Genomic DNA, 105,424 nt, shown 5'->3' on the forward strand with positions numbered 1-105,424 from the left:
CATATTCTTGTTTTCTTCATGCTTCAAGATATTGATTTGATACTTGGTATGTAGTTTTATTTTGACCTGTTACAGATCAAGTTTGAATTTTATTCTGGTCTGATGATTTTATGCAGAGAGGGTTTTACTTGAAGATGTTGATTTTATAATTGATATAAAGTTTTACTATGACCTGATGACAAGCTGTAGATCAATTTCAAATTTTGTTTGGCTTTGATAACTATTTTGTCACACATGTATGTTTTGTCACAATATTTTTCAGTACTGAGCATGCTAGTTTTACAATTATTTGTTTACATTGTAATAAAATTTTCATACAATCTGTAAACCTTGGCCTTCGAAAATAATTAGTTTTCCACACTTTTTTCATCATGCTTAAATATATATACACCTGATAAAAAGTATTGCAACACTTCCATAGAAAACAATGTAAATGACATAATTGTAGAATGTGTATAATTTGGGTTTTAACAAATACTTTTAATCAGTTTCTGTTTTAAAAATTGAATTCAAGGTATTAACTTACTTTTCATCCAATATTAATGCTACATGGATAGGACATAACAGCTGCACAGAAATAGTTTTCACATTTTCACAAAATAATGCAAATTGTGCAGGACTCATTTTTCCAAAACATTAGTTCTGCATTAAATACAGATTTTTTATTCATTAAACTCATTTAGAACTGTTGGAAATGCCTAGTTTAACACACATTTTCTGTGTCAGATGTTGAGTTTTGTTGAAAAAAATTCTTTTATAAAATGTTGGTATAGAAAAGGACAAAAGTTGAATAACTTTTTCTGTACAGCTCTAATGATGCATCTCTCTCGTCTTAATTTTGCATGAATTGTAAGTTAATAACACACATTTATTTTTAAACCATAAATGGAATTTAAAGTCTTTGGTAAAACCCAAATTATACACATTCTACAATTATGTCATTTTACTTTGTTTTAAATGGAAGTGTTGCAATACTTTTTTCCAGGTGTATAGAATTAAGATTTGTTTTATAGTGTAACACGTGACAAGTATAAGATCAAGTTTTGTTCCAGTACAATGCATTTTTACCAGTAAAGGACTTATGGCAATACTCTAAGAAAGCTTACTATCTTATTTTGATGCAGTATTTTGGGAAATTGATGGTCACAACTACAGGTTTTCATTCAGCCTTAAAAGAGCTAAGTGCCTGATAAGTAATCAACTGATGAACCTGTGACATTAATGTTTTAAAAAGCCTGCAAAAAGTCAAGAATTTTATTTGTGTTTTCAAAATCATCATAATCTTTCATTTGGCAACTTCAGAGTTCGATGCATTTCCTTCAAAAACTTAGTTTTAGTGAACATCATTGGTGTGTTTAGGTGCATCATCACTTTCCATGTTGAGCGAGTGGTTGGAAAACTATTATGCTAAATTGCTCGAATTATTCCTGCACAATGGTGATCACTAAGAGGCTTGATGAACATTAATAGTACATGGATAAAGCGATCCCCTCTATCTGGTAAATGACGTCATAAAGGCAAGCATTATTACAGGTTTTTTTCTGGTGACAGACTAGAAAGTGGTTTATTGATGTAAGGTATACTAAGGTTGGCATTGATGTAAGGTATACTAAGGTTGGCATTGATGTAAAACAAGAAAGCATCAGTATTAAAGATTTATTACAGTGTCTCTGTCATAAAATGATTTCAGAATATACAAAAATAATAACATAACAGTAATAATAAGCTATAACAAATGATGCACAGAAATATTCTTGCAAATTAGTAAGTAATGGTTAGGGTGGGGACAAAAATACTGGCAAAATAATTCTGACAAGATTTGTATTATGCAGCATAACAGGCAAAACATTAAAATAAGGATATATTCCCCTACTTGTAATTTAAGTATGCTTGGTTTGTCCTGTTTTAAAATAGAATTTGATTGTGGTGAGTATAAAATGAAGAAAACTATTTTTAATGCTAATTCAATGTCTAACTTAGTATAGGTTTGATAGAAATCTTTTTGTCATGCAAAAATAAAATTTAGAAATATGTAATTTTACTTTTAATGAAATTATTTTTTCTTAATCTATGGTGTCACAAACACACATCATAAGAACAAAAATGACTAGATAAAATCATCAATTAACACTAAAGTCTTTTACATGAAAAGGAATACAAAGATGTATAGATGAGATTGTTATACATTATCTGAAAATTCAAAATAAAATGGAATGAGCAGCTTGAAAAACAAAAAAACTGTTATTTCATATATTTTCTGAAGTAAGGCATTTTTTTGTACAGAATTTTGAGACCTTGAACCAAGTATTACTAGAACTAAATATGATATCCCATCCACCTTTCTCACTTCTTTATGAAGCAGTGTACTAAATAATTCAGTCTGAGGGTCAGATTATGAAATTGAGGTTATGAAATATTTACATAAAATCCATGTTTTATTTTCAATGACCTTTCAGGATATCAATCAGGACAGAATTACGAATGTTAAATATTTTTCAAAATTCAGAATGCTCTGCACTACAACTGATTATATTTGACCATAAATATTTACAATGATTTAAGAAAAGAAGATTGTGTAAATATAATTTTATTTGAGCTTCAATTGAAAAAGACTTAGTTCCTCCTGATTATTAATTTAAAAGTTAACATTATTAAAGGAACACACTAAAATAAAGCTATCAAATAGTTCAACATGAGGATAGCCATGATAAGGTGATTTATATGAAAGTATGGCTGAAGATTACACAAAAATTCATGAAATGACACTAAAATTTGGAAAGTACATAGGAAAAATTATGAAAAATCATGGATCCCTGGAACAGTTCTTAATCTGGAGTCTGACTACATTAACATTACAAAAAGTTTCAGCAATGCTTGTAACATATACAATAGAATAAATTTTAGAAATTTTACAATAATTTACAAAATGTATATTTATATTAGCAAATAAATGTAAAAGCACCATATACACAGCAGCATATTAAAAATAATTGGTCAAATACTTGACTTATTTATATATAAAAAAAATCTACTGAAACAGATAAATGTGAAGCAGGAAACCATTGTATATACAAAAAGAAGGAAATTTTATTAATAATTTTATATTCTTAATTACATGATCAAGGATCTAGCATTGCCACTAGACAAAGAGAAGTACCTCTACATTTAATTAGCTATTGGTATAATCAACAAACCGTTCATATTTCTGTAACAGTGATAATCTGATATGGTTCTAGTTACTGTAAGTTCAAAAATAATTGTGTACGATATATTATTGCGATTTCATGAAAGTCTGAATTGAAATATATGTATTAGATATCATATTATTGCAAATTCTTATTATTGTGGTACTCAGCCAGTCACGTTACTGTCATTAATAAAAATATCTCTATAATTTCTGAATCTACAGTATGCCTGACATTTGACAGTACAGCCATGGGTTATTACCCTGATTGGTGTTACCCTTACTTCCTTTAAGCTGTTATTTCTAAAAATATCATTTTTTAACAACATATTATATTTGTTTGTTAAAAAAAAATTGTCAAAATTTAATTTTCATAGCTGAAAACGACAATAAATTTTGATTTGTCTGAATAAAACCATGATTGAAAAAATATCATATGTTTCCTGCTTCACAAATATCAATCAAAACTATAAACATCTCATTGTTGAATAATTACATAATTAATGATAATTAACAAATAGCTACAACAATAACAGCATAAAATTTATCAAAATGACTCCAGTAAAAATGAACACATCCTTATCACAGAATTAGAGTGCAAGGCCACTCAAATCTTTTCTTATAATTGTGTAACCATCCTCTGAGAATATACTGCAAGGCAACAGTTATCTTTCTCCTTATATCTATACAGCTGTCTTCAGAGAAAAAATCATGGTATCCATTTATTTTCCTTTTTTCATCAAAGAGGGACGATATATATTTTTTGTTTGTTAAAAAACACCTTAATGTAACCCAAATTATGTCTTTGGAAAAATAGGATTTGAATAATGAAATAAATCTTTATTCAGTGACTGTGAGATATTGGTTATCTTTTTGTTTATATATTTGCTACAAAAATCTAGATCAATGGAATTTAACTAAATGTCACCAACAAAAGTTGACATATAATTCAAATACCTTAAAACGAAGGAAAAAAGAAAGAAGAAAGAATGCAAAAAGAAGCAAATAAGCATTATTCTTGCTAAGATCATTAAATATTTTCCACCTGTATCAAAAAAAGACATTTAAAGATATTCTACAATATTAAAGTTTAAAACTGCTTACTGATAATAAACATTTAGGATATCAAATTACATTTCCATCCTTATATCTGCACATCAGAAAAAGTCTAGTCTTTTAAAGTTAACATTATAATACAAATTGTATAATAAAATGTTCGTTTTATTTCAACATCCACAAACTTAATATCAATATTTTTAGAAAATCCTTCATTTCCATTTTTTTTTCAAACAGTTCTATATCATCTATCAATATTTGAAAAAGAAAAAAAATATGCCCTCAGAAGTCATTCACATATATATAAAGTCATTCCATCATATAAGGCAAGACTGAAGAGTTCTTCAAAGAAAGACAACCCACCATGCGGCAGTTGAATCACTTGCAGTTCGGTGTTGAAGATTTTTTAGGCACAGGAGGTGGCGATCCTCCTTCATTTGGAAGTGGAGGTATAGGCTGAAAAGAGAAAGAAGAGCATTCACACATGCTGTTACAATGTAGTGCGAGCATTGAAATGAGATGTATTATGTATTAATATTTACATAATAATGCATATGCATTGCAAACAAAAAATTGTATTAAGATATATTTAACTTTATAGATAAAAAAAAGATGATGTTATGTGCATACATGAAGATCATAAGTAGCTTTTTAATGTGAAAAAGTTTTGAAGTAATGAAATACATGCTACATACAAAGATGAAAGAAAATAAAAGTATTGAATGTTCAATGCAATGTTAATTTGTGTTGGGGATAAAACAATATAAAGAAAACATAAACTATTTTGCAAAATTTTAATTGGAATTGGTGTTAAATAGCTAATTTCCAAATGTTAAACATCAGATTTATTTAACATTCAAGCTATTTTCCTTCTTTGACATTCTATATACCATCTATTTCAAGAACTTGCCATATTTTGTTTCTATATATTTACCCTTTAATACCCTTTCATAGATTTACCTGATGGTGTTAAATAGCTAATTTCCAGATGTTGAACATCAGATTTATTTAACATTCAAGCTATTTTCCTTCTTTGATATTCTTTAAACCATCTATTTCAAGAACTTGCCAGATTTTGTTTCTATATATATATACCCTTTCATAGATTTACCTGATGTTTAAATACATGGAAGGAATCTAAATTAAAGTTGTTTTCATTATAAACAAGTTATACATCATCTGTACTTAAAACATGCTTTCCTAAATCTTCATGTTCATATTGCAAATTAAATTTGAAACATGTAAGACCTTAGTATCTTTTTTTAAGCTGGCTCTATATAGACTCTTAAGGAAGTAAGATGGCTTTACCATCAGGTAAAATTATGAACCTGAATGAGTAAAATGTTGTGAAAGAATTTTTCTATAATTGTATGGGTATATGCTTTTAGTGAATTTTATGTATTTTAAAGATTTTAATCACCAATTGATCAATATCAAGTATGTTTGAATAAAAATCTTAAAAAAAATATATGATTACATGATTGAAGATAGTAATATTTTAACTCCTTCCAAATGTTAAAGAAAAGTGTTGACAAGGTTGACATGTTTACCTCAGTCATGTATGTATTTCGTGTATCGTACCTGAGTGCTCATTTCTCTTTGAAAAATTTCTTCAGAGTTTTGAAATGATCAAGTAACAAGCTTCTTTTTTTTTATTCAGAATGAAGGATAAAACAAACAAAAACCTTTATTCTAAATTATGCATTCTACATTGTACATTAAAGTGATGTACATATTTAATGTATGTCATGTAATTTTACTGATACAGCAAACAAAATCATAAGGCAACAGATATCAAAAATAAGCAATGTATGGTACTTGTTAGACACTCAAATACATTTTGAAAAAAAACACACCAAAAAACAAGTTTTCCTAAAAAATAATAATTCATGAAACATAACATAATTAGACATGAAAATAATAAATCAATAAAATTCAATGTTTATCTTTGCGGCGTCCCTTTTCTTCCTTCTTTGTGAGGATATGATCTGTCCCATGTAACCTGCTGTCTATTGTCACATGTAACTTGCTGTTACGACGAAATGTGAATATACTGTTTACCTTAGACTTTCTGTGACCAGCTTGTCGATTGTGTATTGGTGGTGTCTCAATGGGAGTTGTAGAATCGGCACACTTGTCAGGTAATGGCGGAGGTTCATCCGATGTATCTGTGTCACTGTTGTTATCTGTCAACAAAACAAACACAAACTTAAAACTATCTTTCAGACCTGCCAACTTTTCATATTTATGGGGTATATCCCCCATGAGAGGTGTTGACTGGACCCTTATAAAACCCAATTACCTAGACTAAATACTTTAAAAAAGGAATTCACAGCAATACATGTATGCATCAGGTCATCTTGTGCTTAAATGGCAGTAATGGTCTTTTAAAGTGGTCTTTTAAAGCTAATCTTTTAACATGGCAATATGAAAGTGGTTGTGATACTGTCTCTGGAGAACAGTCTTACGTAATTTGTTTTTATTCATACAAAGATTCTTCTTATTTGGTTACTTAAACCTGATGACAATATATATTTTTTTGGACTTAACTTTTTATTTACACAAGACCACTTCAACGAAATCTCAACACTTAAAAGTAATGTCTGAGGTTACCATGTATAATATACAAATATCAGGAAGGTTGATATTTGTGTTTTATTCTTTATTTTTCTGATCATAGGTTGATAGGTCAGAAAGATCACAATATCATATGTCTAAATATAAACATATTATACAGTCTCACTTTGTCTGATATGTTTTTTGATAATCAGCATTAGCTATGTTAAGACCAGTAGTTTACTTAAAAAGCATTTACCGTAGATAAAACATTTTGGAGCAAAGCAACACAGAAAATATTTGGTTCAACTGTCACTGTAATCTGATCTTTTGATTCAAAATTTTCTTTTATAAATTATGCTATTGAAATTCAAGATCACTGAGCAACTGTGCTTGTGGGAGAGTTTATAGACAAACTTTTGAATTGAAATAAAAAATCTAATACATTGGCTATCTTGGCCGGTTGAACATTCTGATACTATCAGTCTCTATCAGTCTACCAGCAAGAACAATAACACTATAATAGTAGCAACTTTCATTTTTAACAACCAATTTCAGTGAGGGCAAAATATATCCTTGATGTAATGCCAGTCAATACTTTAACACTGATAATAAGACAAAAAAACATTAAAAATGTTGGGTCCTCATGCTTTATTTTGACTTTTTTCTAACTTTTTTTCGATTCAAGCTTCATATGATGAGTCTTTTGCAGATGAAACCGGTGTCTGTCATACAAATTTAAATCCTGGTATCTATGATGAGTTTATTGAACTATTGACAACGAATCTTGAAATTGTGATCAAAGCAAAGCTGTTTGCACAAGAAAGTAGAATAATTAAGACTGTTATTGATCAAAACAAACCCAGTTTTAAAGATTTTTTTTGTTTTTATTTCTTTAAGTTTATGAAAAACAGAGGATGCTAGATGCTTTATAATGACAAATTTTCATATTTGCTCATTATAATTGAAAAAAAATCCACTCAATTTTAGGCACAATTGGTACTAACCTATCAAAGATGAGTTGCTGCCTGCATTATTAAGATATGACAATGTTGATGGGGCAAACTGATTACTGCCTGGTCGATTCTGTCTGCGGTCATTGGCATCTGGTCGCAGTGGACGTCTTGGTGTTATCTAATATTATAAATCAACAAAATAATAAAACCATATCTATCATTTTAAGTAATAAATTCTGAAAGATGATGTTTGATTACTTTCAATAACTTTTAACTATTATGACTTGCTTATGATAATATTTGAACGTTAAATCTGTTGAAGGAGTACTGTTATTTTTTGGACATTGCATCTGGAACTAGCTTTCATATACTGCTAGTACTCTAGTATCTTTTGTCATTTTGTTTAGGGTACAGTACTAATCTGATTAGTCCAGTCCTTTTAAACTGAATTTTAAATTTTGTTCTAAGCTGTACTGCTATTCCACTGTCCCTGCCTGGTAAGGGGGAAGTTTTACTCACATCAAGTTAACCTTACCACATTCTGTACCTGTCCAAGGGCAGAGCCCATAGTTCAGTGGTCTTTTTTTTTAAGTTGTTGCCTGCATATTTTTTGCTTTTATGTTATTAGAATAAATCAAGCCATGTTTTTTTTGCTTGTTGTTTCACATTTCATAAATAACTGTTTAAATGGTTTTCGCTCATAGTTGAAGGATGTTGAAGAATTCTTGCCCTTTCCTTGGTGGATAATGGTTTCCTTTGTAATCATATCACATTTCCTAATTTTATAATACATGCATGATTCCTTTTTTAAAGTGCTGGAAATTCAGAAAACTGTGTATGCATTTATTCTTGTGATTTTTAAAGAAAGAACAAAAATGCAAGATTAACCATTGAGATTTTAAGAAAATCTGCATACAGTTATATGATAATGAATGGAATATCACACTTATTGTGATTCTCACTCAGGTGCATTTTTTGCATTAATAACAAACTTTCATTAATTTCTAAATTTACAGTACCAATCAATATCCAACTTAAAAAAATGCCACCAAAATGTTAAATCAAATGGGTTATAATTCATTAAAATATAAGCAGGAGTATTTTCCCTTGTCCAGGCAATACACAAAAATCGGTATATTTAAAAAATGTATTAGTACCAGATTTTGGGAACTGAGCTTGCATTAAGAAACCTTCTGACTTTTTTTTCTTTATTAACCACTATACACTTTTTTTTTAAATCCCTGTCAGTAGTTTTTTCTGTGATTTTTTAATTTTTGACATGAAATGATTGTTTTTTTACACAAGAAGCAAGCTATAGACTGTATCACTTTTACATAATGGACTTTATTGCTATGGTTATAAAACTGTATGTATAATTCATTTTCACTATAATCAGTTTTTGATATCAACACATAAGCTTTCATGGCACAAACAGACTATACCTGTATCATACATAGCTTGTTGAATATCATTTCAAAGTAGATTGATTCAAAGATAGATAGATGGACACAAAATATGAAGTTTGTTTTACTAGTCATGCCATTTACAAGTTATATGTTAAATGCTGGTTTGATTTGAACTTTGTATAGAATAAAAAGTCATGCTTGGAAAGAACTATTTTAAATGTACCATTTAGACATTTTCTCACAATGATAACAACAATTAGTACTAATAAAGCATATATAACATTGACCAAATAAATCATATAAAAAGGGTAAGAAATGGTGATGACGACCAGAAAAGAATTCATGCAGTCTGGTCAAATACTTACTGGTATATTACTCCATGGACCCATCTGTTACAGAAATTAAAATGACATGTTTAAAAAGTAAAAATTCTAATTCTGTATGTGCCTGTTCTAAGCCAGGAGCCTGTCGTATGTGTTTTTGTAGTTGCTGTATATCATATTTGGTTTTTTTCCATTGTTTTGTACATTCATTAGGCTGTTAGTTTTGTCATTCAAATTGTTTGTAATTTCAGGGCCTTTTATAGCCAACTATGCAGTTTTGGGTTTTGCTCATTGTTGAAGGCTGTACAGTAACCTTTGGTCTCTATTGAAAGTTGTCTCATAGACATAGGAAATGATACCACATCTTCTTATTTTTATATAAACCTGTCCCTGAGAATGTAGAACCCATGATAATATGAATGATGGATTTGTCACTATAATGAAAAGCTACACAATAAATTATAGATAAAAACAAACAAAAATTAAAATTATCAAATAAAAAGCCTTATTTTTGCTACATTAACTCAAAACGTAAACAAAGATTCTGCATTTGCATTTTTTTGACACACAAATATAATACACAATTGGTTCATAGATTTTTTTTTCAATTAAAAATCAGTAGTTTGAGTAGCAAAAATAAGATATCCCATTCTGCATGTCAACATCAGTTTCTAATGGCTATTTAATATTTCGTTGAGCAACATTCTAACCATTTTTTCTGATCTTTTTTCCTTTCAAATTTTACATAAAAGGTCAATCTATGCATGGTAATTTAAAAATTTAATAAATATTCTGTTTAGTACAGATTTTCAACAGCCCAAAATAATGTAAAATCAATTAATGTCCATAATGTAAATGTTGTTATAGAATTCCATATGAATTTTTTTTATCATGCAACATCCTATTGCATTATTGATTAATGAATTACAGTATTCAGTATTTGTACAAGATCTGGGGAAAACTGATGTTGCATACAGCAGCAAACCAAACATAAAGGGTACATGCCTGCTCAGTTAACTCAATAGGTTGTTCAAGCGAGTTACGATTACTGCTACCCCCTTCGCTACTCTGATCAGAAGCAGCAAATGAGGTGCGTTTGAATAAGTTGCTGACTTTTGCTCCCTTGTTCGGTGATATACTGTTTGATCTGTCAGCTTTGACGAACACTGATGGTGTACGGGTGGCTGGTGTACGTATCACTGGTGTGGCATAATTTGATCTGAAAACAGAAGCAGATACAATAATTTTTAACAAGTACATTGTTATGGGTAATTTGATATAAACAGAGCCTATTCTATACCCATGGAAGGCAGACAGTTTCTGAAACACCACCAATTCAACCCAAACCGGTAATGGGTTTAAAGCATGCACCGACAAGCTGATTACTATAGGCAATAGGTAAAATATTCATATTGTTGTTCTTATAATGATGTTGTAATAACAGGTTGAAACACTTTTGACATCAAATTTACAACGATGCTTAGATGTGTAACAATACAAATATTACTTTTGTTGATATAAAGAAATACGGTATTAAAATTCAAATACATGTAGCATACAATTAAAGACATGTTTCCCTTAAGTAGCAATAATATAAAATTTAAATATTGATTTGCATACGTTTCTTTATTATTAAATATAAAGATTTGGATAAATAAATAGAATATATCAAAAAGTGTTATAAGAATTGAAGTAAAACTAAAACCAATGTAATAGTTATAGATTTTTGTTACTGTTAACACTAAAACTATTTAGTAATTTGTAAGTAATAAATCACAAAGAAGATTTTTAAATAGTAAAAAAAAAGTAATGTAATAAGTTAATATACTTATTACAGGTTGATTAGTTATACACTTCAAATGATTTTAATCAGTAAACAAATGGTCAAAATGTATACAGAAATAAAGTGAGCTCAAGATGGTGGTAACCTAACAACACAAGTAGACAAAAATGTAAACATCTAGTCTTAAACTGTGGCACCACATCAGATGGTATGCTCTATAACACATTGAAATCAACACGAGTTGAAATTATCCAATGGAATGCCAAAGATGTAATATAAAAAAAAAATCCTAAAGTATATGTAAAGCAAATACATTTATAACTGTTAGAAAGCATCTAAATATAGCTTTTTAAAGGCATATTCTTTTTAAGCTACTTTTGATGCAAAAATTCTTTAATAGTTATTAATTTCTTTATTTCCTTTTGTTTCACAATAAATTGAACTAGAAACAGTTAAATAAAATATTTCCTCCTACAAATAAAATTAATAAGACAATATTTATAAAAAAAGAAACCCCAATAACTCTATAAAGTACAGCTGAATCTTGTAGCAAGATGTTTTTTAATATTTAAAACCATTAAAAGTTAATTATTTCTCCCATTATTAAAGTGTTTGATAGATCTTGAAAAATCATGACATTTTATTATCAAATGCCTTCACTCTTCAATATCACAATGACACAGTGTGCTTAAAACAAGATTCAAATGTATATATTACAACATTAGCTAGCTCACTACAGTTATTAATACTCATACACATATAAATAAAATTACCTAAGTCGGTTCAGACTGAAATGGTGAAAATATCAACTATTTACTTGTATGTCAATAATCATATATATATGATAAAGTTCTCAATAATCTACTTGCTAGAACATATCAACCACTGAAGTAAGGAACTAACTAATTTTTTTTTTTACCACATGTACAGTCATGGGACAAAAGTGAGTTCTCACTCAAAAAATGTCCTCTTATTTCAACCAAAATCAATATTTTTCAAAAAAATATTACAAACTAACTGTATGAGCGATTTTTATAAAATAGACACCAACAGATGTAAAAATGTCTGAAGTTTTATTGTTTATTTAGTCATAATTTTCTTGAGTTTTGTTTTCATCATCTGATAAGTTAAACACAAATGCAAATTTTTACGATTTTAATTTGGTTAGAATGATAGCAAACTTTTCAAGATTTTTTTTTTCATTGTGTTTATCTCATCAGAAAATTAAAATGAGCATGAATAATATTATAACCAAATAAACAAAAAACTTCAGATATTTCTACATCTTTTGGTATCTATATTTAGAAAATCGCTCATACAGTTACTTGGTAATAATTTTTTGAAAATTATGGATTTTAGTTGAAATGATAGGACTTTTTTAGACTGGGAACTCACTTTTGTCCAATGACTGTTATTTACTTATATATAATTCAATAATTATAAATGTATAATTAAGTTCTGAATAAACTAGTTACTATAACATCTCATCCACTGTATCTAGGAACTAACTTCTCTTTTGATTTTGAAGAATTTGTTAAAACATTAACCTTTTTTGATCATTTTTAACCTTTTATTTCATATAGTTGAATACACTTATTAATTCTATATTAAAGGATAATATCCTTGTCATGAATGTAGTACTTTTGCCTAAGAGCAATGTCTTGTCATTTGATCAGTTGAATGTCTTTATGTGAACAAGGAAGTACAGACTTAACTGTAAATTAAATCATATTTAAACTTCATATACTAAATCAAATTTCAAGATTACAGTTTTAATTTTTAAGTTTTTTTCTCTCTTTTTTTTAAGTTTTCTTTTCTATTTTCCAACTTTTTTTTAAACAACCCATCAAGGTAAATTTCATTCTCAGAAAAAACAAACAATGGACTATTTTTATATTGGAATATATATCTTAAAGATAAAAACATTATATCTACTTATAAATGTATTAAATAATGAGCTGTATTAAATTTTTTTAAAAAGGAATCCTTAAACCATTTTGAAAATGTTCTTTTTTTAAAGATATTTAAAAAGGTAACTGTAAGGTGAGCAAGTTCCTAGCAAATTCCTAACAGAATATTGATCTAACATCATGGCATATCTTAAGGCAATACCTGTTACAAACTTTGCATGTCAGTCACTTATTACACGAATTGCATCCATATATAAATAGTGTATTGGGTAAAATATATCATAATTTCTGGAAATAACTAAAAGACACCATATTAAACAAATAGAGGTAAATTAAATATGCCTTTTAGACTTCTTTCTGTGCTTTTAAGTTTAATTATTGAAATGCAATAAAAGTAGATACTTTTTTAACTTTCTATTTTATTCTGAAATGATGCAATGTTCATTAATTATTTATTTTTTTGAAATATTAATTTTACTCACAATTTCAAACAAATTTCAATTTTTATATTCTCGTATTCTTAAATCTAGTTTTAAAAGAACTTTTGATTAAATATGCATTTTTCAATAACCTATCTGTGAATGAGATGAAATACTAAAGGTAATTGTTTAATTTTCACTTGAAGCTGAGTTCTATTGTTTTGACCAAATACCATGACTTCAGAAATGGAAGCCTAATCTTTCTTAAAATTAAATCAATGTTCTCTGCAGAGCATTTTTATAAACAGCGTCATGGTAAAAAAATAATATACTGCTGAAAAGGGATGCTATATCAAAAGATTTTCTTATATGCTGTATTATGACTTATAAGCTTTATTATGACTTATACACTGTACTATGAAGGTGTAGCTATAATTTCTGGAAACAACATGGTATCTTAAATTTCAATGTTTACCAGGATTATGGATAATATATAGCATTTGTTCGGAAAACACCGATATACAAATCAATTCAATTAATCTCCTTTTGCTTTCAGATAAATTTTAAGTATAAATGACCATGAATATGCTGGAAGATGTAGAAATTTAATCCCCATCTTTGATGATCTATAGTTAAGTATACACATATAGATTTATGAATACTGAATGTATCAACAAAATAAATCATTGATATGTCTCATAAATTACCCTGAATTAAAAATCACATGGTCGTAAAAAAAATCTGAAATATTGTGAAAAAGAAGATGACTAACTTCTGCTTCCAACATTCTAATATGTTAGATAGGTATAATTGACATTATTCATATTGATAAAAAATAATCCAGCACTGAATAAACAGGCTGAATAAATTCAAATATTTATTACAGTAAGACAACTGCATTTATAAACATGTAGCTATGTAGCTCAAGGCATGTAGAGTATTCTTATAGGTCATGTAAAAAATCCAAGAAAAAAAGGTCAAACTTTTCAAATGTGGGCTATTTCTCTCTATATAATGCATGTAAAAATGTTTTGATTAGCTTCAAAGAAACGTTAAAAATCAACCAAATCATTGTTTGTGTACATTTTACAATTATTCCTGATTAATTTCCAATATTATCAATTTACATATAGGGAATTTTCAGGGGAGGTCACTCTGACCAAATGACCACTACTGTAGATATAACATGTTAAACATAATCATAATATTATTGCAACTTCAGAAGTAGTATTAAACTATTATTTATTTCTGATTTATGCTGTAATTTAATCTTTTTAGCTAACTTTTGGGTAAAGTGTTTTTTTCAGACTACAGTCATAAGAACCTGGAAAAAGATTTAAAAGGTAAGAAGATATAATTTTTCATTTCTTAATAAATCACCTGCTCACTTTTAATAACAAGCATATAACTGGATTCCTTTAATAGCAAAGAACAACTTATTCCAGAATTTCTCCATACAGCAATTTAATAAACTCATCATAGATACCAGGATTAAAATTTTATATATACGCCAGACGCGCGTTTCGTCTACAGAAGACTCATCAGTGACATTCGAATCAAAAATATATTAAAAGGCCAAATAAAATTTGAAGTTGAAGAGCATTGAGGACCGAAAATTCCTAAAAGTTTTGCCAAATACAGCTAAGGTTATCTATTTCTGAGGTAGAAAATCCTTAGTATTTCAAAAATTCAAAGTTTTATTAGCAGTTAATTTATAATTATGAACATATCAATGATAACTCGGTCAACACAGAAGTGCTAAACAAGAAGTAAACAATCTTTATTTTTGAAGTTATTTCTACAAAGTTATTTTTCATTGACCTGTATATATTATTAAAACTGTTTTTTTTCAAAAGTGATTATTTTCGTAGGGTTAAACATTTCGCGGTGGTGTCTTGCCATGGCCTTGTTTGGACTTGTGTGTTTGCTTTTTGGCCTTGAATGTTTGTCCCAAATATTTTATTAACTGTGCATTTGCATTCAATTATCGCAAATCTAATTTATTTGTTCATAGTGTGTTAATTTACTTTTTTTGATTGAGTTAAGCCTTCCAATTGATATTTTATTGTGTGTTTTTCTATGTTGTGATGTTATGCTATTGTTTCAGAAAAAGGGAGAAGATTTGGTACCATTATAAACTTTTATCCCGCTGCAAATGTTTGCACCTGTTCTAAGTCAGGAATCTGATGTACAGTAGTTGTCGTTTGTGTATGTAATTTATATGTGTTTCTCGTTTCTCCCTTTTTATATAGATTAGACAGTTGGTTTTCCCGTGCGAATGGTTTCAAACTAGTAATTTTGGGGCCCTTTATAGCTTGTTGTTCGATGTGAGCAAAGGCTCCATGTTGAAGGCCGTACATTGACCTATAATGGTTTACTTTTATAAATTGTTATTTGGATGGAGAGTTGTCTCATTGGCACTCACACCACATCTTCCTATATCTATTTATTGTTTTTGAACCTCAGTATCTAGAGTTAAGATACCAGAAGTAGACTACGGTAACATTGAATCACAGTGAATTGATAATATACTTACTCATTGGTACTCTGTGATGAATAGAAAGCTTCACTGACTCGACTCAGACTGACAGCTGACATAGACTTGTATCTCTTCAATGTATTCACTGAGGTATTGTCAGGAGCCTGTAAAATACATACAATATTTGTACGTTTTTATTCAACTGATATCATTGGAATGAACATCTATTATACAACCAAACAAAAGTTCCTTACACATAGCTTTATATCATACATATTATCTTTTCTTCTATTTCTTTTTTCAGCAGATCAAGCTGATTCAGATCCTGGACTCCTGGTACATAACAACCATTAGTAAAGAATAAAATAATACAAAACAATTGTTTAAGATCAATGAAACACAAATTCTGGAATTTATATCCACAAAAATTTGTACTGGTTTAATATTTCTGCAAAAAGTTTATCAGAAAAGGATGAGAAAAGCAACTTATTGCCAGTAAAACAGGATCATACTTACTTTAAGGCTATATTCCTGTTTTATTTGAACACACATTTCTTCATATTTCTGTTCCAAATGAGCACTAAAAGGTCTGAGATCTTCTGGAGCTTTGCGTTTAAATATATTCAATGCCTCTCTTAACAGCACCAACTGATGCCTGGTTGAGTCTTTTAGTTTCCGGACAAGTTTTCTATCCTCTATGGAATCTCCATAATCATCATTATAAAACATCTATAAATCATTAATGAATGAATGAATGAAAATCAATATATCAATATATGTGTTCTTTAGCAAATTTTTTTTGTTCTTCCCTCGCCAGTATTCAAACCCATGCTACTGAGATATCATGACACCAAATCGCCTGCACTGTAACCGGCGCACTAGACCACACAACCACCTGGTCATCATAAAAATAAAGCTTTTGGTGGCCGGTTGTTACTTTTCCATGTCAGTTTTAATCTAGCGTCGTACTACAGTACATGACATATAAGGCATGAAGATGTTATTTTTTACAGATCAGCTAAATTATCTATAGTAAAGTATCCTACAAATTAATGTAAAATACAGTCACAGAAATAATAATATTTATAAGTATGTCTGAACCAGTGACAACTCTACAACAGATTTATCCATCGGATCACCAGCAGTGATGGTGATACATGGCTGTGTACATTCTGTATATACAACTCTTCTAAACATCAACCCAACAATGTTAGCTATTTTTTTTTGTTCTTCCCTCGCTGGGATTCGAACCCATGCTACTGAGATATAGTGACACCAAATCGCCTGCACTGTAACCGGCGCACTAGACCACTCGACCACCTGGGCTTCATAAAAACAAAGCTTTTGGTAGCCGGGTGTTACCTTTCCACATCAGTTTTAATCTATGACTACATATATATATATATTTATGTTGTTCTATGTTTGTGTGCTTACTTTATAATTTGAGATTCCACCATTGACAGAAGCATCTATTATACCTTGTAACAACATACTAAGGTTTTGTACATTAGCTGAGGGCTCTGATATATGATGCTCTACTTCTTTGTTGATTTTCTTGTTAGTAGTGTCCAGGGTGTCAAATGCATTCTCTAATGGACTCACTTGATACTGCAAATAGAAACAAACTAGAGGCTCTAAAGAGCCTGTGTCGCTCCCCTGATTTACTGATGCTTTAGAAATCATGTAAAATAAGGTTAAAATCATAATTTATAGTATAGGATATTATTAGATACTATAATAATATCTAAGATAATAGCAAAAAAATGTTAAATTTCCGTAAAATTACTAACTCAGGGGCAGCAACCCAACAACAGGTTGTTGGATTTGTTTGAAAATTTCAGGGCAGATATATCTAAATCTGATGAACATTTTTGCCACCAGTCAGATTTGCTCTAAATGCTTCAGTTTCGAGATATAAATCAAAAACTGCATTTTACCCAATGTACGATTTTTAGCCATGTCTGCCATCTTGGTTCGTGGGCAGGGTCATCGGACACATTTTTTAAACTGATACTCTTATGATGATTGTGAACAAGTGTGGTTACATTTGTCTTAGTAGTTTCAGAGGAGAAGATTTTTGTAAAAGATTACAAAAATTTAAGAAAAATTGGTAAAATTGACTATAAAGGGCAATAACTCCTTTAGGGGTCAACTGACCATTTTGGTCATGTTGACTTATTTGTAGATCTTAATTTGCTGAACATTATAGCTGTTTACAGTTTATCCCTTTCTTTAATAATATTCAAGATAATAACCAAAAACGGAAAATTAACTTAAAATTACCGATTCAGGGGCAACAACCTACTAACAAGTTGTCCAATTCATCTGAAAATTTAAGGGCAGATAGATCTTGACTTGGTAAACAAATTTACCCTGTCAGATTTGCTCTAATTGCTTTGGTTTCAAAGTTATAAGCCAAAATCTACATTTTACCCCTATGTTCTATTTTTAGCCATGGTGGCCATCTTGGTTGGCTTGCCGGGTCACTGGACACATTTTTTAAACTAGATATCTCAATAATGATTGTGGCTAAGTTTGGTTAAATTTGGCCCAGTAGTTTCAGAGGAGAAGATTTTTGTAAAAGTTAACAAACGACGACGGACGTCAAGTGATGAGAAAAGCTCACTTGGCCCTTCGAGCCAGGTGAGCTAAAAAGAGGTAAAAATCATCAACCATGACATCTGTGATGACCAAAAGAACTGTGCATACGTTTACCAAAAATACATTTGTCTGCTTGAGTAGTATTTGTAACTTCGTTACTTTTTAGCAAATGAAAGTGACTGGTATTGACCTTTTAATCATGTTTTTTTTAATAAATTGATACAACTACTGTGGATTCATTATAATTGTTAGTATACCAATTTCTTAGGTAACAGTTAACCAAATATTCAATGAAGTAAAAAATTTCTGTAGGTTGATATGCAGACTTTAGTTTAGCAAAACCATGAAAGCAAAATGATAATATAATTTGTTAAACAATCCACCAAAATTTATAACCATCAAAATAAAAATTGGAGAAGACGTTACTAAGTTGTAAAACTTGTGTCTGATCCTTTTGTCATTTTGAACAATAAAATATGTTTAAACTAATAAAAATTCCAGAGTAATTACAAAATATGTTTTTCTAAAAGGAATCTAGTGAATTTTCCCAGTAGACTTACTGTTGTAACAGCTATTACAGGAAACCAACATAAAATGCCAGGAAATTCATAGGATGTTGTTAAAAAGGTTCTCTCTAACCACAAACTCTGAAATATACATACCATAATTCATTTATAAAAACAATTTACAGTTGTATACATATTAAAAAATTCAAAAATTATTCTGTGCATTTGTCAACATAACCAAAATTTTAACAATGGTTCAATTATGAAAATAAAAATAATAAGAAAATCCTAAATATTTTAAAAATCTGAAAAAGACTGCTTTGTAGGCTATCACAAAATCAGGATTGATTGCATGATGTTTGATATAAAAAAAAAAGAAGATGTGGTATGATTGTCAATGATACAACTATCCACAAGAGACCAAAATAACACAGAAATTAATAACTATAGGTCACCGTACAGCCTTTAACAATAAGCAAAGCCCATACCAAATAGTCAGCTATAAAAGGCCCCGTAATAACGATGAAACGAGAAAACTAACGGCCTAATGTAAGACCACTTTACACAAAACAAGTAAAACTGTGAGCTACTGCTCACTGATGATACCCCTGCCAAAATATTTCAGTAAATAGGAAGTTGTTGAGTGATGAATCTGAAAACACATCACACAGTATAACTGACCTATATAAACCCTGAAACCAAATTTCAGAAATCCTTGTATTGTAGTTCCTGAGAAAAATGTGACAAAAATTTTCAACTTGGCTATCATGCGTTAAATGATACAAGTGTTCAGTAAACAGGAAGTTGTTGAGTGATGAAACTGAAAACGTTTCACACAGTATAACTGACTTATATAAACCCTGAACCCAAATTTCAGAATCCTTGTAGAGTACTCAGTAGTTCCTGAGAAAAATGCGACAAAAATATTCATGGGACAGATGGATGGACTGACGGATGGATGGACAGACAGACAGAGGTAAAAAAGAGGGGGTATAAAAGCGGGGGTATAATTATGAATTAATAAATCAAACTGATGACCACAACATTGTACTGATAGTATCCAAAAGTGATCCATATGAATAATGAGTATAAAAGTACTTACAGTTACATCACCGCCAGAATCCTCCATCTTTCTAGAGTATTGGAATTTACTCACTTCATTTTTTGTAAAATATCTATAAAAGAAAAATGTACTCGATTCATAATTTTTTCAAAAGGGCCAAACAGCTCATACTATAAACCCTAACCATTACAACATTTTCATGTAAGGCAGGCATACTAAATATGACTCATAGCTTACCAAATTCTTTCTGATAAAATTTAGAAAATAACCCTGAATACTTAAATCTAGAGGCTCTTAAGAGCCTGTGTCGCTCACCTTGGTCTATGTGCATATTAAACAGAGGACACAGATGGATTCATGACAAAATTGTGTTTTGATGTTGGTGATGTGTTTGTAGATCTTACTTTATTGAACAAGCTTGCTGCTTACGATTATCTCTATCTATAATGAAATTGGCCCAGAAGTGACAGTAGAAAATATTTGGTAAAAATTTACAAAATTTATAAAAATTGTTAAAAATTGACTATTTGATTTTAAACATTTTGACTATAAAGGACAATAACTCCTTAAGGGGTCAATTGACCACTTTGGTCAAGGTGACTTATTTGTAGATCCTACTTTGCTGAACATTATTGCTTTTTACAGTTTATCTCTTTCTATAATAATTTTCAAGGTAATAACCAAAAGCTGCAAAATTTTCTTAAAATTACCAATTCAGGGGCAGCAGCCCAACATCAAGTTGCCCGATTGGTCTGAAAATTTATGGGCAGATAAATCTTGACCTAATGAACAATTTTATCCCTAACAGATTTTCTCTAAATGCATGGTTTCAGATATATGAGCCAAACACTGCATTTTACCCTATGTACTATTTTTAGCCATGTCAGGCATCTTGATTCACAGACAGGGTCATCGGACACATCAACTAGATACCCTAATGATGATTGTGGACAAGTTTGGTAAAATTTGTCTTAGCAGCTTCAGAGGAGATTTTTGTAAAAGATTACAATTTTTTTTTAAATTGGCTATAAAGGGCAATTACTCCTTAAGGTTGCACTTTGTAAATACAGCTGTTTCTCAAACCACGCCTCTTTTGGGGAGATTTAGAATATTCATAGAAAATTAATTTTGTTTACATTCTGGTTCGCAGTTATGCTCTCTGTGTTCCATCTAATAGAGACATAACTTGGGATTGTTACCAGTAAATATACATGTGCATATTGTTTACATTGAAATCTGTGGTAACCCTTCATTCGAGGTAGGGGTAGTTAAGAAAATTAGTGTTAGTTTAAACTCTGAAAAGTTCAAGGCATGTAAACGTTGAAAATATGCCCCACAGCCCTATATTTTGACCTTTGAAAAAAAATGTAGTGCATATGAACTTTCAATTCTAGGAAAAACTTTTATTGAGTATTAGAACTTACTGTTGAATTCTCTCACTAACATGCTTCTCGCCAAATCTTCCATGGAGATCATACACTGGTGAGACAGAATTAATCTGGAGGTCTACAAACTAGTTAAGGGTATATGTATCCAAATTTTCAAGAATTATATATAAACCATATAAAACTTCAAATTCATAGAAAATGTTCAGAATGAGACTGATTCAAATCCTTCCATATGAAAGAATAAGTTATTACACTCAATTAGAAAATCAAACAAGCAAATAATTGTATCCCAAATTGATGAAAGAAGCAAAAGACGGGTAAGAGGGTTCATGAACTTGTTTTCATAAAGGTTATCAAATTCCTCTGAATATCAAATAAATTAATATCCCTTCTTAATTTTCAAATTGTTAACAGACAGGAAGTAACCATAGGAAATTAAAAAAAAAATCATAATTATTTATTGATATTTGCTTTATCTCCAGTGGAAAATATTTCATGCATGTTCATCATCCTTTTTGTATTTAGCATGTAGCTTCCTTACAAGAACCACATGATAAATGATTCAAAGATAAAGATATATGCTTAATAACACAAATGAAATGCATTTTACATATGTGTATGCATATTTGAATTGCATACAAGAATAACCTTTCTGTCCTTATTGAAACACTCTATTATTTAGGATACATTCTTTATCAGATTCCTTTGTCTCCTCTGAAGGAGGCTGCAACGATCTCATCAACTGAAATAAAAAAAAAAAAACATATATTTTGTTGCTGAAACATATTTTATGGATAACTGTTCCTTGAATAAATTGTCAAGCATGTAATCTACTAATCTCCTATGTCCTTTAAAATGATTCTGGAAAATGTTCCTTTAGTTATAATCCTGTCATAGTCATAACTTGTTGCTATTATCCACAGCTATGAATTATATGAAAGCATTGATATCATGCAAAATCATCTTCTCCAACGAATGCTAGGGGAATCTTCAACTAGCAGTTAGGCCTGCTCTTTTACTCTGTGTAAGACTTCATAATGACTTTGAGACGAAAAGAAAACCAATCAAAAGCCCTGTTCCTTTGCATTTTACTTTGACATGAGAGTATGTAGAAATTATGTGTCATGAATTATAACTTTTCAATTCTATAAATAATTCAGTTCATATATGGTTTTATAATGTCTTTTTTCTTTTAAACCAACATTATGCACAAGAAAAAAAATTTAAGCTAAAGAGGCATGTCAGCAAAACTCAATAAAGAAAGTCTTTAAATGATCAAACTTGTGACTTCATTATACAATAAATATTTACCTCTGCATTAGGGAATAATGTTTGCATCCTGGCATTAAAATCTGGTAACCTTTCATAATCTTTACCTCTGTATATAAATACTTTGTTCTGAAATGAAATAAACAACTATTTATACAACAGAAATGAACATCGTTTATGATCAGGATAATAATACTTGCTACACTATAGCAACTCCCAGTGCATCTGTTTTTATGAAAAAATAACATGGATGGTCCAGGTCATATTTGGTTTTTTTAAGAGAAGACAGGAGGTGTGTGGTAGCCAACCATACATAGCGTCATAAATCAAATTTATTCGTTCAGTGTATGTTCACTTGTTTGTGTTAATATGTCTTTTGATTGAGTAAAGCCATTTCAAATTATATCTTATTGTGCATCTTTCTGTGTTGTGATGTTACACTATTGTTTCAGGTAAGGGTGAAGGCTGGTACCTTTTAAGTCATTTAAACATGCTGCATATGTTTGCATCTATCCTAAATCACGAACCTGATGTTTAGTGGTTGTTGTTTGTTGATGTGGTACATAAGTGTTTCTCGTTTTTTTATATATAGATTAGACCATTGGTTTTCCTGTTTGAGTGGTTTTACACTAGTAATTTTGGAGGCTCTTTATAGCTTGCTGTTCGGTGTGAGCCAAGGCTCCGTGTTGAAGACCTTACTTTGACCAATAATGGTTTACTTTTACAAATTGTTACTTGAATGGAGAGTTGTCTCCTTGGCACTCATACCATATCTTCTTATATATCTATAGGCAATTATTAAACATAAAATTAAGGAGATGTGCTAATGAGACTTTCAATCAAACAAGTATAATAATCTCTAAAACAAGAACAAACATGTGAGTTTGTAATTCTCCGATATATCCTACTTACTTGCAAATATGATGGAAACCCTCTGCCAAAATATCCAACTCTGAAATATTCAGGGTCTGGTCTGAGTTTTGATATGATATGACTGTACAAGTCTGCTTGTCGTCTCTGGGGAAAAAATAAAACATAAAAGCAGTGTTATATTTGATTAACCAGTTGCTCCGCAGGGCGCAGCTTTAAACGACCGCAGAGGTCAAACCCTGAACAGTTGGGGCAAGTATGGACACAACATTCAAGCTTGATACAGCTCTGAATTCGGATTGTGATCAAATTCTTGACATAATATGAGTTTCTGACACAAAACAAATGTCAAGATCTTACAAATCTATCATGCAATATTATGCAATTAAAGGTTTCTTCTTCAAACTTTTCAAAAGTTGGGGGAAAAAATTGAAAACTACTACCACCCCCCTTTTTATGCAATAAGTCAAAAACCTGACGTTTCATTATATATTATTTACAGGTAGTGTAAGGGAGGTAAATCCAAACATTGTTTGCTAACTGGTTTTGAATTACCTCCCTTACACTGCTTTTAAATTGTCTTAATTGTCTATTGACCAGAAAACCTAGTTTCCCCCTTTTTTGCCCCTAATTCCTAAATATTTTGAGCCAAAACTCCCAAAGTCATTACTAACCATCCCTTAATGGTATGGAAACTTGTGGCATAATTTCATAGAGATTCATCTACTTAAACACAGCTTATTGTTTGAAAACTACAAAAATACTTATTTTGGGCCCCCTTTTTGGCCCCTTATTCCTTAACTATTGGGACCATAACCCCCAAAATTAATCCCAACCTTCCTTTAGTGGTATTAAACCTTCTGATAAAAATTTATAGAGATCCATTCGCTATATCTTAAGTTATTGTTTGGAAAACCTAGTTTTTCCCCTTTTTTGACCCTACTTTCACTTGTTTTAGCCCCTTATTCCAAAACATTTTGAGCCATAAACCCCAGTCATTACTAACTATCCCTTCATAGGTGGATACTTGTGGTATAATTTCAGAGAGATTCATCCACTTAAACACAAGTTATTGTTTGAAAACTACAAAAATACTTATTTTGGGCCCCCTTTATGGCCCCTAATTTCTAAACTATTGGGACCATAACCCCCAAAATCAATCCAAATCTTTCTTTAGTGGTATAAAACCTTCTGGTGAATATTTATAGAGATCTATTCAATAAATCTAAAGTTATTGTCCGGAAACTAAATGCGTCTTCTGACGACGATTACGGCACGATACCATTATACGACGCAAAATTTTGTTTGCGGTCGTATAAAAAATAAGTTAAAGATTTATAAAATAACTGAAACAAACCAAAATTATAGTGCTGAAGTACATAGTTTTCTTGACAAGTACATTTTTCCACATATACATCCTTTTGTAATTTGAATATCTGAATATATATCATTAGTAAATTCCCTGATATGGAAATAGATATGATATTAAGAATGTTCACCTGTTTGTATTCTTCAAGGTTGAAATGAGGCCTGGAAGATATAGCTACTATCAAGCCAGTGACATTAGGGTTATTATTGCATCCGTAAAATTCATAAAAAAACATGTTAGTTTTTACTTTTAAATTAACAATATTTGAGACAATTGTTTATCAATGGTTATTGTACAAACAAAAAGCATTGAAATGTTTCCTCCTCTTCTTTTTCAAAATAAATCTAATGGCATATAGATGCAACCCTTGCTTTTTTTTTTTTTGTGACATTTGGTAATCATTCAATCTTTTTTTTTTATTAAATTGCATACCTGGTAGTCATTGATTGACTTACAAATTTTTAATGAAAAAATTTACTCATGGCTCTATTTTGATATTAAGATCATTATTTCATAAAAGAAGATATATTGAACATGTCTTATAATTGAAAAAGTACATTTTAACTTACAAGTATAACACTGAGACGTTCATAATCAAATAATTCTTGTTCATATAACTGGGCTAATTCTTTACACAGCTGAATACCCTTTTCCCACATCTGTAAACAAAAAAACAAATCTCTGTAAAATATAAATGAGGTTAAATTTCAGCATGAAGAAAAGATGCGTCTTTAACAAACAAATTCAAAATTGGCATGTCAACTGATATCCCACTATTTCTAAATCCTGGAATAATTACTGTAAATTCACGACGTTTTTTATCATTGGATCAAGATGGGTGTCTCAAGATAAAAACTTGCATTAAAATTTTGATAGTATTATGTGTATACAGCATTTCCTGAAATCTTATAAATAAACTTGCACAAGTATCTTTTGTCCAATTGCAATAATAATTTCTAAACTTATAGAATTTATGGAATTTACTTAGCTTTCTGAACTACTACATGTACTACTGTTACATAACCAAAAGTCAAAATAATATTTAACTGTTGCTATAAAATGTTTTTATATTATTTAGATTTTTTTCTATAAATTTCATACAATAAATAGAAGAAAAAAAGACCTGAATGAAGAAAAGCTTTTGAGCTTGTTTGATCAATTAACAGAAATAATATGTACTTACTTTTCCCTTGTCAAAGTAGCCTACAATATCATAGTATAACATTTCTTTGAGCTGTCTCTGTGTCTGTGCCTCTAGATGCCAATTACATTGTAACATCGGTGGTAAGGATTCATCTGACCACTAAAAAATTAAACATTAGTATTAAAGTTGTGTAATAGTGTCAATTTTTTCAATTTTTTTTAATTTTCTTTTTAATATGAATATTTTTTATAGATCTTGTTTTTCTGTTGAAGTGTCGATCTATCTATTATAGTTTCAAGATGAAAGGGGAACATTTGTCAAAAAAAGTCATTTAAAACCAATAACTCCTGTAGAGTCAACTGATAGTTTTGATACAAATTGGGAAATAGATAGATCTAGAGAATTCTGACCAATTGTTATCTTTTATTTATGTATGTATTCAAGTATATACCACTTGTATACTTTTGTGTATGTGGATATAAAAAAAAAAAATCCTAAATTAAAAAAAAAAAATAGAGGCTCCAAGGAGCCTGTGTTGCTCAGCTGATAGTTTTATTTACAATTGCTTTAGTTTCAAAGATATAAGCCAAAAACTGCATTTTAACCTGGGCTTCCAAAACTATTTTTAGCTAGCCAGACATTTTATATATTATCCCAATTTTAATCCCTTAAGACTAAATTAACAAAAGGCAATTGGCCATCCCAATGATTGACATTAAAAAAACTTTCTTTGATTCAAATTCGAAGTTCTGACGTAAACTGTTAAATTGTCAGTGCTGCACTGCATCATTTGAAATTTGCAACATCAGCGTACTAATATCTGCCTAAGACTCTTTATTAGTGCAAATTATGTTAAAATGACCTTCTCTTAAGAAAGCCTTGAAAACTAAAAAGTAGATGACCGTTTTATGCTTTGCCCAGCCAGACTTTTACCGGACATTATACAAATGTCTGGAATACATGATCCTTTTGGAAGCCTTGATTTTAACCCTATGTTCTATTTTTAGCCAAGTATGCCATGTTGGGATATCGAACACATTTTTATACTAGATTGGGTCAGGTGAGCTAAAAGAGATAACTATACTATAAAATTTAACAATAAACCATTATGAAGGTCATAGTTATACTTACTTGAAGTAAATTAACATGTAACATTATAGTATAAGCTGCCTCTGTATAATTTTCACATTCAAGGTGAAGGTCACAAAGTTTATATAGATATCTTATGTACATTTCCTGTCTTTCAATATCATGGTAAAAATTCTGAAACAATAAAATGGTAGATTAATTCTTTGATAATGATTTAAATACTGAAAACAGACAAAACAAACCAAATGAAAGAAATTAATCATAATAATATAACAAATGCTGCAATGTTGGTATTAACAGCTATCAAATGTTCAAGAAAATATATATATTCCTTTATCAATAGCACCTTCTGATACTTTTGAACACAAATTCATGAAGATTTCTCAATGTCCACAAAAACAAGTCTATTAGAAGAATTTAAATCTTCAATCTCTTTTTTTTTTTTCTGTTTAACTTAATTGTCTACCATGAGAAACATTACATCTTGTTATTCTAGGTAAATGGACAGACACAAAGTGCATTCATATGCTTTACTTAGATGAGAAAAATAAATACAAAGTGTGGTATGGTCCTTCCTAAACTAGTTTTTTTTCTGTACAACATGAATAAAGACTGCTGCTTAAACAGGAAAAGTTTACCAACTGGAAGAAAGTGACCACTCCAACTTAACATTTACCTTATTTTTCATATAGCAATCATTCCTGCATGGAACAACCCTAAAATTTGATTAATTTTCCATTACAAGTAAACATTTTAAAGATAATTGAACCACTAACCAGCAGATTAACAATACAGCTCATTCGATGTTCTTTAATCTCATTCTGTATAATCTTCCTATATTCTAATAGTCTTTGTAGTAATTCTTTGATTGTATTCACAAATCTCACTCCTGATTCCATCATTGCTGAATGACCTTTACATAACTGTAATAATCTGGGTAGAAAAAAGCCAAAAAGAACTTCAAGTTGTACATTTAAGATGCAATGTAAATGATTATTTTCTTTTGAGTACTATTGACACAATTGTTGCTGAATGGTCTGATCAATATTAAAGAAAGTTAAACAAAATCACCTCTTTTTCCAACTGTATAAAATATGCTGTATAAAATATAGTCTTAGAGGCATGATTTTTTTATTAGTTGTTAGTGGCTTTGAACTAGCTGTCAGATAACTGCGAGTACTCTCAGATCTGTTCATTGTGTCTTTTTGTGTCGGGATGTATAAGTACCCGGCCATGTCCACTTGTATTTTTTGTCTATTTGATGATTTAAGCCTTTTTCAACTGATTTTTATAGTTCGTTCTTATGTTGTACTGTTATACCACTGTCCCAGGTTAGGGGGAGGGTTGGGATCCTGCTAACATGTTTAACCCCGCCACATTATTTATGTATGTGCTTGTCCCAAGTCAGGAGCCTGTAATTCAGTGGTTGTCGTTTGTTTATGTGTTACATATTTGTTTTTTGTTCATTTTTTTACATAAATAAGGCCGTTAGTTTTCTCGTTTGAATTGTTTTACATTGTCTTATCGGGGCCTTTTATAGCTTACTATGCTATATGGGCTTTGCTCATTGTTGAAGGCTGTATGGTGACCTATAGTTGTTAATGTTTGTGTCATTTTGGTCTTTTGTGGATTATTGTCTCATTGGCAATCATACCACATCTTCCTTTTTATATTAACAATACCTAACACATTATACATGGACAGTAAAATTATTTGTTTGTTTCTTATTTATTTTCATAAATTTTTCATCTTTTACTTTTCTTCACTTTGTCTAACTTGAGAAGCCTGATGTCAAAGTGTACTTACAGAAGTTTACAAAAGCAAAATAATTTTAGATTCTTTTAACCACAGATTAATAAAATAAGTATTTACATGACATATATCATTTCTTTGTATTCTTCATCCCCACATCCACCTTCTACTAAAGCATCCAGTTTCATAATTAACTCATTTTCAACCTGTTTAAATATAGACATCAAATGTTATTTGGAATATTCAAAATATTATGAAGGCCAACTGCCCATCTGATTTTTATAACATATAAATCCATCAAATAAAGTGTCATTAGTAGGCAAATGGGCTATTCATCTTCATTACCTGCATTTACACAAGATTAAATGCATGCAATTGCAACAAAAACACAAGTGAAATAAGTTCTACACTCAAACTGAATGTATCGCTTTGTCCAATACCATTTGCTTGATTACCAAACCAAATTGCACCCTTTACTAAAATTATATTAATTCAATATTATGTAAATCTATATTTTAAAGGTTTATCTTAAAGAGCTTGTTATCCAATGCAGTATAATTTTTTTTAATAGTTTTTTATTATTCTTTTAATCAGCTATCATTTTTCTTTCAGGAAGGTACTGAAATCACTTGGTTCATTAAAATAAGAAATTTGTGTGTCTGTGTTTTACAGTGACAAATATTTCAAGCTGCAGCAAGTTTATTTCTTATCAATTCACATAAAAGTACCTGAGAAAAGTTTCCTTTGATTTTTCCAGTTGTAGAATCAATCTCATTGAATTCAAAGGACATCATGTCAAAGAATATTGGTATGGTAGCCTTTCGTAATTCTGTAATATAAACAAAACACATATAAAGTGCCCTTGCCGACTTTTTTGTGAAAATTTAGACATATCTTAACTTAAGGCAAACTATCAATGATTAATACAACTTCATTCAAATGGAATTGTCAAGACTTATCAAAATTTATAGAATATCAAACTGCTATATATAATACCAAGCCAAGGTTGACATGATTTTTTTAAGGGGTAACAACATGCTCTCTGTCGACCTTTCAGATATGTGTTGTTAAAAATCTATTATACATAGTTTACAACTACTATAGTCTTTAAAAATTTAAATTAAAAGTAATAAATAATGACTTCTTGTATTTAACAACTATTTGTATTGAATAAGGCGTACAACTGATCAAGCATATCTGAAGCTTGTGAAAGGAAATATAATATAAGCAATTTGATAAAGTTAATTATCCACCTCATATAAACCAATAAAAATCTTGCATTTTGACATGCAGTTTGTTATTAAAAACTGTTATCCTGGTCTTTGATAAGTAGAAATGATAATGAATACAGATACAATAAATACATTACTTACCTTGTTCTGGAATTAATGTCATTTCAAGTATTGGTCCTACCAATGCAGGTATAAAATATTGTTTATTTTGTCCTAAAAAATAAAATAAATTGTCAGTTAATGAATAATGGTATATATGGAATAAATGTCATTTCCAGAATTGGTCCTACCAAATCAGGTATAAAATATTGTTTATTTTGTCCTAAAAATATAATAAGTTTTTCAGTTATTATAAATGAAGGGAGATATTGGGTCAACAGTAATCACAAAACAAAAGTTCAACAAAAATGACATCTATAGATTACTATTCATCCTACTCCAATGAATATGTCCCATTGCCCATAAATCCGTCAAAAACCAAAACAATACCTTTATCTGACCCAATGCATTTGTTCTTGATTGACATAAAAAAAAATAGATGAATACTTTACTACAGAACTTCTGATTATAAAATAAGTAATGTCTCTTTCAAGCTAAAAACCTTTACAGATGACTACTACATGTAATAGTATCATTGTTCAATTGAGAGAAAATAGAAATTGATTGAATTTTTTAAATGTTTATACTGTGGATTCATTTATTTTCGTGGGTATCAATTTTCGTGGATGGTTGAAAACTTGCATATTCATGGATATTTGATTTCGTGGTTTTGACCTTTTCTGTATACAAGCCTATTAAAAATATACATTTCGTTGAACATTTGATTTCGTGGTTCACCTGTACCCACGAAATCCATGAAAATTGGTATCCAACGAATAATAATGAATCCACAGTATTTGTTTCTTTTAGCATTTCACTGTTCTGTATTATATGTGTTTGACTCATGGACCACTTCCTAATATGTAATGCTTTACAATACTTACCTAAATGAAACCACATGTGTCTAATTTCAAACCCAGCCTCTCTTCTCATATCTTTGTAGCTATAAAAAGAGGGAGAAAAATGGATCAGAAAAACATTTTTGCCATTTGATATATATATCATAAAATAGTACGGATTGTGATTGTGGATTAATTATTATGGGTGGGGAACTAGTTTTTGTGGATTTCGATAGTCATAGGTAGACTAATTTCTGACTGAGAAGTATAAACAACATACAAACTTGTAGGCAGAATTGTCAAAACTGGATATAAATGAAAATTGGTCCCAATTTTTTTTTAAATTAGCTCCCACAGTACATGATTTTATAATAATAAGAAAATATCAGTTAAGAAGCACAAATATTGTTGTACATGGCCAAACTGGATGTCAAAACTTTTTGTATTCTGTTTTTTCCTTTTGTAGGGTTGTTTTCTCATTGATTTTGCTTGTCAAGTTCCAATCTTAAGAAAATCTATTCTTTAAAATGCCAAGCCCTTTTAAAAAATAATGTTTATCAGGTCACTTACAAGTGTAACATGAAAAACTGCAATGATTTCTGCAGGCTTAAATAAAAAGGTGTTACTCTCTTCAAGGATTTGAACTTACCGTGATATAATTTTGGTTCTTTTTGATGGTGTGAACATTTCTAACTGTAATGCTCTCTGTGTGAGGAATGATATTGCACAATGAAAGAAACAGTTCCATAACTGAAAGAACAAAATGAGCGAGTTTATAGACATCATTAAGAAATATTGGGGGAAAACATTGATGGAATACAAAACGAACTACATAGCATGTCAGAAATCATTATATGCATAGAGATTATAATATGCCATTTTCAATATCACACTATCATTTGTTTGAGAATATGGCAATAAAAAAGAACATGTGGTATTATTGCCAATGGGACAACTCTCCACAAGAGACCAAATGACACAGAAATTAACAACTATAGGTCACTGTCCAGCCTTCAACAATCTGGCTTTATCAATATCATATGCTGTATCAACCTTCAACCAATACATTCCATTGAGCAGAGCTCTCAGGATTGTGTCTGTTGATGATGTGTGATGAGGAAAAAGCCATGTAGTATTTTCATTTATTTTGGTTTCTGTTGGGTTTTGATAAAGAATGTACAACATTGACTGATATTGATTTCACCACAGATGGCCAATACAGAAAGATTGCCATTGATTTTATTACAATATAAAACTTACAAATATTTACAACTATTAATTGATATTTTAGTAAATAATTATAAGAGATTTTCAAAAAATTACAAATCAAGAAAATTTTATTCTCAAAAGATGTTTTGCCTAAGTTTTCTTTCACCTTTTACAATATATTTTTATTTAAGAAATTTTTAAAAACTGGTCCACCCTTGTAGGTAAAACAAACAAATTTGACAGAAATATATTTTAAAAGATTGAATTCACAATAGGATTTATCATATTGAAGCCTTCTTGTCATTAATCAATTATTTATAAAATGTTGGACGTACCTGTTCCTCAAAATCTGTTGAAAACTTTTCATGAATTGTGTGAGCAAAAAATCTTAAGGCACGTAGTATTATGCTGCAAAATAGAAAATATTTTATGTTGTAATAATAATAAAAACTTCTGATGTCACATGTGCATGCATTTTTATAATTTTTTCTTCACATTCATCAAAATGATGTATTTTCGAATTGATGGAACAAATTGATAATAACTCTCATATTCCATTATTACAGTACAATCTGGTGCAAGGTAAAGAGGTGATTTGGTATTCTCAACTTTCTATTTGTATGATTCAATCGTGATTTCTAATACAGTTATACAAGTCTTAAGCAAAGCCCTTATTAAAGTCTGAAGAACAAGTGAAGTTTAGATATGTGCTTCAATTTATAATGGCTCAAAAAAGAACGCATTCATATCCCTAAATGTCATTCAAAATACAGAAAACTGGAAGTTGGCATCTGACAGATGTCAAATCACTAACATGTTCAACTCATTTCAAGCTGCTGAAGAAATATGTAGTGTTCATTATCTAGCATTAAGTGTGACAGATATATTTGTTTCCCAAACAATAAACTGGTGTTTCGCCAATAAATAACTGATGTTACCCAAAAAAGAAATGATGTTTTCCAATAAAGAACTGATGTTACCCCAACATACCTATTCTGTAACATGATCATCTCTACCCAATCTGAAGGAAACACTGTATTTTCCACCAGAACTCGGAATAATATTAATATTTCCATTAGGAAATCACGTAAGTCTATCGTGTATGAAAACTCTTCCATATACATTTTATAATGTCTATCTGTCATTTGTCTTAAAACACTTAATAACACAGCAACACAACTTGTCTGAAAAAAAAATAAGTTTCATGCCATGATTTCTTAAGGTGGTAAATAATAAACTGCAATACTACTAAAGCTTTTTGGAGATTTAGAGCAGACTGATGTTATAAAGCTATTATAATTGTTTTTGTCTTTTGATATTAAATGGATTAATGTCTACAGTAACTACAATAAAACATGTTAGCTGATATTAAATAAAGCTATTCAGATCTGCCTGGTTTATAAGCTTAGAGAATCCTCTCAGACATTTGGTACATGTTCATAGAATAAATTTCTAATGTAAACAAAAGTAGATTTTATATAGGTTTTTAAACTTGTCGAACAACTTTTTGTGAAAGTTCATTCGAAGCTTGGTTTATGAGCATCAAATATAAACTTTCTTTCATTATGTTCACAACAGTCAGATTTGTTCATCTGACTTTCAGGATTTTGACTTTCAGCTTGTATGGTAGGATTGAATTCAACAACTATTGTGTAAAATCAACTTCGTTTCTTTAAAATATGTACTTAGATTAAGATACTGTGTTCTAACAAAAAATAATTATACTACATCTTTATACTCTAGATTGGGTACCATCAAACATATTCAAGTTTTTTTTATATTTTTTTCACTTCATCATATTTAACTAGATAAAAACTTGCAAGAATAAATTCTCTAGTACAATTAGTACATATTGTTACCAATTGCAATGAAACACAAATTAACGTAATATAACATGCTGTGAACAAACTTCCTTTCTGCAATGATTAACATAATTATGGATGAAGTTAATATGCTGCATGTAGAATGTGTAATTTAAATGCATGAGTTGATATGTATGTTCTTTCTAATGAAGAATAACAATAAATACACAGAGATACATGTACATGTTTAAATGAAACAGAAGAAAATAGTGTGTTTTCTCTCAAAAATCATTATCTACTAAAACAATATTATGAGAAATGCAGATATATTTTTGATAAATATACAAAGATTTTAAATTCTTCCTTTGTCATAGTTTGTGTCTGAAAATGATATCAGAAACTGATATAAGAAAAAAAGTGCATTTAAGTAATAATCAAGAGATGTACATGAATAGAATACTACAAGTCGAATGAACATAGAGACATGCACAGTAACTACTAATGGTGTTGACTACATGAAACAGCTATGGCCTTGCATAATAAACATTCAGATTCTCAGGTCAACATATTTAATAGATGAGGAAGCCTAAAACCCATTAATATATTCCCATTTGTTTTGTCAATATCCCTGAAATTTATGAGGTACTGTGGATTCATTATTATTTGTGAGAAACCATTTTTACATCAAAGTTGCATTTTATTAGTTTGGATAGATTTTGACAAAAACCATGACATAAAAATTTCACTAAAATCTGTTTTTTTTCTCAATCCTTGAAAACAAATGAAACTTATTTAATGCCTGAGGAACTGAACATTTATCTAACTTGGCCTGATGTGATATGGAATACATGTATTACCCTGCAATATAACACAGCTGAGGACTAAAAATGAAATGATTTCTATAGTCAATATTATTAAATACAAACTACATTACCTTCTTTTAGATTGAAAGAAAGTTATATATTATACAAATGATTTGCAAATAACCTAGAAATTTGCATTTTTCTTCCTATTCAAAAGAAACATAGATTCTTCAAATTTGTTACAGAATTTGGATGAAGATTTCTTTTGATACATCATAATTGGGTTAAAATAAATTATCTTTTCTAATTACAAGAATATTGCTTATAACAAGAAAAAAATTTAAAATAATTTAAGAAATATTTAAAAACCAATTAATGCTATTCTTTTTATTTTTCTCTCCACTAACAATATGATGGTTTGATATGAAAAAGACCCAGAGATTCACATGTTGAAATTTTCCTGTGTTAAAAAAACTTACTGCTACTTTGGATTTTCTCTCCAAAATGATGGCTGCCTGAATGATAGTTCTTAAATTCATTCTAATAATTTCTTCTATGTCCTCCTCATGAGAACCCTGAAATATACAATTTATCATACATGAAGCATACAGCATGAACATGTATAGCAGAGGTTTTATATGTTGCAATCCATTTTGCACCTTTAAAAATGACAAATAAAGCACACACATGGTTTTCTTATTAAAGTAAGTTTGTTGATAAGTGTTGATACAAATTCTGGAGAAGAAAAAAACACAAAAAAAATGTTTGAGTCGTAGCTTGGTAGCTAACTGTAAATTGATTTTTATTTTCATTTTGCCTATATTTCAATACATTTAAGTAGTGTTCTTTCAGTCAATACACCACCCCATTATATAGCTTTCATCTTATATTTCTTGTAGTCTAGTCATATATTTGCAGGGTGTCTTTAGTATAATATTTGAATGGATTGATTGATTTGAGAACCGTTGTCCATAGACCAGAAAATTAGGTAAATAAGATTGAAGTTACATGCACTAATGTTGACAGGCTTGTGATACAGTAGTTGGACTGCTTAGACCACTAGTCCACCAAGGTCACCTCAAATTTGAATGAATGAATACAAATTTATGAAATTTAATTGTTAACAAATGCAACTTACAAAATCTTTACTATATATGACATCCATGATATCAATAAGTATCAGTATAAAACTTACAAAATCTTTACTATACATGACATCCATGATATCAATAAGTATCAGTATAAAACTTACAAAATCTTTACTATACATGACATCCATGATATCACTAAGTACCAGTATACAGTCCTCCAATTCCTCCTTTTTTTCTTCCATCAGTGACTTGGTGTGAGAGAGAATCATGGAAAGTAGAATTCTACGACATTCTGTAAATAAATCATATTATAAATTAGAGATATCAAGACCTTAAGTGATATTATTAAGTAACAAATTGATAAAAATAAATAAGAGATAAATGAATGGCAATATGATGAGGATAATTTAGATATTAAATAAAAAAAAATAAAAAAGTTCAATACAATTCTCAAATGGTCGGATGTGTTGGTAAGGCATACCATTGTTTACCTTCAAAGACATTTATGTATGTGTTTTTCCCATTAGGATAAAAGACACCTCTGTAAAATTCATAATGTAATACAATTTCTCAAGTAAGGAGAAACAATCCATCTACATTTCAAATGTGTGTCTGCTTTAAAAACCTATGAGCATGACAGTTTGGGTTTTACTATTACCATAAGGCATATAATGATCAATGTTTTCATGAACCAATTGAATAATAACAAAGACAACAGTGATACTGACCTGGATATTTAAATAAATCACTATGTACAAGGTCATCTATACACTTCAACTTCTGTTTTGTTAATCTTTCTTTTGGCACATTATTTATAAACTCAACCATTAAACGACTGAAAACAAAAGAAAATAGAGGTATAAATGCATGAAGAATACAATAACTTTGATTGTGGCTTTTATGTATATCCCAACTCGTTCACTTTACCTGTGTTTTGAGCCATGTTTTGGGTATCTCTAGTCCATTTTTTATGAGAATTCTCATGTTGAAATACATATTGCAAACCAACAAACAAAGGCAATAACTCACAGAAAATAAATTCTGAATTAAAATGATTACATAACCATCTACACAGGACCAATTATAGATAAAAATTCCAGTAAACAAGAATGTGTCCTCAGTACACGAATGCCCCACTCACACTATCATTTTCTATGTTCAGTGGACCATGAAATTGGGATAAAAACTCTAATTTGGCATTAATATTAGAAAGATCATATCATAGGGAACATGTGTACTAAGTTTGAAGTCCATTGGACTTCAACTTCATCAAAAACTACCTTGACCAAAAACTTTAACCTGAAGCAGGACAGACGGATGGATGGACGAACGAACAACCGTCCAAAGAACGGACGCACAGACCAGAAAACATAATGCCGCTCTACTATCGTAGGTGGGGCATAAAAAATGTTGAAGGGGCATAACTTCTGCATAATTTTGTCAGTAAAAATGGTGGCATAATATGCTGACCAAAACTTGCTTGTAAATGATCATCATCTTATCAACAAACTTACCTAAGTTCTACTAAATCAAACACCTGAGCAATATCCTTTATTGCTGAACACATGTACTTCAATGCTGAACCCTAAAATAAACAATCAATAAAACTTACATTCAAAACAGTTTATGTATCAGCAACGTGTGTTTAAGGTGTGTGTAATTGTTCTGGTTCAAAACTAAATGTAATAATCCTCTGTATATTTTAGGGGTAAAAAAGACTAGAGGCTCTAAAGAGCATGTGTCGCTCACCTTGGTCTATGTGAATATTAAACAAAGGACACAGATGGATTAATGACAAAATTGTGTTTTGGTGATGGTGATATGTTTGTAGATCTTACATTACTGAACATTCTTGCTTCTTACAATTATCTCTATTTATAATGAACTTGGCCCATTAGTTACAGAGGAAAATATTTTGTTAAAATTTACTCCTTTGAAAATTCACTCGTTGGAAGATTGTGAATTATCACTAAGAAATAATCATCATATTTAACACAGTACTATATTATTGAAGTATGGCTTGTGTGTAGTTTTCTTAGCTGACTATGTGTTATGTCTTGTGTGAAATAAACACCTAAGTTAGCAGTGTGTTATGACTGGTCTGAAAAATAACCTAAATAAGCAGTGTGTTGTGACTGATGTGTAATAACCACCTGTGCTATAACATATGTATTAATTTGAGGTAACAGTGTGTTATCACTTGTATGTAAATATCTTAGTGCTGTGTTGTGTTAATTTGTGCATTTTTTTCTATAATTACCTGAGCTAGTAGTGTGTTATCACTGGTGGGTAAATATCTTAGCTGTGTTGTGTTAATTTGTGTATTTTTTTATAATTACCTGAGCTAGTAGTGTGTTATCACTGGTGTGTAACATCATACCACTTATTGCATGAAGTAAATGTTTCATTGTTTGTTCAAAGGCCACTTTCCCTTTACCCTCCTCCAATCTACAAACAAAAACAAATTTCTTTCAAACTGGTTTAGGCAGAAAATACTCTTGAATATATAAGATTGTAACCTAAACATGGTTAGAAATGATACTTTGAATAGATACGGTAAAAAAAAACCATATTAAATTTCAGCTTATTTATTAAAGTTATGACATTTTGGATTGTCTGAAACTTCATAAATGTACATAATTCCAAGGTTTTAAAAAATCACCTCACATAAATGCTAGCAGTAAGAAACATATCTATTCTATTTCCTTTTACAAACACTACAATTAATTTTTTTTAAATATAAATAAACACTGCCAGCAAGAAACATATCTTATCTACTTATTATGTACAGACACTTTACAAATGAACTTACAAATTAAATAAGCTCCTTGACTTGACTATAAATTTAAACAGATATTCCAATGACTTCATGGCCTTGACCAGATACTTCTGATTAACTTCTGTTGCTCTATCTACATATTCTCTGAGTAATGTTGTTAGCTTTCTGTAAACAGATGTGAAATACAGTTGGTTAAGATCATAATTAATAAAAAAAAAAATAAATACAATTGTGTACTGAAATTAGAATGAAGGGTAAGACAAACAACTGACATTGTAAGAAAAGACCAGCAGCTGTCAGAATTACAAAAACTTAAGTGTTTATTGATTGCTCCTATTAGAAGATTATAAGATGATTTTGTTATCTTACACATGCTACTAATTAAAAGCTAAAATTTGTACTAAAGCATGAAGAATTGGAAATTTCATAATAAATACTTAAATTGCATTAAAATATTGATGGGCAAATAATTGTGAAAAGGGGGAGTAATTTGGAAACCCTCTACCTGTACTAAAACAATTTTTTGGTGGTCATGTTAACTTATTCTGAAGTAAATTACACATCTACTGTACAAGCATAATCTAAAGAAAAGACCTATCTGACTGATAATTTCATTTTTTTCTTTTGACATTTGGTGTATATGCCATGGGTTAAAACAATAAGAGTTCCCAATTGTTGTTAACGATTTTAACAGAAAATCTATGACTTTGCTTGAAACAATACTCACTGGTAAGCAGAAGGGAAACTGAAGGTATCGGTAATGTAAGCATCTAATACTGGCCTGAACTGGTGATACTTTCTGTCTGATATCAAACCAATTATATGTACCTTAAATGGAAACAATGTATCTGCTTTAAACCTACTACTCTATAATAAATGTGGTAAATATCTACCTACAACATTTTACATACAATGGTTTATAATAATAAATCCATTTATATGGTCAGAATAAAAAGTAAATACTGGCATCTGGTTTATACATTATTCATTTTTTTCCATGCAGATGTTCAGATGCTTTTTAGATGTTCCAAAAGTGGTCAGGGATTTTCTGAAGTTAAATCTTCCTTTTATTTTCTTTATGAATATAAGCTTTGATGCCAGATCTTTGATGGACTCATGAAATATCATAGGATCGTTGTGATAATTCTGTTTTAAATAACTAGTAAAAGTTTAAATTTGTTTCAAAGTACTTACCAAGCATTCAAACACTTGACTATCATATGTGTCTGATATTGTGTTCTCTATCAATATTCTAAATAAGGAATCCAACAGATCTTGTAAAAACTACAATACAATAAAAAGTATGCTTTTGGTGTTTTAATCTAAAATAATAAATAATTGTTTATGCTATGTTGTGATGGTTTGAGACACCATCAGGAATTGAAAACTGGCTGCTAGCATTTCTGAGTGCAATGAAAACTGGCTGCTAGCATTTCTGAGTGCAATGAAAACTGGCTGCTAGCATTTCTGAGTGCAATGAAAACTGGCTGCTAGCATTTCTGAGTGCAATGAAAACTGGCTGCTAGCATTTCTGAGTGCAATGAAAACTGGCTGCTAGCATTTCCGAGTGCAATGAAAACTGGCTGCTAGCATTTCTGAGTGCAACGAAAACTGGCTGCTAGCATTTCTGAGTGCAGTGAAAACTGGCTGCAAACAATTCTAAGTGCAATGAAAACTGGCCACTAGTAAAATACAAGACATGAGCTATTCCTTTGGAAAACTGTGTCAATAAAAAGTACTTTCCATATAAATATGATTATTCAACGATTCATGTGAAATTGTTTGTAGACTATTTCTATTTACTTATTCAAGTAAAATTCATTAATATATGGTATATATGAAGAAGTGCATTTATTTTCTCAATTCTTATAAATGGAAGAATTTTCTTAATTCACTTATGGTCATTCAAGGCAAGGATATGGTTAATTGTTTTTAGGTACTTAGACATTTACTGACTATGTTTACTGATGACCTGGATGTTCCATGCAAAGCAAATATTATGCCAGCTATTTCTTTGGAAGATTTAAATAGTTTTTTTTCATATTTCCTACTTCTGAACATTACATTTGTCTAAAAATTAAGTATAGTTTAATTTCAACAAAGCAGTATGTGAATATTTTACTCCTTTTTTGATGATTATAAGGATACCATAATTTAGGTGGATGTTTATTCAATAAAAATATTAGTATAAGTTTCCTACTTTGACTATTTCCTCTCCGTCAACATGCATCAGTTTTTCTAAGTGAAGTCGAAGTGCTGATGGATCCAACTCATTCAATAATTCCTGCCACTTCAACAACCCTAGAATATCCACTGTAATAGAAAAAATACTGACATCAGTAATATTTAACAGCAAATAGTAAATTCTGGATAACTTTAAATGGTATAATCAGGATCAGTGGATAATTTTAATGATATCTAAGCCCAAAAACGGAAGTAAGTTTATACAGCAAACAAAAAAAGATATGAATAGTCCATAAAAAAAAATCCTGTTTTTTTGTTGTTTTTTGTATATAATCTAAGCCACCCACAGATAATTTCTTTAATTCTATATAATTCTGAAAGTTGTTACCCCAAAAATATTTCCACCCAACAGATTTTGATTAACGTTTCTACCAACCACAAACACGTTTTCGTTTATGCAAAATACCTTGAAATTATGTATAAAAAAAGAAGATGTGGTATGATTGCCAATGAGACAACTCTCCACAAATGACACAGAAATTTAACTTTTGCCAATTTTCACAGAACAAACAAAAGCACTGATCTGGAAGCTCTTTCTAAAAGAGAACAGACATAGATTTGGGGCTGCATATCATTGCATTCAGTTCCTTGGTTTTATTAAGCTCCACACCATTGTATGTCGATTTTGTAGTGAAACAAATGCTCTGATTTTCAAGAGTATGTCTTTTTAAAGGATATGATAAGAACATTATCATTATGTGTGAGTTTTGTAGAGCAAACAAATGTATTTATCTAGAAGCTATCTCTTTGACTAAGAGAAGAACCTTACAATTATGTGTGAGTTTTGTAGAGCAAACAAATGTATTTATCTGGAAGCTATCTCTTTGACTAAAAGAAGAACATTACAATTATGTGAGTTTTGTAGAGCAAACTAATGTATTTATCTAGAAGCTATCTCTTTGACTAAGAGAAGAACATTACAATTATGTGTGAGTTTTGTAGAGCAAACAAATGTATTTATCTAGAAGCTATCTCTTTGACTAAAAGAAGAACCTTACAATTATGTGTGAGTTTTGTAGAGCAAACTAATGTATTTATCTAGAAGCTATCTCTTTGACTAAGAGAAGAACATTACAATTATGTGTGAGTTTTGTAGAGCAAACTAATGTATTTATCTAGAAGCTATCTCTTTGACTAAGAGAAGAACATTACAATTATGTGTGAGTTTTGTAGAGCAAACAAATGTATTTATCTGGAAGCTATCTCTTTGACTAAAAGAAGAACCTTACAATTATGTGTGAGTTTTGTAGAGCAAACTAATGTATTTATCTAGAAGCTATCTCTTTGACTAAGAGAAGAACATTACAATTATGTGTGAGTTTTGTAGAGCAAACTAATGTATTTATCTAGAAGCTATCTCTTTGACTAAGAGAAGAACATTACAATTATGTGTGAGTTTTGTAGAGCAAACAAATGTATTTATCTAGAAGCTATCTCTTTGACTAAGAGAAGAACCTTACAATTATGTGTGAGTTTTGTAGAGCAAACAAATGTATTTATCTGGAAGCTATCTCTTTGACTAAAAGAAGAACATTACAATTATGTGAGTTTTGTAGAGCAAACTAATGTATTTATCTAGAAGCTATCTCTTTGACTAAGAGAAGAACATTACAATTATGTGTGAGTTTTGTAGAGCAAACAAATGTATTTATCTAGAAGCTATCTCTTTGACTAAAAGAAGAACCTTACAATTATGTGTGAGTTTTGTAGAGCAAACTAATGTATTTATCTAGAAGCTATCTCTTTGACTAAGAGAAGAACATTACAATTATGTGTGAGTTTTGTAGAGCAAACTAATGTATTTATCTAGAAGCTATCTCTTTGACTAAGAGAAGAACATTACAAGTATGTGTGAGTTTTGTAGAGCAAACAAATGTATTTATCTGGAAGCTATCTCTTTGACTAAAAGAAGAACCTTACAATTATGTGTGAGTTTTGTAGAGCAAACTAATGTATTTATCTAGAAGCTATCTCTTTGACTAAGAGAAGAACATTACAATTATGTGTGAGTTTTGTAGAGCAAACTAATGTATTTATCTAGAAGCTATCTCTTTGACTAAGAGAAGAACATTACAATTATGTGTGAGTTTTGTAGAGCAAACTAATGTATTTATCTAGAAGCTATCTCTTTGACTAAGAGAAGAACATTACAATTATGTGTGAGTTTTGTAGAGCAAACTAATGTATTTATCTAGAAGCTATCTCTTTGACTAAGAGAAGAACATTACAATTATGTGTGAGTTTTGTAGAGCAAACTAATGTATTTATCTAGAAGCTATCTCTTTGACTAAGAGAAGAACATTACAATTATGTGTGAGTTTTGTAGAGCAAAAAAAATGTATTTATCTAGAAGCTATCTCTTTGACTAAAAGAAGAACCTTACAATTATGTGTGAGTTTTGTAGAGCAAACTAATGTATTTATCTAGAAGCTATCTCTTTGACTAAGAGAAGAACATTACAATTATGTGTGAGTTTTGTAGAGCAAACTAATGTATTTATCTAGAAGCTATCTCTTTGACTAAGAGAAGAACATTACAAGTATGTGTGAGTTTTGTAGAGCAAACAAATGTATTTATCTAGAAGCTATCTCTTTGACTAAGAGAAGAACATTACAATTATGTGTGAGTTTTGTAGAGCAAACTAATGTATTTATCTAGAAGCTATCTCTTTGACTAAGAGAAGAACATTACAATTATGTGTGAGTTTTGTAGAGCAAACTAATGTATTTATCTAGAAGCTATCTCTTTGACTAAGAGAAGAACATTACAATTATGTGTGAGTTTTGTAGAGCAAACAAATGTATTTATCTAGAAGCTATCTCTTTGACTAAAAGAAGAACCTTACAATTATGTGTGAGTTTTGTAGAGCAAACTAATGTATTTATCTAGAAGCTATCTCTTTGACTAAGAGAAGAACATTACAATTATGTGTGAGTTTTGTAGAGCAAACTAATGTATTTATCTAGAAGCTATCTCTTTGACTAAGAGAAGAACATTACAAGTATGTGTGAGTTTTGTAGAGCAAACAAATGTATTTATCTGGAAGCTATCTCTTTGACTAAAAGAAGAACCTTACAATTATGTGTGAGTTTTGTAGAGCAAACTAATGTATTTATCTAGAAGCTATCTCTTTGACTAAGAGAAGAACATTACAATTATGTGTGAGTTTTGTAGAGCAAACTAATGTATTTATCTAGAAGCTATCTCTTTGACTAAGAGAAGAACATTACAATTATGTGTGAGTTTTGTAGAGCAAACTAATGTATTTATCTAGAAGCTATCTCTTTGACTAAGAGAAGAACATTACAATTATGTGTGAGTTTTGTAGAGCAAACAAATGTATTTATCTAGAAGCTATCTCTTTGAGTAAGAGAAGAACAGTACAATTATGTGTGAGTTTTGTAGAGCAAACAAATGTATTTATCTAGAAGCTATCTCTTTGACTAAAAGAAGAACCTTACAATTATGTGTGAGTTTTGTAAAGCAAACAAATGTATTTATCTAGAAGCTATCTCTTTGACTAAGAGAAGAACATTACCATTATGTGTGAGTTTTGTAGAGCAAACAAATGTATTGATCTGGAAGCTATCTCTTTGACTAAGAGTGAATGGTCCACTAAACAGAGGCACTTTACTGTCTTTGTGTATGCCTTGTTCTTCGAGGTCATCCCTAGTACATGGCAGATCTAAGTATGGTGCTTGTTTATCATCTTTTTTCTCTATCTGAAATTACATTTTTGAATATGGTGAACTACAAGTTACTCGATGTCACACAAAAGTTCATTTTATAATTGTGATTTTTGTCAAAATGTTTTTTTTTATATCTGCTTCAAACTGTGAGACAGTAAAAATATATTAAATTCAATAATACACTTAATCTAAAATTAATTGCATTTTCATTCTTTTAACAATAACCATTCAAATATTTGTAATAAATGTCCCAAAAGGTATCCATAAAATAACAGTATTTTTCATCAAATAAAAAATGGAAAAACTATATAAAAATGTTCTACCAAGAAATGTATGTAAAACTGCTAAGTTATAGGCAAGGGTTAATTCGGTGGTTTTCTATGACAAATAATTCTTAAATAAATGTAGTTCTCTGTATACTTTTATAAAGTCATTAACATAAGACACCTATTTCTCTGATATAGGTATATGCTTTTGCCAGTAATTGCACAAACATGATTTTATTGTGAAATCTAGAGTTTACTATATTAAAAGTAAAGTAATTTTCAAATTATTCAGTCTGAACTGGTGAATAAAAACACATAACAAAATTTTTTTAAATGTTTTTCTTCCACAAAAGAACCAAAATTCAGGAAAGTGACCATTACAAGTGTGGAAGTATTGTGTGTTTATACATAATAAATATCAACACTAGAACTTGTTACGACATGTATTAGTATATTAAATTTACAACTTATTGGATCAGACCAGTTGTTGAAAGTATAGTGAAGCTTGGGCATCAAAGAATTAACATATAGTAAAACAACTTGGACATTAAATCACCTAACTTTTCACATTTTTAACGAAATAGTCAAATAAAAGATTACAGTGCAGGAGATACTTTGATCAAGATACAGTAACATATTTTATCTAAAACAACAAACTAATTTGCAGCTAATTTATTAATGCCGTGACTTTTTGTATGTTGATTTTAAATGAAATATTAACTAGATGTGTTAAAGCGACACGAATGGCCCCGTCCCAAAAAGTTGAAAAATCTGCAGTTTCAATATGAACACATGTGGACACAAACATGATGGTAGTCTCATATATCAAAAATCAACTCAAAATCTGGAGGCGTATAGAAAAAAAATCTGTATAACTGTGATTTTCAATAATTTATCAAAGTCCAAAGCCCGTAATTTCAGCAAATATTTGCGGAGTGGAACAAAACTTAAACTTGACATGTAACTCATCATGGTTAACTCACATACCAAAAATCAGCCCAATATCTGAAGGCCTTTAGAAAAAAACTCCGTTTAATGGCTTGTTGCGGAATGACAGAGTTACGGAATTTCAGTAACCATCCCCTTGTCATGCCCTGTCATTGCAATAAAAAAAGGTCTTAAACAATTATAAATTGATGTTCTTAATTTAGAGAACTACATTTATCAATATCTGTATAATCTATGTTATAGTGTAAAAAAAATGATTGATCAAGTGCTTAATAACTAATTTTGCAGTGATATAGTGTTTTATTAGGGTTAATAATTGTATGTGGACAGCAAATTTTATTCTGTGGGATATGTCTTATATACTGTTGTTATAAACAAGTGAATATACATGAAATTATATATTAAATGATGGTATTCTTCCCTTTTCTCAATAAATTAATAATTGAGAACAGTTAAATATAGATTCTTACATTGATACCAGTGGATTATCGAATTTATCCAATCGAGATAGTTAAATTATCAATTTTAAAGTCCGAGCCGCCTCGGCGAGGACTTTAAAATTTATAATTTAACTATCGAGATTGGATAAATCCGATAATCCACGAGTAACTATGTAAGAATCTGTTTCTCTAATGATTAAAAAGACATTTACTTTTTTTGTTAACCAAAAATCCCCTTTGAGTGCCTTTCACATTGCACGAAGTTGTCAATTTCATTAACACCTGTTATCATATTTTCATTCATTCAGTTAGCTAAAAAGGTCACGACCCTTAAAATCATCCAATGATCTAATGAGATCACTAGCAACCACACGTTGATTAAAAATTTTTATACAATGGGTTCGGAAAGGGATAAATTTCCATAGAGTTAGAGAAAGAGGAATATAAACTTGCTAAAAATTATCAAAATGTCACTCAACAGGATCACACTAGAACACATGATATGTTTTCACATATAAAAAAGTTAAAATTACAATATACGCACATAATTCATTAAACATACCAAAATTTTCCTATATGTTTCATACAACATAATTATTGCCTAACAAACAGTATTTTTGGAGTACTTTCAATATACATTGTAATTCTAACATCTAGTATGTGGAATATACAGATTAGTTGAAACATACAGGAAAATTATGGCACCATACTAACAAAAACACTTGATTTAATAAGTACATTTACCAAACATTTCCAAAAATCAACACATATGAAAAACAAAACCAGAAGCTCCCAAGAGCCCGAAAAGGTCTACTGTCCAGTAAATATTTTTTTCTACATACCGGAAACCATAATCACATATGTTTTTTTCATATCTATATTAAAAGTAAATACCTTGTTTTAAAGCCTATATGCAATCTACGGTCATGTAGAAGGTTAAGATGATTACATTTATTCCCCAATGTTAATACTTATTAGGATTTCATTCATTATTTACTGTGGGACTTTTGCAATTTAGAATTTAGTTTGATATTTATTAAATTTGAGACTTCGGGTCAATTTGGTGAATATATATTTGACATCTTTACAGCAAAAGATATTAAAAATCATCATTTAATGCCAAGAACTTCTTTTTAAGGAGTGAATGATTCATCATCTTTGTGTGTAAGTAGATCTTGTACATGTATTGCTTATTGTTTTTGCTGTATACATTTTTTGTCGGTCTATAAAAGTTACAAGATAAAAGGTTAAACATGAAAGTTGGTAAAAAGTAATGATTTAGGCACAATAACTCCTATCATAAAACAGTAGATGCTTTTTTTTTTGTTGCTCTTTACAGTCTTTGTTTATCTCTAATAGTTTTAAAGATACTAAGCAAAAACACTAAAACTGGTTCCAAAAAAATGCTATTTAAAGTAAAAAAAAAACTTGTATAAGGAGTCAGAAGATGATTTAAATCATATTTGTATTTTTCCTAATCCTGCTTGGCTGATTCTTTTTGCAGATTACAGTTCCTGTCTAGTCAAAAAATAATTAATGGCAGCTGTAGATTTGTTTTAATTTAACCATGGGTTGGTCATTTATATTCAACCATTTTAAGGGTATCAACTCCAACTAGGAGTCATCTGATAATTTTGACAATTTATAGAAATTCAGTAGATTTTGATATGTACCAATGATTCCATTGTCAAATTTTATCTCTCTATTATACTTTTCAAGATATTAGACTATTACTTTAAAACATCCATATTACTATGATATACAAATTTTAGCCACAATGGCCATCTTATTTGGGTGACAGGTACAGCAAACTTTATTTCAGGAAACTATTAAGATTATCCAGGTCAAGTTTAGTTGAAATTAGTCAAGTGGTTTTTAAAGTTTACAATGACAAATGACAAGACAGATGCAAAGTGATGGCAATAGCTCACATATTACATGTGGGCAGGTCAAATTGTTTGAGCATAAAAGATCCATCAGATTTGGTCATTGGATTTCCAGCATGTAATACTTCAGACAGAATGACTGTATTAAAGCTGTCATCCTAATGCCAGCAAGTTAAAGGTTTGGTTGTCTTGCTTGCTTTGTTTGTTTAAATGCTTGTAATTGTAATAAATATTGGAATCTGCAATCAATTGATAGGTAGGGCTTCAACTTGTATACATTGCTTAACTTCAAATAACATTTATAAGTATAATGTATACAAGAGGGCGACCTACATTTTCAGGGATTTTAAAATGACACACATTACATTTGCGCGAAGTTACCTTGAGTTTACCTGAGTTTTTTTTTTACCTGTAATTTGTTTTTAGATTATTGTTTTGAATATAAATTGGTGATCATGCCACACCTTGCTATTTCATATATAGACAAGTCTTTATTTGTTTATATAGACATTAACCAGATGCTCCACAGGGCGCAGCTTTATACGACCGCAGAGGTCAAAACCCTGAACAGTTGGGGCAAGTATGGGCAGAACATTTAAGCTTGATACAGCTCTAAATTTGGAGTGTGATTAAATAGTTGACACAACATAGGTTTCTGACACAGAATGAATGTGGTCTAAGAACTTAAACTTAAAAACCCTAAAATTTTTAAATTTGACATTTACCTATTATGGTCCAATATCCAAAATCTAAATACATGGTTAGATTTAGTATATCATAGAACTCCAAGAATTCAATTTTTGATGAAATCAAATAATGTTCAATTTTAGACCCTTGAGACCTCAATGTGGACCAATTTGATAAACGGGCCCACATATTAAAAATCCAAATACTTGGTTAGATTCAGCAACCCCATATATTCAATTTTTGTTGAAATCAAACAAAGTTTAATTTTGAACCCCGATTTGGACCAACTTGAAAACTGGGCCCATAATCAAAAATCTAAGTACATGTTTAGATTTTGCATATTAAAGAACCCCAAGAATTCAATTTGTCAAAATCAAACTAAGTTTAATTTTGGACCCTTTGGACGTTAATTGTAAAATAATTTGAAAACAGGACAAAAAATTAAGAATCTAAATACACGGTTAGATTTGGCATATCAAAGAAACCCAATAATTCATTTTTTGATGAAATCAAAGAAATATAAAAAAGAAGATGTGGTATGATTGCCAATGAGACAACTATCCACAAAAGACCAAAAACATTAACAACTATAGGTCACTGTACGGCCTTCAACAATGAGCAAAGCCCATACCGCATAGTCAGCTATAAAAGGCCCCAATAAGACAATGTAAAACAATTCAAACGAGAAAACTAACGGCCTCATTTATGTAAAAAATAAACGAAAAACAAATATAGTTTAATTTTGGACCCTTTTGGACCCTAATTCCTAAACTATTTTGACCAAAACTCCTAAAATCAATCCCAACCTTCCTTTTGTGGTCATAAACCTTGTGTTAAAATGTCATAGATTTCTCTGTTTACTTATACTAAAGTTATTGTGTGAAAACCAAGAAAAATGCTTATTTGGGACCTTTTTTTGGCCCCTAATTCCTAAACGGTTGGGACCAAAATTCCAAAAATCGATCCCAACCTTTCTTTTAAGGTCATAAACCTTGTGTTTAAATTTCATAGATTTCTATTTACTATTAATTAAGTTATAGTGCGAAAACCAAATGTCTTCGGACGACGACAACAACGCCAACGTCATACCAAGATACGACCAAAAAATTTTCAATTTTTGCGGTTGTATAAAAAGCGGCATTTATGTAAAAGAATATTATTGAATATAATACAGCGACTATCATGAAATAGAATATTCAAAGTATATAGTCATGAATAAAACGCAGTATACATGGAGATCACATCTATATGGGAATCATCTATAGATCAGTCATTGTCTGGTACTTGTATCCTATCGATTTGAGATGGCATTGATTGGAAATTTCACCAGTTTGAAATTCAAGAAATTGTTTACCGGTAAACTGAATTTTCTATTTGTCTGTGCGTTTAAATGGGCTTGGTTATCACTGTTGCAAACTTTAATGTAAGTAGTCGCCTGAACTTGTAGATAAATCTCAACGCAAGTGTAGATGGTTGGATGAGTGGAATAAAACTGCTCATTGTAATGACTTTAAAATATCTAGCCCATTGTCTCAGAGATAATAAAGTCCATCTTGTTAGTTTTTTATTATTATATTAAGTAAATTTGTTCAAATTAATTTCATTTAATTTTAACAATATCACGTAACTTTTTTAAAAGTTAAAGATTTATTTTTCATATGTCTTTGTATAAATTCGCGCAAATGTAGTAACTTTTCAACATGTAAATTTCGCGCAAACGTAATATGTTTTGTTGAAATGTGGATTTTTTTCGCGCAAATGTAGGACCAATCTGTGCAGACCTAACGTGCCGATACAAGATGAATCTACACCTATCTACTGATTGCAAATGTCAATCTTAATTACAATGCTTGAGCAACCATTTATACAATCAACGCAACTAAACCTTTAACTTGCTATCTTCAGGATAACAGCTTTAATATACAACTGAAGATAGGTCATTAATGCAATTTCTTGACAACATATTCCATCTTTGTGTCTATAAGTAAGAAAGTTAATTAAGCAGAGTAATTCCTATAAGCATTAATCTTCCCAGAACCAAGACAACAGGGTTAATAACAATGGTTTCCTACATTCTTCAGGACCTCACGTTCAATTAGTGTAGTGGCACTGAAGAATTTTAATTAGTTATTATTATTTAAGTTTCAATTCTCTTCTTCTGCAATGCATCAGTAAATGAATTATAAAGAAACTTTTAAGGATTGTAAATCGAAAGAAAGATCAAGAGGATATAATTATATAAAGCTTCAATGTTTGGAATTATAGTCAATCCATCTCTCCTGTAATCTTTATGGCACCGACGGAATGTCACAATTTTATTCTTCAATATGGATGATTTACATACGAATCTTTTTGTTTTGAATCTAAGTGGAAAGGTAAGAGCTTAGGATACTGATAAAAAAGATATTTCTGGAATAGATATTTATATGTTTTCCGACTATAATTTGTCCAATCAATTCTAAGGGGTTTAGCACGCAGAACAGAATAAGAGGAAGACCATATAATATAATCTATATTATAATATATTTGTAAAAGCTCCAGTGTGAATACTGCATCACCACACCATGTGTTTATCTAAAAGCTCCTTTGTGAATACTATAACACCATGTGTTTTATTTAAGCCTCTTTGTGAAAACTGTTAAATCATGTGTCTACTTGAAGCACACTACCACTCCACTGCAGAAAATCCATATATAAAACTGTGTCATACGGTATTATACACACATCATGACACACAATTAATGATTGCTCTCCCTTAACCACATGTTAACATTGATTCATGCCCCTGAAAACCTGACTTGAAATGGATTAGAAACACACTTGTAAATGTATATCTATTTTTTTTAAATTTAGAGAAATATTTTGAAAAAAAACAATTCTGTTTCTTTGTCATACGTATATAAGTAAAAGTGTGAGTTTACTATCCATTTCAGTCCGTATTTATACCTTATGATTATCAACCTTCTCTAACTTTTCTAACTCAAACAATACAGAATACCTCTGTTTTTTAACACTTGAATGTCTCTGAGACTGAAACAAAAATAATTCTTAATTCTGTTTTTGTACTTGTCTATGTTTAATTGTTATTTGCAAACATTGAAATGTGTTAGTCTGTAATTAAGGAACATCCAACGATTCAAGAATGGTTACAGTGAAGTTCCAGATTAAAGATAACTTCAATACAATAATTTTTATGAATTTTTTTATCAAATGAACCATAAAAAGAATAATCGAACATATAACATTGTTTAACAAATGCTTTCTTTGTTTCTTGTAGTCAAAATTTTCTTAATAAAAGTGAAGAATTCAAAAATAACTATTTTTATATAATTTGTTTAGAAAAAGTGAGAACAAAATTCTCATACATTTTTAGTCATAGGTTATATTTAAAAAAAAATATATACTGAATACAATTACTACTGTGTTTGTTATAAACTAGAGTTAATCAAATATCACACTTTATATAATTCACTCAGGTTAAATGACCACTAGTAAACTTAAAATAACGATAATGGCATATTTAAATAAGTGAGCTGTTAAAAATATACATGCCAATTTAAATGTATTATTTTAACATGAGTTTGTGCCTATCTTGCTTGCCATTTAAGTCCTTGAAAGTTCTTTCAAATCACAACAACTTAAACTTGGGCAATTATCAAAGTGCTCTTATTTATCGTATCAAGAATAATTTTCAAATGGTTATATTGTTAAACCAGAAATATGAAAAAAAAACCATTCTAAATTAATAAATCAAACAAATGTCTAAATTGCATCATAAACCAAACACAATTTCTACAGCTATCAAACTAATACAAAATGATTGTTAATGAGGTTAAGAAAACTTTCCCATAAAAAAAAAAATATGACAAACTTTGACATGTTGGATTAAATCTATTTAAAAGAAAACAAAAAACCTAAACTACTCAACATATTGAAATGAAACAAACTATTGATTCCTTAACCCAGTAAAAAATTACCCATTCATGAACAAACCTGCAACAAATGAAAATGAAAGTATGATCTTGCACCACATGGAAATTAAAAAAAATACTTAACAAAACTTTTTACTTTGACATAATTGTAAGTGTTGCTGTCAATTTATAGTATAGCAAATAATTCAAAAATTCTGAACAAATTGCAATCTGTTTTATTCAACCAGTCACGGTGACTTCACCCAGGTTCTTCTACAGCAGTTGGTATTAAAACATTTTTGACCAGCTGAACTGTTTAATTGATAAAACAAATTGCAATGTGGTCAAAGTTTTGAATGATCTGCAATAGGTGGACAGCAACACTAGCAATGAAGTCACTGTAGATGTAATAACAAAATTAAACTGTAAACTGAAATGAAAGGAAAAGGCAAGCATGATAGTCTATTAAATAAGCGAGGATTAATTAGCGTGACAATAAAGCACCACAAACACAATGTCAGTATTTACCCCGTCATTTTTATTCTGAAACAAAGATGGAACATTTCACATGCATCCTTAATTCGTAGCCTGTCTGCACTAAGTGAGCCAAAGAAATAAAATTCTATGTTTTACATCTATATTTGTATTGTGTTGTTTTTTTGCATAAATACAGACTTAAACAAATAGTTTTTAGACCAAATTTTCATCATATATAGGAATTGGAGATATTTTGGTGCATGGTAATTTGCAATACTCTGATGGTCATTTTAATTAAGCATCATCTGAATTTGAAAATGTCTTTCATACAAACATGAAAATCAAATCCTAAAGTTTAACACATTCTTTTTTTGTTCTGTCTAAAGGATAATTTTCCATCACACAAAAACATAGAATTTAATTACTATGGTCTTGTAATGAGAGTTGACAGAGATTTATTATTCTAATACTACTAGATTACAGAATTAGAGCTAGCTAAAAATAGGAAATCTGTAAATATTAACATACTAAAATTACTACAATGGAAACTCTTGCACACTTAATTTTCTTAAATTGTGTTTCCTCAAATGTATTCATCACTGTGCAATATTTTACTTTATTTACAAACCTATAAGATACTGTGTCATTTTCATAAAAGTATAACTGCGTGTCAAGAATACAGAAATAAAGGCAAAGCTAAGAAAATTATATGTGTATTGCCATTTAACTTTATATCTTCAACATTTTATTTTAATGATGGATTCAAGTATATATCGTTGTAAATTCTTCATAATTATTTTTTTTTAACTTGTGATTTAAGATCACACAAGTGTGTGTCTGTTTCCTGTTACCTGATTAACTATAAAAGTTCTAATAAAACCACAAAATTTATGAAAATTATTACAAGGGTAGTTTATACATAACATTAGTTTAACACTACAAATTAACTGTCTAGTTTTTTCGGTCGTGATGACTTTTTAATGTATTACATAAAGATTTAATTTGAAATGCTTAATAAATTTCTAATCAAACAAGAGAAAGCAATGTTGAAGAAATAAATGCAAAACAGAGGGTGTCGCCAGAAGTCAGTTGCAACATAGTATTTTAACATTTTAACAGAGAACATAATACCACAGGTTTCTAGACATATAGAGAACTTTCTGTTTGTAGGTCTAACACTAAATACTACATCAATATAGCTTTTCACCACAGTTTTCAATTGTAGAGCTTAGCCAGAAAAAAATGTCATATTTCAGAAACTAACTATTCATTAGAGTAACAATATTACAGAATAAACTAGCTAATCAGATGTTGACATCAATTTTATGTTAAAAGAATTAACCCCATTCCTTGATTGGCATCTAGCAAAACAGGCCACATATCTTACCCCCATTCTAAACCTTATAATACCAATCTCTCATATCTCCTCAATGTACCTCTTGTTTTCTTACCTTATAGACTAGTAGATTGTGGTCTGTATCGTTCAATGTTGTACCATTTTTCTGGTTCAGCAGTTTAATAAATGACATGGCAAATGGCCTCTCAGATCTATCTTTGCCTAAATGTTTCAATATACATATTTCAAAACATTTGATACAAACTCAATATCGGAATAAACAAGTATTTGAATGTCTTATAACAAGTTAAAAATATCATCTACTTTAATTGAAATTTTGGGGTAAATCAGAAACTATCAATCAAATGACTTTTTTGTCTCAAAACATAGATTAAAATTTATTTATTATCAACCCTTATCAAAGTTATGATCAACTCTACTGGCAATAATGGAATATCTTATACCAAAACAAGAATGTGTGCTCAGTTCACGAATGCCCCACTCGCATAATCATTTTCTATGTTCAGTGGACCGTGAAATTGGGGTAAAATCTCTAATTTGGCATTAAAATTAGAAAGATCATATCATAGGCAACATGTGTACTAAGTTTGAAGTCGATTGGACTTCAACTTCATCAAAAACTACCTTGACCAAAAACTTTAACCTGAGGCGGGACAGAAGGACGGACAAACAGACGGACGAATGGACGCACAGACCAGAAAAAATAATGTCCCTCTACTATCGTAGGTGGGCATAAAAATCTTACTTTCACTGGAAGACCTGTGTTTAAATAAAAACTTCAGATGAAGACCTTTAAACTCCTCCTCTGTTGATATGGCAATCTACAAAATAAAGGTATATAAATAATAGATTACATATTCTGTCTGAGGCTTCTCTAATAGACTATTTTCCTTTACAGACTTTAAATTCCAGAGTACATAGTTTTTAACAGGTTACCTTCTCTTTCAAAGGACATTCCAGTACCCAGTCAAGTAAGAGCAACTAAAAGAAATAAAATCTAGCTTACAATCTGTGCAATTAATGGGAAAAGAGACATATGTTCAGTGGTTGTCGTCTGTTTATGTCTTTCATAAGTGTTTCTCGTTTTTAGTTTTTATATAGATTAATGGATGGTTTTCCCGTTTGAATGGTTTTACACTAGTAATTTTTGGGGCCCTTTATAGCTTGCTACATTGCTCTTCGTATTAAATGAGGAACATCCATAGTACATTTGCAAACAAGTTATTACCTTTATAGTTTCAAACCATTTAGGCTTATCTTCATGATAGAACACCAATGATCTGTACTCATTTGTCATATCATTCCCACAGCCATAACTTATAACATCCTGAAATATATATATATATATCCATTATTTGTAAACTTGCCAGGTGAGCACATACAACTGATACAAATAATCCCCATCCTAGTTCCTAAGGATTAATGACTCTTTTTTAACAACTATTCATATGACAAGTAGTATGTTATAACAAATCTTATCCTGGAGTAAAGTAAAGCATATAACTTCCAACATTTCTGCATGGCTTTATTTCTATTCTTTATATCTTTTTAAGATATCTCTCATTATTTTATTTATGCCCTTTTAAAGTCATATGAAACGAGTGACTGGTGAAAAATAATGGTTATCCAATTCTTGAACCAATGCATGTATATATCATAAACTTAGTCTTCTGTGCACAACTTTATCATTTTTTACACCAACATATCATATAATCGTCATTTTTTTTGTTTCTCTCTGGCTGTTATGATGTAAATATATGGCAGCTTATTATTTGTAATGTTTTGAAGCCGTAGTTTATCGATTGTCACCTTAAAGTAAACAATCAACAAAGAAGAATGGATATTGAGCACTATACAAATACAGTAACACAGTAATAAAAGTGGACAAATAGACACTGTAAATGTAAATAAATAAAGAAATGGGTTTCTACAAATTAATTAGGAGTTGATTAAGTCAACATCTAATTAATATCTTTAGTCATAATAAAATTTCCTTTAAAACCGGACAAAAAGCAGGTGTTTGTTAAAATAAGGCAAAAACAAAGGGATTTGAGACTTTTCCCTCTTTCAGTTTTTTTGAAAAGCCAAAACAAGTATTACTAGTACTTATTTGTTCAATGAAAACAAACCTTTAATGGTTCTCCTTGTTTATTGCACACTAACACAGTTACTTCCACATTTTTGTCAGCTGTTTTAGAACCTCTGGTAAACTCTCCTTGTTTGATAGTTACATAAATATCATTCCTAACATCTCCTGTAATGGTTAAACATAATCTTTGCTATTTTCAGGTTTTCATAGAAAATGAAACATGTGAGGCTAACACCACCATGAAAACTGTCCACAGCCACAATTCATCCAAAATTCTCCCTTCTGAAGAATACTTCATAAGGTGCTATATATATTGTATCCATAAATTGTAGTCCCTTACAATATATATCCAGAGACATTTCTTGATAGGAAAGAATAATGTATTTAAAAAGTTGAAAGATGAAGCCTTAACTATAAAATAAATATTCAACGGTCAACCTACATGTATTAATGCTATAACGAGTTATAATCTATTCCAACAATTAGCTAGTAATGAATACAAACTCTCTGGCCATGTCGATAAAAAAAATCACATATATAAAAATAAAATAATTACATTTTTTTTTCTTTTACTTGCAACTAACTTCCATTAGATATAACCACTTTTTTCTTTATAAAAGCAATTAAATATCACCACTGAACTTTAAAATAAAAAGTGCAAAAGCAAGCAAGACAAATGTGAGCATATTTTTCAATTGTCTTCAAAAAGATAAAAGCCTTCCTAAAGAGTGATAATCTAAAAAAAATAACTACATGTACATGATGTAGACACAAACAGAACTCAAAATCTCAAAGAAGTTCTAAATAAAGGTCAAATTTGTTTTTTTAAAGTGTCTGCCGAAATTCTGAATCCACTGTCATTTATCATTGAAGTTGAATACCACGATGGAAAGAATAAAATCATAACAAATGTTGAAAAAATTGTCCATAAACAAAAATAATATATAAAGTATCAATAAAAGAAATGAAATTTTGAGTTCCACACTTAAAAGTCAGTAAAATTAATCAAATAAAAGTGAAAACATGTAAAGCCAACAGTTATTTCCCCTTACCTACCACTGTTCCATGGCAAGCGATAAATAAATGATTATAGTTTAAATATAATAATATTGTCTAAAATATGTACTATTCAAAACTGCTTCATTTGAGGCTGATCTTTGTAGTAACTATCAAATTATATAAAACTCTTTCTATATGCTTGAAATTAAAACTTCAAATTATCAACACTCAGATAAATATGAGAATCTTGACAGTATCAATGGTTATTAGTTTATATATTGACCTAAAAAAAAATGATGAATTAGTTGTAGTAGTAATCATTAATTTTGATTTCAGTAACATTCATTTCCCAAAGATATGATTACCTTGCATACTAAATCTACGATTTTTTCTAACCAATATACTACCCAGTGCTGAAAAAATTCATGTTTTCCAAAAATTCAGATTCTATTTAGATTATCTGCTTGATATGCTACATCTATGGTAGATGAAAAAATAATCTTAAATAATTTTAGGAGAGAAAAATACATTTTTATTGAAAATGATATATAATTTAAGATATTTAGAATTTCATAAAATATGGCTTTTGGTTTACCAAAATTCATCAAATATGTCTGAATCAATTTTATCATATGAATATCTAGTTCTGGCTGCTGTCAAATTAAAGAAAACTAACCTGGCATGATAACCTCTGGGAATCCCATCTTTCTTGATACTGTAGTTGCCATGGTGACTAAATGTGGATGTTCTTCTCTTGCCTGAAAAAGACCAAAATAAAGTTTCTGTCAATGCTAGCAATTGATTCTCCTGAGTCACACTTTACTACAAATATTGCAGGTCAAATGATTCATATACAATGTATAAAACAATAATTTAACTGTATAACATTACACATTGAATAAAATGTATGACCGCTTTAAGTGCTTCAATGGTTTGAAAGACCATCAAACAAAAAAAAGGTCAAACTGTCCAAATAAATGAAATCACAGTCTATAATCCATCTTACCAAATTTCTGTAGGTATATTTTTTAATTTTGATAAACCTTACGTTTATGTTCATTTCAAACACATTCTTATTTATATTCATTTGAATGCATTTGTGAAAAAAGGGCCAGTAGTTCTGAATTGTCCAAAGGTATTATATCTTTTTCAAACTTTATTCTTACATTGGACTTGCAATGCCGTCATCACAATCCAAGACTGTCGAAAACACTTCAGAATAAAAAAAAAATTGTGGATAAATACCTTTCTGCTAAAAGACTTCAACAAATTAAATGTGTTATCAGTTATATATTTAGAAATAAGGGAAAAAATCAAATTAACCATATGTCATACAACTTGACATTAAGTAAATTTGATGTTGTATTAACTAAAAATAAAATACTTTGCAATTTGTGTGGTTGATCATTTGATCATTTCCATGATAATAGAGTTTGGTATTTTATATATAAGTTGTCTTTCGGTATCAATTTTGAGTCACTTGTATTTCTTATGTCCATCTGAATTATATATTCACAGGTAACAGCTGTGAAAAGTGTTATCAAAATATGGTACCTGACTTAATTTCATATTTTGAATAGTGTTAACTCCTAAGCAGTATCAAACAAAGGTTGTACACTTCTTTACACTTGAAATCTCCCGTGAATAACAACTGCATACCTGCTTGAGGTCTCCCATCATGATTTTAAGTGAAACCCATAGTCCTTGACCTTTGTGGTTGATTTCTTTAGCTGAGACAACTTTCTTGATTAAAGATTCCATGAACTCTTCCCCACTTGGTCTAAACAACAAGATTAAGAAAAGTACTCTTGATATTACGATACACATATTTTTCCAGTATTTAAGACAACACTTTTATTGAACATAATTTATTGATTCAAGAAAATAGAGAAAAAAATGTATGACTTAAATATATGCATGTTTTTTCCCCTTCAGTAATGATACAAAAAAGGTATGTTTTGATAACCAAAAAAACTAAAACTTCTCATTTTGATATGAAATCTATTTAGCTAAGACATAATGAATCTCTTTAGCTTTTTAACTTACTGTTGGAATGGAATAAACTGTTGCATATCTTCATTAACTTCTTTCAGACCCTGTAATATGTCTGTTATTTCTGTGGCTAAAAATATATAAATTATACCTTTTATCAAATCTCAACATTTAAATTATATAACAATACAAGCAAAAGTGAATATTAAATCATGTGGATTATAAGTCATCATATCAAAATTAATCATTCTTACAAAAGCGGTTTTCAATTTGCAAATTTAAAATTTAATGATTTTAAGGTATATTTCAAAAGCATACACAAAAACATTGTGAGAAGCTTAAAACATCATAAACATGAAAAAAATAACCAATAATTAGACATAATTTATTTTGTTTGATGTACAAACAACTAATTACCCATAATCCTGAAGCAGTGAGTTGCAGCATAATGATCATTAACACATGGGACTTCAAAAATCTGCATAATTCAACTATTCACATAGAAAACTTCAACAAAAAACTACATGATTCAACATTTCCAAGAACCTCTGCAAATAAAATGCCATATGATATTGTACCACCTTTATTACAACCACTCTTATTTCCTACTGTGTGGAATCAGAAATTTGGCTTACCTGCCACTCCAAATGGACGTCTTAAGCATTTGGTCTGTTTCTTATCATTGACATCATTTGGATCCATTACACCTGTAAGAAGCATTAACTATAGCGTGTTAATAAAGCTAGAAAATTATACAACCCTTCAAAAAGTGCAATAATTAAGATTCTGATTACTAGCCGGCTCAAATTCATGGCTACAAAATCGTTTTTTTATTGAATTTAGACTATCATCAAGTAGGAGGAACAGCAAGTACTAGTTAGCTCAAAATGAGAATTGCATGATATTTCCAGTAGGGTGACATGTGTTTCTTACCACTTCTGCTAAGGTAACTGATACAGAATCCAACTAAGCTTGTGGATATTTATTTAGTACAAATTATCATATACTCATCAAACATTCACATGTTAATCCTTAGCTTATACGAGTAAATTAATTTTAGATTTTAAATTAATTATCATTTGTTACATGTGATCACATGTACTACATCTCAATGTATGGTTCATAAGTGTGATTCATAAGTGTTTTTCGTTTTTTATATAGATTAGACCGTTGGTTTTCTCATTTGAATGGTTTTACACTAGTCATTTTTGGGGCCCTTTATAGCTTGCTATTCTGAGTGAGACAAGGCTCAGCCGCTCTGTGTTGAAGACTGTACTTTGACCTATAATGGTTTACTTTTACAAATTGTGACTTCGATGGAAAGTTGTCTCATTGGCACTCATACTACATCTTCTTAAATATATGATCTGAAAAACCAAACATACCAACTCTAACCACTTGAATGACTAGGAATACTTTTTCTCTTTGCCTATCCTTAATACCAAGGTCCTACAAAATCAAATAATTCAAGTGATAATGATGTATATCTTGTTTTCAATTACTGTGGATTCATTTATTTTCGTGGATATCAATTTTCGTGGATTGCTGAAAACTTGCATATTCATGGATATTTGATTTCGTGGTATTTTTAACCACTGTATACAAAGCCTGTTAAAAATATGCTATTTGTTGTACATTTGAATTCGTGGTTCACCAGTACCCACGAATTCCATGAAAATTGGTATCCAACGAATAATAATGAATCCACAGTAGACAAATAAATAATCTCAACATGGCAGTTTTCCAGACTTTACATCATGACATGAATTGTTCTTTGAAAAAAAACATAATTATCATTCCTTATTTCTAGCTTATGTTTAAATCAAGTGATTATTACCTATCTCTTATATGAATATATAGATGATAAGATGAAAAATTTCAAAAACATCATTGTATCCTATTCAAATATTAGATTAGCTAATCAATTCTAAACTTACAGTAAAGACAACTTTAAAGTTATTCAGGTTGTCTATATCTTTTGGAACACCTTCTTTACCCCATTTTACAACATAGTTTTCACTGTAATTAAAACATTAAATATAGTTAAATGCAGGTTTTGAAATACTGTCATTATGCATTCAGCAACATTTTCTTTTTCTTTTGGCAACTTCATATTGTGTCATCAGTATTAATACTACCATTTCTATTACATTTATTCTGGTTAACACTCTGGTACAGTCGATTCCACTTAATTGCATACCGCTTAATAGCATAATTCGGTTAATTGCATACTTTTCTCCTGCACAAAACCATTTCCCATTCACCTAATGTTAAATTGTCCGGTTATATGCATAGCCTTACAAGTGGCATTTCGGTTTATTGCATAGAAAATAATCGCCAGCTAGATATGCTCAGTTAAAACTGACGAGATTTTTGACCGGAAACGGCAATTTGGTAAGTATATTTTTCTTGAATGCATCATAATTTTCATTATTATTTCACATTTACTTGTGTGTTATTCAAATAAAGTTTTAAAACAGTATCTTTCGTGTTTATATGATTATAGAAAAGGCCTCGATGTGTACACAGGTAAAGTTTCCCATATTCTATTTTAAACCTCGAGGTCATAAAAATGTCAATCAGCTGATTGTTGTAAAAACACAACCATTCTATGATCTTCTATCTCAAAAGGTGTTAATTATTGATTGGATTTCAAACATTGTTCATAGATTATATTTTGGGTGAATTTTTAAAACATTAACGCCTGCTAATTATCGATCATTATCCAATGTGTAATTTCGTAATTCAGCTTGGGTGATCTACATTTATGTTAAATATTACAGGGCATTTATATATGGTTGAAGAATTTTATACATCAATCTTTCCTTTTTAATATTTTTCTAAAAGAAAATTAACTTCTGATTATTATATTTTCTCACTTTCAACACTCGTGTCCAGCAAATAACCCGTGCATGGCCCCATCACCTGTTAACTGCTTTGCATAAACAAAACTAGCGGTGTTAAAGTAACAGTGTCACATCACTGTGTAATTGGTAAATACTGAATATCAAAGGCAGTTCATTACACAATTATTGTTTACAATGATTATAAACTGTGTAGTATTGTTAAACAGTTTGTTTTAAACAAAGCGTAACAATTTAATTTGTACATCCGGGTCATAGAAACAAATCTATTTTTAGAACAATTTTATTATCGTATCTCAGCTGAGACTACTATAACACTGTGTTATAGTAGTCTTAGATCTCAGGTAAAGGAAAAGTCGGTACATAAATAAACAAAAACAAAATGTGTTTATAAACTTTATTGAAAGAATACACAATGAAATAAAATGTATGACAGTAGAGAAATAACTTTTATTAGAATAAATAAGCATTCATTATGTTGTAAGTGGACTATGGACGTACATCTTTCTTCTTTGCTGATCTGTACTATCGATGTCATTTGACTCCGTAATTTGTCATTTCGGATATAAGCATACTCCGCTATATTGCATAATTTCGTCTGACAAATAGGCTATGCAAATAACCGGAATGTACTGTATAACCGTCTGAGTGTAAACCCAAAAAAAGACCAGTGAGAAAAATGTCATTTAATATTCAAATTAACATTGAAATATTTAACTTATTTCAAATTCAAATTTACGCCTTTATTATGCTTATTATGAATGTATTTTTAAATGGAACAGTCCTACCTTTTTCAGTTATAAATATAACTGGAATTCTTTTAAAATCAAAATATAACTGGAATTCTTTTAGAATCAATTTTAACAAGAGGTTCTCAAGAGCCTGAATCGCTCACCTTAATTCTTTTGGTTAAATCTCTCATCAATGATTATTTTGGCTTTTCAATTTATTTAAATGTTTTTTGGATCGTCCTATTTTCTTCAAAAGCCAAAAATAATAATCATTTTCTCCTATGTTCTATTTTAGCCATAGTAGCTATGTTTCTTGACATACAAGGAAATAAAATATAAAATTTATACTAAATACTCTGAAACTCATTTAGCCTAAGTTTGGCTGAAATTGATAAAGCAGTTTCAAAGGAGAAGATTTTTAAAAGTAAGTCAACATGATGAACAAATTGCGAAAAAAGTCCTTAAACTTAAAGGGCAATAACTCCTTAAGGGGTCAATTGACAATTTTGGTCAAATTGACTTGATTGAAGATCTTACTTTGCTGAACATCATTGCTGTTTACAGTTTATTTCTATCTATAATTATATTCAAGATAATAAACAAAAACAGCAAAATTTCCTTAAAATTATCAATTCAGGGGCAGCAACCCAACAACAGGTTGTCTGATTCATCTGAAAATTTCAGGGCAGATACATTGTAGATCTTGACCTGAAAAACATATAACCCCAGGTCAGATTTGCTCTAAATGCTTTGGTTTTTGAGTTTTAAGCCAAAAACTGCATTTGACTCCTATGTTCTATTTTTAGCAATGGCGACCATGTTTGTTGATAGATCATAATTTCAGATACAATTTACAAACTAGATACCCTAAGAAACATTCAGTTAAAGTTTGGAAGTATTTGGCCAAGTAGTTTCAGAGGAGAAGAATTTTGTAAAAGATTTTTAAGATTTACGAAAAATGGTTAAAAATTGACTATAAAGGGCAATAACTCCTAAAGGGGTCAACTGGCCATTTCCGTCATTTGACTTATTTGTAAATCTTACTTTGCTGAACATTATTGCTGTTTACAGTTTATCTCTATCTATAATAATATTCAAGATAATAACCAAAAACAGCAAAATTTCCTTAAAATTATCAATTCAGGGGCAGCAACCCAACAACAGGTTGTCTGATTCATCTGAAAATTTCAGGGCAGATAGATCTTGACCTGATAAACAATATAGCCCCAGGTCAGATTTGCTCTAAATGCTTTGGTTTTTGAGTTATAAGCCAAAAACTGCATTTGACCCCTATGTTCTATTTTTAGCAATGGCGATGTTTGTTGATAGATCATAACTTCGGATACAATTTACAAACTAGATACCCTAAGGAACATTCAGTTAAAGTTTGAAAAGTATTTTGCCAAGTAGTTTCAGAGGAGAAGATTTTTGTAAAAGATTACTAAGATTTACAAAAAATGGTTAAAAATTGACTATAAAGGGCAATAACTCCTAAAGGGGTCAACTGACCATTTCCGTCATGTTGACTTATTTGTAAATCTTACTTTGCTAAACATTATTCCTGTTTAAAGTTTATCTCTATCTATAATAATATTCAAGATAATAACCAAAAACAGCAAAATTTCCTTAAAATTACCAATTCAGGGGCAGCAACCCAACAACGGGTTGTCTGATTCATCTGAAAATTTCAGGGCAGATAGATCTTGACCTGATAAACAATATTACCCCTGTCAGATTGCTCTAAATGCTTTGGTTTTTGAGTTATAAGCCAAAAACTGCATTTGACCCCTATGTTCTATTTTTAGCAATGGCGACCATGTTTGTTGATAGATCATAACTTCGGATACAATTTACAAACTAGATACCCTAAGGAACATTCAGTTAAAGTTTGAAAGTATTTGGCCCAGTAGTTTCAGAGGAGAAGATTCTTGAAATAGTTTACGACGACAGACGACGACAGACGACGGACGACGACGGACGCCAAGTGATGGCATAAGCTCACTTGTCCCTTCGGGACAGGTGAGCTAAAAAAATATACCTTTCACAAGTTATACACATTGAATACACATATAACATTATCATTTCATTTTTTCTTTACATTCTCATTGTGAAATTATATTCTCTTCGCACCACAAATCTAATTATGGAAAGCAGTATAACATCAATGTGCATCATTACCAAAGACAAAGCACCAATTTCACTGTTGCTCCAAAAAGAACATTAAAGAAGGAGTTGAGAACCAATCTTAAAATACCTTAACATGAAGATTTTACGAACCTGATAAATTTCCCCAGCTTAGCATCATAAAGACTCATCAACAAATCAGCATCTTCACCTATTCTGCAAACAAAGTTCCTTAACATAACATAAATGTTAAATGTCTGTGGCCAATTCATACTAGTCAATTCATCTTTAGTTTTGTCAATCTGCAAAAACACAACAAAGAATAAAGAAATTTGAAAACATCTATACAACTTTGAATATCATTTAATACATACAATTTTACTTGTCTTGAAATAAGAAATTAAAATTAAACAGAAAAAGACAATATTCTTTACTGCAAATTTATCATGTATCAAGCTTCTCACTTAATTTCATTTGTCTAAAACTCTCAAATGATAAATAATGTATAACCAAGCTACAATATCTTTCCTCAAAACTTAGCGACCTTGATGAGAATACGCAGAAATTAACAACAGAAACTGAAAGAGTTGGAATGAAACTTAACCTAAAGAGTGTAAAACTATGAAATCCAAGCATACAAAGAGTAAACAGTCGATAATACTATACAACTAGAAAGTAGAAGATAAAGACAAGTTCACATACCTGGGAGCTGTCATAAACAAAGAGGGTGGAGGAAGTAGCAACATCAAGAACAGAATACAGAAAGCAAGAGGGACATTTAATCACCTAAGAAATATATGGAATGCAAGAGGAATTAGCTGAAAAACAAAAATACACCTGTATAAATCACTAGTTCGACCTGTATTATTGTGTGGATGTGAAACATGGAAACTCACAAACCTTGAAGAAAAGAAACTTAATACTGTAGAACACCAATGCCTAAAAAAGATCCTAAAAATAAGATGGCAAAGCAAAACATCAAACAAAACAATAAACAAAATTGCTAACACCAGAAACATCAGTTGTGAAATCAGGAGACGGTGGACATGGATAGGACACATATTAAGGATGTTCGCTGCTCAGTTTCAAAATAAATAACTTTTCATAAAACAATAAAATTGAGAAAGGAAATGGTGAATATGTCAAAGCGACAACCACCCAACCATAGAGCAAACAACACAGCCGAATGCAACCAATGGGTCTTCAATGTAGCGAGCATTCCCGCACCCGTAGTTGTCCTTCAGCTGGCCCCTAAAAATATGCATAATAGTACAGTGATAATGGACGTCAGACGGCGTCATACTAAACTCCGAATTATACAGTATGCATTGATAGGGAATAAATTGAGGAATAAAAAAAACAAAAAAAATATAGGGGTCAATGTGCTTGTTTTCGAGATATTATCCATTGGAATTTTGGCGGGGAAATGTTCTCTCTTGATTTTTCATAGCTTTATCATTGACCAGTTAAAGTTCTTATAAAGTACTATTAAAAATAAATTAAATTTTATAAGACTTTTACAAATGACTTATAATTATATATTTAAAAGATTTATTAAAAGAAAAATGGGGGTTTATGGGGAAATTTTTTAAGGCATTCAAATGGATAAAACCAGAGGATTCTGAAAATCTGACAAAAATTCCAAAACATGACAAGCAGACATCCTTAAGGCATTAAAGAAGAGACAACAACAGCTATGTAGCACTACAATGGGCACCTGACGGGAAAAGAACTAGAGGAAGGCCAAACACTACATGGAGAAGAACAGCAGAGAGAGAAAGGAACCAACAAGGATGGACAAGTTGGAACGTAGCCAGAACAGTGGCAAAAGATAGAAAAGGGTGAATATCAGCATGGAGGCCTTATGTGACTTCTGGCGCGGAGGGAATTAAGGTTAAGGTAAGGAAACTATATTATAAAACAGATATTTTCCCTCTGGATAATTATATCAGCTTGTTTTTCAAAGTTAACATTTAGTTTCATATATAAAGCTGTTATGATCAGTATATATCTTGTATCAAAGCTTCAACACAATTAAGCATATATAATTAAATATATAAATACTTTTTCTCTTTGCGTGTCCTTAATACCAAGCTCCTACAATATCAAATATTTCCAAGTTAAGTGGTGTACAAATATTTCAATATAAGTGTCATCTTATTCTCCTATACAATATATATTTATGGAAATAGCCATTATAAAACCATATCATACAGCTTTTAATTATACTTTAATAAATAAAAAAATATCAAACCTGTTCTGACTTTATTCTTTCTGAGGCTTCTTCATGCTAAAATACAGACGACAAAATTAGCACTTGGGAATATGTGTATTGAAAATCATAATATGTTGACTAGACAGTAATACTTAATGGTTTTACATTGTATTCATTCTATACATTAAAGCCAGGAGCCTGTTAATCAGTGATTGTCGTTTGTGTTTTCATAATTTTTTTGTTTATTTTTTTTAACATAAATTAGGCCTTTGGTTACTCGTTTGAATTGTTTTATATTTGTCATTTCCAGGGAATTTAATTGCTGACTATGAGGTATGGACTTTGCTTTTTACTGAACGTCGTACAATGACCTTTAGTTGTTAATTTCTGTGTCATTTTGGTCTCTTGTGGAGAGATGTCTCATTGACAATCATACCATATCCTTTTTTATATGTATTTTTTTTCCAAATGGCAACATCAAATTTTTAACATAAATAGTAAATCCATTACATCCTCTGATAAGAACTATGTTGGTCAAACAATTTAAATAAATAATTGCTTATACAGAATAAAATCTTCAACGTAAACTTATCAATTTTCTGAAACTTATTCTAAAAGGCTGTTACTAATCTAGATTTTAGATCATGCTCAATCTTCTTAATTTCGAAATATTCAACTTTTTAGGGTAATGCAAGTTTGGGACTATGAAACACAACATCCTTTGTGAATCACAGGTAAAATGTCTACTCAAATGCAATAGTTTTGAAGGTTTTACTTTTAAATCAGTAAACTTAAGTAAATTTCAATACTTGAAAATAACATGTGTTCATCCCAGAAAGCATCTTACCTGTCTAAACAACTGTATTGTACTGGTTACGTCAGGATCCAAGACACTACCGAGTTCATCTCTAACAACCAAGTCTAATCCTAATAAGCTGATCAAATAATAATAGCCAAGATAAGTACATCATTTAAATTAATTTACAATTAAGAAAAGTTTCCTTAATTCAGAACTTAAATATTTTATTGTTACTGTGGATTCATTTATTAAGGGTACTAATTTTCATGGTTTGAGGAAAAATTGATTTTTTGTACATATTTGATTTCAAGGTTTTGCCAATGTGTGCATACATATATATATAAATAATATTTTGTTGAAAATTTGTTAAATCTAAATTTGTGGTTTGTCTTTACCCCAAAAAACAATAATAAAATGTTTCAACATTTTGTGAACACTGTCTCAAACAGTCAAGATGGTGATAAAATCGAAAGGTTGGTCATTTATTTTAAAACATTTCTTTTAAGACTATATAAACTTACGCATTTCCTAAATCTATTTTTGTTGCAATTTTCTGCTGAATGTCTCTTAGTTCTTCCTGGAAAAACAAATTGTATTGCACTTTATTAGTTATACATCTGACCAATGAACACTGTACTATGTGCCATATTAACAGTCATGTTTCAATTTGACTATGCCAAATAAAATAACCTTTACATAATTTTTAAAATACCCTTCTACTCACAACTACCTTTAATATATATATCCAATTTATTACCACTGCAACATGTACTGCATGTAACACAATCCTTTACTATGGATATTATGTGTAGTTTGCAGCTTGATGAATTAATGAATGAATTTGATTATGTTGATATCACATTAACGTAATGATCAATCTACTGGCATCAACCTTAATTTCAACCTTACAAGGCTAAACAGAACTATAAAATTTCGATGACATTGGATTGGATGGATTTACAGGCTAAAGAATATATGACTCCTGTTGTTGCATCGATCCTTGCAACTAAAAACCACTTTTCTCATGTAAAATATTACCCATAACCTCAAATATATTTCAAATTTCTCATCACCAGAAAAATTCATCATAATACAGATGATTTCAGCTAAACTTTAATTGCTGATTTGAAAATTATGTCTGCTTTCAAACACCAAAAGGAGATAGTTTTATCGTATTGTAAAAATTAATGGTACATCTCCCTTAAGAAATCAAATGTTTATAAGAAGAAATAAATTAAAAATTTTAAATATTTACCGCCGTAAGTTTTCTCGACATAATTTTTCTCCTTTGATCGATTAGTTCTTGCATCATGTCTTGAACAGACATAAGTTCGGGTCTTCTCTCCTGAAAAATATTAAAAATACAATTGTAATCTGTTGAACTTTGAAATAACCAATTGTACCAGTTTCTGTTAAATTTATTTTAGACTCTGAACCTTCTATAGTCTGATGTATTGCATAGACATCTGGTTTTTTTTTTTTAAATTGTATAATGTTACCTCTTGGTGTCTTTTGGTTATATGTGTTGTTGAGTTGTTGAATCATTTCATTCATGTTTTTTAGTTTTGTCTGGATGCTGTCTCAAAGAAATATACTTTTCACCTCCATTTATCAAATCACATTTTTATTCAGTAGCAGAATTAAAATAGGTTTTATATGACTAGAAAGTTACAAAGATAAATTGCTATTCAATATTCTTTCTTATGTGTGTCTTGAATATGCATAAAATTTCCCAGTATCAGAAAACATAGAGTAGGTATTTGACAGACCTATAAGTTGTTTACACATTAAAACCTATTGCTGTAAAGCTGCTGACCAATTAAAATGTATGAAGTCATTCATTCTGTTGATTAGTACTGGAGAATTGTTCAAGCACAAATAATTTTGAATTCATTCCAGCATGTCCATAATAATTATAAAGTTCACTGCATGGGCAAACATGATGCAAGTGTCTGCTCACATCATACAAGTAATCACTTTCAAACTGCTGACCAACCAGTCATTCTGGTGTGATGGAAATATTTCTTGAAGGAAGACGGATGGACGGACATTGTTAATGCCAAATAACCTCCAGTCCAAGAGTGGACGTATTGAACCTTTTTGTAACATGTAGGTTAAAAAAGTTGTTTACAATTTTAGAAGATTAAGAAATAAATTTAAATTCAACTTTTCCCTTCTCGTGATCGTATAATTGTAGAATGCGTTGTGTTATGAAGTAATAAAAAGACGTCTTTACAAATGGATGATTTAATGCTGAAAATACAATGACATTGACACATAGCAACCATGACGTTACAAATAGCGCTTAAGCGTATAGGTACATGTATGAATCGAGTTGCGATTGAAAATTGTTCTCAATTATAATTACAGTCTCTGATTGCAGTTTTGTAAACGAACACTCCTTCTAAGTATTTGAGATTCATGACTGTCATTAGAATTTATCTCTAGTGGGTACAATTTGACGATTGGTCTATTCTAAGTCCGAATTTTGTGCGCATTATTGATGATCTCACCAAACCGTCTCCACCACGCACAAGGTCCTCGTCTTGTGATTTTCTATATTTATCCTCAACACCCTCTCCCCCAATCAAATTATTTTTCATACGAGTTCATATGCATAATTATGATTTGACATCAATTTGCATGTTATATATGATGTTTAAGTATAAAGAAAATCAATATATTGTTCAAGATAATCTTGTCTAAATCAAAATGTAGGATCATCATCAGAAAACTGAATGAATTGAAATAATTACCACAAAAAGCTGCTTCCATATGTTGTGCCATTCTCGAAGTACAGTTGTAATCTCTTGAATGAGTGGCAGCTCTAGTGTAGTAATCCTTCCTGATAAATCTAAGGAACTAAGTAAAAAAAAAAGAAAAGAAAAGAATACAATTAATACTATTTCTACAAATTTCTTACATGTATCTGTATCGAAACAATATCCATACTTAAATTAACATCTCTTTAAAAAAATAAAACACAACCTTAATTTATAGAAAAAGGCCTACAATCAATAGCCAAGATGTTATCTTAATGCTTACCCTTTACTCTGATCATTCTCCTTATTAACTTTTTAGGACCCTTTTTCTCAAAATAAAAATTTGGTTAAACTATTGCAAACATCAGTTTGCCTAGCTTTATTGGAAGGCCAAGTTTGAAATACAAAACAGTCATTTCCTTAATGCATTTTTTCTAAGATCTCAAAGGGAGATTATACACATTTTTCAAATAAAAACTTGTGACATGTCAATATGAAATATAGTTTTTGCACATTGTTTCTTCATTGTTGTAATAAATAATTAATATTTAAGCTTGTTTTTTGGTATGTTATCCTTTAAGTCATTTGCTTAATTTGATAAATTTTTCAGCTAACAATACAATTTTCAAACTTGTGTCCTACCCTGTTTTTTTTATGCCTATTTCTTTAAGACGAACAAATTTCTTAGGAAAGATTCCCTTCTTAGTTTTGTCCTTTGAAAGTTGACCTCTGTACCACTCTGAAATATAAACATATAAATATTATATAATTTAACACTTTTGAAAACAAATTGTTATTATACTCATGAATCTTATTTCTTTTACATAAAAGCAAGTGTGAAGAAATGTAAGGCTCAGAGATCAACAATGCATTATTTCACATAATTCATATTAACTAGAGGCTCTAAAGAGCCTGTGTCGCTCACCTTGGTCTATGTGAATATTAAACAAAGGATGCAGATGGATTCATAACAAAGTTGTGTTTTGGTGATGGTGATGTGTTTGTATATCTTAATTTACTGAACCTTCTAGCTGCTTACAATTATCAATATCTATAATAAACTTGGCCCAGCAGTTTCAGAGGAGAAGATTTTTGTAAAATATTACTAAGATTTACAAAAAAATGGTTAAAACTTGACTGTAAAGGGCAATAACTCCTAAAGGGGTCAAACGACCATTTGGGTCATGTTGACTTATTTGTAAATCTTACTTTGCTGAACATTATTGCTGTGTACAGTTGATCTCTATCTATAATAATATTCAAGATAATAACCAAAAACAGCAAAATTTCCTTAAAATAACCAATTCAGGGGCAGCAACCCAATAACAGGTTGTCCGATTCATCTGAAAATTTCAGGGCAGATATACGTTGTCCTGATGAACTATTTTGCCCATGTCAGATTTGCTCTAGATGCTTTGGTTTTTTAGTTATAAGCCAAAAACTGCATTTTACACCTATGTTCTATTTTTAGCTATGGCAGCCATCTTGGTTGATTGGGAGGGTCACGCCACACATTTTTTAAACTAGATACCCCAATGATGATTGTGGCCAAGTTTGGTTTAATTTGGACCAGTAGTTTCAGAGGAGAAGATTTTTGTAAAAGATTACAAAATTTACGAAAAATTGGTAAAAAATGACTATTAAGAGCAATAACTCCTTAAGGGGTCAACTGACCATTTTGATCATGTTGACTTATTTTTAGATCTTTCTTAGCTGAACATTATTGCTGTTTACAGTTTATCTCTATCTATAATAATTTTCAAGATAATGAGCAAAAATGGACAAAATTTCCTTAAAATTACCAATTCAGGGGCAGCAACCCAACAACAGGTTGTCCGATTCATCTGAAAATTTCAGGGCAGATAGATCTTGACCTGATTAACAATTTTACCAAATGTCAGATTTGCTCTAAATGCTTTGGTTTTTGAGTTATTAGCCAAAAACTGCATTTTACCCCTATGTTCTATTTTTAGCCATGGCGGCCATCTTGGTTGGTTTGGCGGGTCACGCCACACATTTTTTAAACTAGATACCCCAATGATGATTGTGGCCAAGTTTGGTTTAATTTGGCCCTGTAGTTTCAGAGGAGAAGATTTTTGTAAAAGTTAACGACGACGACGGACGACACCAGACAACGGACGCCAAGTGATGAGAAAAGCTCACTTGGCCCTTCGGGCCAGGTGAACTAAAAAGGGACATAGCTCCCAAAAGTTTTTCCTGTGTACTTTTTGATATTGCTAATTTAAGACTCTCACATAAATTTAACCAAAATTCACAAATAACTATATGGATCAGAGTAATTATAAGAAAAATGTGCAAACATGCAGACAGAAATAGCATTTCTATGTCCTGCCCTGGTTTGCATTGCTGCAGGGGAAATGGTAAATATTGAACCATAAAACTTCACCCTTTTCACAAAAAATGTAAGACAAAATAAAACACTCTTTTACATATGAATAGATATGTTTAATGTACAAGGTAAATAAAATCAAATAATTTGATGATATAGCAGATTTTTAGCTTAAAATCACCAAATTTATTGTTTCTGTGACAAACTAGATGTATTTCAACATTTGTTGACTAAACATCATAAGTTCCTTATTCAGACTTAGTCCAATTACAAGATATTGCAAACAACTTAAACAATAGGAAGTAAGAATGATATTCGTTTAAAGTACATGTATTATCAGATTTAACATCCTCAATTCTTAAGTACCATATTATATAATACTTAGTGAGGTTTATAAACATTTCATCATACATGTCTATAAACTTAAATTTTTGTACATGAGCACTAGATTATGGCTTAAGCCTGACAGATTTTCAATATCTATAAACTATTTCAAACTTAGTTTACATTGTTCAAAATCCAAAATTAAGGAGTGTTATACTTTAAATTTACCACATTTTCTTTGAGACAGAAAATGAAGAAATTGATATCAAATATAAATGTAAAACTTTATGACTGGTGTTTTTAATTTTGAAATTTGGTGATGAAGGAAGATCTCTGATAGTCTCCTTTTTAATAAATTCATTCACATTCTAGGTATATCATTTGAGTTGACATAGGATATTGAGTTGAAAAATGTCTTTTTCTGAGGACCAAACGTTTGACATTGATGTGACATTTGACATTGATGTGATGTTTCATCTTCTTTGTCCTTGTGTTGCTGTCTGGTCGAGGAAACCTTTATCTACTCTCATTCATATGAAAATATTTTTGATATCAGTTAGAAGTAAAGTCACAAGACACAAGCTGTTTCAGCTGTCAGATAGTACTTTCATTCAAATCAATTCTAAATTAGATTTACATTCCACTAAAAAGTTGCAATTTATAGCTTATGCAAATAACCAGTAACAGTATTTCTGAAGTAAACATACCATCTCCTTCTTCATAGATGAGTACCACATCTCCAATAAATAACTTCAAAAATCCTACTCTTTCAACTTTAAAATTGCATACAGCTAAAAAAAAAAGTAAAATAAATTTTCAAGTACAGTAAAATGAATTACTAATATTTGTAAAACATTGGCTTAATGTTCAGTACAGAGACTCCTGTTATAATAGTCTCAGATGTATACCGGTATACATGTATAATAGTCTCAGATGTATACCGGTATACATGTGTATGTGCAGTTTCATATGAAGCAAATGGTAGTCTGAGGAAATATAAATATCTATTAGTATAAATACTTATTATACATGAAATAAATGAGAATACAACTTAAAAAAAAGTTTTTTTTTATATAACCATACATTTAAACCCTTGACAAATATCTAGATTTTTCTGATGATATGAAGGAATTGCACAATGTCAAATAAATCATGGTCCCTCATTTTTAGTCAACGTTGTTTCTGTATTACTTTTAATAAATCTCATATGGTCATGATGGCTAAACATTAAATTTTTCCTGCATTTAATTGCTGATAAGAGAAAACAATATAACTGCCTTCTTATCATACTGTGTACACTGTATGTGTTTAAAAGATTATGCAGCCTTCCTCATATACAGTTCCAAAACTTAATGAGGTCCAAATGTGATAACATTCTTTACTTATACATGTAACACATAAACCAACAAATATAATTTATTAAGGAAGTTAATATTCATTGTTTATCCTCAAATTGATTCAAATCAGGGAGATGGTTTAATTAACAGGAAACCTGCATGGTACTAACATTAGAACATACAGGAAGTTAATATCAATACCAAATATTGGACCTATACTTTGGTACTAAGCTAGTATTATAAACCCTGTAATATTTTGTAGGATAAGGAAGGGTGTTGTAGAAATCCTAATAAACAGATTTGTCCATTGTATACCTTTTGAAACTATCCCAATGCACACATATTTTGTACCATAATATTTTGTAGGAAAGTCAGAAGGTGTTGCTGCCTTTAAATGGGTCAATAAACAGCTTTGTCTACCTTTTGAACCTATCCAAACGCACATTTGTACCATAACATTTTGTAGGATAATCGGAGGGTGTTGCTGCCTTTAAATAGGTCAATAAACAGCTTTGTCTACCTTTTGAACCTATCCAAACGCACATTTGTACCATAACATTTTGTAGGATAATTGGAGGGTGTTGCTGCCTTTAAATAGGTCAATAAACAGCTTTGTCTACCTTTTGAACCTATCCAAACGCACATTTATCTTGTACCATAATATTTTGTAGGATGAGACAAAGCACATGCCATAATATTTGTCAGATGTTTGAATGTGATTTTTGAAAAGCTAGACCACTGTTTGAAAATTATGGAGTCAGAGTTGAATTATGCATGATATTTGCTAACACTTGTACCTGGTTCAAATTCAAACATTGCTGTAACTGTGAGCTGTAGTGATAATAAGTTCACAAGTACAATGTATATGTTGTGTATGTATGAATACTTGAAAGCAGCAAATATATAAAACCACTCTGTTCTAGCTTGATATATTAAAGGAAGCAGGGGTCCATATCTTTAAAATGGGGACTATTTTTACAACAGTAAACCAGATGCTCCCAGGGCGCAGCTTTATACCACCACAGAGGTCGAACCCTGAATAGTTGGGGCAAGAATGGACACAACATTCAAGCTTGATACAGCTCTGAATTTGGATTGTGATTAAATAGTTGACACAGCATACAAAAAATGTAGGTTTCTGACACAGAATGAATGTAATCTAATACACTTAAAAAATTTAAATTTTTACCTATTATGGTCCAATATCCAAAATCTAAATACATGGCCATGGATTGATTCAGCATACAGTTCAAAGAATCCAAAGAATTCAATTTTTGATGCAAACAAACAAAATTTAATTTTGGACTCTTTTGACCTCAATGTGGACCAATTTGATAACAGGGCCAAAAATCAAAAATCTAAATACATGGTTATTTAGGCCATAATAAATAATAGGTTTGTTTGCCCAAACGCTACCTACCCAAATTCTTTTATTGTCCTGATTTGAAGAAGTTATTTTTTAATCAAATAGGCATGAAGACTAATAAGCATCTGATACTTCAATTTCTTTTTTTGAAAAAAAAAAAGAAAATGCCTACCTACCTACCCACTGTCTCAACCTTTGGGTAGGGTTTGGGCGAACCAAAATATTTTTTAGTGTGGTCTTAGATTCAGCATATCAAAGAACCCCAAGAATTCAATTTTTGTTAAAATCAAACAAAATTAAATTTTGGACCCTTTCAACCTTAATGTAGACCAATTTAAAAACGGGACCAAAAACATAAAATCTAAAAACACAGTTAGATTTTGCATCTATCAAAGAACCCTGATAAATCGATTTTTAATTCGATTTTGTGAAATCAAACAAAGTTTAATTTTGGACCCTTTGGACCTCATGTGGACCAATTTAAAAACGGGGACCAAATTCCAAAAACATAATACATGGTTAGATTCAGCATATTTAAGAACCCCAAGAATTCAAGAATAAAACCCCATTGAAAGAAATAAGCAGTTTATACAAAGTATTAGAAAAGTATTGTTTTTGACCCCTAGTTCCTAAACAGGTTGGGCCATAACACCCAAAATCAACCTTCATTTTTTGGAATGGAACTTTGTGGTAGAATTTCAGAAAGATCCATACATTTACACACAAGTTATTGTCTGGAAACTAGAAAATTACTTATTTTGACACCTTTCGGGCCCCTTGTTCCTAAACTGTTGGAACCATAACCCCCAAAATCAATCCCAACCTTCTTTTTGTGGTTTTAAACCTTGTGTTTAAATTTCATAGAGATCCATTCACTTAAACTAAAGTTATTGTCCGGAAACTAAGTGTCTTCCGACGACGTGATACCAATATACGAGCGCAAAATTTGTTTGCTGTTGTATAAAAATGATCTTTTACATACTTATAGAGGCCTCCATCCCCTCATCTGTTTTTTTAACCAGTGACATGTGATTGGAGGATTCTGATACCTTCCTTATCTATCAAGGTTTCTTTTTACTCATGATCAATTGGCATTTTTCAAGGATAAACCATACTCAAAATAGGTAGATTTAAGTGTCTGTAGATATAATGATTTACTTTTATAAATTGTGATTTGGATAGAGTGTTGTCTCAATGGCACTCATACCGCATGAACATGAGGTACATCCTATACCCATAAACAAAATGCATTCCTATATATATATAGAAAAGTTCGAGACATACAATTTATTATAAAATTCTCACACATTTATTCAGTGCCAGTAATTTTCATGTTAGTTTTAAAAAAAGTATGTCCATTTTCATTAATAAAATATTAATTTAAATGTGAGAAAAAAACCAAGTAAGGATAACTCGTACATGAAAGTCTGTAACAAACTTTGGTGAACTTATTTACCCAGAAAATTTAACGTAAAAATGTCTCAGCTTCGAAACGAGCCATCAAACATATACATGTAATATCCAAATTTACAATATGGACTGAGCTACAGACAAAAAATGTTACCATTAGCGCCTGTGGAGAAACAACTGCACATATTCGATATTTCCCTAAGTGCAAAACAAATATGTATTTGGGTATGAAATTAACAAATACATGTATGTCATTTGTATGTTATTAATCTAAATATTTTTTATATAAAAAAACAATGAGTTCATGAGATACAGATGCTCGCTTGTATATATGAACATATTCAGAATAACTCAGAAATTTTCCATTAATTAATTATAAGCAACTAAGTGCACCATCCAATTCAAACTTAATCTGTGTTTGGTAATAAATTTTGTGTATATGTTTAATACCATTTGGTAGAGGCAAAGTAAAGTTAAGGTGCAGAAACAGCAAATTAATAATTTTTTTCTTTTTATAAAGGGACATAACTCGAGAAAGGAAATAATATGACACCACCAAAATTAAAACTAGATTTGCATTTTACAGAAATAAGGATTGTGTACAAGTTTGATAACATTTTGCTGAGGAAACAAAAGTAAGAGAACTGAAATCAATTTAAAAACATGCATACAGTAGGACAAGGGTGAACAGACAAGGGCAAACCTTGACGACCTCTTCGCCTAGTGCAGGGGCATGAACATTATAATTTAATACATATAAACCACAGGCACTCGTCTCAGAATTTTTTTCCCTATATACCTTTATATAACACAAGGTACTTAACTTTGAAAAATGTCATAGGGTGACGAAATTTCATTAAAAATGCTGTGTCTCGGCTGTCAACCCCACTAAAACTTGTTATGCCGTAAATCTAAATCGATTTATCTTCACAATGGAGTATAACACGCCTACTGTAGTTGTCGGAATCATCAGCAGAATTATCCTACACAAGTATGTCAATCGTAATTATTTCGTCAACCTACACAAAATTGACAGAATTGACCTATCAGAAACCGAGATAAACAAGGAAAAGTGACACGTTTATTGCCAATTCTTCAGCGGTTTGCAAAATTATTACGATTGACATACTTTGGTAGGATTGCTACGGATGATTTCGACAACAAATGTAGGCATGTTATACACCATTGTAAAGATAAATCAATTTAGATTTACGATATAACAAGTTTTAGTGGGGTTGACAGCCTATAAAGCGGCATATAACGGAACTTCGTCACCACCTGACATTTTTCTAAAATGCAAGTTAAGTACCTTGTTTTATATAAAGGTATATAGGGGGGGGGGGGGGGGGGGGGATCTGAGACAAGTGCCTGTGATGTAAACACAAATTAAGACTCTGCATGATTTTTCTGGGTCCTGACTGACAATTTTTAATATCTTATCTGAAACTAAAGAATTCATTTATTATGAATCATTTGCAAGCTTAGATCCATGGATCAGATGCAAGATTTGCCAGATTATTTTAAATTTAATTTATATTTATAATAAATATTAGAAAAATGATGTGCAGAGGGATTGCATGAAATGATATGCATTAACACGTGTTTAAGATAAGATATACCATGGTCAGAACAACAATGCCATTGCTAAGAGTAGTGTAACTGTGTCAATCCCATCATCAACCTCCTCAACATCACTTCCTTATCCATTTTCTACATTTTTTACTTAGTTTTTATGACAAATGTGGTTGCTTACCTATACCATGTTTTGATTTGCTATCAAATTTAACCCACTTGGTCATTTTTATGCTTATTCATGTCAGAAGATTAATCATAACTTAATTAAAAATTCCACTACACAAAATATAAAAGTGTACACAGACGATACTCGACTTCCATTCGTGTCACGTGATTCTACTTTCTTTTCCGGGTTAGGCGCGCGCACTGTATCCAAGGATATAACAATATGGACGTTGAAGTTTCATTTTAGATATTTTTAGTTGAATTTCACGGCATTTAACATTTTTCAGTTTGGTTAAAAGAAGTAGAATAAGCAGGTATTTATAAAAAAAGTTATTTAGATATGAAGTTAACTTGACTAGAGTTTCCTGAGCTGTAGTTTCACGTAAAAAAATCAAATCAAATCAAATAATTTTATTGGTGTAAATTCCTATACAGAAATGATACCAGCCGACATTTACAAAATACAGATACAAATACAAAAATAAACAAACAAACAGATAAAAGCAAAAAAAAAAAAAAAAAAAAAACAACATATTTTCTCAATGATAAGAGATACATATTTTATATTTACATTGCGTGGAGGTGTTATTCATACAAAATTATTAATTCAAGCTATAAACAATTAGCTTTAATACTATAAAAGTTCTTAACAACATTATGTTTGCTTTAAATGAATGTTCAAATCATACATATCGCTTATTCCAGCTACACTTACAGTACTAATGTCTGTATCATTACTTTTCAAAATGAAACTAAACTTATCTTGTTCACACATATTAGCAAAAGATGGAACTATATTCATACTGTATTCACGTATGTACCTGCAAAATATCCTCAAGTTAGTTCGTATTGCAGTTGCATGTGGGTCTCATTGGGGTCTAAGCGTACAGAATACAGAATCTAAGCATGACGCGGGTTTGCCGATTTTTTGTAAGCGTGACACGTGAAAGTCAAATTATTGTGGCGTGAAAATGGGAAATGACAAAAAAATGAGAATTGCTTACGTACATAGTGTAAGCGGGATACAGGAATCTGACAAAGCAGTAAGCGGGATCGGGGATCGGAACCCCCCAATGAGACCCCCTTGCATGACCATGAAATATTGATGATGAATGATGAATCAATGATGAGGTTCTTCTTCTTCTTCCGAATACGGGAGTAGACTCCTAGGTAGGAGTGTAAAACTTCCCGGAACTTGTGTGCTATGTACATATGGACTTAATTTAAAAACAATATGACAACGAAAAATCGTTATCAATAACATATATACATTATGTACAGTGGCTTTAAAGTTTAATAAGTTGCTGTGGATCCTTCAAGTGTTAGAGTGGATATGCCACTTTTGAAGGATTCCAGGGTGTCAGACATACCTATTGCTTCAGGTAGTGAGTTCCAGTCCGAAATAGTGCGAGGATAAAATGAAAATTTATAGAAATCTTTATTTGTGGATATTTGCCTAAATTTATGTTTCCCCCTAGTGCGTCTATCAGAAATTGTTAAGTTGTCCTTAGGAACTTCCACTAACCCCCAATTTATTTTATACAGCATAGTTAATCTAGCCTTCTTCCTTCTAGATTCTAAATTTTCCCATTCCAATGATTTTATTAAATTTGAAACTGCTCCAGGTGATCTGTCTTTATAATCATTAAAGACAAACCTGGCTGCCTTACGCTGTACCTGCTCAACCTGAGTGATGTGTTGTTTTTTGTACAGATCCCAGACAGGGGAAGAGTATTCGACGACCGGACGGACAAGTGATGTGTACGTAAGGTTTTTAACCTTACGTGTGCAGTTTTTTAAGTTCCTACGAAGAAAACCTAAGGTCTTATTTGCCTTACAAGTAATATTGTCAATATGCGTTCCCCAATCAAGATCATGGCTTATAGTTACGCCTAAATATTTGCTGTCTTTTACTGCTTCTAAAATATGATTATGTAATATATAATCAAAAGTTGAAGGTTTACTTTTACAGGTTATAGTAATGCCCTTTACCGTCAGTCGTCAAACGATCTTTTTTGGCATCTGTGAGCGTCAAATTAGTTATAAATTTACGGTCATTTGTCAAAATATCCATGTAGTGATTTTAGAGCCAGAGGACTCAAATAATTATCCATATCATCACTTCAATTTTTTGGATTTATTTTAGCGTGATTCATCAAAATCATTCCATTTATTGTAATCTTCTAATAAAAAGTGTGCATTTTATCATCATGCACCAATAAGTCATTTGGGAAAATTTTTACCGTTATTCGTCATGATGGATGTTTCCTACCATACACCTTTATATCGTCATTTGGAAATCTGTGCCACTATTGACGACATACAACAATCATTTTTATTTTGTAACATGACAAAAAATTTACAGGAACCATTGTGATGTGTCCACCAAAACAATCAATCAATTTAATTCTCAAAAAGTGTTATAAGGTTTGCAAGTATACAGCACAGCTGTTCCTATAAAATGTCATGCCAAAAAAGTCAACTATACTTTGGAGTATCAAAACTAAATTAAATAAAATAGGAATTTTGCGATATTCGATGAACTATCAATAAAATAAGACACAAATTCTAATATGAATTTTTGCTGCCACATTCAGATATCTAAGATTATGCCTGGAAGTTTGTTTGAAAACAAAAGTAAGGTCATTACAATGCAGAACATTCCTTTTCAAGGTGGTTCATATAATTTTTCTTTTGTTCAGGTTTTTAAAAACTAACTATGTCGAGAGCTCAAGCAGAAAGTGTGATCAAAAACATCATCAGAGAAATAGCACAAGAATGTGCTAGCAAAGGACAAGCTGTATCAGAAACTCTTGTGGCATTTATGGTGAGTACAGTATACCCTTTTAAAACTAATTTTAAAGAAGGTTATTGTAGATCTAGACCAGCAAGAAAACGTTTGGATATAAAGAAATCAAAACAATGAGATAACAATTTGCTCTAATCTGTATTATGAGCCATGTTGAACTTTGACTTAATGTTAATGGTTTAACTCTGACTTTTAGATGAAAACATTATGTACAAAAACTGTAATACCTTTTAAAAATATTAAAAATTATTATAAATTAAGGAATGTATCTCCCTCGTGCAAAGCTCTGATTCCTTTCACGAATTTGGCTATACTTTTTGAACCTTTTGGATTATAGCTCTTCATCTTTTATATAAGCTTTGGATCTCAAATATTTTGGCCACGAGCATCACTGAAGAGACATGTATTGTCGAAATGCGCATCTGGTGCAACAAAATTGGTACCGTTGATTTTATTAACATATACATTTTTTCTAAAAAACTTCAAACAGTGCAAAATACAATATACATGATTTGCAACATATTTCAATCTAAATGTGATATGTTAATGCTGTTTTAGATACATTGACTTTGTATTTAACACATAAAACACATATATAATAAGTCGTGGTGACAAATATTAACTCATTGAAAAGCAGTTTATCTTTAAACTAAAACTTTGACAAGTAATTTAAAATTTTCAGGATTTCTTAAATCAGATATTGATTATATATATTAACTTGATGAAGCCATGTCTTGCTTACATGTATTAAATATATACAATGTAACATTATAAATTTTTACATGTGTAGGTGAAAGCAGTGGTGCTTGATCCAGCAAATGAGTTTAATGTGGACAGAACTCTCACTAAAGACGATGTACAGAAACTTATCAAGGTGAATAGTATCAATTATAAAATAGTTGTTTTGATGATTTCATAAATTTTAATTAAAAAATATAAATTCTAGTATCTTACCTAGATATACACTAACTGAGATCTACATTTACAGGATACAAATGAAAGAATAAAAATAAATCATCAAATTTTGGTGAATTAATTTCTGTTGATGCAATGGAAATTTCTTCTTTTGGAACATACGTTTTTATAAAGTTAATATAAATAACAAGGAGATGTTATTATAAATTTCATTGAGACAGCAATGTAGCAGTACAAAATGAAGTCAACACAAATAAAAATATTATAAGATTTATACATATGTTTAACCATGTAACCTGACTTAGAATAGGCACATTGACATATGATGGGGGTGAAGCTTGTATTTACTTTTGGTACAAGTATGTATATATGTTTATATTGTTATTGTTATTGTATTGTTCTTTTTCAGTTGTGCGTTGATCGACTGATGGATACAAGGACACCATCTTTAGACACTGTTAAAATGCAGGTCTATTTTGATATGAATTATACAACTAGATGTAAGTCTTAATCAAAATATGTTTTCTTCTGGCACATTTAAAATGTATTTGTATTTCTGCAAATTAAGGAAGTATATCTAAGCAACTTTTTAAGAAATTTGGACACCAGTGCAAAAATTAAATGCAATTTTCATGATAGCAGTGTCATTGCAAAAAGGGCACATAAAGTTCATGCAAGTTAATTATGGCATTGAAGCACAAAAAGTAAATGAAACAAACAATGACATTTTTTTCTTATAAAAACAAACCAAGAATGAATAAAATTAGTATATGCTGTATAGATTTACAAGATGCTAACATAGATCTCTTCGGCTGAAAACTGCAAATAATAACAGTGTTCACATCTCAGGATCTTAGGAAAACAGCATATTTAATACAGTGTTACATATTTTTGTAAGAAAAAGGCATTAGACAAAATATGATTTGCCCTTCTTAAAACATTTGGAGTTCAAGACACATCACCTCGGTGAGGAGTCATCCTTAATTATCAACAATTTTCCAAAGTGTACAAAACATTAACTTTTTCAGACCCCCACCCTCCCTCAAAAAGTGTTAAAACCATTTTCAGATTTCAAGACTAGAACTAATCATTCTTAACAAAAAGAAGCTTCTCTCTATTATAGTTTAGTTTAATATAGAAACTTGCATTGAAAAGAAACTGAAACAGATCTGACTGGGTTTTTTTATGAACATACAGTACTATAAATGTTGATATTTTAACCCCCTCTCCCCAAGCGTTAGTTTTGTACACTTTGGAAAATTATGGTTGACAATTATGGATGACCCCTAAACAAGCTTGTTAGAAAATCTATGGAATAGAAACTAATTGGTTACACTAATCAGAACTAAGAAACAATGTAATAGTATACATCAGAGTAGCAGATATATCTTTTGGAAGCTCTTCAATAGAATGGTTAACATCTTTTACAAAGTTAAAGAAATTATTATTTAATTTTTAGCTGACTTTTTAGAAGAACACAGAAGAGTTTTGGAATCTAGGTTACAACCAGTGATACGTGAAATCACAGACAGTAGAGCAAGAACGAGAGAAGAGTTAGAGAGCTTGTATCGTAAAATTGTCTCTGCTGTTTTATTACGGTCTGGTCTAGGTAGCCCTACAGATATAGCTGTAGTAAGGGAGGCAACTGCAGCTCTACAGAGCGTCTTCCCACAAACAGAATTGGGAACTTTCATGTCTCTGACAAAGCGTGACAAAGAAAGACAACTCCTGGAATTGACAATGATTGTGACTGGTATTAGACTGTTCAATAAAGAATGTGGTAAAGGAGGAGAAGGAATTGATGATTGTAAGTTTGATGTTCATATTATTTCAATTAAATTCTCATGATTTTAGACAATAAATGTAAAAGTCTGGGGGGGAAAAAATCAAATTTTAGACAAAGCCTGATCAAATACAAGTCATGTTAATACCTTTAGAAAGGAAAGATGTTAGACATGTGTAAGAAATTTCACATACTTGTATTATACTTACAAACGTAATTTTATCTGATCTTGGTTAATTTAAACAGTGACATTTCTATCATTTAAGTTGCAGCATTCTTTTAAGCAGAGGTTTAAATTTAAAGACTTAAAAAGTTAAGAATCTATTTGCTTGAAATTACACACATATAATTCATATTATTGATTTTCAATGTTTGCAAGAGGTGAAACAGTAAGTTTCTTCTGAAAATGATAATTACAATTTTTATAACATTGATATGATTCATCACAGTTTCATTAGTTTTAAACTGACATGGCATCTTTTTTTTCTTTCTATAGTACCAGCCATTTTAAATGAAGCCGTACCAGCCACAACACAGAATGTAGATTCAGAAATCCAGGCCACATTACGTGCTGCCAATAAATATACAGGTAATTATGTAATGCTGAATTATTGTTTCAGCACTGTACTACATAGAGAATTGATGATAGCCAAATGAACATGGGAGATAACTCATGTTATCTTTTTTTTTCTTTTGAAAGTTTAGGTTAGAATGTAACCTTGTCTCTTATTATCGCACCGCAGGTAAATTATCACGTTGTGATTGGTTTAACGCCGTCACAGGGTGACCCCCTATGAGACCGTACGGGGTTAGTAAATTTCATAGGGGGTTGGTTCATGACACGTTAATGGTGACGTCATCTATTAATGTTGTTGTGTTTCATTGTTTATTTTTCAACAAAACGCAGCAGAAAAAGTCTAGCGTGCGATAAATTTGTTATACGGTTAACTACTGACCCCTACAGATCCATAGAGGGTGAATAAAATCCATAGGGGACTAGGCCTCTGGCCTCACCCCCTATGGATTTTACTAACCCTCTATGGATCCGTAGGGGGTCAGTAGCGAACCATATAACTTATAATATATAGCTGCTAAATAGTACTATGAAGATATGACACCTTACAAATGTAATCAGTTATCAGATATTTGTCTAAAGAACAGTCAACTGCCTTCAACCATGGTTAAGTACCTAAACCATAAACTTTACAGAAACTTATGTGTGCATATTTACTATTGCAAATTTTGAGGAATGGATAGATTATTTATTGTGATTTCTGGGAAATCTGCATACAGATGTATATATCAGATATTAGAATGCAAGTTATTATTACGATACTCACTCTGACAGTAGCATTATTCAAATTAATAAAAGCATCGCAATAAATTCTTAATTTCAGTAATACGATGTCTAGAATATTTGAAAAGTTAATGTTTGTTGTATATAATATATTAAGATAGTGTGTTTCCATTTGAAAAAAAGTTATAGCATTAACTAAAGTACATTCTTTTTTTTTGTAGCTTTGATAGAAAAGATGCATTCTGGTGAATCAAGTGAAGGTCCATCCACTCAGTTGTTAAAGGAATCACTGATAAATACAAGACAACACGAGGCTTTCCTTAGAGTAATATTAGTAAGTAGATATATATCAAGACAACTGATTCTTTGATGTAGGCAAGGACAATATAAAAGATGAACACTGAAACATACTTCAATACTAGAAAATAATCAATTTATTAAAGAAATAGTTTCTTTTTTGCTGTTCTTTATAAGAGACAGTTAACACTTTAAAAACGTTTGCTTTGAGAACTTTTCAATTGAAATGAGACTTAATTTGTTTATAATCTATTGTTATGACCCATTTATGGGCATCATGTTTTCTGGTCTGTCTGTCCGTCCCTCTGTCCCGCTTCAGAATAAAGTTTTTGGTCGAGGTAGTTTTTGATGAAGTTGAAGTCCAATCAACTTGAAACTTAGTATACATGTTCCCTATGATATGATATTTCAAATTTTAATGCCAAATTAGAGTTATTACCCCATTTTCACATTCCAATGAATATAGAAAATGATAGTGCGGATGGGGCATCCGTGTACTGGGGACACATTCTTGTTTTAAAATATGTTAATGTTAAACACATTACATGAATTACCAAATATATATTTTAAACCCCAGTACACTTTAAATGATAACCTCCCTGTTTAAATAAAAAATATAACATGCAAATAATGAAAATTCTTTTATGGTTAAAAATATTTTATATCAGGCATTGCCTTATACAAATCCTATTTTATATCAGGCATTGCCTTATACAAATCCTATTTTATATCAGGCATTGCCTTATACAAATCCTATTTTATACCTTAAAGTAGAAAATCATTTTGTAATTGAAATTTTTATGATTTTTTTTGTACTTTTAGAATGATGTTATTAGCTGTGCTCATCAAGTAGAATCCTTAGAAAAGCAATTAGCTACAAGAATGGAGCAGCTACAAGCCACAGTTCAATCAAAAACAGCTGTGCCTACAGCCCAAGTTTATGTACGTACTCATTTGTAAAACACTCTTGCAGTTAAAGATTATATGTTTGAGTTTTTGTTCAACAACAAAAAAACACTAGGTTAAGTCAGAAACAATTGTATCTTTTATATAAAGGAGAATCTAGCTCTAATGGTAGGGACTATGACACAGATATCTCCCATTATTTTTTTTTTTCTAGAAAATTTCAGGACTTAAATAAATATTTTCATAACATTTATTTGTATCTGTGAATTGAATTTATTTGCATGAATTTTCTTGGTACATGTTATTAGCAGCATTGCAAGTGCTTGCACAGTGGAAATTAGGTCTAGCTCATACAGTTTTATATATTATTCAAAGGTATTTAGTTTTGTGGGTCGTCTTCAATTACCTTAACTTGATCATAAACTGCTTTACATGTATCAAGAATGTTTCACATTTAAAAGCAATTTTCAATGCCACATTATTGCAAAACTCCTATTTACCGCTGCCACCAGATTTTTGAATGTATGCGTTTTACAAGCGGTTTGTCAAAACTATTCAAATGCTAATTAAAAGTAAAGAAAGTTCTGCAATTTCTAAATCATTATTATTACTTCAGACTTTCATGAAAACATAGAAAATAACAATCAATCTCAATACAACAGTTAAATAATCAAATAATCTGCGTTTAATACGCTTAAATAGTTATGAATATCAATAGAATATCAATAGATTGCCAAATATAAATGTGGAAACCCCCTAGTTTTAAATAACATAGACTCAGACTCCAGAAAATATCAGTCATGGATTTCACCATTTTATGACAAAATAATTACGGGAACTCTGTAAAAAAAATACAAATATGTACTTTAACAAGCTTTCGATAATTGAATATTCGATGTAAATGGATCCCCAATCAAGAAAAAGGCTTTCCTCTCAGAAAACATCAAATCAGCTGGGCATTCAAGTTTTGCCTCCCAGTTTGTTTTCCAAAGTGACAGAAAACACGCCCTTTTTCCCGTAAAAACCAAATGACTCACGGAATTTATATCAATAGGTACTAAAAGTAACTAAAACAATACAAAGACTAATGTCAGTCAATTCAGACAATTCATCATACAATATTTACAATATTCAAACAACAATGAACACACTAATCGGTTTATTCATGTAATATTTATCATTCAAGAAAGGATAATTTGTACGTGAAAGTCTGTATAACTTTGGTGAATTTATTTAGTGTAAGCCTTTCCAAATAACTTAACATTCTCAGGTTTTAGTAATAATAGAAACTAATAAAGTCCAAATTCAGACAATTCATCATACAATATTTACAATATTCAAACAACAATGAACACACATTTAACCGGTTTATTCATGTAATATATATCATTCAAGAAAGGATAACTCATACATGAAAGTCTGTAACGAACTTTGGTGAATTTATTTAGTTTAAGCCTTTCCAAATAACTTAACATTCTCAGGTTTTATCAATAATAGAAACTAATAAAGTCCAACGTTATCACATCAATATTATAGTTTTAAATTGACTAAACTACGATCACCACTGAATTTTATATTCAAAATTGAGGTTTATCTAAATATCGGACACCGATCATGTACCAAAATATGTTCACAACAATAACATTAATTTTTCTTGCTTTAAATTGCAGCCTCAGTTTATTCACCTGTCACAGTTGTGGAGTGGTTTTCAAGATGAGATGGTATTACTCAGTGTTCTTAGCAATATATTGGCTAGTCTGGAACCATTTACAAGGGTAGGTATCCATACAATTCTCAGTAAAATGTTTTTTAAAGTTACCTGTATATATATCATCTTAGTAAGATATTTGTTTGTCTGTAAGGTATCAAGAAGTTCAATTATTCAGTTCTCAGCAATAAATTTATGTATGAAATTTTTTACAAGGGTTTGTAAAAGAAAAATCTATAAGGTATCGAAAATGTGAAGATTGATGGTTTTAAGATAAATTTAAGAAAGAATTTATTCAGTTAAATTTTGAAAGAAAATAAAAGATAATAGTTAAATATTTGTTTTTCAAACTTTCTGTTAAAGTTCAACGAACCATAGTTTTTATAGCTTTGGAAAATTGATAATATACATTAGAAAAATATAATAATATAAATGTACCTTTATTCTTATCCAATAGGGTCACAGAGAACTATTTACAGATGAGATACTGACTCCATTCTTAGATGGAGCCATCATTAAATCAGATGAACAAAGAATTCAAGAAGTAAGTAATTATATTTTATGATTTTTTTCCTCCTTCAAAAAAGTTATTCCCACTTATTATAATGTATGCCATTACATAGTAACATGAACACATTTTATCTTTAAAATTTTACATTTCAAAGCTCAGTTTTTAAGACAAAAGATTTCTTTTTGTTATTTTAATTTTAAATGGAAAAATGTACATCCCATATCCCAAATATCAGTCAATATATCTTGGGAAATAATTTTTCAATGTGAAAAGTCAATATGTATATAAGAAGAATACAAAACAATGTTTTGCAGCAGTATTTACATCAACAGCATAAATATATTGTGACAAGGGAGATAAATCTTTCTTTTTCAGTCAAAGGGAGAGAAAATAAATCCAAGTGATTTTAAAGATTTGGATTGGTTGTTCCCAGATACAACAAAGCATTTTAACAAATTACCACTACAATATAGGGTGAGTTTTTTCATAAAATTTAATTGAAAAATTAAGACAAAAATATGTAGAACAAGAAAATTCTATTCATTAGTTCTTTTAATACTTCAAATTCCAAGTTTTATCAATATATTTAGAAAGCAAAAATAGATGCAAACATATACATTTAAAGGGTATTGATAGAATTGTATAAAAAGTAAATCTTCTTTTCAAAATTAGATTCTTTTACAAAGTTACAATAACAAAGCAACAGAATTTAGATAAAGCCTGGATAAAGAAGAGGAGACTTTTTACAACTGATAAAGAGACAGTCACAATAATTTGATTTATCCAAATTAAGATGTCAGTTTGATGAATTTTACCAGTGAACAAGTGCAAACTACATATCACAAACTCTAAAAATGGACCTTTTCTAATTATGTTGGGAATAAACTAAACAGTGAAGATCACAGATTCGACATCAGTGTCATATTTCTTTATATAAATTATTAAATGACAGTGATTATTATTGTTGCGGACAAAGTTTCACTGAAAAAAGTTTCTTTGTAACCTTAACATTAATTGTCTTTGATACAAAGGTCAATATTATGTTTTATTTATAAACAGGGTTACTGTGCTTGGGCTTTAGCAAAGTTTGACAGATTACTGTTACCTAGCAACCCTGATATTGGTGTACTTAGATACAAAGATCATTATTATGGATTCAGCAATAAACAAGCAGCAACAGAATTTTCACAAAATCCAGATGGGTAAATTTTATTATGTTACATTTTAAGTCATAGTAATAGTTATTCTTAGTCATATTTTACCATGAATCATTTAATTATTTAGTTTCAAAGCATATCATATGTACTATGACTAGTTTTAGAAAACATGATTTTTAGTTAGTTTTACAATACAATATCAACTTTCAGTTCATTTTATTTAGGTACAAAGCTAACATACCATAACTTAGCATGTTTATCTATTGTAATAAAAGTAAATAATATCTAATAAAATTTGCAGATTTAGCTAACAAAGTCCTTATATTTGTATAAAGTAATATTCGTTTATCATGGAAAATTGTTTTATCGTTAGATATGCTAAATTACAAATTGCTTGCTAGCCCACTCTCTGTAATTAATACTTCATAACTTCAACATTCATTTATAGACTTTTTCAATAATGATGAACGGTTCTTTATATTGGTATGTAATTATTTTAAATGTTACAAATTTAGGAAATTATATTCGTACATCATTGTCTTTGATACACCCATAACAAATACTGAAATCTATTGAATTGATACATTTTGTAATTATTCAAAATTAAATCAAAAACCTATACTTAATTATAAAATAATGAACCTGTTAAAGGGAGACATTCCCACATTGACTTTTTCGAATCTAAGCATAATACAAAGGAATGTCACTCTTGCATACAAATGGCACGTACATATAATTAATTAACTGTGCATTCATGCTCCACCTTCAATGAAGATTCTAAATTATTAATATAACCAAAAGTTGTTAATCTATAGATAGTGAAGACTAATGTAAGCTTACTCAATGTAAAATATATTTCTTTGAAATTTTTTAAAACTTACTCAGAAAAATGCTCGAGCCACTTGACTTTCATAGCTCATAATTAACGTTTGTACACAATATTTTAATAAAGTAGTTAAAGATTATTTGCTTCTCAAAGTGTAAGACACAATAAAAATCGTATGCTTGCATCAACTTACCCAGTTTAATTAAGTCCTGAACATTTCGACATAGTTTGTTTACCTTTATCAATACCGGTTATAAACAAATCACAAGTACATGTTAAGATCCGACTAAATACCTATATCCTGATACCGTCAGGTAAATACGCTACATAACTTAATATTGATTTTTATTTTTTTTTATTTTACATCATAGTGGCCATTATTTTGAGAAATACATTAATACAAATACATATATATTTCTTCTCAAAAGTCAAACACCAGATATGCTTAATGAGTTTGCTCCTGGTTATAAATCAAAATACTGTAATTTAAATTTCTTCCAAGTCAAATGTGAAATGTCATTATTCAGGATATTGTTTGAATCTATGATTGAATCTTTTAAAGTTTCTTGTGTATAATTCGGAGTTTAGTATAACGTCCATTATCACTGTACTATTATGCATATTTTTAGGGGCCAGCTGAAGGACACCTACGGGTGCGAGAATTCTCGCTACATTGAAGACCCATTGGTTGCCTTCAGCTGTTATCTGCTCTATAGTCGGGTGGTTGTCTCTTTGACATATTCACCATTTCCTTTCTCAATTTTATGTTTGATATATGTTTTAGATTTATTCGTCTGGTAGCTGAAGGTGCCAAAAGAAGTCCAGAATTAATACAGCTACTAGAACTTCATACACAATTTGCCAGTATAACACCTTACTCACAGGTATAAGTTATGATAGTAATACTTATATGATAATCAAATTACCACATCAACACTTGTTAAGATAAATATTTCTATTGAGATAAAAAAGATAATTCACAAGATTTTGTCAATTTGAATGACATTATAGTATAACTAATATTCATATTTCAAAGGAAAGTTTCATATTCCCTTTCAATGCTTGAAAGAATGGGTCACACTTATTCTGTAACAATCAGTTCAAAAACATATGATATAAATTATTACATAGCTTTCAACTCTAAACCTTAAAAAATATCAAGGGATACAATCACCAAAATTTATAATAAATATTAAAGTTGAAATTTGATATACATTTTGAGCTCACCTGACCTGAAAGGTCAATTGAGCTTTTCTCATCACTTGGCGTCCGTCGTCCGTAAACTTTTACAAAAATCTTCTCCTCTGAAACTGCTGGGCCAAATTTAGCCAAACTTGGCCACAATCATCCTTGGGGTATCTAGTTCAAAAAATTTGTCCGATGACCTGGCCATCCAACCAAGATGGCCGCCATGGCTAAAAATAGAACACAGGGGTAAAATGTATATTTTGGCTTATATCTTTGAAACCAAAGCATTCAGAGCAAATCTGACATAGGTGAAATTGTTGATCAGGTCTAGATCTATCTGCCCTGAAATTTTCAAACGAATGGGGCAACCTGTTGTTGGGTTGCTGCCCCCTGAATTGGTTATTTTAAGGAAATTTTGCAGTTTTTAGCTCACCTGGCCCGAAGGGCCAAGTGAGCTTTTCTCATCACTTGGCGTCCGTCGTCCGTCGTCGTCGTCCGTCGTCGTTAACTTTTACAAAAATCTTCTCCTCTGAAACTACTGGGCCAAATCAAACCAAACTTGGCCACAATCATCATTGGGGTATCTAGTTTAAAAAATGTGTGGCGTGACCCGGTCAACCAACCAAGATGGCCGCCACGGCTAAAAATAGAACATAGGGGTAAAATGCAGTTTTTGGCTTATAACTCAAAAACCAAAGCATTTAGAGCAAATCTGACATGGGGTAAAAATGTTTATCAGGTCAAGATCTATCTGCCCTGAAATTTTCAGATGAATCGGTCAATCGGTTGTTGGGTTGCTGCCCCTGAATTGGTAATTTTGAAGAAATTTATCTGTTTTTGGTTATTATCTTGAATATTATTATAGATAGAGATAAACTGTAAACAGCAATAATGTTCAGCAAAAGAAGATCTACAAATAAGTCAACATGACCAAAATGGTCAGTTGACCCGTTTAGGAGTTATTGCCCTTTATAGTCAATTTTTAACCATTTTTCGTAAATTAAAGTAATCTTTTACAAAAATCTTCTCCTCTGAAACTACTGGGTCAAATTAATCCAAACTTGGCCACAATCATCTTTGGGGTATCTAGTTTAAAAAATGTGTGGCGTGACCTGGTCAACCAACCAAGATGGCCGCCACCGCTTAAAATAGAACATAGGGGTAAAATGCAGTTTTTGGCTTATAACTCAAAAACCAAAGCATTTTGAGGAAATCTGACATGGGATAAAAATGTTTATCAGGTCAAGAACTATCTGCCCTGAAATTTTCAGATGAATCGGTCAATCGGTTGTTGGGTTGCTGCCCCTGAATTGGTAATTTTGAGGAAATTTTGCTGTTTTTGGTTATTATCTTGAATATTATTATAGATAGAGATAAATTGTAAACAGCAATAATGTTCAGCAAAGTAAGATCTACAAATAAGTCAACATGACCAAAATGGTCAGTTGACCCGTTTAGGAGTTATTGCCCTTTATAGTCAATTTTTAACCATTTTTCGTAAATTAAAGTAATCTTTTACAAAAATCTTCTCCTCTGAAACTACTGGGCCAAATTAATCCAAACTTGGCCACAATCATCTTTGGGGTATCTAGTTTAAAAAATGTGTGGGGTGACCTGGTCAACCAACCAAGATGGCCGTCACCGCTAAAAATAGAACATAGGGGTAAAATGCAGTTTTTGGCTTATAACTCAAAAACCAAAGCATTTTGAGGAAATCTGACATGGGGATAAAAATGTTTATCAGGTCAAGAACTATCTGCCCTGAAATTTTCAGATGAATCGGTCAATCGGTTGTTGGGTTGCTGCCCCTGAATTGGTAATTTTGAGGAAATTTTGCTGTTTTTGGTTATTATCTTGAATATTATTATAGATAGAGATAAATTGTAAACAGCAATAATGTTCAGCAAAGTAAGATCTACAAATAAGTCAACATGACCAAAATGGTCAGTTGACCCCTTTAGGAGTTATTGCCCTTTATAGTCAATTTTTAACCATTTTTCATAAATCTAAGTAATCTTTTACAAAATCTCCACTGAAACTACTAGGCCACAATCATCTTTGGGGTATCTAGTTTGAAAAATGTGTCCAATGACCTGGCCATTCAACCAAGATGGCCGCCACGGCTAAAAATAGAACATAGGGGTAAAATGCAGTTTTTTGCTTATAACTATGAAACCAAAGCATCTAGAGCAAATCTGACAAGAAGTTAAATTGTTAATCAAGTCAATATCTATCTGCCCTGAATTTTTCAGATGAATTGGACAACTGGTTGTTGGGTTGCTGCCCTCCAATTGGTAATTTTTAAAGAAATTTTGCCGTTTTTGGTTATCTTGAATACTATTATAGATAGCGATAAACTGTAAACAGCAATAATGTTCAGCAAAGTAAGATCTACAAATAAGTCAACATGACCTAAATGGTCAATTGACCCCTTAAGGAGTTATTGCCCTTTATAGTAAATTTTTAACAATTTTCATTAATTTGGTAAATTTATGTAAATTTTTACCAAATATAGTTCTCTGTTACTAATGGGCAAAGTTCATGATAGATATAATTGTAAGAAGCAAAATCGTTCAGTAAAGTAAGAACTTCAAACACATCACCATCACCAAAATACAATTTTGTCATGAATCCATTTGTGTCCTTTGTTTAATATGCACATAGACCAAGGTGAGCGACACAGGCTCTTTAGAGCCTCTAGTTGGTTATTATCTTGAATACTATTATAGATAGAGATAAACTGTAAACAGCAATAATGTTCAGCAAAGTAAGATCTACAAATAAGTCAACATGATGAAAATTTTTAGAGGACCCCTTAAGGAGTTATTGCCCTTTATAGTCAATATTGAACAACTTTTCGTCATTTTTGTAACTTTTACAAAAATCTTCTATTCTAAAACTATGGGCCAAATTTAACCAAACTTGGCCACAATCATCACTAGGGTATCTATTTAAAAAAGTGTCTTATGACCCTGCCTACCAACCAAGATGGCCGACATCAGTAAATACAGTAACAGGTGAGCGACACTTAAGGGCCTCTAGTTTTTGGTAGTTTTGATCATTAAAAAAGCTACAATATTACTTAAATGTCAATGTTAACAGACTGTTGAAGGTATGACTTCCTGAAAAAGTATCTGATATCTATTAGGTCAAACAAATCTGATTTAAAAATTGATCTAGATTCCTAATTTTACCTTTTCTAAACAAAGATCTATACCTTATGTCATATAACTCAAAGAAAGAAAATGTTAACTGTTAAAATCATGTCATATTCCTTGTTTTATTTAGGGCAAAGATGCTGGTCGGATGATAGAGAAACCAATCACCAAGTGTGACAGTGGCACACAGACAGACACACATTTCATGGAGACAAATATTGTCAAATCTTATGAATGGAATGAATGGGAACTTCGACGGAAAGCAATTAAACTGGTGAGGACAAAATCATAAGCATAAAACAGTACAAATTCTAAATATAACAATATTTTCAATGTCCTATGATCTTGAAATAATTTACACAAGAAAAAAGAATATGTAAGGCAAAGTTCAGTGAGACAAGCACTAGAGGTTCCATACAGTCTTTCCCCAAATGAACTCTAGTAGCTTTTGGTACATTTTATGTTGGTTTTAGCTGTAATACAACATGCTACAATTTTATATATCAAAGAGATTGGGTACATTTGTGTCAACAGTGTTACAGGGTACCCTTCATTACAATGACAACCAAACCGCACAATAAAACCCAAAAAGGACATTACAATATACACCAACATTTTGTTATTATCATTTTGGTTTGTTTAATTTCAGGCTAACTTGAGAACAAGAATTACCCACTCTGTACAAACCAATCTGAGTAATATGAGAAGAGACACAGCCATTCAAGTCTGGCCTCCAAAGTATGTATATATATATGGTAACATAAGAATAATAACGCTTCTTTCTTAGTTTTTAGCCAATATTTTATCATTAAAAAATCTGATAGTGGTAAGTAAAATTCACAGTATTGAAGTCTAATAAACAAGTAAAAATATTATTTAAGTGTTAATAAACCACAAAATGTTTTGATAAAGCTATGCAAATGCAAACTTTTGAAATGTAATATTATTATTACCCTTTAGATTTTAAAAAGCTTGTCTTTTTATTGATTTTGGAACATATATTGCTAAATTGTAGCAAAAAGGTTTTCTATTGAAGTCAGAGAAAAAAGAGAAAAATAATACCTTACTGTAATGATATACGAGTTTATAAAAAAAAAAATTGATTTATAAATTTGAGAACCCTTTCCAAAACAAAAAGGTAGTAGCAGATTTCTTTTAAGGGAGCTCGCTTCTCAGTTTCAAAGTAATTAACTTTTCAAAACACTAGTTTATATTGATAAGGAATTAATAAAGCAATCCAAAAAGCAAAAAAAATATATAGGGGACCGTGCTTGTTTTCGAGATATGAGCCATTGAAATTTTGGCAGGAAAATATTATCTCTTGACTTTTCATAGCTTTATCATTGACAAGTTAAAGTTCTCAAAAACTGTTAAAAAGTAATTTGAATTTTATAAGACTTTTACAGATGGCTTATCTTTAAACATGTTAAAGAATTTTAAAAAGAAAAATGGGGGTCACCGGGCAAAATTTTTTAAGGCATTTAAATGGATAAAACCAGAGGAATCCGAAAATCTGACAAAAAATCCAAAACATGACAAGCCAGCTTCCTTAAATATTGTGTCAAAGTATTTCATTCATTCAGTACATTTGATTTTGTTTCATTTTTGGGATAAAGTATCATTGACAACATACCTCATTTTCTTCTTTCAGAGATCATACAACACAGACCAAGACAGATTCCTACACAAATGTACCACAGCCTACAGTATTCCTGGCAGGTTTACGAGGTGGTGGTATGACGGTGTCTACAGACATGACCAAAGTAGATCTTACAATTGATGTAGATCAGACGTGATTGGAACTGATTAAACTATTTGAATTTGACAATTTTAAATTTTGTAATAATGATGTAAACCAAACTGTGATAGAATAATAATACTTGAAAGAAATTAACTCTTTTTACTTTTTCACATAATATTGCCAAAACTCATTTTGCATTTGTCCATCTATCCATGTATGAAGGTGTCATAGAATGCATCTTTATATTTATATCCAATGTACACCATGTATGAGGGTGTCATAGAATGCATCTTTATATTTATATCCAAAGTACATCATGTATGAAGGTGTCATAGAAGGCACCTTTATATTTATATCCAATGTACACCATGTATGAAGGTGTCATAGAATGCATCTTTATATTTATATCCAATGTACATCATGTATGAGGGTGTCATAGAATCACCTTTATATTTATATCCAATGTACACCATGTATGAAGGTGTCATAGAATCACCTTTATATTTATATCCAATGTACACCATGTATAAAGGTTTCATAGAAGGCACCTTTATATTTATATCCAATGTACACCAAGTATAAAGGTGTCATATAATCACCTTCATATTTATATCCAATGTACACCCATGTATGAGGGTGTCATAGAATGCATCTTTATATTTATATCCAAAGTACATCATGTATGAAGGTGTCATAGAAAGCACCTTTATACTTATATCCAATCTTTTAGGCATGATAGGAAAGTTAAGAAAATAATAATAAAATTTCGGATCAATTTCAGAAAAATGAATGAGGCTTAGAAAAATTGAATGGGCTAGGTTTACCATTTCTTCTATAGTTTCTCTTCAAATATGAAAAAAAAATAGAAAATTCTGACATTGACCTAATATTGTTGTTTTACATATATGTATGATAGTATAGTCATAGAAGATAAATGGATAATGAGATCATACATAAGCAACCAATGTAAACTGTACGTTTTGTCATTTATTACCTCCTTTACTGGTCCTGGCATACAGTTAAAGGTTCTTTTCGCATACAGTTAAAGGTTCTTTTTTGTTGTAAGCTAAGGCTCCGTGTTGAAGGCCGTACTTTAACCTATAATGGTTTACTTTTTAAATTGTTATTTGGATGGAGAGTTGTCTCATTGGCACTCACACCACATCTTCCTATATCTCTTTATACATAAAAAGATGGTTCTAGTCAAGTTGAATGTAGTACTTGAAAACATAACAGAGGTTACTTTAAAATGGATAGCATAGTAGTTATCTCAATGTAATAATTTGAGTGTATCTGCATATTTGACCAAATGATTATCAAGTAATGTTTTGATGACTTTGGGAAAGACTTTTGCTGAAATATTGAAATGTTTTCCTAAACGACGATTCTTAAGATGTAGTTGAGCACCAGTTGTTTTCAATATTGTTCATGGCTGTTAAAACCACCTGCATTTGTGAAAGGATCGACATATTCAGTACTGAATAAATGGAATCTTATAGTACAGTCACTTTAGATAAATGAATAATTGGAACATACATATCTCTTTTTTTTCTAAGTCCCAAGTGGTGAACGACGACAAGAAGCGAGAGAGAGCCACTGCTACCTAATTGTAACATACATAAACGACATTGTACCTACATCATGTGTTTTTATGGCCCCACAACAAAGTTGTCAGAGCCATATAGTTTTACCCTATTCCGAAATTCTGTAATTTCAAAATTCCGTCATTCCGCAACAAACCATTATATGGAGTTTTTTTCTAAACACCTTCAGATGTTGGGCTGTTTTTTTGTATGTGAGTTAACCATGATGTGTTACAGATCAAGTTTAAGTTTCGTTCTGTCTGCTAATTTTTGTCAAAATTACGGCTTTGGACTTTGATAAGTTGTTGAAAATCACAGTTATACTGAGGTTTTTTCTAAACGCCTTCAGATTTTGGGCTGATATTTTGAATGTGAGTTAACCATGATGTGTTACAGATCAAATTTAAGTTTCTTTCTGCTCCGCTAATTTTTGCTGAAATTACGGGCTTTGGACTTTCATTATTTGTTGAAAATCACAGTTATTCAGACTTTTTTTCTAAATGCCTTCAGATATTGGGCTGGTTTTTAGTTTGTGAGGTAACCATGATGAGATACAGATCAATTGAAAGTTTCATTCTGCTTCGCTAATTTTTGCAGAAATTACGGGCTTTGAACTTTGACAAATTGTTGAAATTCACAGTTATACAGACTTTCTTTCGAAATGCTTTCAGATATTGGGCTGATTTTTGGTGTGTGAGCTACTCATGAAGAGTTACAGATCAAGTTAGTTTTGTTCCGCTCCATAAATTTTTGCCAAAATTAAGGGTTTACAACTTTGAAAATTGTTGAAAATCACAGTTATACAGACTTTTTTTCAGCATTTTGAGCTGAGTTTTGTTAACAGTTAATTTATAATTATGAACATATCAATGTGAGACTACCATCATGTTTGTGTCCACATGTGTTATTGAAATTGCAGATTTTTCAACTTTTTGAGACGGGGCCATTCGTGTTGCCTTGACACATCTAGTATTATTTAAAATCCACTTCATCTGAATTTTGGTGGATAGTTGTAAATGCCTTAACAATGGCACGCCGAGCATCATATTACTGCAATTTTGTTTAGACTACCACTATGTCCTCTTCATAAAGGAGCTGTTCTACATTTCTGCAAGATAGGTACTGCAGTTTCGATTTTTTATAATTTCTTACAGTTATGAAAAGCCACAGTAGGTTTCAAAGCACTTTGAATAAGACAACTATGTGTAACTGAGGAAACATGATTAAAAAAATCATGAAAAATAGGCAAATGTTAAAGATTTATACAAAATATATTGTATCCACAATGCATAGAAATCTAGCTATTGACAGCATTTATTTTATGAGTTTTATGAATGCTGAATACTAAAATATATATATATCTGCATATCAGTCTTCAAAAGTGATGCAGACACAAAAGAAACAAGTGTTGTGTTCAGTTCATGTCTGCAATGGCAACATCTTTCTAGTGCTAGACTCAAAAGAAAATTTTAAAAAAGCAAGGCACTGGTTTTGTAACGCTTGTCAAGCAGTTTGAAGTTGTTCGGTGTTACTTTTTATTTCAAAACCAAAATAATATTTTTATTAAAAGTTTTTATCAGAATGTCAATTTTTTTTATGGGTTTGTATGCTTTTCTTATGTGTTTATATTATAATATGCTCTTCATTTAAGAAATATATTTAAGCCTTCCTATCAAAGAAAAGAGTACTAGTATCAATATAAATATTAATGCTTTATTTTAGCTTTCCTATTAAAGAAAAAGGTACTAGTATCAATTTTATATTTATGCTTTTCTTTTAAAGGGGCACTAGCTGTCAAATTCATATTCACCAATTTTAATCGAATTCTCATATTTGATTTATAACAATGTAAAACATTTATCCAAACTATTATAAGTCTAAAATAAACAATAAACAGGGCACTGGCATGAAAATATGTAGCTTCATTTCGTGTGTATTTTTGTCTACACGCCATCTAATTAATTATCGAGTTGACCTCTAGCATCATCCAATGACCAGATAAGCGATTTAAACATAAATATAGATATAAATAGATTAAGCAAACTTGTGCTGTTGGATTATTCTAGGTCTATTCAATTTCATATTCTAGATGAAAAAAAAGTGTTTACAATTCTTTTTACCTGAATAAGAATGATTTTGGGGATCAAATGATTTGCCTTTGTTTTACTTTCAATATTGACATTCTTATCTTTTAAATAACTATACATACACAATTCACGTGTTATCCATCTCAAATTAAGGTGTTTAATTGATGTTCACATCAATACTGATTCAATGAGGGTGAATTATTCACTTGCAAGTGAATAATTCATAATCAATGTTATTTTGCTTATTTTGACAAAATTGAACCATACTGGCTGCTAAAAGCAAATTATTATTTCACTATTTGCATTTCATTAATGATTGAGCAAAAAAAATAATATATTTGATTTTTTAAATATCTCGTAGCTAGTGCCCCTTTAAAATATTTAAAAAAAGGAACACACACGCCATATTGCGGATCCGTGACAGAATTAATGTATATAACTATGTGTAAGCCTTATTTTAGCCTGGATTTTTAGTTTTGGTATTGTCATCTGATAAAGTCTTGCTGGTTAGATGCACAGTTTTCTATGCTTGCAAAATCTTATTTAGCCAATAATATTGATATGCAATGTTTAAGCCAAAATATAAACCATCAACCAAAATCTTATAGCAAAAACAGCATCTTCCATGAATCTTGAGAATCAGATTGAATGATAACAAACATTTTGTGTAACAGTACTAAGGTCTATATAGATATAGGAAGATGTGCTGTGAGTGCCAATGAGACAACTCTCCATCCAAATAACAATTTAAAACTAGAGGCTCTAAAGAGCCGGTGTCGCTCACCTTGGTCTATGTGAATATTAAACAAATGACACAGATGGATTCATGACAAAATTGTGTTTTGGTGATGGTGATGTGTTTGTAGATCTTACTTTACTGAACATTCTTGCTGCTTACAATTATCTCTATCTATAATTAACTTGGCCCAGTAGTTTCAGTGGAAAATGTTAGTGAAAATTGTTAAAAATTGACTATAAAGGCCAATAACTCCTTAGGGAGTCAATTGACCATTTTGGTCATGTTGACTTATTTTTAGATCTTACTTTGCTGTACACTATTGCTGTTTACAGTTTATCTCTATCTATAATAATATTCAAGATAATAACAAAAAATGGCAAAAATTTCCTTAAAATTACCAATTCAGGGGCAGCAACCTAACAACCGGTGTCATATGGTATTTTGAACCCCATGGTAAAATGACCCCGGGGTCAAAATACCGCTATGGTAATTTGAACCCCCCCATGGTAAATTGAACCCCCCCTGTATGGAAAATTGAACCCCCATGGTAAATTGAACCCCCTGTTTTTTTCATTCTAGATGATTAATAATACATTTAACATTATATAAAAGCTAATCAAATATAAAAAATCATTAATACAAAAAGGGGAGGTCAATTTTCAATGATTGGTTAAAAGAAAAATATTTGCTTGGTATAATTAGTGCTCTGAAGTCTTAACCAACAAAATTTCATTCAAAAAACTTCTTAAAGCATTAAAACTAGACCATGTAGCTCGGACACTATAATTCTTTGAAATTTAAAATATTTATATAGAATGGTAGACTTTTAAGTTTTAATTCTCCATGGTAAAAAAGGGGGAGGGGGTCAAATTACCATGGCTCACTTGATTTTAAAAAGTAAAATTTTCAAAACATCTTTTCAAACTAATAAAATAAATACAAACTACTAATTGGAGTATAATAAATGTGTTAAGGAGTTACAGTAGCAAGATATTTTAACATGAAAGGTCTTTAGATGTATAGTAGGGGGTTCAATATACCATGGTACAATAACATGGCTAAGTAAAATTTTCAAAATATCTTTTCCAGCATGTTTAATACATACAAACTACTTATTGGGGTATTAAAACTATAATAAGGAGTTAGAATAGCTTGGGTTTTTGAAATTCAAGGTCTGTAGTAGGGGGTTCAATATACCATGGTAAGGGGGAGGGGTGAGGTCAAAATTCCACAAAAATATTTTTTCTATAAAATATCTTCCAGCATGTTAAATGCATACAAACTACTTATTGAAGTATTTTTACTATGTTAAGGAGATAGAATAGCTTGAATTTTTGAAAATCAAGGTCTATAGAAGGGGGTTCAATATACTGCAGGGGGGTCAAAATACCATGAAAATATTTTTTTCTTCAAAATATTTTTTCCAGGATGTTAAATGCATACATACTACTTATTGAAGTATTATTACTATGTTAAGGAGTTAGAATAGCTAGAATTTTTGAAATTTAAGGTCTATGGTAGGGGGTTCAATATACCGCAGGGGGGTCAAAATACCATGGAAATTATTTTTTTTCCTTATATCTTTTCCAGCATTTTAAATACATATAAACTACTTATTGGAGTATTATTACTATGTTAAGGAGTCAGAATAGCAAGAATTTTTGAAATTTAAGGTATATGGTAGGGGGTTCAATATACAGCAGAGAGGTCAAGATACCATGGAATTTATTTTTTTTCTAATATCTTTTCCAGCATTTTAAATACATAAAAACTACTTGTTGGAGTATTATTACTATGTTAAGGAGTTAGAATAGCTAGAATTTTTTTAATTTAAGGTCTATAGTAGGGGTTCAATATACCGCAGGGGAGTCAAAATACCATGGAAATTATTTTTTTTCAAAATATTTTTTACAGGATGTTAAATGCATACAAACTACTTATTGAAGTATTATTACTATATTAAGGTGTTAGAATAGCAAGAATATTTGATATTTAAGGTCTATGGTAGGGGGTTCAATATACCGCAGGGGGTCAAAATACCATGGAAATTATTTTTTTTTCAAAATATTTTTTCCAGGATGTTAAATGCATACAAACTACTTATTGAAGTATTTTTACTATGTTAAGGAGTAAGAATAGCTTGAATTTTTGAAAATCAAGGTCTATAGAAGGGGGTTTAATATACTGCAGGGGGGTCAAAATACCATGGAAATTATTTTTTTTCCTAATATCTTTTCCAGCATTTTAAATACATATAAACTACTTATTGGAGTATTATTTCTATGTTAAGGAGTCAGAATAGCAAGAATTTTTGAAATTAAGGTATATGATAGGGGGTTCAATATACCGCAGCTATTCTAACTCCTTAACTTAGTAATAATACTCCAATAAGTAGTTTGTATGCATTTAACATCCTGGAAAAAATGTTTTGAAAAAAAATAATTTCCATGGTATATTGACCCCCCTGCGGTATATTGAACCCCCTACTATAGACCTTAAATTTCAAAAATTCTAGCTATTCAAACTCCTTAACATAGTTATAATATTCCTACAAGTAGTTTGTATGTATTTAACATACTGGAAAAGATATTTTGAAAATTTAACTTACCCATGGTATTTTGACCCCCCTGCGGTATATTGAACCCCCTACCATAGACTTTAAATTTTAAAAATTCTTGCAATTCTAACTCCTTAACATAGTTATAATACTTCAATAAGTAGTTTGTATGTATTTA

General features: G+C 30.4%; 2 protein-coding genes across 10 annotated transcripts; one reads left to right on the forward strand and one right to left on the reverse strand.

Moving 5' to 3' along the window:
* Positions 1 to 1,642: 1,642 nt before the first annotated feature.
* Positions 1,643 to 80,150, reverse strand: LOC134715609 (dedicator of cytokinesis protein 1-like). Of its 9 annotated transcripts, none has more exons than XR_010106771.1 (58): positions 79,998 to 80,150; positions 74,839 to 74,922; positions 72,100 to 72,196; positions 71,452 to 71,557; positions 69,951 to 70,040; positions 69,217 to 69,272; positions 68,744 to 68,831; positions 67,936 to 67,971; positions 67,746 to 67,778; positions 65,835 to 65,983; positions 61,900 to 61,981; positions 61,348 to 61,411; positions 60,598 to 60,669; positions 60,017 to 60,092; positions 59,630 to 59,750; positions 58,647 to 58,728; positions 57,012 to 57,136; positions 56,111 to 56,209; positions 55,628 to 55,703; positions 54,977 to 55,083; positions 53,577 to 53,591; positions 44,760 to 44,943; positions 41,178 to 41,290; positions 40,172 to 40,261; positions 39,705 to 39,805; positions 39,011 to 39,142; positions 38,538 to 38,646; positions 37,713 to 37,783; positions 36,927 to 37,033; positions 36,360 to 36,490; positions 35,587 to 35,682; positions 35,162 to 35,185; positions 33,493 to 33,686; positions 32,838 to 32,910; positions 31,943 to 32,043; positions 31,339 to 31,397; positions 30,497 to 30,568; positions 29,852 to 29,952; positions 29,244 to 29,329; positions 28,148 to 28,304; positions 27,414 to 27,545; positions 26,322 to 26,441; positions 25,708 to 25,797; positions 23,812 to 23,916; positions 22,942 to 23,028; positions 22,318 to 22,372; positions 21,667 to 21,748; positions 20,282 to 20,354; positions 19,234 to 19,320; positions 17,507 to 17,680; positions 16,589 to 16,801; positions 16,130 to 16,236; positions 12,038 to 12,052; positions 10,487 to 10,700; positions 9,524 to 9,547; positions 7,804 to 7,930; positions 5,352 to 6,426; positions 1,643 to 5,200 (listed from the first exon to the last, which is right to left on the reverse strand). XR_010106771.1 is itself a non-coding variant. In XM_063577902.1 (58 exons), exons 1-58 carry the CDS (start codon positions 80,041 to 80,043, stop codon positions 4,619 to 4,621), a joined length of 5,613 nt encoding a protein of 1,870 aa, XP_063433972.1. In that variant the 5' UTR covers positions 80,044 to 80,150; the 3' UTR covers positions 1,643 to 4,618. The 9 variants fall into 9 exon arrangements, 1 of the variants encoding a protein (XP_063433972.1); XM_063577902.1 differs by having other exon boundaries at positions 1,643 to 4,696; positions 6,302 to 6,426; XR_010106776.1 differs by lacking the exon at positions 67,746 to 67,778.
* Positions 80,151 to 80,176: 26 nt separating this feature from the next.
* LOC134715611 (cilia- and flagella-associated protein 206-like) lies at positions 80,177 to 98,429 on the forward strand. Its single transcript, XM_063577903.1, has 16 exons — positions 80,177 to 80,298; positions 82,687 to 82,811; positions 83,584 to 83,667; positions 84,118 to 84,208; positions 85,168 to 85,515; positions 85,988 to 86,080; positions 87,010 to 87,122; positions 87,908 to 88,027; positions 89,662 to 89,766; positions 90,157 to 90,243; positions 90,586 to 90,684; positions 91,270 to 91,412; positions 92,978 to 93,077; positions 96,670 to 96,813; positions 97,189 to 97,277; positions 98,191 to 98,429. The coding sequence occupies exons 2-16, from the start codon at positions 82,704 to 82,706 to the stop codon at positions 98,333 to 98,335; spliced, it is 1,869 nt and encodes a 622-aa protein (XP_063433973.1). The 5' UTR covers positions 80,177 to 80,298; positions 82,687 to 82,703; the 3' UTR covers positions 98,336 to 98,429.
* Positions 98,430 to 105,424: the final 6,995 nt, after the last annotated feature.

This window comes from Mytilus trossulus, chromosome 4, assembly GCF_036588685.1.
Source record: "Mytilus trossulus isolate FHL-02 chromosome 4, PNRI_Mtr1.1.1.hap1, whole genome shotgun sequence".
Classification (NCBI taxonomy): Eukaryota; Metazoa; Mollusca; class Bivalvia; order Mytilida; family Mytilidae; genus Mytilus; species Mytilus trossulus.

What these genes read in the sequence shown, in the direction of transcription:
- LOC134715611 (XM_063577903.1), top strand. Translation starts at nt 82,704, where the DNA reads ATGTCGAGAGCTCAAGCAGAAAGTGTGATCAAAAACATCATCAGAGAA. An exon ending in TATGAATTATACAACTAGAT is followed by an intron (nt 84,209 to 85,167) that starts GTAAGTCTTAAT and finishes TTTAATTTTTAG; the next exon opens with CTGACTTTTTAGAAGAACAC. An exon ending in TTTTCACAAAATCCAGATGG is followed by an intron (nt 91,413 to 92,977) that starts GTAAATTTTATT and finishes TATATGTTTTAG; the next exon opens with ATTTATTCGTCTGGTAGCTG.
- LOC134715609 (XM_063577902.1), bottom strand. Translation starts at nt 80,043, where the DNA reads ATGACCAAGTGGGTTAAATTTGATAGCAAATCAAAACATGGTATAG. An exon ending in ACGTCCATTTGGAGTGGCAG is followed by an intron (nt 60,093 to 60,597) that starts GTAAGCCAAATT and finishes ATATATTTTTAG; the next exon opens with CCACAGAAATAACAGACATA. An exon ending in TCAAAGGAAACTTTTCTCAG is followed by an intron (nt 29,330 to 29,851) that starts GTACTTTTATGT and finishes ATATTTAAACAG; the next exon opens with GTTGAAAATGAGTTAATTAT.